The 117793-nt window shown below is 47.7% G+C and overlaps 1 protein-coding gene across 4 annotated transcripts; it reads right to left on the bottom strand.

Moving 5' to 3' along the window:
- SUSD6 (sushi domain containing 6) lies at positions 17576–108055 on the bottom strand. 4 transcript variants are annotated; one of them, XM_001926947.5, is made up of 6 exons: positions 107761–108055; positions 65533–65735; positions 27897–28094; positions 26497–26635; positions 23300–23727; positions 17576–21435 (listed from the first exon to the last, which is right to left on the bottom strand). In XM_001926947.5, the coding sequence occupies exons 2-6, from the start codon at positions 65651–65653 to the stop codon at positions 21410–21412; spliced, it is 912 nt and encodes a 303-aa protein (XP_001926982.1). In that variant the 5' UTR covers positions 65654–65735; positions 107761–108055; the 3' UTR covers positions 17576–21409. The 4 variants fall into 4 exon arrangements, with proteins under 4 accessions (XP_001926982.1, XP_013833757.1, XP_020955064.1 ...); XM_013978303.2 differs by having other exon boundaries at positions 107881–108033; XM_021099405.1 differs by lacking the exon at positions 107761–108055 and adding an exon at positions 68493–71691.

The following is a 117793-nucleotide window of genomic DNA, read 5'->3' as shown; positions in this document are numbered from 1 at the left end:
GTTAAGGAGCTGGCGTTGCCGCAAGCTGTAGTGTAGGTCGCAGATGCGGCTGGGATCTGGCATTGCTACGGCTCTGGCATAGACCAGTGGCTACAGCTCCAATTAGACCCCTCTCCTGGGAACCTCTGTATGCCACAGGAGTGGCCCTAGGAAAGGCAAAAAGACAAAAAAAAAGAAAAAAGAAAAGAAAGGAAAGGCCCAGGTCCCTCAGGACAATGTTTCTCCAAGGTAAGGGACCACCTGTACCAGAATCACCCTGGATGCTGGCAAAAGATGCAGATCCCAGCCTCAGCCACTTACCCACCCTACACAGGTTATCTAACCCCTCCGAAACAAGTCCCAGCTGCAAGATGGGGTGAATGAGAGCAGCAGTCTCACAGGAAGGCCTGAACGGGCTCCTAGACGATTTCTGACATAATGGGTGGTTGCCACCCCCTATACATTTCCAGCAGGGAGCCAGCCATGGCGCTGGACCCTGGGGGACAGAGATGACCCAGCCAGTCCCCCTCCTTAGGGAGCTCACAGTCTAACCACTGCTCACGCAGAGTCCTCCCTCTTCAGAGCGGACTCCAGCTCTAAGGATCCATTGCCGCCTTGCTGTTTGAATCCTTCCCCAGAACAAGAAGCTACCTGCACTGAAGAACGGAGCCTCTGGCTGGTTGAGGACATCCTCGCATCTCAAAGGTTATAAACTCCCGTATCTGTAAAATGGGCTTTCTCCATCCTCAGAGTCGGGAGGACAGAGGGCAGATCTTTGGACGGAGTAGAGAGGCCTCGAGAGAGATCGAGAATGTGAGACTGGCTGGGACAGGCTGCGCGGTGTCAGGACCCAGTGCTGGTCCCCCGGGGGAAAGCCTCGGACCTAAGGAGAGGGTGTGGCGCCAATGGAACCAACCAGATGGGACCCCCCCTCCCCCCGCCCCAGGCCTGGCCCCGCCCACCCTGCCACAGCCCAAAGAGCCCCGCCCACCTCACCCATCTCTGTCCAGAAGGGAGAGGCCAACCTGAGACGTTTCTCTGAAGCCTTCTTCTTCCTCCTTTCTTTCCTACCTCGACTCCCAAGCCAAATAGACACTGTTGATTCCAGGCCCCAGCTGGCAGAATACCAGCATCTTTGTTGTGACAGCTGCAGGGAGGGCAACAGAGGGAGGCCAGGAGGTGCCTCCCCCACCACCCACCTCATAGCAGCGGCAAAACCGCCCCTGTTGCAGTCTGGCAGGTGGCTTCAACGATGGAGTGGCATCCAGAAAAAAGTGTCTGGATTGCACTTCCAGACGGAGGACACGCATCTCACCTTTGACAGAGCTTTCTTGCTTGCTTTGTTTGCTCTTTAGGGCCACACCTGAGGTATATGGAAGTTCCCATGCTCCCAGGCTGGGGGTCAAATTGGAGTTGCAGTTGCCAGCCTCCACCACAGCCACAGCAATGCCAGATCCGATCCACATCGGCAACCTACACCACAGGCAACACCCGGATCCTTAACCCGCTGAGCAAGGCTAGGGATCAAACCCGTGTCCTCACGTATCCTAGTCAGGTTCGTTACCACTGAGCCACTATGGGAACTCCTGACAGGGCTTTCTTAACTTTGTGCATTTGCATTTGAAATAGGGTGATTATTTCACATAACTGATGAAGATCACGTAATCCTCACACAGTCCTGTTCTCACTCTCGGGCAGCAGAGGGAACCCAGGCGTCCAACAGTGGCAGAGCAGGTACATGGCACCACTGGAACAGATCACTTTTAAACACCATCCTCTTCTACTCTACAAAATTATTTTCATCGAAAACCATGGAAAGAAACAAATCATAAGAATGGCCAGAAAAGAAGCACAGACAATTTTCTCTTGTATTAAGCTTTGTACATCAAAGTATATAGACTTTTGGCTTCCTTATCAAATTATTACAGTGATGATGTGTGATTTGTAGCAGAGGAAAACCACACACAATTCCACTCCCCTAACTAAGAGAACCACGTGCTTATTCCTCCATGGTCCACTTTTTTTTTCTTGTTTTGTTTTTGTTTTTGTTTTTCGGCTGCACTCACCACCTGCACAAGTTCCCAGGCCAGGGATCACACCTTAGCCTCAGCAGTGATCAGGCTACATCCTTAACTTGTTGTCACCAGGGATCTTCCTCCATGGCCCACTTTCAACCTACGTCCACAGGAGCATGTCTTTACGTGGTTATAAGGACAGCGAGTATTCTATATTATGCCTTCTCTTTGTTGCCTTCCATATTTTATGTATTTTCAACACAGCAACATAACCTTTATCATTATGGTTCAAAGTGTCTGCATGAAACGAATTAGAAGTTTCCGAAGTGAATAACAGTGGGAGCGAGCAATAATGTAAATTTAACAACTCAGTGATTTTTTTGTTTGTTTCAACAACTAAAGCAACCCAACACATTTCTCAGCAGCAGGAATATAAAGTCATCCCTGTTCAATTTAAAATAAAACATAAATAATTGTTTTACAAAAAGAAGCAATGGATCACTTGATTACATTTATGTTAGGGTGGTGTTTTGTGGTTTGTATTTTTATTACAAAAGGGGAAAAACACATGAAGCAATATTTCCAAATGAATGAATGAATAAGGAAACCTCTTGTTTGTTTCATCCTTTGGATAATCCAGGAGTGGAGTTGTGGGGGGGTGCAGAAGATCCAGTGCAGATCTTACATTCTATTCTTGTTAAGTACCTGGTCTGGTACACACACGGACACACAGACACACACACACAGACACAGGTTTCCTGATCTTTCCCTGGAAATCTCCCATTCCTTATACGTCTTAACTGGGCCCTTGCCGGCGTTGGACCGTTAGAAATGAGCTCAAAACTATGTGCTTCGAGCGCCATCTGGTGGACGATTTGCGTTGCACTCTGTCTCGCTGGAGCCGACGTGAAGTCGCAGATGTCAGAAAGCTCGATGAATGTTTTGAAACAGGTTTATCCCTCATTACCAAATCAATTTTCGGTGTCTTATCACCATTTTATGAAATTAAACCTTTTTAAACCTTCATCAGGATTTTAATTTTAATTTGAAGGAGAACCGTGTGCCTGAGCAACCAAATGTTGCAAGTAAGGAGAGAGCTTGGCATTAAACTTAAGTAAACACTGAAAAACCCATGCGGCTGTGTCTGTGGTGGTGCAGGAGAGCCTCTTGGCATAGGACAAGCAACAACCGACGAAACATCGGGAGAAACAGGTAAGTCAACAATTGAAGTTTGAAATATTACTATACTCCTCTATGGTCAAGCGATATAATTAATAAGACTGAATTATTAGCTATGTATAGCACTCTGCCTGCAAACTTTAAAGCAACCTGTCAAGCTGTAAAGGAAGCCTCTACAAATTCCAAAGGATCCTTAACCATTCAGACTGTATTCTTTGATGACAAAGCAATACAATTAGAAATGTATAACAATAGTAGAGTTTTTATTTATTTTTTATTTTATTTTTTGTCTTTTTAGGGCTGCATCCTTGGCATATGGACATTCTCAGGCTAGGGGTCCAGTTGGAGCTGTCACCCCCAGCCTACGCCAGAGTCATAGCAATAAGGGATCTGAGCTGTGCCTGTGACCTACAGCACAGCTCGTGGCAACACCAGATCCTTAACCCACCGAGCGAGGCCAGGGATCAAGCCCACGTCCTCATGGATGCTAGTCGGGTTCATTAACAGCAGTTAATGAGCCACGACGGGAACTCTAATAATAGTAGAGTCTTTTAAAATATTAAGGCAGGCAAAGACCTGCAAAATATTTGGTGGATGGACATATATACCTTTATTTTTTTAGAAAAGGTTTTCTTTGACCTCTAAAGAAAGGAAATAAATCTATGGTTTCCCAATTAGACAAGGGAAAAATAAAGATTATAGGAAATTAATAACTTTTTCAATCCAAAAAAAGGTAGGAAAAGTAAAAGTGAAGAAAAATAAAAGAGTACTACAAAATAAGATAGTAGACATAAGTCCAAATGTATTAATAATTATAAGGAAGATAAACATAACATATTTAGATATTAAGAGAACTTATCTGGAGTTCCCTGGTGTTCTAGGGGTTAGGACCCGGTGCTTTTGCCGCTATGGCCTGGGTTCAATCCCTGGTTTGGGAACTGAGATCCCACATCAAGCCATTGCACACAGAGGCCAAAAATAAATAAATAAAATAAAAGCGCTTCTTAGATCAAAGTCCTACAAATCCAATAAAATGCTACTCATGAGAGAGACCTACAACAAAACTGGAAAGAAAATTTGAAAATAAAGGGATGAAAAGCCAGCTTAACAACCTAATACAGGCAAACTGTAAGTTGTTAAAAAAATTAATAGGGGATGAAGAGGAAAGGTACATAATAAAGGAACACCCCGTTAAGAAAAGAAGTTACTGGAGTTCCTGTTGTGGCACAGCAGAAACAAATTTGACTAGGATCCATGAGAATGAGGGTTTGATCCCTGGCCTTGCTCAGAGGGCTAAGGATCCAGCATTGCTGTGAGCTGTGGTGTAAGCTGCAGACATGGCTTGGATCCTGCTTTGTTGTGACTGTGTCGTAAGCTGGCAGCTGTAGCTCCAATTCGACCCCTAGCCTGGGATCTTCCATATGCCATGGGTATGGCCCTAAAAAGCAAATAAAAAAAAAAGAAAAAAAAGAGAAAAGAAAAGAAAGGTAGTCATTATGAACCTGGGTAGATTGACTAACAGCTGAATCATTTTAAAATATGCACACAAATTCTTTAACCCTCTTCCCTTCAAAAGGTAGAGCCTCAGTGGTTAATGAATCCGACTAGGAACCATGAGGTTGCGGGTTCCATCCCTGGCTTTGCTCAGTGGGTTAAGGATCCAGCGCTGCCATGAGCTGTGGTGTAGGTTGCAGGTTTGGCTGGGATCCTGCATTGCTATGGCTCTGATGTAGGTTGGTGGCTACAGCTCTGCTTGGACCCCTAGCCTGGGAACATCCATATGCCATGGGAGCAGCCCAAGAAATGCAAAAAGACAAAAGGTAGAGCCTAACCCCTGTCTTGAATATGGGCTGAGCTTAGCCCATAGGGTGAATTATTTGGTTCCCAAAACCACATCATAAAAGACGTCACACCTTCTATGTTGCACATTCTTGAATCACTTGCTCTAAGGAAAGCCAGTTGTCATGTCCCGTGGACCCTCAAGCAGCCCAAGGGAAGTCCACGTTGCTGGGAACCTGATACACTAACCTGCCAACCATGGGAATGAGCTTGGAAGCAGTCCAGCAGCCCTGGCCTCGCCTCCAGAGGACAGTGGCGCCAGCTGACAACTGCAAACTCATGAAAGATCTTAAACCAGAACCACTGAGCTAAGCCATTTCTGACTCCCAGACTCAAAAACCATGTGGCTATAAATATGTAATGTTGTAAATGTGCATGTTGTTTTAAGCCATTAAGTTGGGGGGGGTACTTTGTTATACAGTAATAGAGAATTATTAATAAGATGGCCTTAAGTTATGGAAAGCAGAAACTGAAATAATTATAAGAAGAAATTGACAAATCCCAAGAACCAGTAGGAGATTCTATCAGTCCCTATCATTAATAGATAGATCAGGAGTTCCCACTGTGGCTCAGCGGTAATGAACCTGACTAGCATCCATGAGGACAAAGGTTCAATCCCTGGCCTTGCCCAGTGGGTTAAGGATCTGGCACTGCAGGGAGCTGCGGTGTCGGTTGCAGACAAGGCTTGGATTTGACACTGCTATGGCTGTGATGTAGGTGCAGCACCAATTGGACCCCTAGCCTGGGAACTTCCACATGCCATGGGTGCAGTCCTAAGAAGACCAAAAGAAAAAAAAATCGATTATGCTTGAATGCAGAACCTCAAGCTGTTGGTTTTTAACTTATGAACTTTGTTTAAATTGGAAGCTTCTGCTCTTTGAAAGATACTGCTAACAAAGTGAAAAGAAAACAAAAAACACACAACAGCAAAAAAGAGGTAGCAAATATTACAAATACATACCTGACAAAACTTATATTCAGAATAGAAAGTAAGTCTCAAAACTTAATAAGAAAATAAGCAATTCAGTTTTTTAAATGAGCAAAAGGATTTGAACTTATACTTTACCAGAGAAGACAAATGAATAACAAATAAGCACAGGAAAAATGCCCAACATCTTTGGTGAAAAACACAGACAACTCAAATGCCCTTCAACTGGGAATGAGTAAACTAACTGGTACTTCCAAATGATGGGATGCTATTTGACAGTAAGAAGGAACGACTTACTGATACATGTGACAACACGGATGAAAATCAATGGCATTATGCTGCATAAAAGAAGCCAGACTTGGAGTTCCTTTTGTGGCTCGGTGGGTTGAGGATCCCATGTTGCCGCAGCTATAGTGTGGGTTCTAGGTGTACCTCCATCCCTGGCCTGGGAACTTCCATATGCTATGGATGCAGAGGAAAAAAAAAAAAAAAGACTCAAAAAGCTACAAAGCTACATAATGTATGATTCTGGGAGCTCCCTGGTCACTCTGTGGGTTAAGGATCTGGCACTGTCACTGAGGTGGCTCTCGTTACTGCTGTGGCAGGATCCCTGGCCTGGGAACTTCCATGAGCCATGGGTGTGGCCGAAAAAAAGCTACGTAATGTATGATTCTGTTTATATGACATTCTATAAAAGCAAAACTTTTAAAAGATAGAAAACAGATTAGTAGCTGCCAGGGGCTAGAGTTGGGGAGTGGTTGTTACAAGGATTACAAAGGAATTTTGGGAAGTGATGCAACTGTCTTGATTGTGGTGGTGACTATAGGACCGTATGAGCATCAGAACTAAAAATGAAAAAGGGTAGGGAGTTCCTGTTGTGGCGCAGTGGAAAGAAATCTGACTGGGAACCATGAGGCTGAGGGTTTGATCTCTGGCCTCGCTCAGTGGGTTAAGGATCCGGCCTTGTCTTGTGAGCTGTGGTGTAGGTCACAGACGAAGCTCGGATCTGGCGTTGCTGTGGCTGTGGTGTAGGCCGGCAGCTGTAGCTCTGATTCGACCCCTAGCCTGGGCACCCCCATATGCCATGGGTGCTGCCCTAAAAAGATTGAAAAAAAAAAAAAACAGAAAGATAAATTAGAAAAAAAAAAGTATATGTTAAGAAATTTTACTAAAATAAAACTATTGACAAGCCTCTGATGAGATTGCTCAAGAAAAAGTGAGTCACATAAGTAAACAATTTTAGGAACTGAGAAATATCAAAAAGAACATGATTACACATAGTAAAATTTTAAAAATCAAAACACTGTGTATTGGAATTCCCACTGTGGCACAACAGGATCTCATCTTTGCGGTGCCAGGCAGGACTCACATTCAATCCCCAGCTGGTACGTGAGTTAAAGAGCCGGTGTTTGCCACAGCTGCGGTGTAGGTTGCAGCTGTGTCTGAGATTCAGTCCCTGCCCCAGGAACTTCCATATGCCATGGATGTGGCCGTAAAATTTATTTTTTTATTTATTTATTTTTTAATTTTTTTTTAATTTTTTTATTTTCCCACTGTACAGCAAGGGGGTCAGGTTATCCTCACATGTATACATTACAATTACATTTTTTCCCCCACCCTTTCTTCTGTTGCAACATGAGTATCTAGACAAAGTTCTCAATGCTATTCAGCAGGATCTCCTTGTAAATCTATTCTAAGTTGTGTCTGATAAGCCCAAGCTCCCGATCCCTCCCACTCCCTCCCCCTCCCATCAGGCAGCCGTAAAATTTAAAAAATAAAAAAAGAGAAACCAATAAACTCAATATCCTTCAATTTCAGAAAATTAAAAAGAGAAAAGCCGCTTATTTTGTTTTATGGAGTCAGTATAGCTCTGGTAAGCAAACAAGGACAAGAAAAGAAATTTTCAGTGAGTTCCTATTGTGGTTCAGTAGAAACGAACCCAACTAGTATCCTTGAGGATACAGGTTTGATCCCTGGCCTTGCTCAGTGGGTTAAGGATCTGGAGCTGCTGTGGGCTGTGGTGTAGGTCACAGATGAGGCTCAGATCTGGTGTGGCTGTGGCTCTGGTGCAGGCCAGCGGCTACAGCTCTGATTGGACCCCTAGCCTGGGAACCTCCATATGCTGCATGTGCAGGCCTAAAAAGACAAAAGACAAAAGAAAGGAAGGAAGGAAGGAGAAAGAAAGAAAGAAAGAAAGAAAGAAAGAAAGAAAGAAAGAAAGAAAGAAAGAAAGAAAGAAAGAAAGAGAAAGAAAATTTCAGACTATTTTCACTAATGAGTATATATTGACTGGAAGCAAAAAAAAAAAAAAAGCACAACATGGGAGTTGTGAGTTAAATTCTGCTTGGGGCAGATTGAAGACCTCAGCAGCTGGGGAGACAGTCTCTCATCTCAGAGGAACTGCTCCAAAGAGATTGCAGAGCGAGGGGGGATGTATATGATTTAAGTGCAGGAGCGGTACATACAATCAAACACACACTTTGGCAGAAGGTTGCTGCTAGTCACAAGGTGATGTCTCTGCAAATAATTTTTGTGCTTTTCTAAATATGATAAGATGTAAGAAATTAGGCTGGTAAAATCTTTTGAAAATATCTAACTATCTAAAGCCCTGCTCTGCCAGTTTTCCCAGAGTACAGAGTGCCTCATCTCTCATCTCCACCATGAGTGCCTTTGGGGGGGTGGGGGGTGGGGGCAAAGGTCAGTGACTGCAGTGGCTAATAAATTTATTCTTGTGGAACCAGGTGGCAAGTGACAGTTTTTAGTTGGCAGTAAATGCATTAACAACAACAACAACAAACAGTGTATTTTATTTTATTTTATTTTTATATTATTTTTTTTAGGGCTGCATCCACGGCATATGGAGGCTCCCAGGCTAGGGGTCAAATCGGAGCTGTAGCTGCTGGCCTACACCACAGCCACAGCAACACCAGATCTGATCTTCATCTGTGACCTACACCATAGCTCACAGCAATGCCAGATCCTTAACCCCACTGAGCAAGGCCAGGGATCGAACCAGCATCCTCAGGGATACAAGTCAGATTCCTTACCGCTGAGCCACGATGGGAACCCCTAACAGCAGTGTATTTTAAAACACACATGCACACCCGGCTACATGCTCTTATCATAGCCAAGTCCGGTTTGGCAAGGCTATAAGGATGGTTTCATAGCAATCAATTCTATCACTATTCAATGCAATGCATTACATTAACAGATGATAGAAAAACATGTTATCATCTTTTCTAGCAGAAAAAGCATTTGATAAAGTTAAACTCATTCATTATTAACACCCTCAGCAAACTAGGGATTAAAAGGCACTTAACTGTATTTTTATTTGCTGCCAGAAGGGGCTTGCAATCCACAGTAAGAAGATGCTAACTGGGGCTTACTTTAGAAGCTTGTGTTAAGTATGTTGGGTAAGCTTCAAGGCAATATGGTTTTGGTCTGCACTAGGTGCTATTAGAAAATGGGGGGAAGAAGTTCCCATCATGGCTCAGTGGTAACAAACCCGACTAGTATCCATGAGTTCTAGGGTTCAATCCCTGGCCTTGCTCCATGGGTTATGGATCCGACGGTGCAGTGAGCTGTGGTGTAGGTCGAAGATGAGACTCAGATCCCACGTTGCTGTGGCAACATGCATGCGGTCCCAAAAAGCAAAAAAAGGAAAAGAAAGAAAGGGCAATTCTGTGATTGGATATTTTGATTTTTATCTAGGAGGCTCTCTGGACCCCTTTTTCATGACTGCTGCAGTCTCTGCCCATGGCAATTATGACGCCTGGAGCATGCTTTCATGTCTCCTAGGGTGCCCTTCCACCTATAAGGCATTATTTAAAGCCATGAGAACGGCCCTCCAAACCCTCAGCATAGAGCCACAGTCTCCAGGCCCACGCCACTGGCGGCACACCCTCCCTTCCAGCCGCACCAAACACCCCCCTGCTTCCCAGCATCACAGTCTCTTCATGCTTCCAGGGCACAGCTCACAGCTTTAGCTCTACCTAGAAGGCCCTCCCCTGCTCATCTCCTCTCTGTCTGGTAAACACACGTTGCTTCAAGAACCCAGCTCAAATGTCACCTACTCTGCAAAGCTCTAGCCAACTGTCCTGCACCTCTTTTCCCCCCGTGTCGTCATCTCCCTTCTCGTCATTCCTGCAGACCTTCTGTCTCCCCTGCCCTTCGTCCATCCTCTTTTCCTACTTCAGTGAAAGGCTGAGTCTCTGGACCTGCCCTGCTGGGTGCAGGGGAGTCAAGGGTGAAGCAAGAAGCGACAGATCAGTGACAAGACTATGAAAGGGGCACATGTGAAAACTTCAGGAGATAGGCCCGTCCATGCCTTCAGCTCCGCAAGCCCAGCCCCCGGCACAGGCCTGGCAGTTTGCAGACATTCAGGGAAAATGGGAAAATCTGTCGGATGAGAGGAATCTGTCGTGGATTGAATTGTGTTTCCTAAAATGATGCATTCAGCTCCTAACCCCCAGTACCTTGAACATAACCCTATTGGAAAATAGGATCTTTGCCGATCTAATCAAGTTAAGATGAGGTCATACCGGACTGGGTAGATCTTAACCCCATGACTGGTGTCCTCAGAGGTAGAGGGAAGGTTGGACACAAACACAAAGGGAAGATGGAAGCAGAGACTGGGAGGATGCATCTATAAACTGATAGGTGACATGGGCTGGTGGCCCCCAGGAGCTGGAAGAGGCTCCCTCCAGAGATTTCAGAGGGAGAAGGGCCCTGCCGACACCTTGATTTTGCACTTCCAGCCCCCAGAGCTGTGGGAGCTTTGCTGTTGCTTTAATATAGAGTCTGAGACTCACTGTCCATGAACCCCTGTTCACATTCTCTCTCCATCACTCCAGGAGGTCGCTGCTGCCCAAAACTGCTGCAGAGTGATCTCAACTTTCCAGTTTATCCCATGGCTCTGACCTTCGCCCACGCTCTCTGACCGGCAGAGGACCTCTCTCCTTGCCTGACACTAGATGGCGCCAGCAGGCTGAGCATCCCGGCTCCAGGGGCGGTTAAGGGGACCACCTACAAGGAGCCACCCCCGGGCCGACTCCCAAGGCTGAGACGAGGAACAGACATTGACTTCCATAAATTCTTCCGAGAAAATTGACTTTTGTTCTATCAGAGAAAGGAAATCGGGTCCTTTCACCTAAACCATCCTTCCCAACCTCAGAGTTTGAGTTACTGCTGGGAGAGATCAGAGGAGCAGAAAAACTGTTCCCGGGGTTCCGCCCTCCCAGGTGGGCTGTGCTCTGGTCCTTGACATCTTCCTGTGGGAGGCCAACCACTTCTCTTTTCACCCCAGGAGCAAGTCCCTACAACAGGCTTTGGTTTCCCTGGCCCCCTGAGCAAGTGCCATGGATCCTTCCCTGTGGTGTGGTCCCTCAGCCCCACACTCCTGCACACACGCTCTCTCTCCAACCAAAGCCCTCTGTGCATTTCCCTGTTTACTTTTCTTCTCCTTCTAGTCGCAGGGAAGTACAGTGGACTCTTGAACACATGGAGTCAGGGGTGCCCAGCCCTGCAGTGGAAGATGTGAGTAGAATTATACAGTCCCCTCTCTAAATCCCTGGTTCTGCATCTGCAGATTCAACCAACCTCAGCTCATTCACTATTGAAAAAAACCTACATATGTGTGAGTCTGCACAGTTCTAATCTGTGTTATTCAAGGGTCCCTTCTGTTTCTTATTCTCCGTAGAGTCAGCCATACAGACCTCAGAACTCTTAACCCGAACCATCTTCATGAACACGTGAGCAAAGATCTCATTTCTTGCACAGTCACTCAAGCCCAACTTCTGCTCTAACCATCTGGGGGCTGCTCTTCCTCCTCTCACCAGGATGCCTGCTGTGGTCTCCTGCTTGGGTTTCCACTCTAATCCATTGTCCACCAAGTTCCTTTTCAAATAGACTCAGAGCCTGTCCTTCTGCTCTTCAAAATCCTTCAGAGGCTCCCACTTGTCTGTGGAATCACATCCAGATTCTTAAGGCGGCTGTCACAGTCCTGCTCCAGCTGCTGCCGTCATACGTCCCTAGCTATTCCCTCACTAGCTGCCCCCAGGCTGGACTCCTGATCAGCCTCTGGATACGTCATTGTGGGAAGATGGAGAGAGCCTTGGTCAGAGCCCCCTTGGGAAATCTGATGTACTAGTTTTCCAGGGCTGCTGTAACAAAATACCCCAGACCGGGTGGCTTAAACAATAGAAATGTATTGTCTCCGTTCTGGAGGCTGGAAGTTCGAGATCAAGGTGTCAGGTGTCGGCGGCAGAGTTCTTTCCTCAGAGGGCACAGAGGGACGGCTCTGTGGGTGGCCGCCTTCCTCCCCCCACTTCCCCCCCCCCCCCCCCCCCCCCGTCTCCACATCTTCTTCCTTCTGTGTGTGTTTGTGTCCAAATTCCTTCTTCTTATGAGGACACCAGTCCTCCTGGATGAGGACCCAATGACTTCATTTTAACTCAGTGACCTCTTTAAATATGTTCTCTTCAAATATGGCCCCATTCTAAGGTACTGGGAGTTAGGGCTTCAACATAGGCATGGGGGGTAGGGGCGCAGACACCAACCAGTCCATAACCCCAGAGATTCCAAGAAGTAATTTTTAGTTTCTCCAGGAAGGCAGATGGAAACAACAGGCAATGAACGCTGTATTTTCTGGAGCAAAGCTCTTCCAGCGCTGTGTGTCCCTTCCCAGAAGGCGCATAACGGATTTGTAACAAGAGAAAATAGATACATTTGCAAAAATTCTGGGTGCATATACCTTCTCTGTGCCTAGGTAGCATGCACTTTGGTTTAAGAAAGAATTTTGTTGAACATGTAATATAGTCAACTGCTGCAAAACTCAAAAATACAAAAGGTGTAGAAAATGACCCTCCCGCCACCTCCCCACCTGGTGTCACTTTCCCTCCCCAGAGGCACCCAGTGCTGCCCACATTGGAGGGTCCTCTGTGCATGGAAAAGGATGAGCGTTGCCACATTTTAAAATCTTTTTTTTTGTGCACAGATGATGGCCTTACAGCATCCTGTTCTGCACCTGGCCTTTTTGTACAACAATGTATTCTGCAGATTAGTCCAGAGCAGAGCTACTTTGTCCTCTTTTTTTTTTTTTTTTTTCTGTACTCATTTTATGTATCGTATGTGTTTAACCAGTGCATGTTGATGATTACTTAGGTTATTTTCAAATTTTTGGCTCTATTAGACAACCGCAATGAATAGCTTGTACACATTTGATATTTCATGTATTATGCAAGGATAGCTTTCAGAAATATTCTTGCAAATAGAATTTCTAGGTCAAGGAGTGCGTTGTAATATTTTTTTATTTTTATTTTGCTTTTTAGGGCCACACCCACGACATATGGAAGTTCCCAGGCTAGGGGCTGAATTGGAGCTACAGCTGCCAGTCTATGCCACAGCCACAGCAAGGCGGTATCCCAGCTCACGGCAATGGTGGATTCATAACCCACTGAGCGGGGCCAGGGATCAAACCTGCATCCTCATGGATACTAGGCTGATTTGTTTCCGCTGAGTCACAATGGGAACGCCTATTTTTTTTATTTTATTTTTATTTTTGCTTTTTAGAGCCACACCTACAGCATATGGAGGTTGCCAGGCTAGGGGTCAAATTTGAGCTGCAGCTGCCAGCCTACACCACAGCTAAAGCAATGCCAGATCCAAGCTGCATCCGTGACAAATACCATAACTCACAGCAACATTGGATCCTTAACCCACTCAGCGAGACCAGGGATCGAACCTGTGTCCTCATGGATACTAGTTGGGATCATTACTGCTGAGTCACAATGGGAACTCCTATTTTTTAATTTAAATAAATAATTTTATTTAGGAACAGTCACAAACTTAGAGTTTCCTGAACTTTTGGGAATATGTTGCCCGATCCCCTCCAAAACTTTAACATGTTATTTCCTATAATCAAAGACATTCAGCTGCATAACCTGAATATAACGAATAAAACAAGTCAACACGGACACACTATACTACCATCCAACCCTCACACTCCATTCAAGTTCGCCATTTGTCCCAATAACGTCTTTTATGGCAAAGGGATCCAATTCAGAATCTCGCCTTCATTCCTCAGTGTTTCCTTGACTCATATGACCTTGGTATTTTGAGGACCGCAGGCCAGTTATTTTGTAAAATATCACGCCATTTGGGTTTGTCTCATTTTTTCTCTTGTCAGAGTTAGGTTGTATTTTGGCAGGCTTGTTATGGAGGTGAGGCTGGGTTCTCTCACTGCATTCTATCAGGTGGTGCATGATTTTGATTTGTCCAACTTGATGAAAGTAATGCCTACCAGGCTCCTATTTACCTCTATGTACTTGTGGTCTCCTATTTTATTCAGTGGATTATAATCCATTATCATCACTATTTTATTTTGATGCTCATGTTATTCCCAACTTGGGCAGTAGAAGCCCCTTCAAATGGGAGTCCTTTGGGCAGGTACCCATCATTTTTTGAGCATATTTTTTTTTTTGCTTTCTGATGTAATAAAATGTCTCAAGCTCACCTAGTAATCGGGAATTCAGCCATTTCTCCAAGAAGCCCTGGTTCCTTTTAGTGGAAAACACTATTTAAAAGCCAAGATCCAGAAATTGACAGAACAATGTAAATCAACTATAATAGAAAAAATAAAAATAAAAACTAACTAAATAAAAGCTAAGATCCAAACTCTAGGTGTGCTCAGTGCTGTTGAAGTGTCACTGCTCCCAAACCCTCTGGAAAGAGGTAGGGAATGTGTGTGTGTACACAAGCATACATGCATTCTATCTGTGCATTACATCTGTATATGTATATCTTTTTATGAAAACCTACAATTCTAATCGGACACTGAAGGCTTCATTCTGCTTGTTCTGTTTCCCTTTCTGCTTGTGTAATTCTGCCCCCACTTAATGGCATTAGAATTGAACTGTTCAGTAAGAAAAGGGAAGAGGAACTGCATTGTAATCCGATGGTTGCCCTCCACAGAGAATGTACCAATTTCCACTCCCACTGGGTATTTTAAAGCTTTTTCTTTTGCCAATCCGATAGGTGAAAAAGAATATTATTCCTGATGTTTTCACATGTATTACTCACAAGATAGCTTATTTTTGAATGTTCTAATGAAAATCAGAGAAACTTGACAAGAGTATGGTAGTTGAATATAACCACTGCCCCTTAATTTCTGTCTGAGGGAAATAAAAAGGACAAATACACCTCTTAACATTGGGATGGCTGCCTGGCTGCCGCTGGCAGAAACTTGGTTGCAAGCAGCAGTTGTTCTGTCCATTGTCCATCCCAAAGAGCAAGTGAATTGATCCTGTACTGGAGACTTGAACAGGTCACGCGATTCCTGAAGACTCCCCCTGCAGGCAGAAGCAGGAGCTGGCAGGTTGGGACCAGAAATCAGCTATGCCCAAGTGCTGTTTTTGTAGAGAACAGAGCATGGGACAGGAAGACCCAGACACTTGTCTATGGGTGTCCTGAATTTTATTTCCTGTGATTAAAATATATAAAGTTCAGGCATTCCCATTGTGGCTCAGCAGAAACGAACCCAACTAATACCCCTGAGGATGAGAGTCTGATTCCTGGGGGTTAAGCTCGGTGGGTTAAGCATCTGGCGTTGCCCCAAGCTGCAGTGTAGGTCACAGACATGGCTCAGGTCTGGCGTTGCTGTGGCTGTGGTGTAGGCTGGCAGCTGCAGCTCCAATTTGACCCCTAGCCTGGGAACTTCCATGTGCCACAAGTGCAGCCTTAAAAAGAAAAAAAGAAAAAAATATATATATATATATTCAATCAACCCAGAGAAGAAAAACATTCCTAATTTTGGCAGATCTTAATTATTAGGTTGAAATTGCCCATATCTGACCTTTTCTTATTAACCTGCAAAAATGGCAATTTCAGATGATTTATCGTTTTAGATGCTAGTGCTTTTGCTCCTGTAGATCTTACAGCCTGGAGAGTCCTCTTCCTCACTTCTACCCCACATCTCCTTGCTGACTTACCCCCTTACCTGTAGTATTAAACCACAATTCATCCTTCATGACGCAAAGCAAATGGCACCTTCCCTGCTAAACCTTTGCTCATGCCCCAGAGACATGAACTTTTCCCTCTTCACCCTCCAGGCACTTTGCTGGTGCACCACTAGATTCCTTTAAGTTTTTTTTTGTTTTTGTTTTTGTTTTTTTTTTTTTGTCTTTTTGCCATTTCTTAGGCTGCTCCCGAGGCATATGGAGATTCCCAGGCTAGGGGTCGAACTGGAGCTGCAGCTGGTGGCCTACGCCACAGCCACAGCAATGCCAGATCCGAGCCAAGTCTGCCACCTACACCACAGCTCATGGCAATGCCAGATCCTTAACGCACTGAGCAAGGCCAAGAATCGAACCTACATCCTCGTGGATGCTAGAGAGATTCATTTCCGCAGAGCCGAGACGGGAACTCTGTCATTAATTTCAGGTAGATGTTTAATCTAAATACCATTTTCTTTCAGCTGACATATTTTTAAATGATAACTCCCCATGTCAGTAAGGTCATGGGAAAGTGAACACTGCCAATGAGAGAGTATAATTTGGAACAATTTTATTGGTGGGCAATTCAAGATACATCAAAACCCTCTAAAATATGTTTCTTCTGATATACCAATTCCACTTCCAGTAGTTTAAACCAAAGAAATGATTTAAAATACTATCAAACCATTGGCTATAAGAATTTAAAAAATTTTAGCAACCTTAAAGTCCAATTAACAATATGTTAGAAAACTATGCAGCCATTAAAAATGATGTAAATGAAATTTTATTTGATAGATAGGGACTGATACTATGGGTGATTTTAAATCTACTTCTAAACTTTTGGAAGTGAGTATGTATTACTTTGGAGTATTTAAAGGGATTTTAAAGTAGTCTGAAAAAGACCCATCCTGGAGATTGTTACTATTTTTGCTGTTGCCTAGAGGGTCTCACCTCTCAGACCTGGGAGGCAGGGGTCCAGCATCAGGGCAGGAAATTCCTTTTCTCTCCTCCCATCCACCTCCCAACCTGAGGCAACCGCTTCAAAGACGGCCCTTCCCCCAACAGCTCGGCAAGTTTTGTGGGCTGTTACCTTTGTCCCCCTCATCTGTCATCAGGAGAAAGGCAAGCCCGCGGTTGATCCCGTATTGACATCTCCCTTCCCCAGCATTCCTTACCTGATGGGACATGTTTCTGCCCCTATTTTCCAGCAAGAGAGATGGCTTGCCTCTCACTGAAACAAGAAGTCCTTCCTTTCTGTTTTTCCCTGTGGAGGGATATCTCCAATGGCTTTGTGAACTTGTGAGCTTTATTATGGGGTGTTTTTTTTGTTTTTGTTTTTTGCTTTTTAGGGCCACACCAGTGGCATATGGAAGTTCCCAGGCTAGGAGTCAAATTGGAGTTGCAGCTGCCGGCCTATGCCAGAGCCACAGCAATGCCAGATCCAAGCTGCGTCTGCAACCTACACCACAGCTCACGACAACGCCGGATCCTTAACCCACTGAGCGGGGCCAGGCATTGAATCCACAACCTCACGGATACTAGTCTGGTTTGTTACATAGCTGAGCCACAACGGCAACTCCCACATATACTCTTTTTGATGTAGGGTTTCTGCAAAAACTTTCTGGAAGGATCACATCTCTCACAACTGTCTTTGTAAGAACTTTTTTTTTATTATTATTATTATTATTTAGAAATGCAGTTATATACATAGAACAATTAAAATTAAATTAAACTTTGTACAAATATTAAAATACTATCTTCACACCCACTGCAATGTACAGGATACCAAAAAAATATATATGTAAAATAAAATAAAGCAAACCCAAACTGATTTAAGTGACATCCTGCACAGTCAATGATGCATGTGTCATGTGAAACCACTGCAAAGGACTCGATAGTGGTGCGAATGAGAAACTCGGGCAGGGCGTGGTGGGCTGCGACAACCCTCGCCCCTCTCTCCTCCCGGCTTGGCAATCCGAGTGCTTGGCCCCCGCATCCCCGTCAGCTGCCTAGCAGGGGGCTCAACCTTGGGGTTCCCGTTCAAAATCCCACTAGGTTTCCACTGGACATCAACAGGAGCTGCTTCCCGGGAAAGCTGAGCCTGCCCTCCCCTCTCCAGGGAGCTGCTCAGTCCACACATCTGCCCAACCAAATCCTCTCCGAGCCCTCACTGGACACCAATGACTAACACGCCCTGTGCTGAGAGCCAGGGCCCTAGCAGGCTCCACAAGACGCTCCCAGGCTCTGTCCTCAGCAAGCACATCTGGAATTAAGCTGTCAAGCCTGGGTCCCTTCATGCTCAAGAGGGGGAAAAAACAAACACACAAACAAACAAAAAACAGGGAGGGATCTAGAAATGTTTGCAGCATATTCCATTCTCTATGTAAGGATATTCCCTGGGAATGGAAGTGACATTGTTATGTGGGAAGCAAGTGGTTTGAGCTCCACTGGGGCGGGGAGGGGCCAGGCCCCGTGCTAAGATTCCTGTGCCACCACTGACTTAGCAGGAAAAATATACCTTTGTCTGTCTTGTCATTCAGCTTCACCACAGAGCTTTAAAGCTGGGGGAGGGGGAGGGCAGGGTGAATGGGGGTGACCGCTTTAGCTCTGTTTGCAAATGGAGTGTTAGCAGGATGTACACTGAAAAATGCCTTATAAAACCGCAAGTCGTCAAAGCGGCCAGGACTCGTCCCATTTCATGCTTCACACCCAGTGAAATGGGAACACAGCACACAAAACTGCGAAATGGCAACAGATAGAGCCTACCTGCTCCACTAAGGCATTGAAAGGGGTGGAGACACTAAGTGATTTTCACCATATACTGGCCCCTGGGTGTCACTGGAATGTGACTGCAAGTTGCCAGGATATAAAATCTGCAGTGAGTCAGCTCATGTGCGCAAAAAAAAAAAAAAAAAAAAAAAAAAAAAATCCTTGTTAAAAATCCTTTGGTGCTGACCATTCTCCTGGACAAGCCTTCTGGGGACTGCCCTCTAGGTGAGCTGGGAAGCCAGGTTGGGGAGGCTCTTTCCACCAGCTCCAGGCACCTCTGGCTGTCCCCAACACCACCTTGTCTCTCCAAGGCAGCTGGGGAGGGCCTAATCCTTTGCAAGGGACAAAGTCAGAAGCTCTAGAGACAGCAGCACAAGGCTGATGGCTGAGAAACTGCTTGGGGAGAAGAGAACTGCGGGAGCACCCCTACGGGTGCCAGCAGCAACACAAAGCCTCGCTCTGCACCCACAGGCCAGGGGCCTTGGGGAGGCTGCCTCATCAGAGCCAGTGATGTGGGGGCTCCTGCCTTATCCCTCTTTCCTACCAGACAGGCAAGTCTGGACTTGTGATCCCCGGGGGGTGGGCGCGGTGGAAGAAGCTTCAGAAGCAGGCTTTTCATTTTTTCAAGGGCCAAGCTGGTCACCTCTGTGGCTGAATAAACTGCAAACAAAAAGTGCAATCTCTTACAGAGGGAAAAGCCCAGAGTAATTATATTTAAAAGGGTAAGATCTTCCATTTAAAAAAATATTCCAGACTGGAATTCAGGTGTCAGAAGCTTGGGAAATGAAAGCTGCAGGCTCTGTGATGCTCTGGATGCCCCCCTCCCCCACTCTCTTTAGGAGGAAGACAGGGCACCCTGTGCTGGAGCAGAGCCTCTGCGGGTGAAGTGGCCAGGGCAGGGGGGGGCCCCCTCCGGATGGCGGACCCTGGCCGGCCCCCCACTCCTCTGCCTCCCTCAGGCTCCTGCGCTCTCTTTCTGGCACCGTCGCCCACCTGCTCCGTATCCAAGCACGTGGGCCAGGGCTGTGGGCATAGCAGGCACTGCCCTTACCTGAGAGGAAGGAAGACAACAGAGGCGGCGAGAGGCCCGGGAAAAGCGGGGAGTAAAGTGCGTGAGTGTGTGGAGCGGAGGCAGGAGGCTCAGAGGAGGCCGTTCATCCCCCTCTTCTTTGAGGCCACCCATGCCTGGAACTACCCTGTTAGGTCAGGAACTGAAAAAACTGGGCTCTTTCTTATTTTCACCCCCAAACAGAGAGGCTCAGGGGAGGAGCAGAGATGCAGTGCTTCAAAAACAGAGACAAGCGCTCCTTAATGCCGCACCGTCTGAAGAGGCAGCCGCCCGGCTGAGCTCTGCCGCCCCAGCAGAAAGAAGCATCTGGCCTGCCGGGCCCACTCCCCCGAGGTCACCAGGGCCCCGGAGCCAGGATGCTCCCAAACTACCCCCAGCAGCAAGCTGGGGTGTATGTGTGCTGACTGTCTCTCAGGCCTTCTGCTGGGTGCCAGGAAGGTCAAGGAGTGGTCCATCAGCCGTGATGGGTGGAGGGGGACAGGGGAGGGTGGAAGTAGGAAAAGCAGCAGCGCAGCAAGCAGCAGGATGCTTCCTGGGCACGGTTACTAAGGCACGTGACTGTGGTGAGGGGGACCCTCAGGACCAGGGCTGGAGCTGCCTGCAGCTGCCTGGAGACTCGGCCGGTGCCCTTCAGGCTCCATGCCATCACCACGAACCCAGAACCGGGCAACTGGCCCCAACGGCCAGTGACGAGAAGGGCATTCCATGGCATCTCAGCAACTTTCCCGTCCCATGGATGATTCGCCTCAGGCCTCTGGCCAGCAAGGAAGCTGGAGCTGCCAGGATCGAACCCGGGAGGCAGCAGGCAACTTCCCCTTTTGCCCCGGGGAAAGAGAAAAAAAGCAAGGTCAGGAAGGCCGGATGCTGGAAGTAGGAAGTGAGAACTTGCATATTAGGAAGACAATCATTATCAGCCACCTTCCTTTCCTCCCTTGGGATCTTCTGGATGCTTCTTGGCAACTTGACTCAACAGGGCCAGAGCCGCCCCCTCTGAGCTAGACAGCTGGGCGCTGGGATGGCTGTGGCGTGATTTTCCACAGCCTCCATCCTCAGCCAAGGCAATGCGTCACTGGTGTCAACCAAGGGCAGGCCCGGGCCCCACACTCTTGCCCCAATTCGAGCCCCTCTTGGATCTGCTCCTGCGGAGGGCAGCGGTGCCAGCCCTCAAAGGAAACAGCCAGACCCAGGCCCGATCCCGTGAGGCAGGGGCAGCAGTGCGGCCCTGAAGGCTTGCAGAACGTCAACAAGCCTGCGAGACAGGGAAACTGGATGGGGAGGGAGGAAGGCACAAGTAAACACAGCAGCTCCGAGGCCCACGTGGGCTGGTGGGGCTGCCACCGAAGAGCTGGCTGGAGGGGACCCAGAGGGCTCGAGGGAAGGAAGGGTTCAGTCAACACATTCAAATATGTCCCCGACGCAGATGGGAAGGCCGGGCCAGGCAAAAACCAGCTCCTCCAGCTGTCCAGTGGGCAGATGGCGAGACTCTTCCTTGAGTTTCCAGCAAGGTGGGCCCAGAGGCCCTCAGAAATACAGATACACAGGTGGCAGCTCAGGTATCCGGGCAGGGTGGCTGGAGTACACGGTGCTCAAACCCACAGGGAGAGGGAGGAAGGGCAGAGAGGAGAGAAGCCAGTGGCAGCCCTCATGCTTCTTTCAACAGTGGGATATCTGCAGGCAGAGAGGGAAGGCAAGCACAGCGGTTACCCGGCGGTCTCTCTGCAGCACACCTGGCCCCATGGCAGGGTCCCATGTGGAAAGAAATGAAATGCCCTACTCACACACTTGTGAGCAGTCCAAATCCCTCGCCCCTCTCCATGCCGGCCCTCTGCCTGTGTGGCAAAATCTGAACATTCAGTCTGGTACTGAAACCTCTTCTGGTCCTACTACCTTCAGCCCTCCTCTCTGCTTTAACTCTGCGAGTTTAGCTGCTTCTCCTTCCGTCCTTATTCTCACCCTATGAGGCTTCTGAACCCTGGTAAGTCTCACCTCCTCCTTAAAGTCATCCTCCAGCTATGTGACTCTGAGTAAATCAATTCCCCTCTCTGGGTCCTCACATGCCAAGTGGATCAGACTGACACCTTGGGGTCCTGACTTCCCTATGGTACTGCCAGCTTGGCCTGCAACCAACTCGATAACCTATGTGTCTTGTTTTTTGTGCCCCTCATTCTGACACCACCCCTGCCTTTCTTGGCTCCATTGTTTCTCGAGTATAGGCCCCACCTTCCCAACTGGCTGACAATCTGTGCGGGTAGAGTGTGTTTGTGTTTCATAGTTCTTGCCATCACCCCCAAAACCTAATCCAGCACCAGGCAGAAGATGGGCTCTGAAAAATGCTTGTTTAATCACAGAACAAAGCCAGGTAACAAGGTAGCGTGGAGGAGGAAAAGAGCTGGCACCACCTTGGCTCCTTAGGAAGGACAAGGGCTGAGGTTTGTGCCAATATGTGCAGACACACAATATGTGTATCTGGCTGCCCAAGGGGTCACCAGCTTCCACCTTTAACCCCACATCAACTGTTCAGCGGCCCCTTCCAAGCTCTCTATCCCACTAAGAAAAAAGGAGGCATGCTGTCGATGATCAGGAAACCTTAAACCTGATGTACGTCTAAGAATTTCCCACTTCTCTGCTTTCGGATATTCTAAAGCTGTGACATGACTCCCAGGAAGCACAAAGTCTTCTCTAAGACCCTTTTAGGGGCGCCGGGTAAGTACAGAAGTCCTCACTTTCTGAAGGAAAACATCTAGGTTTACTTTGCATCCTGTACCACACTGGGATTTTATTTAAAGACACTTTTTGAAGGGACAGAGTCAATCCCAATGTTCAACTCTCTAGGCTCCAGTAAAGTGTCAGGGGGCAGCAATTTCATTCCACAAAGGACCTGGAGTCATCTGGGTGGGGTGGAGCACGGCGCCACGGGGCTACAATGCAGGCTCGGGAGCAGACCCACCTGCCTTCAACGCCCAGCTCAGCCACTTACCAATGGGCAAGTGACTTACCCTTTTTGAGCCTCAGTTTTCTCATCTGTAAAATGGGGCTGGTAATAATACCTACTTCTCAGGATCACTGTAAGGTTTGACGGAACCAGTGCAAGAAAACCAGCCTGCACAGGAGCTGGTATACTCCTATTTGAAATGAAGCAGCTGAATGCTCTGGAAGAGAGACAGGCCCCAGCTTTCTCTGTAATATGACCCCACACCTCTGTCATTCCTGTCCTTTCAGGAACATAAAAATTACAACAAGAAGACAGGCCCCACCTCTACCCTTTGATTTAGCACAGCCCTGAGGCCATGAATACTTTGGGAGACTCTGAACCTATCAAAATTCACAGACAACAGTAAAAAGTCTTCCTATGCAGAGCCAAAGCCCTACCTGGAGCTCTGAGAGTAAAATCCTGTTTTTGGAGGCTAATCCCCCAGGTATTATCTATCTATGCTCCCGAATACACCAATTATTAGATTGGCTCACAGCCCTTGCTCCCTCCCAGCAAAGACCCTGAGCAGACAATCACTTCTGATCAGCACAGACCACCTACCGTCTGTGTAGTCCTCCGATGTGAGAGATAAAAGGCTTTGCATGTCACTGTTCTCTGAATCCGGGGCTTCTTTGTGTGCCACTCGGCTGTTCCCTGAGCCGGCCACCCAGGAAGAGGTGGTGGCCTGGTGCACCATCACAGTCTCCGAGCCCCGGGAGCCCCAGGCTTCACAGAGTCCAGACTGGCCCGGGGCCTCCTCCTCTCCACCTGCAGAGGAGCAGGCCCCCTGGTCCTGCAGCTGCTGCTCCCGTGGCCCGCTCCTCCCGCCGGGCCCAGACCCTTCGGACAGCACAATCTGCACTCTGGGGTCGGCGGGCGGCACAGAGTGACCGGAACTGCCGTACACAGCCTCCTCGTACGATGGCAGCGCGACCTGGACTCCGTCCACCATGATGGACACCTGGTCCCCAGATACCCCCTGGTCACGCCTGCATCCGGGGGAGGAGAAGACAAGGAGAGAATGAGAATACACCCACAGCAAAGATCACAGCACCGACACCACCAACCGCTTCTGAGCACGTGCCATGGAGCCGGCGCCGCGCTAAGTGCTTTACACACTTTATCCCACAGGATCCTCGCCTGAGCCCCCTCAGGTGGAGAGTCACCAAGGAAGCAGGTGAGGCTCAGAGAAGTGGCTAAGCAACCTGCCCAATCACACAGCTGGTAAGGGAGGAAGACAGGGTGTAAGTCCATTCCACTTGCTTCCAGAAACTGTGTCCTTAACCTCTGGTCCTGGGCAGAAACTAGGAACCTAGAGACCTGGAAACAATGCCATTCACCCAGCACAGCTAAGAGGAAAGAGACAGAATGCCGGCTGCACATAATCCCGTGAATGCGCACCCCTGCCCATGCTCCGTGAGAGAGGGTACACTGTATGCTGTGTATATTAAATCTCCGCGAAGCTGGTTTTTTGTTTGTTTTTAAAGGAGAAGAAAAAGCAGCACTGTGGTCTTGAAATGGGACCCTGGACTTGAAAACTGAAGAATTCTGTTGTTTTGACTTTGCTCGCCTTTTTTTTAATACTTTGTAAACAAACCAAAAATACATCAATTATGACATAAATATCAGACAAACACCATAGAAAGATGAACAACTGATTTATCCCAAAGGTAACACTGGTGTATGACCCCTACCTAGGTCAGGAAGCAGAGCACTGTCAGCACCCCCACCACCTCCTGACCCCTCACCACCCAAAGTAACCACTGTCCTAACTTGTATGAAAATCATTCCTTTGACCTTTTTTTTTTTTTGCTTTTTAGGGCTGCACCTGCGGTGTATGGAAGTTCCCAAGCTAGGGGTCAAATCGTCAGAGTAGCAGCTGCCGGCCTAGGCCACAGCCACAGCAATACAGGATCCGAGCCACGGCTGCAACCTGCACCACAGCTCACAGCAACACCAGATCCTTGACCCACTGAACGTGGCCAGGGACTGAACCCGCATCCTCATGGATACTAGTTGGATTCGTTTTCACTGAGCTACAACGGGAACTCCTCTTTTGACTTTTATTTTAATAATTTTACAGTCTAAACATGAACCCTTCAACACCAGTTTAGTTTTGCATATTTTTGATCTTTATATGAATGGGATATTGTCGTGTGTGTGTGTGTGTGTGTGCGCGCTTCATATTTTACTCAGCATTATGTTGGTGAGATTTATTCATGACATACTTTTTCTCCCGAACCACTTTGAAAGTAAGTTATTTCCTGCTAAATAAGGCAGTAAGTAGTTGGCACACACCTCCCAAGAACCTCCTTTTCTATATAACTACAACAGTATTACATCCTGGAAATAATGCTGGTATAATAAATACTATAACACAAACTTTCCCAACCTCCTCCAAATGTATCTGTCTCAGCTGCTGTCTTGCTTGTTTTCGCCCAGGATCTATGGACCATGCATTGCATTTAGCTGTCCTGTCTCTCACATCTCTTTTAATCTAGAACATTCCACTATCATTTTCCTTCACAACATTGACAGTCTTCACAAAGTCCAGGCCAGCTGTCTCCTGGAATGTCCCACCATCTGGACCTGTCTAATGCCACCCCTGGGATTAGAGTCAGGCCAACCTCTGCCCAGAACACTACATACCACAGCACTGATTGTAACATCACGTTCTCTCTGTGCTGTGCCAGCAACACACAAGGTCTATGAGCTAGACCATATTATTGCTGGACTGTTTTATTCATTCTCAATTTCTTCACCTGCATTTGCAGACCAAAATCTGTGCTACCCAGTTCAAGTGGCATGTACACAGTGAAGGTGACAGAGGTGGCACTCATACAAGTGCTCAGAGGTTTTTGGAAGGAAGGGAGACTCTGATGCAGCGGAAGCAGGGTGCATGCTGGCACTGCCTAACTTTTGTTATTCAAATTAATTTTCTTGTTTAAAAAGTAATACATGTATAACATTTAAACAGGGTCTATAATGAAAACCAAATCTCCCTTCCGTTCGAATCAGGCAAAATCAGTTATTTTTAACACACTGACTAGTTAAAGGGGAAAATATGTCCTAATTTGGATGAAATGACAGATAGATTAGCTTGACTTTATGTGGAAAAAGCCAATTCTTGCAAATAAACAGTCCCCTCTGAATCCTCTTTATTGTACTAATTGTTTAATGACCTTTTAAAAGTAGTTGCTATCCTGACTCCGAAACAAAAAATAAATAAATAAAAAGAAGAAAGAAAAACCACTAGGGAGACAAGGCAGTGGCTCACAAACATGAGCCTGCACTAGAATAATCTGGAAGGCCTGGGGAACCATGGTGCTGGGCTTCGGCCCAGAGTTTCTCATTCTGGGTCTGGGGTGGGGCCTGAAACTCTGCATTCCTTACAAGTTCTCAGGTGATGCTGATACCACTGGGACCACACTTTGAGAACCCCTGATGTAGGGGAAATGACATGGCTTTGGAGTTGGACAGTCTGGGATTTAAATCTCAGCTCTGTCTTCATGTAGAGGGATGACCGGGAGTGAGTGACTGCACCTCTCACTGAGCCTCCTTCTCCTTCTCTGCAGTGATCCTGTGAGGATGAAGATAATGACGCAAAGCAAAAGCAGAGTGCCTGGCACACCTGGAAGTTCAACACTTGGCGGGGGCCCTCCCCTTTCCCGGGGTACACACAGACCAGCTGCAGCCGGCAGGCCCACCAGCACCGCTCTGCCTGTCAAAGGCCAGCCCCCCACTGCCACTGGACTCACCTGCTGTGATGGAAAGACTTCAGCTTCGGCTGCAGCAGCACGAACAGCACCACGAGGAGGAGGATGAGTGCCACAGAGCTGGCAGTGGAAGCCACGATGGACAGCGTGGGGACCCCGAGTGACGTATGGGCATCTTTGTCTATAGAAGCAAGCCATCATCAGAAGTGTTTTGTACCCACCAAGTCCCCCAGCATGATGTCACACTGAGACAGGCTATGTATGGCCAGGGCCATCTTTGGAGTTACAGTACAGTGGCTTCTACATCAAGGAAGGGGGGCTATTTCCCTATTCCGTTTCTGAATTTAGTTTTCTTTTCTTTCTCTTTTTTTTTTTTGTTTTGTTTTGTTTTTTTCTTTTGGGCCACACCTGCAGCATATGGAGGTTCCCAGGATAGGGGTCGAATCGGAGCTATAGCTGCTGGCCTACGCCACAGCCACAGCAATTGCCAGATCTGAGCCACGTCTGCAACCTATACCACAGCTCATGGCAACACCGGATCCTTAACCTACTGAGCAAGCCCAGGGATCGAACCGGTGTCCTCATGGATACAAGTCAGATTCATTTCCCGCTGAGCCACGACAGGAACTCCTGTTCCTGAACTTAGAATTCTCTTCACTTTGGACCTTTGGGGACCATCTAACACCTAAACCGACTCTCCCCTTAGAGAGCTCACCTTTACAGACCTTTACTTCTGACCCCATCCTCAACAGCAGGGTGAAGACATCACCCACTGAAATGCACACATCATTTCACCACCTAAAGTTCCGCCCACATCTTTCCCCATGTGGTAGGAAAATTCGTAAGAACTAGGCTGTCATAACCCAGATCCTGCAGCTTTAGTTGTAAATATCAGGCCCATCCCCACCCTTCTCTGGGGTGTCACAGTCTTGAAGCGTGAGTGAAAAGCACAAAGGTGGCTGCCTGACACACGTTCCCACGGGTGGCTGGATTTCCCGTCATGCGTGACAGGAGGAGGTAGAGGGGCAGGTCTTCTGTCCAGTGGGACTGCAGCTCCGGAACAAAACAGTTTGTTTCCATCCAAGGACAAACAACAGAAAAGAGACAGCACAGAAGGTGCTTGCATTGTGCGCATGTGTTCACAGAACACGGTCAAAGGTCACCAGCGCTTGGCTAGACAAACAGGAGATCCGGAGCGTCAAAGGGACCTGACATAGCACAGCAGATGCTTCAGTGGCTCGGCTGAAACGCAGGGGACACGCACCAGCAACCCCAATGTCTTTCACAGAGACGTGAAATCCAAAGGAAGGCAGGCTGCAGGGCATCGGCGGGGCCGCGCTGTCCCAGAGCATGGGGTGCTCCGGAGGGGACGGGCGCCACGTCCCCGGAGTTAAAAGCAAGCAGAACCCCAGCAGCACCCCTCTCCCATCTGCCAAACTGACCCTCGTTGAGCCGGCAGCTGATCTCCATGGCTGGTTTCCACTCGCCATTCTTACACGTCAGGTATTTGTAATCGCCCTTCAACATGTAGCCTTCGGCACACAGGTACTCGATGACGCTGCCCGCGTTCAAGGGGTCTCTGCAGGGACGGGGGTGACAGACGTAGCCACCATTCTCTGGCTCCGGGGGCAGGGAACACACTGTGAAGACAGAGAGGGATGATACGGTGGTGACGTTTTCCAGGAGCCCCGTCAGGGACACAGAGAGGGGCAGTTCTGAAGCTTCAGCAGGAAACACCCCTGGAGCAAAAAGGGCCAGGCCCTTGGAAAGGCTGCTGGCCAAACTCTGGGCATTCAGGTCGTCCGTGATAGAGGCAGGCGCCCTGGCCGCAGAGGAAGCTTGGCCGCCTGCACCACTTCCCTTCTCCTCCCGCTGTGCCCTCAGAGAACCGTATCCATTCCTGAACGGTGGACTCGGGCAAAGCCCAACTTACAGAGACCTAGTGCGTGATATGGTTTCAATAAAACCTAGTGAAATACACAACAGATCAGGGTGACAGGTGGTAAAATACTGATAACCTGCACGGGGGAAATGTTAGCCTTATTACCAACATCGATACCAGAAAGGACTTCCTCGTATAATAAAAATGTGCCTTCTTGGCATCAGAGGGAATTTCTGATGCATTTCCTGGGAGGCTTCCCCAGCTCCGTGCACCACCCATTCCCTGACTAGACCAATCCCTGGCATCACCTGCCTCTATCCCACAGTAAATCCCACATTCTTCACTCAGGTGGGACTGTTCAGTTATAGAAGCACCTTCATTCAGCTGCTCTCTTACTTACTTCTTCTGACAACTCTGAGGTAGTTACCTCTGCTCCCCTTTGAGAATGACGACGTTGCTCCACGCAAGTTAAATGACTTTTAGCCAAGCGTGAGGCAGAGTCAAAGGCAGGCCTGGGAACAGAGCCAGGTCGGATTCTAAAACCTGTAACCTTGCCACCAGCAGCCACTGCTTCCCCCCAGGGGTGAGTGGGCCCTCAGGGAATGCGTATCAAGGTTACCTCCCCTTCACACAGGTCAGTTAGGGAGACAGCAAGCCGGTCCTAAGAGTGGTGGGAACCCTGGTGTAGACACATTGTGGTGATAAATCGGAGGAGCTGGAAGGTCCGAGCAGCCCAGGGAGAAAGGCGGCCTGATTCCAAGGCCTCTCCTTCTGAGCCTGGACAGACACTGTAGAACCGAAGTCCCCAGGCAGTGAATCTCGAGCGAAAACAGGAAGGGACAGGAGAGGCACTAAGGATCACTGTTTGGAAGGCTGGGCTCGGGGCAAGACATGCTGGCAGGTGGCCAGGCACCCACAGACTTCAACTTACCAAAAGCCGTACCAGTGCAAGAAAGATGAGAGTTTCCAAAGGAGATTTGACTTTGCACAAAAACACCCTGTCCCCCGCCAGCCCCCATTACCACAAGGACATCAGTATGCAATAAGACCTGCTGGGCTTTTTTCCACTTCCTCTAACAGACCTGAGTCTCTGACTCTCTGCGATAAGGGGCTCTCCCTTCTCAGGACCGCCCACCCCTCTCTCACCAAATACCACTTCCCTTCAACCTACAAACTACTATTAAGCAGACTGCCTGCCAGCCAGGCTGGAGGGAGACACCAAGTCGAAAAAGAGATGATGGTCCCTGCCTTCAGGCTGCTTATCACTGAGAAGAGACTCCACTTTTAAAGAGCTTTTAGAAGGCGGGGCAGTGTGGGGGGGTCCACAGGGACCAGAGACGTCCAGGCAGCCTCCCTGAAACGAGCAGATGGAGCCCAAAGAAGCCTTAGACGTTCCCTCTGAGGACACACCTTCTCCAGACACTTCCCACGCCATCCGTCTCACCCAAAGCCTTGCCCTGGAGGGAGGAGACCCAGGCATCACAGCCCTCCTGAAGCCTCTCCAAACTCTGGCCAAGTAGTTCAAAGAGCTAACCGGCTGGATTTCCAAAGGAACCTCAGCAAACTGCTTTACTCTTTACACTCTCCCGCTTCTGTTCAGGGCAACAAGCCTGTCACAGATGCCCCCGGCTCTCCTTGGACGGTGTCTAACTGGTGCACTGCCTCGGCATAATTAATGCTGAGCAGCTCCTGAAAGCAGCCAGGACCCACTCAGCCCAGGGTGCTGGGAACGACGGACCCAGGGGGAGGTCCGCTGATCCTAGAGCCATGCCTGCTCTGCTGGGTACTCCCGCCCTTGAAGCCCACGTCTCCACAGAATCTTTGAGCGGGACCTCACAAAGCACCCCTCTTAGAAGGGAAGAACAGCAAGGTCGACAAAGGAGCAACTTGCAACTTGATTTCCTTTCAAGTCAACTAACATTCACTGATGACTGTGTGAGCATCACTGTGAATGCTCTGAGAAAGAATAAAAAGATAAGCATCTCCGGTATTTGTGGCCAAATAGGGATATGACAAACAAGTCCACACATACATTTTAAAAGTTGTTTTCGTCATGGTTTCTGGGTTTTACATCTTGTATAAGGACACTTTCGTAAACATATTCTCCAATATTTTCTTCTAATGCCTTATAGAATGGGTCTTTGTTATATAAATAATACCTTCACAGGAAAAAAAAAATTACAGAAAATATATACTTGGTACAAAATCCAGTAAGTAAGAGGTTGAACATGAAAAGTAAGCACTTCTTCCCTAGTCACTCAGTGCCTCTTTCCAGAGATACTCCGCACAGACTTAACTCCAACACACATCAAGGGATGGGATTAGCGCCACAAGAGAGGGAGCCCAGAGCAGCAGAGATCAGCCTTATGTGGAAGTGGCTAGAAAAGGCTCATGGAGGAAGCGGCATTGCCGGTGGGGCTTGACTTCAGCAGGAAAGGAGGTGGTGGTTTGAAGCTAAGGCACCAAAGTAGGAAAGTATAGGTTAAGCCCAGAGAATCTATGAAGTAGTCCAGGTTAGCTTGGTAGCAAAAGAAAATTCGCCCAAAATTAGTAAATAATTATGATAATGTGATGAAACCATCTCACATAGGGGCCTTGGCTGCAACAGGAGGTGTTGATACTGTATTCAAAGGGCAGAATTACGAGAGGAGCTGAATTTGATATAAGGTGGAGAGAGCCTTTAGGGCAGGTCAACAGCAGAGCAACCCTAATGTGGTGAAATAAACTGGACAGAAGTCCTTTTCTGTTCGTCTGTGAAGATCAATACAAAGGAAATCAAGTACAGCAGGTTTAGCATCATAAAGGGACGGCCTCAGATCCAAGGAAGAAATAAGGAGGCCTTAGAAGGAAAATTAAAAAAACAAAAGATCATTTTCAGAGGCCAAGAATATAAGGAAAAACACGGCCCTCTTGCCCAATCAAAGTGCAGAGCGAGAGAGCCGTGGCGAAGGGCAGGTGTCCGAGCGCATCCTCTCGGGGGCGCCTGGGTTAACAGGAACAGGAAGAACATCAGGAAGAGCAAATAAATCAGCAGTGGCTTCCGGAAGCCACTGTTCTGGGCAAGAGGCTGACTTAATCCGTGCGTCAGGCTCGTGCTCTGACAACTCCAGGGGCCGCAGTGGGAGTTTCAAGCTCTGTTCTTAGCCCTGAAAAGACAATGAACTCATCTGATTTGGCAAAGCTGCACAATTTCAAAAAGAGAGGGAGAAGGCCAGAAGATGGAAATTTTACAGGAAAAAATCAATTAACTCTCCTTAGCTTCCTTCACTGCTTTCTATTATCTTTTGCAGCCACTTAGGCCCCCAGTAAGCACAGGAAGCAGTGAGGTAATTCTGCAGGGGGCCCGGAAGAGCGCCTGGCGCACACAAGTCATCGAGTGAGAGACCATTCGACCAGCTGGTGAGGGTGCGGGCGGAGCAGAAACTAAGTGATCCAGCTGATTTCTACCTCGGGTCCCCACAGCCTAAAACCTTGAGCAGAAACCAACGAGAACCCCCTTCTAAACATCTTCTGCTTTTGTCATTTTGGAGACCATACTTTCAGGAGAAAGAGGCTCATTAAAGGCAAAACAAACTTTTATAAGTACCATAACAAGCAAAGCAAAACAAGCTCCACGAGGGAGTTCCCCTTGTGGCTCAGTGGTTAATGAACCCGACTAGTATCCAAGAGGATGCGGGCTCAATCCCTGGCCTGGCTCAGTGGGTTAAGGATGTGGCACTGCCAGGAGATTGTGGTGTAGGTCCGAGATGCAGTTCAGATCCCTCAGTGCTATGGCTGTGGTGTAGGCCAGCAGCTGCAGCTTGGATTGAATCCCTAGCCTGGGAATGTCCATATGCCACAGGTGCGGCCCTAAAAAGCAAAAAAAAAACCAGAATCCAAAAAATGAAAAACAAGCTCCAGGAAAGACCCTGGGGTCAAAGTATTCAGTTCAACAAACTACAATACCTGAGCCCCTTCAAAACAAGGTGTGGGGAGCAGGGAATGCGCAGATCAGCTGAAGAGGGGAAGCAGACCTGTAAAATACCTGGTGCCATTAAAAAGACTCAAGAGAAGAGGTTTCCATCTGATGTCAGTTATCAAGAAAACACTAGACTCCCGCGAACACAGTTACTAAGGGCTTAAGAAACCATGTCGGTGTTCACCCAGGTTTGAAATCACATCCTTTTAAACTAAAACCAGCGCAGCAGCATTTAGAACACAACTGGGCACAAAGAAAGAGATGCTTGATGAAGGTGTTGAAAGCGAGGATGGCCAGAGAAAAGCTTTCCTGGGAATTCAGGGGAAGAGCAAGAGGTTCTCCCAAACCAGCGCACCAACATGGATGGCATAATCGTCAGACACAAGTTGAGGTTGTATCACACGCACGCCTATGTGGTCGTAATGCCATCAAACAGAGCGTGCCTCCTCTCATAAGATGCTCTGGGACCATAAAAGAAACGTAACAGGACCACGCCTTCACACAGCTCACAGTCTAGAGGACACAGACACCCACACAGCCACTTCTAACGCAAACAAAAGAAGGAAGTGTTCCAAGGTGAGTTTTTCTATTAGCCTGGAGTGTCCCTCTGGGCAAGGACATCTTTCCTGTCCACCTGAGAACTGCTGGCAACCAGAGGAAGGTAAGAGCCCAGGCAAAGAGAAATGGGAGCGAAAAACACAACAGGGAGGAAGGATGGATGGGAAGCAACAATCCAGCACAATCCTGCCCGACAGAAATACAATGCGGCCACAGAGGTGATTTTCAATTTTCTTAGTGGTCACATCAAAGAAGAAAAACTGTGAAAATAACTTTAATATTTTATCTAACCAACATATGCAAAGTACATTTTGATAGCTCAACACATAATCAATATAAAATTTTATCCATGAGATATTCTCCATTCTTTTCTCCACAGTAAGTCTATACGTACAGGTCAACTCAAGTCAGACTAACCACATTTCAAGCTCTCGACAGCCACGCAGGCCTAGCAACCGCTGTACTGAGCAGCACAAATGCGGGGATCCGACAACAGTGGGAAGGGCCTGGGTGTGAGGCAGGACGCTAAACAGCAGACGCGGAGAGAAGACATGATGCAGCACTGAGGGTCCTTCACGGTGTTTTCTCAAGCACTGTTTGTGTGCTTGCTCTCAAAACCCTTTCTTAGTATATAAAGGTCCAATTTCTACTTCCAGCCCTCAGCAGTTTGTTAGGAGGAGAAAGAGAGCCAGAGAAAAAGTCAGGTGGAAACAGAAAAAGAGCATTCAAATGTGCACATTTCTTTTTGGACATGAGACAAGGAAAATAATAATCACTGCAAACAGCGTTATTACTGTGCCACACACGCTCTGAGCTCTCTCTTCACATGAAGCAGGTACTATGTTTTCTTCATTTTATAGCTAAGAACAATGAGGCTTCGCTGAAATGAGTAATTTGCCCCAAATCAAACACCCGTAAACAACTTAGCAGGTGCTCTGGCTCCTGAGCTGCAGGCTTGACTGCAAAGCCAACGTGGCTCTGCTGAGGAGGCAGGACACCAGGCTCCGTTGTTCTAAGGCTCATCCCTTAACAGCCTAAGCCCGGGGCTTTGGGACCATCTAGCTACTCCGTATGTCAAAGGGGTGAGCACGCCAGCTCAAAGGGGAGGCGATTCTCCCCAGGACAGCCGGATGGAACACTCCAGGCAAATCCGGGGGTGGGGTGTCACATCTGACCACAGTCCAAAGGCTTCTTCTGAGGCTTCCTTTAGGAATCTCAATAATAACAGCCCCTATTTACTGACCATCTACTCTACTGGTCGAAGCTCTTTATGAGTTTAACACATTTAAACTTCACAAAAACTCTGTAGGAAACACATTATTATAACCTTATGAGCAAAGACAGGCAAACTGAGTGAGAGAGGTTAAGAAACTTGCTCGAGGTCACTCAGCAAGTAAGAGGCAGAATCAGGACCCGCCCCTAGGAAGACTGGCTTCCCACTTACGGCACTGGGCAGAAACAAGGGTTCTGAGCCTGGCTTCTCCCATCCGCACATCCTGGAGAGGGGAGCCCAGTGACAAGGACACTGGGTACTGCCTGTGCACTGCTCTCTCTCTGGGCCTCAGTTTCAATACTGACCTAGATGGCCTCTGAGGTCTCTTCTGACATCTGCACATTTGTGTCAAGCTGGGTGATGGCTGGCCGCATCACCTCTCGAGGTTCCTTCTTAAGTCCCACAGCCGCTGTGATTTTGAACTGAGCACAGAGTGGGAGAGGCTCGAGGAGAAGCATGCTATCTGCACAGAAGCTCCTGCGTCCATCATCAGGGCCGATTCCTACCTGAGCAGGAGAATCTGGGAGCAGAGAACCAGGCAGCAGGAATTCTGATGCTCCAGAGATAACCTAGGGCTGCTTTTGTCTATGGCCTTCCCTGACTTTCTGCCTTCCTGACCCCCACTCGAATGGGCAAAAGTCTAAAACAGGCTGCGGCGGGAGGGAAGAGACAATTTCTCATGCCACTTGCAACTTTCCTCTTCTCTGAGACCAACCTTCCCGGCAGTCAGACAGGAAGCCCATTGTCCGGCCAGGATCCCTTTTCTCATGAGAACTTCCCACCCGCGCTGAGGGAGGGCCAGCTGCAGAGCGCTAGCCTTTCCCAGGGCGGGGCCCCAGCCGGCTGTGAGGACGGTGGTGGAGGGCCCCCCGAGGCTTGGCTGCCCTGTACCCGCACCTCCGCTCAGGCCCTCAGCACCACCTTCCAAAGAGAGGCCCAGCCCAAGTCCCGCTCGGGAAAACTGGCTGCTCACATGTGGGCAGGCCTCGGAGCCTGTCCATCCTGTGTCAGGCCTGCGTCCCTGAGTGCCCGCATCTGACAGGAGAGGGGCAGGCCAGCCAGCTGCTTCAGAGCCAACAAGAAGGAAGAACACTTTCGTCATTGAACCCTGCCCCAAATATAAAAACTCTTGTCATCTGGAAGCAGCCATCAACGTTCTGAGTCATCCCAAAAGAAGAAGTGCCATTTTCTTCCGCCTGGAACCCCTGACCAGAAAGCACATGGGGTCGGCTGGAACCCCACCCATCTTTCAAGATTCAGTTTCAAGGTCGCCTGCTCGAGGAAAGGGTCCCAAAGAGAACCAAGCAGCCCGGGGCAGAACTTACAGGCCAGGCCTACGATGGGAGCATGGGGGCTGTGCACTGCCCTGTTACCCACCGTGTGGGCTGGGGCAGGCCTCCTAGTCCTCCGTTCCCTCCTCTGTAAAACAGGGACACTGAAGGTATCTACCTCGTAAGGGTGCTGTGCAGACGCATCACAGCCCTGCAGGTAACTGTCACACATGGGCTGGGGCAGGCCTCCTAGTCCTCCGTTCCCTCCTCTGTAAAACAGGGACACTGAAGGTATCTACCTCGTAAGGGTGCTGTGCAGACGCATCACAGCCCTGCAGGTAACTGTCACACATGAAGTGTTCGATAAAGAGCAGCTTGACCACCCCTCCTCCCTGTTCCCTTCACATCCTCCTGCCTCTCTATAAATCATCACCGTATTTGTTACCTCTGCAATTATTTTCTCACAGGTCAGTCCTTCTGCCACCTCTCCACTAACCCATCCACCCACCCACGCAATACGGCAAGCGTTTGCTGTGCTCATTCTTGCATCCCCAGATCGTGGCATAGTCTGGCAGAGTAGACACTTAGAAAATTAACTTGACTTGCAAAACTTTGCTTGCATTTCAAGCCAATGTCTTATTTTCAAATGCAAAGGGTCAGCCGGTTTCTGATTTGAGATGAGTCAGAGGCAGAAAAGAGCACAGAGCCTCCCTCTGCACCGTACAGCTCATGCTCTTGACACTGGTACCTACTTGTCAAAATATACTCTCAGCCAACCAGGATCAGGGCCTCAAGGGGCCAAAGCGTGGTCCCGGGTGTCATATGAATGAATCTGGGTTTGACCGAGGGATCTGCTCTGCAACTTGAGGTTCCCGGGACAGGTGTCCAATCAGAGCTGTAGCCACCAGCCTATGCCACAGCCACAGCAACGTGAGATCTGAGCCGAGTCTGCAACCTACGCCACAGCTCACGGAAATACCAGACCCTTAACCCACTGAGCGAAGCCAGGGTTTGAACCTGCGTCCTCATGGTTGCTAGTCAAATTTGTTTCCACTGAGCCATGATGGGAACTCCAGCTCTGCAACTTTGTCAACTGTCTGAACCCTCCTGAGCCTTCTTCCTCAACAGCCAACACTCAGCTCTAAGAAGTGTTTGAGAGGACAGATAAAACCTTGTACCTGAAAGTGTCCTTACAGCATGCCTGGCACATACCAGGCACTGATAAATTTTTAAGCTTTATTTTCACATTGTAAACTGAATTCTTACCTCTGGCTTTTGGAATGGGGTAGGGCAAAGACTCTGGCAAAGAAAAGACAAAGGACTGCTTTAGATTTTCTGGATATCTGGAGAGGGAGCAGGCAGAGAGCAAAGCAGGATGAGCACTTCAGTGGGGGCGGGGGGGTGTGCTTTGCTCCCCCTGATCCAGCTTAGTAATTTGCCTTCTCCTTTCTCCATCTCTCTTCTCAGCAGAGCCTGGGCTGCTCTTGGCTGACAAGTGGCCTCCATATGGCCTGTTACCCCTTCAGGCCCCTTGTTCTTGAAGCTCAGGGACTTGGGGGGACATGCTGCCACATGGTACTACACCCCTACCCCACCTTGACAATGTATGACAGCTAGAGGAAGGGCAGGCAGGAGGACCACCCTCCTTCTCCTGCTGCTCCAGGCCTGGGCCACACACTATCTAAAGCTCTCCACCCAACACAGTGACCTACAGAGCACTGCCCACAACCATCAGCCACCCCAGGACAGTGGGACACCAGCAGAGCTAGAGAGCAGGCCATTCCAGGTGCATTAATAAATGTTCCCTTGAAAGTGGTAGTTTAAGGGTTAAAGGGAAGGCATATATTTATTTTTTTTCTTCACCAGCAATTGCTACTTCCTGGTCTCATCTCCTTCATCCTATCATCTAAGGAAGTTGCACATGCGTCTGCTCTGAAGTTGCACGTGTGTCTGCTCTCGCCCTCAGAACTCCCCACCTCAAGGAGGATGCAGGTTGGTACTCTGGAAGAAGGGCCCTAAGCAGCTGCTTTAAGGCACTCACCAGCCTCAGAAGGGTAACTGATGAGTGAGTGATCATTAACTTAGGAGCCTGGCTTGGAGTTTAAAACAGGGTTGGACTCTTAGGTACAAAGCTCAGAGCTGTGGTTTCATTTCCAATTCTACCATCTCATGGGAACACCTTATGCCAAGTCTGGTGCCAGGAACACAAGGTGGGCCTTCAAGAAACACAAATTTAAAATTAAAACAAACTGAGATCTCTCTTGTCCAACAGGGTAGAAGCTGAGATCTCTCTCTTGTTCAACAGGGTAGACATGACGAAGAGAATTAACATTTACCAGCAGGCACTACACAGTTCCCATGCTATTTAATTCTCCCGCCCTGTGAAGAAGGTGGCATAATATTCAATTTGTTCAGATGACAGAGCGAGGCTTTGAACAATTTAGTAATGGCCTGGGGTTACACAGCTATCTAGTTTAAGAGTCTGGATTCGAACTGGCTTGCTTTTCTTCCTGTCATAGCAAAGTTCCTTGACTCCAGATGCCATTAGAAAAACGTACATAGCATGGGGGTGGAGCCCATCTGACAAAAGCTGCAGTAATTCCTGTTTGGAGAAGAATGTGGACTGGTGAGTTTACTTGTGCCCAGAGGACTCAGCTCATATCTCAAATGGGGCCACATTTTTTCCAGAGAAGTGGGGGAAAAAGGCAAGACAGTTTTCTTCACTAATCTCTGAGCCCTACAAACAATGGAGCTATTTAAGGCACACAGATCCCAAAGCTGTAAGTGGGAGAGGGTATGGGGGGCATTTTCGCTGGGAACACAAGCTTCCAGGAGGGATATGCGAAAGAAGGGCTGCCGCTAAATGCAGAATGGGGAGGCGAGCTAGAATTAGATGGAGGGCTGGCCACACAGAATACACAGGATCACTGGGGGGGGAGGCAGATATCACTGCCAAGGCCCCAGATGAACAGCCTCTGCCATGGACCACCAAAAAGTGAGTCCAGTAGCACCCCACTAATGCCAGGTATTCAACAAGCCACAGCTACTCACGGAGGCCCCTACGACTGCAAAGAATGAAGGGAAATAATCTAGCCACACCCAGTGCAGAAATCAACTGAGGGCAGAAATTACCACCTAAAACCAGCCAACACCACAGTTCTTTGAAAAAACACTCCCTGAATGGCCTTTGCTGAAGAAAGGGATGTGACCGGTCTCCCTGTGACAGACAAGGTGCAAATAACAGAGCAAGGCAGGCCATGAATTAAGTGCTGTACACCTGCAGGAGGGTTGTGTCAGGCCTGACCCTACCACAGGACTAGGAAATACAAAAGGGAAAAGAAAAGGTGGGGTTTTGGAGTTCCCATTGTGGCGCAGCAGAAAGGAATCCAACTAGGAACCATGAGGTTGCAGGTTCGATCCCTGGCCTCCCCGCTCAGTGGATTAGGGATCCGGCGTTGCCATGAACTGTGGTGTAGGTTGCAGACATGGCTTGGATCTGGCATGGCTGTGGCTGTGGCACAGGCCGGCGGCTACAGGTCCGATTAGATCCCTAGCCTGGGAACCTCCATATGCCGTGGGTGCAGCCCTAAAAAGCAAAAAAGCAAAAAAAAAAAAAAAAAGGAAAAAGAAAAGGTGGGGTTTCGTTTGTTTGGAGGGGGAGAGGGAGGCACAGGGAATGAGCAGCTAGGGCTAAGGGTCTTGCCTTTATCCTCTGCACCAGCAAGGACAAGGAACACAGTGACAAATGAACCATGGGCAGGTGGAGTCAAAAGTTACAAAGTCCACTCATCTGGATAGTCTTCCTCCGCTTGTGGGGGATGGGATTCTCTCCTTTAAATACTTCATCTGTTTAAACCGCCCTGTCTCACAGGTCACAACAGGAAAAGTAGCTTGTCAGGCCTTCTTGACTTCCTCTGCATCTCCTAGAAGGGGCCCTTATCACCTTGTGCTATCATCAGCTGCTCAAGGTCAGTGAGGAGTCAAATCCACCCAGAGGTCTTTTTGTCCATCTCTACTTTCAACCTGTGGGTCTTTCTGAAGTCCTGGCCCAGACAGAGCAGGGGTACATTCAGCAGATCCCTTCTGTCCACTGGGGGAGCAGGGAAGACAGCAGAGCCTCCCACTGGTGCACCACTCAAACGGCTGTGAGGTCCAAAGCAGAGCCCCTGGCCCTCGAGGTGCTTCCTCACGTGTCTGGGTCTTGCCTCCCCTTTGATTTTAGCCTCAGTGTTTATTAGCTTGGCTCTGAGATACTGTCGAGACTCCTTGATCATAGAACAGAGAGACTTCAAAACAGACTAGAGAAGCTTCAGGGGTAGAGTCTCAAGGGCTTTTATCTGTCCCGCTGAGGCCCATGCTCCTGCTGCTTCCCTTGGCCTCTCCTGGTCTTTAGACCCCGGATCCTGGCAAGCCACTTTTGACTGACCTGTTGCAGCCTCACCCACTCTGTGTGTCTGCAGGTAACTGTGTTCAAATGTCACACAAGTGCACAGAAAATACCCTTTAATCTTTTGTCTTCCAAAGAATGTGTTTAATGACTTTTACCCAGAAGAGAGTTAAAAAAACATCTGCAAGTGCTAATCCTTCTCCTCTCTGGATTTCACTTTCCTAATAGGAATGCCTTCTTCAACGTAACAAAAAAAACTACAAGTATCTCCCAATGTGCCAGGTTGGTGCTAGAAATTCAAGAGCAAATAATACACAGTTCTATCCCTGAGGAGACTTCAGACTCTGGGGATATGGATAAGAAGCCTCAGCTAGGTTATAATAACAGCAATATCTATTGTTTATCTCCCAGAGTTCACGTAAGGATTACATTTACCCATTCATTTTTTTCAACAAGTTTTTACCAAGCACCAAAGCACTGTGGCAGCCAGCAGGGGGAAGGAGGGTGGGAAGACGAAAAAGAAGATGAAGATATAAGCCCTACTCTCTGGGAGTTTACTGTCTAATAAGTAACCACAATAGACACATGTTAGAAATCAATATGGGCTACAACAGGAGGTTCTGAAGAAGGGTTAAGCCATTGAGAAAGAGATCAGAAAGGAAGAAAGAAATGGTCTTGGAAGTCTAGCTCTAGGGGGAGACAGGACCATGACCACGAGATAAAAGACTGTGACTACGGCATTGCGGCTTGGGATAAAGAAGAATGGGAACATACAGGGGGTGGGGGGTAAGGGCACGAGCAAAGGCAGAGAAGCGAGACGAGGTGGTATGTGTGTGGAAAGCAGCAAGGTTTAGCAGGAGACAGGTGGAAAATTCGAACAGGTAGTCTGGCACCAGAACAGGGAGGCCCTGATTATAAGGCTAAGGAATGAAAAATCTTGGTTTCCTCTTCCATAAAACAAGGTTTTAAGGACCTGTCCCATCCTAAAATGCAAAGCCATGCTACTACTAAGAAAAGGAAAGTCTGCGCTATAGTAATAATCCCACTGAAACACCTCCCTGCCTCCTCTGACAGCTATTTTCCAGCGGAGCTCAGTGTGCTGGGGTGGTGGGGTGGGGACAGGGGAAGGAAGCATGTGAGTTTTCCAGTGTCGATGCATCATGCTTCTTCAGTTTGTCCAGGTGATGGAGGTTAGGAAAAAACTAGAGGGACCAGGGCAGAGAAAAGGAGGACAAAGTTATCTTGCGGTCATTTCTTTCCCAGGGTTTTCGCACATGGCAGCAGATGGCCTATCCCTGGAGAACTGGATCTCAGAAAGCAGCTGCTCCCAGGTCCTGGTCTAACAGCTGGGGTCACAGGACCTCTCTGCAGAAGCTGAATGCCAGAAATCAATGGGTTCCATTGTGCCCGCACGCATGAGCTCTCATGTCCAGGCTCATGGCCTATGCCTGCCTGGAACAGAGGAATGGGTAAAATAACACTACACACTTTGAAAGACTGCACTAGCAAATTAATGGAAAGAAACGGTATTATAAAGTCCGATTTCATTTAAATCAGCTTGATTTTGCTAGGAAACTATTGGGATGCTAATTATTCGAAAGCCAAAGGATTCATCCATAAGGGGGTCAAAGGGGGGAAGGGGCAGTGGGGCAGACCATCATCAGAGGAAAATGATTCTCTGGTCCTCTTCTTTCCGCCCAGTGCACGGAGAAGTCTGGCTCCACTGTACCAACCCCAAAGCGGGCTAGATGTTTCATGGACTGGAAAGGGGGACCAAAATCCATACAACGGTGTGTGTGTACACAGAGGAGTGTGAGTGTATGATTACATAATTAGGCACATTAAAGTATTTATACTTGGAGACTAAAAGCCCCTACTCAAAGGCATTCCACCAAAGTTGAAAGGGGAAAAAGAAAATAGAAAATAAAGCATCTAATTGCAATCTTCCACAAAGCCAGACATCCCCAGCTGGTGCCACAGCTGAATTCTCTTAATTAACATGTTGTAATGGCAAGAATGAAAGACACTGTATGCTTATCAACTCCATGCCGTGGCCGGCCAGCCATGGGAGAAGCCCACAACACTGCTATAATTAAAGAGATTTTTCTCTTTCCATTATAATGGTACCCTGGTGTGGGATGTCAGTTTTGTTTTTTGTTGTTTTTTTTTTTCCTTAAAAACTTATTTGCTTGAAGCACACACACAATAAAACTGCACACCCACAAAATTGGGGACTGAGACTGGAGTATATTAAAAAGTTTATAGTCTAGGAGCTGGTTTATTCTTTGGTGGTTGGTTTTTCTCTTACCTCCCCAAACCTGGGACTTTCCAAGTTAGAGAAGGCTAGCAATATGTGAAATAAAACCCAGCTGACAGCTTTAAAAAACCATACGTTAAAAGTATCTAAATGGAAAAAAGATGACAGAAATTAGCATATAAGTGAGTACAATTCAGGGGGAAAGGTCTTGATACATCAACAGAGCAGGTCAATGGAGACTGTGTTCCCAAGGATAGGCTCACAGTCCGGAAGGGCCTTGCACACTTACAAAGAGGGTTTTGTTTTTGCACAGTCCTTAGTCACAGCAGAACCTGGTTATAGACAGTCCACCCCCCCCATCTCCCTGAAAGACCCCCGCCAAAGTCAAATAATAGGTTTACATATTATAAGGAAGTCTAGTCTCCAAAAGCCAAGCAAGATTCTAAAATACCTAATTATACTCTATCTTACACACTCTCGGACAACACAGTTTGGGCATTTTCTCACACTGTTCTTTAACTGTGTTATTTCCTCTTCATAACTGAGCAGGCTGCTGACTTAAAGAGTCTGAGAGCAGCGTTCAGCTGACACTCACGACTCCCCACTGCTGGCATGAACACTGAGTTTCCAAATCGTTTCCTCAATTAAATCCACCTAGAAGAACTACCCTTCTTCTAACGACCACCAGCAATGTCCTTTTCCCATTTTCAACGCATCCGCAGAGAATAAACGTCCAAAAATTCAAGTTACTGCTGCAGCATACTGGCTGCACAGACAGAGCCGGTGCGGCTGCTCAGAGTGCGCTGCAGGCTGGCAGGGAGCCACGCCTCTGACCCACCGGTTCTTTTTCAGCTGCTGCGCGAAAGTCCAAATTCATCACCCAAAGGCGATCGCCACCAGGGCGTCAATTTACAACGTACCAGAGTACAGGGTGTTCCAAAGACAAATGTTTAAAAGTGGATGACTGCCCAGCAGTGTTTTAGAACCACTGCAGATCTGGATCCCTGGTCCCTCACTCCCTCAGCCCCAAAGGCCCAGAATCATTTTGGTGAACCCAGAGAAAATACACTCTCAGGAAAGCCCAGATACGAATGAGGAGTGTGTCCAGGATCACTGGCACTCAGCAACACACGCACACCTACATCTCACAAAGAAGCCAGCCCCCAGACGTCTGCATGGCACCAACGGGAAGTCAAGCTAGTCAGCACCTGCCACAGGCCTATTACAGGATGACAGCTCATCCTGGGCTTCCCTGGCCTCTCCGCCTTGTTGATGGAAAAGGCGTATCACGCGTGCACTCAGGGATCCTGAGTCTTTGCAGATGCCCCCAGCCAGATCTTGCAGCGGAATAATTTTAGAAGAACAATAATGCCTTCTCTTGCCACTGAGAGCAACCTGGCCTGTGGGGAACAGAATCCACGTGCCTCAGAGAGTCCACACAAGTGGGTGGGTGATGCTCTGGGGCAGGTCCATTTGTACTTGCAGCCCTTGTGCACAACCAAATGAAACCGTACTCCTCAATCCAGCATTGAAGCTGGAGAGCAACTGATGCTGAACTCTGGGCCTGCTGCTTTCTCCCCCACCCCGCCCCCTCGATTTTCCCAGCTAGCCTTGCCTCTCAGAGGGACAGAGAAAAACAATGCAGACAGCTGGGTCTTCTGCAAATGTGGGCAGGGCCACGGAAAGTCAAACCTTGTTTTAGGGACCATCCTGTTACACAACTGTAACAAAGTGATTGCTCAGAATGGTTTTAGCAGTTTATCTCCTAGAAAGCACTGGTCTTTTTTTTTTTTTAACTGGATCCATTGATGATTGTCTTCTTAAAAAACTTATAGTTGATTTACAACATTGTGCCAAATTTTGCTGTACACCAAAATGGTGCACGTGCGCACACAAACATATACACACTCACTCTTTCTTATATGATCTTCCATCATGGTCTATCCCAAGAGACTAGATACAGTTCCCTGTGCAATACAGTAGGATTTCATTGAAAGCACTGATCTTTAAAGGCAGTAACACGAAATAAAAGCTGAAGACTCGAGGCTCCAGGCTAAGTGTTGCTCCAGAGCCTCTCCTGCACAAGGACCCCCAAACCCTCTGCCTGGTCTACACCCTGGCCTAGCAACAGGCTGGGATGACTCACAAAGAGGAACTGTTCCCTTCCCAGGGCTGCAAGCGTGTCGTCTGCCCTGGCCATGCTGGGGGTCTGTGCCAGGGAGCTGGGGATGGATGGGTCAGCTGGGAGTGGCAGGCCCGGCCCAGGCCCAGCTGCCAATATTGAAACTATCATTCCTTTTCTGACTTAGGCACACTGGGCAGTACCTCCCTTGGCAGTCATTTACTTTGCCCTCTTTCTACTGGAAATTAATAGATCTTGCAATAAGCATAACATGTTTATGCTTGTTTGTCCCCACTGATACAATCTCTCTCAAAAGAAATTTATTTTCGCAATTTCCATTTTTCAGGAAGAGCAGCTACCAGATAGTTTACTAAGAAGAGCACTTGCTGACTGATCCTCTCTGACTTTACTTGTCATTCAAAGTGACCCAAGGTCCTTATTTAAGATGGTTAAGGGAGTGCAGGGCGCAGGGGAAGGTAACAGTACTCAGCATTGGCAAGGATTCTGGAAACAGCACTCTGCTATTCCTGATTAGGCATGAGGTGACTCGTGCTCCTGACCTGAACAATAATCCTTAGCCCATTATAGCCTAAAATGACCAGCTGGAGGTGGAGACCCTGCTGTACCTTATACCTGGCTCCACTGGGCCCGCTGGAGCACATCACCTCCATACTGGGCCTGGCCAAAGCTTAACCTGGGCTGGCACCCAACAGCTGGTCTACTCAGCCAGCACCAACGTGATGGCCCAAGTTGCTGTGCGCTGCCAGGGGGAGCAGCAGGGGGTCAGAGGCCACAAGCACTGTGGGACCGTGCTCATGCAAGACAGAAGAAGCCTTCCACCAGGCCATTCCTCCCTGGACGTCTGGGTCCCGGGAACCAACAGTATGACTTCTTCCAGAACTGTCGATGGAGCTGGGGCTTCTCCTACTGCTCGCCTGGAGGCATACTCTAACCTACCCTGGTCAGCTACTCTTCCCCCAAACCAAATGTTTCCTCAGAATCTTTGAAAGGCTGCGGATTTCTTTCCACAAGTCTAAATGTTTCTCTGGAATGCTCCACAATTTGATTTGTCCTGTTTCCCCAAAGGCAAGTCCCACCAGGATACCCCCACTGGCTTCTGTTCCCCCACGCTCCTGGCCTCAGATCAGCCTTCTGGCTCGTCTCAGCTCCTTCTCCCCTCTCAATATCCTCATTTTCCCTCCCAACTCAAATCTGCCCCAGGGTGCAAGGCCTGATCTTAGGGCTTTTTTCTACAGGAATTTCCTTCCTCTGAACTAAAGTGCCCATGGCTACACAACCTAGCACACAACCACACACCATCTGGTTTGCCGATGCTACCGGTGAGTTGGTCTTGCTTCTTCAGGGTGTCCTGAGTTATTTCAAAAGAACAGAGAAACCACCTTCATGGGCCTTAGAACACGGAAGGCACTAGACAAATACCTGATGGAACCCGTGTCCAAAAGAGGCTGAGACCTCTTACAACATGGACTAGTTGAATGCGCTTTAAAGATCCTAGCTCTTGCTTCTCAGAGAGTCTCCCCTCTCCCCACCCTACTCCAAGACCCAATCCCGGCAAACTCTGAGACTTCTGCCTGCAGACAGCCAGCATTCCAGCGTGCATCAAAGCGTCAAACAAAGGATTTCACAACACCCGCAGCCCGGTTCAGGCTCCAATGCTCTTCAAGGGCACCCTGTTTAAACAAGAGGTGCGGTATACTTTTGGGAAATGATGAAGCAACTTCCCATAAGAGAAAAGAAAAAATTCCCCAAGTGCAAAAAGGCTTCTTGGAAAACAAATAGAACAGCTTCCCTGCCAGGGCAGAGAGAGAGGATTTGACATCTAGGCTCTTCATCCTTGGCAAAGAAGCCTGTTTTGCAGAACAGGGGAGGCAAGAGCTGCAGGGGGGAAAGGAGGCATATCTTTCTTTATGGCCAGATATAGACCACGGCAGAGTTTTCAGAGTTGGGGGTACAAACGAATGCCTTATTTGACACTGCCCGAGATGCCGCTGAAGGCTCCCCCATCTTCTCTTCCTCTTACAGGCCTTAAACAACAGATATGACCCTATAAAGTTGGGTGCTAATGCCTCACGCACACCAGGAATACTTGTTTCTGAAAAACAACTGCACAGTGACTCCTTCAGGGGATGATAAAATCCTTCTGCAATAACTATACTTTTTTTTTTATAACTGGGTTGTGTGTGTGTGGTGATTTTGCATTTCATATATTAGGTCTGATTATAAGAACTGTTTCCTCATATATTCCAGAGTACCTGCCTTTCAGAGGAGGAGGGGACATGAGCAAACTGGGGTAGAAGGAGAAAAGCTGTATCAGTTTTTGTGCTCTGCAAGGCTTATGTAACTACTCCTCATATTTTGCCCTTAAAACTACTACTAATCAAACAGTTCAGCAACATTAGCAGTATTCTTCCAATAAGAAAGAAAAGGCATCACCGCAAAGGAAAGCTCTCAGTCTCACGTGTCTGTATAAAGACCTGGTGTTTCCACAGCTAGTAACCAGCTTTTGAGTGTTCAGACCTCACTTCTTTGGCATAAATCCCTTCTCCCTGAACTTGAGAATTCATGCCCACCTCAGCCTGTTTGCATGGACCAGAAGGAAGGGTGCCCTCATCGGCAACATGAGCCAAGGACCAACTCTTCCCCTTCTGCTCTCTTACTTGACCCCATCAAGAACCAACGAAAGGGCCATAAAACAAGCTACCAGAGAAAGGCAGACACAATAATGATATGAAGAAGGCTCCTGTCTTTGCCTTGAATCTGCTTCTCTGGTACCCACTCCAGCCTCTTATGGCAGCCCACGCAGGCCCACCGTCTTTCAAGCAGGAGCCCCCTCCTCCGTACCCATGTGGATTCCTGCTACAAAGCTCTTTCAGAAAATAAAAGTTAATCTACCTAATGTGCATCTCCAACAGATTTCTAGGATTTGTGAAATCTTATTCTTCAAGCTGCTGAAGTGGGGAGGCAGGAGGCTGGGTATGGCTAAATAGGAAAAACAGCACCATCCAGAATTCTTCTGAGCAGGGCCTTTCTGCTGGCAACTCAAGCACCACTTTTAAAATATGCCGGTCAATTTAAAATAAATGTCAATTTATTAAAAAATAAATAAATGCAAATTTATTATTTTTCCAAAAAAGCAATAACTAAATTGAGGGCAGGAAAGTGAGGGCCCAGGTGCTTTCATTCATTTGCGCAGTGCATTCCCTCCCTGCAGGCAAGTTATGCTGGCAGACAATTTATTAGGATGCCTACATCAGCTCCTTAACCACAAAAAAGAAATCTCTTTCTCTTGCAGTTACTAAAGAACTAGGAGGCAAAAGGACAGGAGTCAATCTGGGAAACAGAATTTATGGGGCAGGAACGTGTAGGCAAGGGATGGAGATGGAGCAACTGTCCCCTAAAAAAGCCGAAAAGGAGGAGTTCCCGTCATGGCTCAGTGGTTAACGAATCCGACTAGGAACCATTAGGTTGTGGGTTCGATCCCTGCCCTTGCTCAGTGGGTTAAGGATCCGGCATTGCCGTGAGCTGTGGTGTAAGTTGCAGACACAGCTTGGATCTGGCATTGCTGTGGCTCTGGCGTAGGCCGGCAGCTACAGCTCCAATTAGACCTCTAGCCTCGAAACCTCCATATGCCACAGGTGCAGCCCTAAAAGGACAAAGAGACAAAAAAAAAAAAAAAAAAAGATAGGTGTGTAAAATCTTCTATTCAGACTACACAAATGTTTTGAGAAGATGTAAACTTTAAAAACTATTCCAGTGGCTGAAGGGCCTAGGATGGCACCCACAAAAGTAGGTTCTATGAAGCTTCTAAGCTTCCAGAAGAAAATAAAAGCCCATCTTCGAGAAATTTGGAGAGAATCTTAAACAAGTCAAAGAAAACACACTTTAGAAAGGAAAAAATATGAATAATATAGCTGTGATTCTCAAACTCTTTGTTTACAAATCCCCCTTAACACTCTTAGAAATTACTGAGCAACCCCCAGGAGTGGTCTGTTGCTATAGCACTATATACCATAGCTGAAAATAAAACTAATTATTAGCTTATAAATTTATTTAAAATAATAACAATTAACATCAGAGTGATTGTTTCTACAGATGTCATGTCACCTCTAGAAACTCCACTAGACACCTGTGAAAAAACTGAGTGCAAAAAGGTAAATAGCATCTTAGTATTAATATAAAAATTATTTCAACCCTGTCAACCTCCTGAAAAGACCCCAAGGACTCTTGAGATCGACTGCCGTAGAAAGTTAAAATAATCTACAAACTGGGAGAAGACAGTCAAGGAAATACAAAATTCAGCCACATGGGGGATTCCATTTTATGTCTGTCAGACGGACACAAATCAATATCTAACAATACGAGCTGTTGCAAAGCATGTGGAGAACTAAGAGGTTTCTTAGGCATCACTAGTGGTTTGAACTCATGAACAACTACTTTGGAGAGTTACTTGGCAATACACAGGAAGTTAAAGCTATACATTCTAATAACCCAGCAACTCCACTGTTAGGTGTATACATCAGAGAAATCTTGTATACTTATTTTGGACTCATGTACAAGGATGTTCCTGGTAGTACTGTTCCTAAGAGTGAAAAACTGAAGTCGCCTACATGTCCATCAATGAGAGAATGGTTACAAATATTCTGGTCTATTAACACAATGGAATAGTCTATTGTAGGTAAAACAAAGATAATAATAACATGGCTAAATCTCAAAAACAATGTTGAGTGAAAAAAGGAGGCTATAGATTACATACATTTAAAAACCTGAAACAATAGTATGTATTGCCTAGGAATGCATGTAGAAGTATGTAAACCTTGCACATGTAATATACAAAATACAAAAAAACCCCAACAAACCAACAATAAAATCTCACCTCTACAGACTGAGGGCCCTTAAAAAAATACATGTAAATACATGTGTAAGTATATAAAAACACAGAGGCATGACTGGAAGGATACACATCGATTTAGGATACTGGCTATATCTCTGGAGAAAAAGACATGAAGAAAAACATGGCAAAATATTAAATCTGGGCAGCCAAGTGCTCAGGAATATTAGCCTCTGTATTTTTAATGCTTGAAATTTTTCATTGAAAAACTGAGAATAAAATAATTGATTTAAAATGGCTATTACCTATTGCCATTTACTACTGGTAATTCATAATACCCCCAAACGAAGGAACAGATTGCACATTTACTGTAGGTAATTTATAACACCCCCCAAACTAAGGCATGTCATTTCTTAACAGGGTATTTAGTAACTTGGTAACTTTTCTTCTTCTTCTTCTTTTTTTTTTTTTTTTTTTTTTTTTTGTATTTTTAGGGCTTTGCCTGTAGCATATGAAGATTTCCAGGCTAGGGGTCAATCCTACATCACAGCCACAGCATCGTAGGATCCAAACCGCATCTGTGACCTATACCGCAGCTCACGGCAACACGCTGGATCTTTAACCCACTGAGTGGGGCCAAGGAGCGAACCTGTGTCTTCATGGATACTAGTTGGGTTTGTTACCACCAAGTCACAACACTAACCCCCTAACTTGGTAACTTTTCTAATCTTTACAACCACCTCAGGTCCCATTTGGTCCTAAAATACAGACAGACATCTTAAGATTTACCCAAACTGCCAAATCCTACGGAAGACGAAAGATTACCTCTGCCAGGGCTCTCAATGTATATAGGACCCTGAATCCCAGACCAGTTTCCCCACTGACCCCTGACTGCTCCCACCCCCAATACTCATCTGAAAGCTAAGCTACCAAACAGCACCTGTGAAAATGCTTTTCTTAGGAGTCAGAGAAACATGCAGTAGCTCTTAGCTTGGACTTTGTTTCAAAGGTACTCAGCCTCAATGCCTCTCCCCACCTTCAATTCAAGAGAGCAGCCAGAGTGACCCAGGTGCTGTCAGAGTCAACGTGCATCATTTAACACTACTGCCCCCGCCCCATTCCTCCTTAGTTTATCTTAAATACTCAGTGCTCAGGAGTGGTGCCTCTATGGTGTTAAAACCCAGTTCCCAACCCCTAATGCTTCCTGCCGTGGAGGCATTCCCTCAGGGTACAGTGTTTCTCAACAACAGGCCACCCTCACCATCTGCAACCTGTGAGTTAAATCGCTTCTGCCTCTGGAAAGGAACAGATGAAACCTGCACACTTGGTTTCTTCCCTGCAGGAAAGAGAAGAACCGAAGGGCTAGGAGACTGCCAGATATTATTAAAAACTCTTAAAGAATGCAGACTGCAGAGTTCCTGTCATGGTGCAGCAGAAATGAATCCAACTAGCATCTGTGAGGATGCAGGTTCGATCCATGGCCTCGCACAGTGGGTGAAGGATCTGGCATTGCCGTGAACTGTGGTGTAGGTCACAGATGTGGCTCAGATCTGGCGTTGCTGCGGCTGTGGCATGCAGACTGCTGCACTCCAGACCGACTGAATGGTTCTTTGTGGGTGGGATGTGTGCAAATCTGATTTTAAAAGCAAACAACAGTGAAGTTGGAAAAGCATCACCTCAGAGGATGTCAGTTTTCTAAGTGTGATGAAGGAATCAAACCTCACCACCTTTTCTGCATCCCAGAGTCTTAGGTGGCCAAATACCAAGTTCCCCCTTTCAGCTCTCCCTTGGTTTGGATCCCGCCTGCCCACCAGGCCTGGTGGAGTCTCAGCTCTCTGGAAGCCTTCCCGGACGATGTCAGGGTTAGCAGCACTCAGCACCTGAACCACTCAAGGGAAACGAAGACGTATTCTGTCTTATCTTTCCCACCAGTTAGACTGAGAGGGTTTCAGTTTCTGGCAAAGGGCCCAAGGCATAGCTTCCTAACACTAAAGTAGTTGAAATAATGCTAAAGACAACTGTGTGAGAAAGTCAGTGTTAAACACACACACACACACACACACACACACACACACACACACACACAATGTAGTACAAAAAGTATTTGATCTGCACTAGGAGGACCTGGGTTCAAATCCAGCTTTATCCTTTACTGGCCATGGTAAGTTTTTGTGAGAACACCAATACGACATGATATATAAGAAAGTGCTTTATATCCTGCCAACCGTCAACAGTAGTAAGCTGTTAACAGCTATTACTACCCATTATTCCTCTGATCGCAGGAGGTGGTTCAAATCATTTACTCCTCTTTAGAGCCAAGAAAGGAAATATGCTGGAATAGGCATTGCAACCGTAAAAACACAGAGAGAAAGTCTCAGAAACTTCAAGTCCCAAGGTCTGTGGTTAGTCCCTGCCCTGCTGGAACCTCACCCACTCAGGCCTCTGTGCTTCCACCGGGGCAGGGAGGAGGTGGCAGGGGGCGGCTCAGTAACTAGACTGTGCCTGGCACACCCTGGAGGCCTGTAAGTGCTGAGTGATGAAAAGTTTGCATATACCACCTGGAACAAGAGGGCATTCTCACAGGGACCCCTCCCACCTGCACACCAAGAACTAACTGGGGTTTTAGAGGAGCAAAGTGAGTGAGACAGTGGCTTCCACGTGGGTGAGAACTTAAGAACAGCAACAGCCTCAGCTTCTGGAAGTACCGCCAAAGCCAGTCCTTCAGGTCCTCCTCAAACCGCCCTTGCAGGAGATGAAAAAGCAGAGTGCAGTATCCAGCTGCCGCAGATGAAAGCAGCGTGGTGGGGGAAATGAGAAACAGAGTCAGGATTTCCAATTACTGCTAACATGAAGGTGTTCAGAAGGGAGAAAATTAATGGAATCATCAAAAGGCCGGTGATTTCACTTAAAATGAATTTAATCAACCTCAATCTTCCCCTGTTTCAAGGCAGACCTCCAGCTTATCAGTGCCTGAGCTGCCTGAAAGCCACCCGGGCCGGATCAGAGAGGGGCCAAGTGACAATTAGCTGAGGCTGGGAAATCTTTCATTTGCCCTTCTGGACAGAGGCTGGAGACAGGGGGCCAGACAATGGCTCTGAGGCAGGACGTGCTCATTTTCCCCAGCCCACGCGTCCTTTGGCCTGCCAACACAAACAACAGGAAACAAAGGCTGCGAACGGGGTCGAATTCAACCTGAAGAGCGGCACGGTAACTCACAGCTGCCCCTGACAAGGTGGGCAAAGGAGAGAGGGGAAGAGGAGGAAGGCTGGGGAGCTGCGGCGGTGTCCCTCACAGAGACGGCCGACACAGGGGCCTGTGATCTCCGCAGGCACAGCTCAGCCGCCGACACACACGCCGTGCAAGTGGCGGCTAGCTCTGCCGGAGCGCAGAGTGGGTAGAGTGAGCACCGAGGAAGGACAGAGAGGAGGGCAAAGGAGGACACCCACACCAGGTGAAGGGAGAAATGGACAGAAGTGAGAGAGGCACGCGGATACACCCCTCTACTCCATCCACCAGCAAGTATTCCCACAGGCCTCCCGTGAGCGCACTGCCAGCCTGTGCGGAATGACGGATGACAACTCTGAACACCTGGAAATGAGCACGGATCAGATGGCCTGGGAAGCACTGCCGCTGACGAGTGTGATGATCTGCAGTAAAGGGATCAGCACCCGACAGGGATGCCATGTCACTCCTCTCTGGACAGCAGCACAACTGCAGAGGCTGCAAAGACTCTTTCAAAAGAAGAGTTACTCCGATTTCTAAATGCCTCTGGTTTCAGTTTTAGCAAGCTGGATGGGGTTCTGCTTCAGTACCGTATACCAACAGAAGTTCTCTCGCGCACTGAAAATAAAAAAACAACTAACAAGAAAGCAGAAGTACCCCACCCCGCAGAGGAAGCTGTCAGAGGCGGCATTAAAGAATCTCAGGTATCTGAGCTCAATGAGCCCTGGAGAGCTAGTCTAACCCTTACCTCAGCCCCAAGCAAAGTTCACTGTTCATTCGAGGTGGTACTGGGACTGATGCCAGGACTCCAGCTCAGGGCTCTGCTCTTCATACCACAGACCAGGCTGGGGACAGACTTTCAGAGCCCACTGCTGCCTAAGAGGGGAGAATAAGAAGTGGAGGGAGAAGATGCTGGAGGTGCTGCCACCAGGGGTTCAGCAGGTCTGGCTCCAGATAGCTGGCGAGGACCAGAGCCAGACTGGTGAAGCTAAGAGACAGGATGGTACCTTCCTTAACCATTCAGCCTCTGCCCAGTTTTCAGGTTAGGCTGGTCCACCTGCAGTATCCTATTTCTGAACTTCTCTCTCCCAGCAGGTTCACGATCTCTCCATCCCTCTGCCCCTACACTACCAAATTAGCTCTTAAAAGGTCAGGTGGGCTTGCTCACCCCAAGTGTAAACTGGTGGGTCTTAAAGCGCAGTCCTCAGATCACTAGCAGTAGCCTGTAAGAACTTAGTAGAAATACAAATTCTGGAGTTTCTGTTATGGCTTAGTGGTAATGAATCCAACTAGTTATCCATGAGGATGTGGGTTCGATCCCCGGCCTCGCTCAGTGGGTGAAGGATCCGGCCTTTCTGTGAGCTGTGGTGTAGGTTGCAGATGCAGCGAAGATCAGACATTGCCGTGGCTGTAGTGCAGGCTGGCAGCTACAGCTCTGATTCGACCCCTAGCTGGAACTTCCATATGCTGTGGGTATGGCCCTAAAAAGCAAACAAAAAAAAGAAAAAGAAGAAATACAAATTCTCAGACCTCATCCCAGTTCTGATGAATGAGAAGCTCTGGAGTCAGGGCCCAGCAATCTGGGCTCTCCAGGGGATTCTAATGCACATTCAAATTTAAGACCCAACGGTGCATATATTTTACAAGCTTCAGCCTGTTGCTTCTCTTGCAAGTAGGTGACACTTAACCGGCACAGCTGAATGAGCTGAATTTCAAGCCTAGGAGCTTCCACTGGAGGAAGAGCTTTCCAACCCAGCATATTCTTCCCCTGCTTCCAGGGTTAAGACCTTGTACAAGACCACAGGGGAGTTCCCTGGTGGTCTAAGGTTAGGATTTAGTGCTTGCACCTTTGTGGCCTGGTTCACTCCCTGGTCTGGGAACTGAGATCTGACATCAAGACGATGCACGCTGCAGCCGAAAAAAAAAAAGTACACAGACTGTCCTTGAGGCTGTGACCAGAGGCAGGAAAGCACAGGCTTGGAGAGAAAGATCTTAACGGCCCTGAAGGGCCTTACCTAGAAATAATAATGGAACCTCCCTTTGCCAGCTGTGAACTGCTGAGACTAGACTTCAGAAGAGACCATGATGAGCCAGGGGCTCAGGCCACTTCCTGACTGGAGAGTTAGTATGACACTGATCTGCCCAGATGCTGTCCCACCTGATGGAGGCTGCAGAACTTGTTCTACAGGAAAACTGGCCTGAGCCAGACATTCGGGGTGGTTCCTGACTCCACCTCCACCGGGCTTTACCATGGGACCCACAGAATCCAACATGCACCTGCTGTGAGTGCCCTGACACAGCCTGGGCCACACTGGGTTGGCAACTGGATTTGCACTGGTGGCGACTAGGTTTGCACTGGTGTGTGCCAGGAAGCTGGCACCCTGGTGCCACCAGCCACAGCCTAAACAGAACAAAGAACCTGGCCAGCTCCCTTTCTGCTTCCCTGCCAAACCTACCACGATTAACCTTCTACTTCTCTAGCTTACACCTGGCCCTCATTCCCAACAGGGACTCTGGGGCTTCCCGGAGGAAAACAGTTGTCAGATTTCCAGGCCTCTCAAAATCCTGACTATAACAACCTTGTCTGACATGACTGTGGCTGTGGAAAAAACCTTTTTTTAGTGATCCCTAAATTTCTCCTCTCACCTCCTTTATTCCCAGGGGTGAGGCAGTCACACATTTGGAGGTCCAAGCTTTAGATACCAAAGATTTGGGCCTCAAACTCAAGATTTGGGGCTCTGTTGGAAACTTTGGTTTGATCTCCTATACAAACGAGGCTATTAATTAAATGTCGGCCTCCTGCCCAGCGAGGGATGAAGGATTAACCAGTTAATGCAAACCAAGTGCTTTGAGCAATTCAGCAGAAAGATGCTCTCTTAAAAAAAAAAAAAAAAAAAAAAAAAAAAGAGGAGTTCCCATTGTGGCTCAGCGGTAACAAACCTGACTAGTATCCATGAGGATGCAGGTTCAATCCCTGGCCTTGCTCATTGGGTTAAGGATCCAGCGTCGTTGCAAAATGCAGCATAGGTCACAGACGCAGCTCGGATCTGGCATTGCCATGGCTGTGGCGTAGGTCCCAGCTGCAGCTATGATTTGACCCCTCTCCTGGGAACTCCCATATGCCAGGGGTGTGTGCGGCTATAAAAAGGAAGAAAAAAAAGAGCAGTATAATAATCCTCTCCGTTATAATAGACTTTTATGGTCTACCCAGAACTTTCACATGTATTACCTCACTAATTCCATTATTCACAATCTTAATCATTCCTGCAGGGCCAGGGTCTGCCACTACTGGTAACGGAATGTCTGAATGCCAGGGAGAGGGATGCCAAGCTTCTCAAGTGCCTGATGTGGAGGACGGGTTCCTTTGCTGAAAGCCTCTCTCGCGAAACGCAACACACAACCCCGCTGGAAGTCACAATGCTTCTCTGCACCTCGAACACATCAAATCACGGACAGCCCTCAGGGCCGCATCCCAGATGACACGTCCTGGAATCCACGCGCCCACCCAGGTGCCAGCTGCTCTGCCCTCTTCTCCCTCCCCACACCCTCTGGCCTCGCCGTGGAATTCCTGATGCAGAGACCCACATGGGACCTGTGTGGTGCAATCAGACAGGCTGAAATAAGTCATCCTGTCAGACACGCCTCCCAAGGCTGGCTGGGCTGAGGCCAAGGATGGGGGGCCTGTCCCGAGTGACCCCTGGAAGGGCAGCCTTACTCAGCCCGTCACTTCCTGTTCCCACGGCAAACAGGAGCCCATTCTTCTCATCCTCATCTTCTCCACAGCTGGTACCCAAATCAACAGCCTCCTCCAGCCCTCCTTACGTCCCTGTTTAGACTCCTTCAACCCTTAATCCATGAACTGGTGTTTGTTTTTTCTTCAGCCCTTTGATTCTTACCACCAAGCTTCTGCCTCCTCCTCCTCCTCCACCCTCCTCCACCGTTCTGACAGCTCAGCCAGGAACGGCACCTACCTGCCTCCACCAGCAGCAGCTTCTCCCTCTGGGTGCTCCCTGCAAACTGTGCTTTGGAAGAGGCTCAGCCCAATCTGTGAACTCTCAGGCTAAGGCTAGACTTTATTTTTCTTTTTTGAAACCCCAGCTTCAAAACATACGCCACCAAAGCAGAGGCGTGCACTCAATTCACCCAGCAGGGTAGGACACCCATCAGTTTAGAGGACAGAAGGCACTGGACTTCCCAAGTTTCAACAGAAGTGACATGGCCAGTTCCAAAGGAAGGGCCAAGGTGAGCACAGCAGACACAAAACTAACTCTCACCCCCTCCTCCCTCAAGACCGCCCCCAAGACGCTGGCCGAGGTGCCACACAATAAACGACGGGGACAGGAACACCACACCCCATCCGGTGGGTGTGTTATCCTAAGCTCACACAGAGGAAAACTGAGGGACACTGAGAAACTTGCTTGAAATTATACAACATGTTAGTGGCAGAACGAGGCTTCAGACCACCCTGGCCCAAGAGCCTGTTAACCTTACAACACCATCTGACTCCCCTACTTGCCTTCCCCACCTGAGTCGGGAGTCCCCTCCCGCATGCGACCTCCAGTGCAGGGTGCGCCGACTTCCGTGCTCACAGCAAGTGTGGTACAGAATTGGCGCTGGCACGGTCACGGCAGTCAGCAGGAGCTCAGCAGGTAACTGCGGATAAGTCAGAAGGCTAAGCCATCACCTCTGCACTCCTCCTTGTCGAGAGTACTGTCTCCTGCCTGCGGCTGCTCTCCTTGCACAGGCTACTGTGAGGACCAAACTACATGGGATAACTTCCAGCAAGAGCTGGTCTAGAACTTGGCCCCGGAAAGTGCTCCCTGGCCTTACCCATCTCTTGCTGTAGTCCCTGCTTGCCTTAGAGCAACACACCGTTGCTAAATGAGTTGATGCCACTTATGAAAATACCAAGCCCAATCTGTCCCACAGTAACCCTGGCAACCCAGGGTCATTAGGGTTTGTGCATCATGATCTGCAGAACAAAGGATTCAGGTTCCCCAAACTGCAGTTCTCAGAAGTCTTGTTACTGAGCTGTCCTATGCCTTCAAATAGTCAAAGACAGTCAAGATTCTAGGAATTGGAATCCTGTCCATAGGAAAAACTTCCTGACATTGTCTCAAGAGAAAGGACTGAGACCAGGAGCTCCTGCTAATTCCAATCAACAAACACACACAAAGCCTACTCTCCTTCCTTCAGCCCCCATTAATTCTAGTGGTAAGGGGGTGGGTAGTGTCTCAGAGGTGACTTTGAAATGGATCTCAAAGGATGACGTGAAGGACGGATGGGAGGAAAGGGAGGTGGCGGGATTCCAGCCACAGGAATCTCACCACTGAAACGACAATGGGGCTAGGTCTGAAGTGCTACTGCTCAGGGAAATCAGAGTAGGAGTCCTCTTAGCCTTGACTTTAGGGACAGAAGCAGAGGAAGCTGTGGGTGAGGAAGGAAGCCAAACCCACACAAGCTCCTTGCCTGAGCCTCTCCAATGTCAGGATATTTTCTGAGCCAGCATGGTCGTCACCTGCATTCTTCCACATGACCTTCACTCCCATGGGCACTGAAAGCCTACCTTTCCCCCCTCATCACCTAAGGGGGCCCACGCTGGGTTCAAAGAGCCTCACTCAGGCTGAAGGTTAGCACGCTCTGGATGAACTCTCTGGGCAGCCTGCAGTCCCGCTCCCCCCTCCTCAGAGCAGCCCCGCCGCCTGCATCCTGGGGCATGAAGACCCGATCACACCCTTCTCCACTCCCAAGAACCGAGGGGACAGAACCTTCTATGGAAGTAGATGAGGTGGCTGCTGCGCACAGGGCTGTGCACTAGTCCTGCTTGTCCTCACATACAGGTCGGGCCGTCATTCTGCACAATCCTACTGGAAGCAAAGCCCCTCCTCCCACCCCAGCACAATCACTGGCCTGGTTATAACGAAGTACAAAGGACTTTGTTTTCAAGAGGCTTGTGTGCAAACACTTACAAAACCAAGAACAAAGAACATGAACTAAGATCAAGTGGAAGACCTCAAAAATCAGAGACTGAAGGGGGCTATTGTGTGAAGGGCATAAAGCCGAGAGCCACACAGCCTACTGACGTCACCGGCGAGCTTCCTGGGCCATTAATTAGCAATGCTGAGCCACCACACATGGTTATCAGGAGCCTGAGCGGAGCTGCACTGGCTCAAGACACCACCGGGTCCTTTGCAATCTGGCCTCCGGCGTAATGAGGTCAACTGCGAAGCAGAAACACCCGCGGCTCCACTCACGTTGGCCCCCACACTTTGCTGTGCCAAGACCAGTGCTCTCGAATACTGACAGGGAGCTCCCCACGCCCACTCAGTCCCCGTCTGGTGGTGACAATCCCAACGACATTCTCTTGTGCCTCCCACCACTGCCAGAGTCAATAAGGCCAAACTGTCAGAACTCAAGCCAGCGACAGTAGACACACAGGTCCCGCCCTCTCCCGGGGAGACACGTGTCCACTACACATGAAGAGCGGACCGTCACGCCCTCTGTATTTCATAAAGTGTCGCCTGTTCCTCAGAATAACAAAGGCCAGAGCAGAATTATTTTATCACCCTGCGTGTACTTGGCCATGCTTCCTGAAACACATTTCCCTTCCTTGACTAACACACCAAAAATACTTTTGTGAATCTGAAAAGAAAAAAAAGCTGTGCAGAGAAGAAACCTTGAAGAGAATCATCTGTTGATCTTTCCCGCAATACTTCCCAGAATTTCGAATGATTAAACAGGTGTACTTTTAAAAGATCTGGCTACTGGCAAAACCAAGAAGTCAAATAAGGGGAAAACCTCGTCCCTGGGGAAGCAAGTGAATCCAGGTAGGAAAAGGCTCTTATGAGAGGAAAGGCTGTCAAATAAGAGCTAAGAGGAGTTCCCGTCGTGGTGCAGTGGTTAACGAATCCGACTAGGAACCATGAGGTTGCGGGTTCGGTCCCCGGCCTTGCTCAGTGGGTTAACGATCCGGCGTTGCCGTGAGCTGTGGTGTAGACTGCAGACGCGGCTCGGATCCAGCATTGCTGTGGCTCTGGCGTAGGCCGGTGGCTACAGCTCCGATTTGACCCCTAGCCTGGGAACCTCCATATGCCGAGGGAGTGGCCCAAGAAATAGCAACAAAGACAAAAAGACCAAAAAAAAAAAAAAAAAAAAAAAAAAAAAAAGAGCTAAGAAAGGAGGAGGAGGCAAAAGGCCTACTGAATAGAGAGATAAGAAGAGAATTCTTTTTTTTAAGTCTAATGTCGTATTCTCCCTGAGTTGTTCAGGAATCCTTTAAAAAATGTAATCCTTCAGGAGTTCCCATCATGGCTCAGTGGAAACGAATCTGACAAGCATCCATGAGGACATAGGTTCGATCCCTGGCCTCATTCAGCGGGTTAAGGGTCCAGCGCGTTGCCCTGAGCTGTGGTGCAGGTAGCAGACATGGCTCAGATCCCACGTTGCTATGGCTGTGGTGTAGGCCGGCAACTACAGCCCCAATTCGACCTCTAGCCTGGGAACCTCCAAATGCCATGGGTGCAGCCCCCAGAAGACGAACAACACAAAAAAATAAAAATAAAATGTAATCCTTTAATCACATCACTGTGCTAAGGACATGAAATATGTCTTTAAAAGAACAGACCCTTGGCCTTCTCAGTTTTATAAGGTTTCAAACATAACTCTGCAAGTTCCGAACACAAAGCAGCCATGAGGAACCCCAGCTCTGAGCCTCGCTGAAGGAAAGGGCTTACTGTGAGGCCACCCCGCTGGTTTCTGGGCACCAACATCACAAAGGGGCACTGCTGCTCTTTTCTACCTGTCTTCACATGTGGGATGCCAACATGTGGCATTCGAGAAGTAGGGACTTGTGGACTACAAGGAACTCATGCAGTACGTATTTAGCTCAGTATGAACTGAACTGAACCCGACAAAATCCAAGACACATGGAAGAAATAAGGAGCACCTTCCAAACTGAGCTAGTCAGCCGTGCTGTCAGAAGTGTAGGCCGGCATCAGTGGTGCTCAAATCTGGTCTTCGAGCCTGGGAATTACTTCTCTGTATGCCAGGCAATCCTCTAAGTGCATCACACAGTCTCTCTTATTTAATCCTCACAACAATCTTATGAAGCAGGATCACCCACTGTCTTCCCTTTTCTAAGGAAACAGAGACAGCGAAGGCAGGCAGATTATTTACGGTTCATATGGGTAGGGAGGAGTGGAGGCAGTATTCATTCTCATCTTCCAGTGACTTCAGAGCTCAGGCTTTAGGTTGGCCAAAGGTGAGGCAGGTGAACGGGGCCGGAGGAAACCAGCAGCCTGCACCCCTCCCGTTCACACCGCACCATGGAAAAGTTGTCTCTAAACACCACTGTCCTTGGAGTTCCCATCGTGGCTCAGTGGTTAACGAATCCAACTAGGAACCATGAGGTTTCAGGCTCAATCCCTGGCCTCGCTCAGTGGGTTAAGGATCTGGTGTTGCCGTGAGCTGTGGTGTAGGTAACAGATGCAGCTTGGATCGTGGCTGTGGCTGTGGTGCAGGCCAGCAGCTGTAGCTCCCACTGGACCCCTAGCCTGGGAACCTCCATATGCCGTGGGTGCGGCCCTAAAATGACAAAAAATAAAAAATAAACACCGCTGTCCCTCCGGGCCCCAAAACCAAACACAAGGCAGGCCAAGGTCACTCCTGATCTGGCCACAGTCCAGCCAGCCAGCTACTCCAGCACCAGCCACCCGGATGGGAGGGCTGCTCACACCCTCTGCAGGCTCCCATTGCTAGGGTGACACCGAGGAAAGAATCTCCCAGTGGGGGGTAAGAGCTGGTGAAAGAATTCATCCGCAAACCTACCGAGAATAATTAAAGACTCTGAATGCTAATCCTAGCTTGTTTGTGTGACCCCCTTTTGCAGAAAAAGTTAGGCAGGGAAGGACAACCTCTAAACTTGCAATTAAGGCTAGGGGAATGGGGCACTTTTGTTTGGTAGGTGTAATCTGTGTTTAATGAGGGCTTTAACCCAGAAGAGAGCCACTCAGGTGTTCAGTTTGGTAGACTCCTGGTTTCTTTTGTTGGAAAGTTACGGGGCAAAGTTCGTGCCACGCACTGGTAATGTTCTAAACATGGCACAACAATCAGCCTGCAGAGGGTAATTTCTCAACGTCTTTTCATGACGCCAGGGTTCAGCAAGCTCGATAATGACCCACCCAGCCTCCTCCCACAACCCCCAAGTGTTTTTATAGTCACAGGTAATTGCACCCTGGAGAGATTACATCACGTCGTCAGCAGGGTTTGCAGCTGACAGGAAGATGCTCTGCGGATGTTTTGGGAACTACAGCCTCATTTAGCAAACAATTTGCTGTGGTCCCTATTGTTCCCTTCCAAGAATAGACCTGCCTTGGTAAACCGTGTGCCTAAACCAGGACCCAAACAACCAAGCGCCACTGTAGATGAGAACAGAAACAACCACAAAGGGAAACAGGGCAACCCAGGGATGACTCCTGTACCCTTTATCCGGGGAAGAAGACAGACGGTGTCTTTCTTCCTCTATCAAAATAATCCTCTGAAGGTTGATCTGAATGCCCCAATAGAGCACCCACAAGAAACAGGTCTCAGAGAAGCCTGCCACGCAGCACACGTGGTATGGGTCTCGGCAGAGCATGGCAACAGGGTCAGACAGGCTGAGCACAAACCCCGACAGCTTCACCACCTACCAACTGTTGGTCTCTGAGCAGGTTACCTAGCTTCCCTCTGCCTCAGTTTCTCATTTGTGAAGCAGTTACATGACCATCCAGTTCAAAGGCATTCTGAGAGCTTTAAAATGTGATACCACTGAGTCTGACACATACATGATGCTCCATACACATTGTTTCCTTACCTGTCCTCTCTTCCCAGCTCAGCGTGTGTTGTGTGTTATCTCTGACTCCAGGTCCTTTCAGAGATGGTGAGGTGAGCCAGGGCCACCTGCCAATAGCTCTTTGCCACAGCCCTGTTAAAGGCCAAAGACACACCATTCCCCTGAGAGGCTCGTTCTCAACGTTTTCTGTCTTCAGTAAACACTAGCCGCCTGGCTTTCTCACTCAGCCACACCGAAACTCAAGTGGCTGCCTGCCCTGCTTTAGGTGCTTGTGGCCCCCTGAGTGTCATGGCAATATCTTAAAGGGGAAAACATCAGAAACAAGTAAGATACCGAGTTTTTTCAATAAATATGCTCAGAATAGGGAGCGAGCGAAAATTAAAAGCTTTTTACATGAGTCAGCAAGGTAGCTGGGTTAAGATCACCCAACTAAGCAGATGATGGGAGGCAAAAGGGGGATCCTTCCTCAACTCTTCAAGTTTGACATTTCCTCCTAATCTCTCATCCCGAACCCAATAAATGACTCCAGAGTTTGGGTATGTTTTTTTGTGGGTTTTTTTCTTTTAGCTGTGCCTGCAGCATGTGGAAGTTCCTGGGCCAAGGATCGAACCCATGCCACAGCAACAACCCGAGCCACTGCTGTGACAACACCAGATCCTTAACCAGCTGAGCCACATGGGAACTCCTCTCCAGTTTTTTTTTGTTTGTTTGTTTTTTTGTTTTTTTGTTTTTTAGGGCCACACCCAAGGCATGTGGAGGTTCCCAGGCTAGGGTTCTAATCGGAGATACAGCTGCCAGCCTACGCCACAGCCACAGCAATGCCAGATCTGCACCTCGACCTACACCACAGCTCACGGCAACGCCGGATCCTTAACCCATTGAGCGAGGCCAGGGATCGAACCTCGTCCTCATGGATGCTAGTCAGGTTCGTTAACCACTAAGCCACACTGGGAACTCCTCCAGTTTTGTTTTTCAAAGACAGCAGAGATGTCACCTGCATGAAGTCCCCTGCCCAGCATGACTCAACAGTAGGTCACATACCATCCTTGTTATTATTACTTAGGAATTACACTGCACATGTTATATGACGAGTGCCTCCCCATCATTTTTATTAGTCTATGTAACACTGACCTAACACCCTTAAGTATCTTACTTCTGTTTTACAGGAGACACAAAGAGGTCAAATGATTTACCTAAAGTCATACATAGAGCAAGTTTCTTAAGATCAGGTAGAGAGACCTGGGAGAGGCTGCAAGACGGTTTGGGATCCTAATTCTTCCCCAGTCCAAGAAAGGCAAGTTGCGTGGTATGAACACAGATCTTGTTTTTAAATCTGGTCTTCCCCTGCAGGCGACCAAGTGTGAAGAATAAGATAGGCTTCCTTTGGCCACTCTTTTTTTTTAGGACTGCAGGTCCTAGGGCTCGAATGGGAGCCCCAGCCACAGCAACACTGGATCTGAGCCACGTCTGCAATCTAAACCGCTGCTTGCTGCAACACTGGATCCTTAACCCACTGAGTGAGGCCAGGGATTGACCTGCATCCTCATGGATATTTCTGCTGAGCCACAGTGGGAACTGCCCTTTTGCCACTCTTACAAAGGGAACTTTCAATAATTCTCTACATCTCTGCTCAAGGTATGACCAAGGGAGAAGCTGAACTGAATGCTTTCTGTAACCCCTTCTCTGTCATAAACACAAATCCTGAGCTGCAGATAAGAGGAACCAGGATGGAAAATTGATCCCTGAACAGGACATAGGTAACTTTACCTAGAACTTCATCCCAGAACTCTCAAGTGCCTCTTCACACATGATTCTTTTCTTCTAAACCTGAGCAATTATGACCAAGACTAGGGGCAGTATTTACGCCCAGAAACTGTGCAAATGCCCCCCACCTCCCACCCGGAGGATGTTCGCTGACCCGTACCCAGTGGGATTCTCACAGTTAGGAATGTGCGAGGACACACGAGCATATGCAAGGTCTACAAGAGCTCACTGCGTAACAGGCACCCCACTGAAAAACACCTCTGGAAGGAGTCTTCAGGGGCAACCACAGGAGCAGGTAAGAAATGCAGAGAGAGGAACAGGAGACCTTTCCTGACCTGAAGTGCCTCTCCTCGACTGAGAGTCTTGGTTTCTTGGCAAGCTTGCTTGGCAAGCTGCTCATGGCAGGCACGGCCATACAGGTGTGCTCTGGGTTTCAGGCCAAGGTGTGGGCGCCTCCCCCAAGAAGCCATTCCGGAGAGAGGGAAAAACATCACAACGTGGTGCCCTGAATCTAAGTAATGGTGAACCCCCTTCCCCTGCCTGCACCCTGCTCTGTGCCAGTACATGTGTTTTATGGGGAGTAAAAGACTGGGCAGGGGTGGGGGGTGGGGGTGGCAGGGGAGGAAGGATTCTTTGTAGATGGGGAGGAAATAAAAAACGACACAGCCAACTTTCCCATCCTGGTCTGAGCCCACACTAGAGCCATATATTTTTCCATACTGGAGAATAATAATCCCTTTATCCAGCCAGTCTGGAACCATCAGTCCCTGATAATTGATTTCAGACCCTGGACGGAAAGTTGGGAAGGTGTGGGTAGATGGAAAATGGGGTGGGGGATGGGAAGAGGGAAGGAGGAAGCCCATAAAAGAGAGTGGAGGAACGGGGGGATGGTTTAATGAAGCTCAAGAGGCCAAGGCCTTCAGACATGAAGACAGACGCTCTGCCCGAACACTGCCAAGTAACACGCCAAGACGCTGCCCCAGCAGAGCCCCGGAAAAGGACGGTGGTGGTAGTAGCGCACCAGGCACTAGGCGAGGTTCTGGTCCTGCCCTGCCACGAGCTGGCCCTGAGACCCTGGGCAGGTGCACAGCCTCTGAAGTCCGTCCTAGCCCTGCCCAGTCCTTCTTTCCCATTCCGACAGCCACTCCACTCATGTGCACTCGTATTGAGCACCGTTCATTCTGGGCTGAGGGTAAGGTGGCAAACCTCTTCTATAAAGGGCCAAATATTTTAAAGTCTAAATATCTGGGGCTCGGGTGGGGGGGGCACACGGTCTGTGTCACAATTACTCAACTTTGCCATCACAGCACAGGTGAGGGAACTGAGGCTTACAGTGATAGAGACTCGCTCCAGGTCACAGAGCCGGCAAGCAGAAGGTCAGGGCTCTGAACACGGCTGTTTGAGCCCAAGGCCCGCACCCTTACCTGCACATCACACTCTGACTTCTACACCTCCGTCCTGCCCATGATGACCGCTGGGGGAGGAGGTGACAATGTCATCCCCAGCAGGTTCCTGCACAAAGCCCTCTGGCTGGCTCCCTGCTCTATCACAGCACAGAAGCCCCCACCCTCCGCTCCCTTGGCAACTGCTCCAGCACAGACACGGAATCCCCTCTGCCAGCCTTCGGGAGAAAGGATGGTGTTGAGGCTGCCCCCCACCGCCTGCCCGCCGGTCCCCCCCACCACAGAAGGCTGGCTGGGACTCACCTGAGGCAAGTCCGTCTCCAAGGAGGGTGCTGAGAATCACCAGCCGAAGGAAGACTCCATGTCCTACAGAGGCCGAGGCAAACGCTGAGGTGCTCTTTGGTGCTATCCTGCCATGGCACATCTTTTATCCGTGCAAGTTATTTAAAAAAAAAAAATTAAAAGCCAGAAGTAAGAACTCTGAAGTCAGCCCAGGGTAGATTCACCTACAAAAAAATAAAAAACAAGGACATAAGGTAAGGAAGCCATATGACACGCCAAGTTGAAAGAATTCTAGCAACTGAATTTTTGCTGCCCGGAGAAGAGACAAGCACACAAGTGGCTTTTCAACTCCTCCCTGGGGAAATGCCAGGGCCTACAGCAAGCTGCCACCAGCGTCAGCATCCAGGAGCCAGATCCTTGCAGCAGGACACAGAGATGGAGAAGGCCAGGCTGAGCAGAGCTTTCAGAAACTGCTACAGCTCTGCCCTGCTGCCTGCCTTGGAGGCTCCAGCAAAGAGGATGAGAGAGACAGCTGCTGACAGAGAGCTGCTACACCAGAGTCTGGCTTTGCCTTTGCCACTGGACTCAGAGCAAGTTCAACTAACCAAATAGTAAAAAAAAAAAAAATAGAGGACACGTGTCTTAAAGGGAGAGATGCACCGCCTAGAGAAGGAATGCAGCAGCGGGAGCCAAGGGCCCCTGGCTTGGCCTGCTCAATCACCAGAGGCTGGATGAGCCCTGAGGATCTGCTCTGACTCGACAGCCACGAATTTCAAAAATGGACTAATTAATCAAGGCTCACCCAGCACACCTGCGACCCCAGAGGCCACATGTGTTGGCTGTACTTGACAGTGACTGAGGGGAGAACGGGTTATAACTGTTCATCAGCCCCACCACCCACTCTAGCTCAGACAAAGACTTCAGAAAAATAGGAATCAATATCTTAAAACAAAACAAAACAAAACAAAACAAAACAAAACAAAAACTAGGGATCAAGACTTTTAAGGATTTTTTTCTACTTGTCTTCAGAGAAGTAGAAGGAATGACAATATATCATGATATAGGCCTACTGTATTTTAGTTAACGCATTTGATTTCACTTATTCTAGTTTATAACAGGTATTCCAATTAATAAGGTTACACTTTCGTTTTAAATTCCATACACACCTCCTTCTCCACTAAGGCTTTATGGAAACGGGTACGGGAGCCTGCCATCTGCAACCCTAATAAAGGAGGTCCCTGAGACTTGGCCGGGGATGTCACCCAGACCTGATTTTAACCCATGTATGAAGGCTGGACGCAGGGCTATGCAACCCTTCTGAAGAGAGTTACTGCAAACAGCAATAGGAATGATCTCAGTCCAAAGTAAAACCATCTATGAGGGTCTTCAATGAATATGAGCCAGGGGGTTGAGAGCAGAGCTAGCCACTAGGTCCTTTTCCACTACCACCAAATAGTTATGACTAGCAGTCTTCCGTCCCCAGCTTTTACCCAGACTCCACCTTGAGCCTTTACAGCTAGAGAACAGGCATGGTTCATGGAGAGGTCTGGTGGGGGAGTCTGTGAGTGACCCAAAACAGTACCCAAAACCATGGGTGTGTAAATGTGTGGAATGTGTCAACATTTATGTCGCTAAGAATGATAGGGTCAGAATGCCAGAATTCAAATCTGTTTCCTCTTTTATGACCTTGTAGCCAAATTACTCTCTTGGCCTCAGTCTTCTCATCTGTAAAATGGAGACAGGGCTATGCAACCCTTCTGAAGAGAGTTACTGCAAACAGCAATAGGAATGCACTACACCATCTTCATAGTGTTGATGTAAGGATTAGGATCACAAAGTGCCTGACACAGTGCCTGGTACTTTGCAAGACCTCAGAAAACACCAGCTGCTATTGCCGTCCTGATTATTAAGAAGATCTGAGCACCAGGGATCTTGGAGGTCACCAGGCTTCACCTCCTCTTTTGACGGATGCCAAAACTAAGGTCCAAAGTGTTAAAGGATGTGCCCAGGGCCACCAGCCAGGCAGCAATGGTGTACATGCAGCCACAGCAGGTAACCCGACCAGGCAGTCATCATCCCCTCGAGGCAAAAACCAGTGGCTTATTGAGGATGACACCTGCTGGTGCCACGTCACAGCACGTGCACAACAAATACCTCTGCAATGAACGCACAAGGCCAGGTGAGGGTGGCGTTCAGTGTTTGGCGGACAAGTGGAGGGGATCAGGAAAGATCACGCAGAAGAGGTGATGCCAAACAGACTGCTCAAGGATGTGCCTAGTGGAAAAGGAACTGGAGACGCCAAGTTCAAGTGGATCGGAGCAGTGGGGACAGAGCACTCCTGGTAGATGTTAGAGGCAGGGGCTAGACTAAGTTAAAACTCTATCCAGAAAACCATGCAGCGCTTACAAGGATTATAAATAGGAAAGTTATAACACCAAATTCATTTAGGAAGATCACTCTGGCAAGGATTTTGGAGGACTGGCATGGGGCGGGGGTGGTTACCATGCGGTAAAGACCCTTACATTTAGTATTTTATAATACGGTATATAGAGCTCTCTAGAGGACAATGTGACAATATCTGTCCCCCAAATGCTCATATTCTCTGACCCATCGATTCTGTTGCTATAATCTGTCTTGAGGAATCACATGTATTCAATGATACACACGCAGGATATTCAGTGCATTATTTATACTGGAAACATACTGAAAGGGGACTGAGTGAAATAACTGACCACACACCCATATAACAGAATAACATGCAGTGGTTTAAAAAGAACTGGGGGCTCAGTCTGTACTACTATGGAATGGCTTCCAAAGTTCCTATGTGAGGAAAACCGTTTGTGTGTATGCATGTGTTTTTAAACACACTCACACCCCTGTACACACTGAAAATCTCTCTCTGGAATTGATGCACAAGAAACTGGTAGCTACCAAGTACCATCAGGGAGGGAGGACTGGTATTAACAGGGAAGAAAACTCACCTTTCAGTGTGTGTACTCCCTTCAGCGTCCTTGAGTGCTGTACCTTGTGTCTGCCTTGCCTATTCACACCAATGGATAAAACACAGAATAAAAGTAACACAGCAAGGCCTTCCTGCTGGCAACCTATGTCCTCCCTCAACAGACTGATCGACACTCCAATAAACCTGACTGCTCCCTCTGCAGGAACACAGTCAGCTTCAAGGCTCAGCTCAAGGGTCACGTCCTGGAGGAATTCTTTTTTGACACGTCACACCACGCCCATCGCCAGCAGAACTGACCCCTTTCTTACTCTCAAGTGCCCTGAGCACCCTGCTCTGATCGCACCCTAGCAGGTTATTTCATCTGTTTATCTGTCTCACCCTATTAGGTTCCAAGTTCCTTGAAGGCAGGTACCGGTGAATTACTCAACTTGGAACCTTCAAGAGTCGGCACAGGGCCTGGCACCTGACAGGCAGGCAGCAAATGTCTGCCAAGCTCGTGAATACTCATGGGAGGAGCCAGTATGGAACCAGGGAGAGACGCACACTTATGAGAAGGAAACAGCTGGTTCCCACCTTACCACTTAAAGCAGCTACCTGGGCCAAGGGACCAACTCCATCATGAAGCCTAAGACCTGACCAAGTGCAGAACAAAGATTGAGTGGCGGGAATGCGGGCTCTGCGGAGAAAAGATGAACAGAGGGTAGTCATGGAAAGCTCACACACATGGCTGAGCCAAGGGCTAGTGCTTCGGAAACAGTACAGGGAAAAGTGAATCCCCACCACCCCAGGGTTATCGCCCAAAGTGGGAAAACCCAGCTCCCGTGGAGAAAGGGTCTCACTATATCTAATCATTCAAAGAAAGGATCGGCTTTGAAAACTGAATTAAAAAAAAAAAATAACATCAGTCCTTGAATTGTGGATTTAGATCAAGTAAAAAGAAAAACACTTAGAACAAACTACGACTTGGTATTCATTATCCCTAGAGAAACACAAGCAAAAGACTAAAAAAAAAAAGAAAAAAAATTTCACTTCAGTATTCCTTTGGTATGCTGGTGACCACTTCCCCTGATTTAAAAAAAACCAAAAACGTACGATTTAGAGACAGAAGGTAGAGCAGTGGCTGTCAGGGGCTGGCGGGAGGGAGGAATGGGGAACTGCTGTTTAATGGGTATAGAGTTTCAGTTCTGCCAGATGAAGGGTTACGGAGACGGATGGTGGTGATGGCGGCTTAACATTATGAATGTACTTAATACTACTCTTAAAAATGGTTAAGATGGTGGATTTTGTTTTATGTGTATTTTGCCACAATTAAAAAACAAACAAACAAGCAAACAAAACCAGGGAAAAATTATGATTAAAGGGGAAGCTGGAAGTAACACGCCTCACTTTCCCAGCCTGTGCCCAGCCATCCTCGCAAGGCGTACAGCATCTAAACCAGAGCTGAGGAGACAGGAGACGGCCTGGCGTTACCAGCTGCCACCAACCACCAGCTGGTCCTGAAGGTTCTCTGGCTCCCATTTTCACAGACGGGCTCTGGGGTCTCTCTCTTAGCCACGTGCTTCTCTTTGCATAACCGTCTCCTCCCCCAGCAGCCAGCTTTCCCTTCCAAAACACCAGGTGAGGGGGAGTCATGGAAGATCTGCCTTCTCCCTTCTCATCTTCCTTCCTGGGACTGAGGCTGCCACGCTGACAGCCTGTGGTAAAAGGAGACCCCCGTGAGCTACTGTCAGCCCCTTAGGGTGAGAATCTGGCCTCTCCCCGCTCTGTGAATCCAAAACATCAAAAGCTGAGTGACTGTGCTCTGCTGAGGGTGACGTTAGGAACACTCGTCTCCTGTCCAGAACGGGCCTCCAAGAGGAAGACTCTGAACTTGGGCAGGAACTTCCCTCGTCTCTGCCTCTGGTTCAGCATCTGCAAAATGGAGCTGCTGCTTCCTTTGAATTCTCTCACCAGCTCCTGTGAGGCTCCAGGGGGACAAAATGTAAGGGACTGCTCTGGAAACCCATAAGGCTCAGGTCCTTCTATTTCCAGTCTGAGCCGACAAGCCGAGACGGCAGAGGGCGACCTGAGAAGCTGCTCGTAAAAACGATGACAGGCATGGCAGGCTTCTGGTGCTGAAAACAACCTGTAACTCAAGCTCAAAGTTCACATAGTTTGCTTGCTTGCTGTTGCCATAGATGCTTCCAGATTAACCAAAGAGCCTGCTCAGATTAACGATATCCTTAGAGTCACCTTGAAAAATGACTCCCAGCCTAGGGAGGCAGCAGCACTGGCAGGGCCAGGCGTGAAGCAGCCAGGGCCCCCGGTCCCCTAGACAGCGCCAGAGCCGGATCTCCACAACCCACAGGCCTGGTCGCCCTGGGGCCTATCCCTGCGATGGGGAACGTCACAGTCGTGTCACGGTCGTGTCACACTCTTCGGAGCTCTCCTCTGTGGAGGCAGAGGGTCCTGCCCGGGCCAAGCTTGGCTCCCAGGGGTGAGGTGGGTTTCTCTACAGCTCCATGAGCTCAGCCTCGGTTCACACAGAATATTCAGGACAGATTATTCCCTAAACCACAGCCATCTCTCCATGAGTCATGAGAGGGACCTGGACAGGTAAAGCCAACATAAATCCTTTCCTTGCCTCAGACTAGTCTGGAAACTCTAGAATAAGCATTAGTTCCTTTGATTAGCCATCGTCACCAAGCCCGATACCGCCAGGTGACCAGGGGGAGACAAAGGAACAGTTCATGAAGTCGGAACAGAAGTCAACCATGACGTCCTAGCCTGTGAAGATAAGAAGCGCTAACTGTGAGGTCCAAAGCTCCCCAGAGGGTTTAGCAAGAGAAGGGGTGCCCTCCCTTACCTCCCCCTGCGAGGTCCCCCCTCTTCTTCTCTCCCACTCACCCTAAACTGGCTGAGCCACAGCTGCAAAACATACAAAAATGTTTATCAGATCTTAATGCCTCCCACTCCCCCGCCTCCAAACGACCAAATGACATGACTTCTAGGTGCCTTCAGTTTACTCTTTTCCTCCCTGGAGATAAACAGCTCCTTCCAATCCTGCTAACAACCTCTGTATCGCCCCCTTCTCTTGTGCCACTAACTTCTGACAGCTTCTACAGGCACAAGGTTGTCTGCTGGACTTTGGAGATCCTTGACAGCCATAATGTTACTTTATCCATTTCCTTTTCATCTCCCTCTCCAAAGCCCAAAGGACCCAAATATCAAATCTGTCTTCAAACTGACCTGCTACAAACCACAAAGCTAACCCTCAGCTTTTCTCAGAAGCCACCTAAGCCAGGGTAGGGGAGGTGTCTTGTCTGTCTGGAAATGCTCACTGCCTCTTCTCGGTCTCACACCTTCCCCTGCCCTGCTCCTCACGCTGCAGACAGCAAGAATACCAGCAGACACCCTAAACCTTCTACAGTCTCCAACATCTCTTTCCTAGAACCTAGCAGCAGGATGACTGTAGCATGGACCTGAATGCAGGAGACAGCCCTGAGTCCCGGCTCCACCCCTCAATGGTGGGTTGGCCTCAGGCAAGTCTATCACGCCTCCTGGTCCTCAGGGGACGGGTCTGGATGATCCCCAATTGTCCCTTCAGCTCTAAGGAATCTGGAATGTCTTCTAGGGAAGAGGAGGAGCCCAGAAGTATTTCCTTTGAAAACATATGTCAACAAAAGGTCCCACTAGAAGGAAGAAATGTTAAATCCATCCTCTATTCCTCGTGAGCGGTCCTCTCCCCCTGCAGCTCCCCCAACCTATCCCAGCATCCACCTCCCTCTGCACTGCAGCAAACTCAGGAGACTCCACTTTCCCATTTAGAGCTTAATCAATCCATCAGCACATTTGTATAGGCCATCTGTACATAGTGTTCCTAAAGTGCTTTCCAAAAATAACAAACATCTAACAACAACAACAAAAGCTTCTGCACACGCGTGTGCACACACACACACACACACACACAAGGCAATAGGAGTCGAAAGAGAAAAGGCAGAAGAGAAGGACAGAAGAGAAGAAAACAAGACAGTCTCAAGACAGGACAGAAAAAAGGAGAGAGAAGGCGGAGTGCCTGTGAGCAGGAACTTGGCTCAGGCCATAAATTTCTGGCTCCGAAGGCAGGAAACTACTTCTTTAGACAGACGGGCTGAACTAGGACAAATCACTTCGCCTCTCTGAGCCTCTCTTTCCTCATCAGTAAAACGAAACAATTCAAATGCATCTCTCTCAGGAAGGCTGGATCTATGGAAAGATCCTGGCGACCTGGGCCAGCATCTCTGGTCTGCTTGGATGGTCTCAGTTGGGTGGTCCAGGGTAAGTTAGTTTCAGTTCCCATCTATAAACTAGGTTAAGTAACAGCCACCTCACTGGGTTGTCATGAGGTAGAAATAAAGATGAATCTAAAGGCTCAGGACAGTGTGTGGATTTTTTTTTTTTTTTTTTGGTCTTTTTGTCTTTTTAGGGCCACACATGCGGTATATGGAAGTTCCCAGGCTAGGGGTCAAATTAGAGCTGTAGCTTCGGGCCTACATCACAGCCACAGCAGCACCAGGTCCAAGAGCACGTCTGCGATCTACACCACAGCTCATAGCAATGCCAGATCCTTAACCCACTGAGTGAGGCCAGGGATTGAACCCACATCCTCATGGATACTAGTCGGGTTCATTAGCCCCTGAGCCACAACGGGAACTCCAGTGTGTGGAATACTGGGCCCACAAATTAGTGCTGGCGAAGGCCCCTTCCTGCTCTAACAGCCTGTGACTGAGCCCCCACCAGACTGCCAAAGGTCACCACTTCAGCTGGGCTGGAAATGTATGCCCTGAGAATAGGCTCAAAACACAAAGTTAGTTTAGATAAAAGAAGAGCCAGTGAGTTCAAGCGAACCTCCAAAAGTCTCGCCCATAAAGTGCTAAAAATATTTCTTTTAAGGAACTTAACATTCCCTCCCCTCAATGTTAATAATCTTGTATGTAAATATACTGAAATGTTATTTGTGTCTCAGGGAACCTAGGTTTTCTAGCCCGAATATATTGTAGCAAAGGATAAGGACACAGAGCTTACATGTCTGAGACACATACACACATGCACATACATACACTCACTACCTCATTATATAGGTGCCACTACCCTCACTTTACAGATACATGGAACTGAAGGGACCTCGAAGTCTTCCCTCCTCCTGCTTTCCTACTGCAAAGGGCTCCCTGCTCTTTTTTCCAAATACAAGGTCAAGCTTATTTGCATCTCCTCTGGGAAGACTCATCAGTTGAGCCCACAAGTATGACAGGCTCTTCTGAACCCAGAGTATCACTGCCTGGAAGACTGGGAGAACCCATCGTATCCTTCCCCAAGGCCTGCTCACAGTGACTTAACTGCTGAATGCTGCATTTACTGCAGGTAGTAAATGCCTACAGAGACAACCAACTCTGCCTCTGTCTATGCCCCAAAGTGCTCAACATTTACTTGTTCACTGAAAGAGAAAAAAAGATAAACCCAAAGGTATATATAACTCCTGTAGGAAATACAAGATGGCACAGTAGCAGCAGATATAAAACATGAGGGGAAATGGGTACATAAGTCCTAAAGTTTTGCCAGGTAGCAAAACAGATGCTTGGCAGAAGTGACTGAAATTGGTTCCTGGAGCCCAGAGATACATCTATGTGTCATCACACCCCTCTGCTTGGTTCCCATCAGAGCCGAGTGGAGCAGGCTTCAATGCCCACTTGGCAAATACACTCTGGGAAGCTGATTTGCTAAATCTGATTTCTTAGGGCTCTGTGTTTGCAGTGACTATACTGCAATTCAGCAAATATTTACTGGCTGTCTTCAGTGCAAGGCTTGGGTGAACAGAGAGATGAAGTGGGACACAGCTCCTACTCTCAAGGAATTCACAATCTAGTGAGAGGAACTGCATGTTTATCTATACAACGCTGTGAAACTGTTACTAGGTTTTGTTTTTAATTTTAAAAAGTGGCGTGAGAACACAGAGGAAATTAAGAATGAAGGCTTCTGGTTGGGAGGTGGGGGGGCAGTCAAAGAGAAAGCTTTGAGCTGGACCTTGAAGACTGTACACAGATTTGGTGAGCTCTCTGGACAGCGTTGCATGAATAGTGCTAATTACAAAGGAAGAAAAAGAAGAGGAAGAACAATTCACCAAGAGGATGGCAGAGGGAGAGAGGAGAAATAAATAGCGATAATTTTGTCTGTCAAGACCCTCTGAATGCTGCTGTCGGCAGCAAGAAATAAATATCTATCTACCTTCATTCATGGGGATGTTTAGGTGCTAGATTTAGGTTTTCAAATATGTACTCACTCATAGCTGTGCAGGAAACACCTCCTCCAGGTCAAAAATAGCAAACCCAAGAGAACTGGCTAAAGCAGTTATGTTTACTTTTTACCATCTCTGTGGACTGCTTTCCAAAGGCCCACAAGTGGGATGGTATAAACAGGTCTGTGTCACTTCCTGGTTCTCAGGCCTTCTGCTACATTCCCAGTCGGTCTGGGAAGGCTGCCTATTTAAAAATAAACTGTAAAAACTCACCCAAAACCCCAACTCTAAACCACTCTTTCCTCTGCTTCATTCGGTTTCACTGAAATTAAAAGGGGCTGAACGAGAAATGAGACAAAAATGACCAGCGAGAATAAATTTCCAGGTGAAAACAAAAATACAGGCTCCCTGAGCTCAAGGTCAGGAGACTTGGAGTCTGCTCATGTTCTGCCTCTAACCAGAAAACTTGACCTTGACTAAGCAAGACGCTTCATCTCTTTGCACAAATAGCTGCTCAGCATCCTCTTAACCCGAATATAGTTATCCAATCTTTCTGGACCTCAGTTTCCTTATCTATAAAAATAGCACTAATAGTAGCTACCTCCCAAGGCTACCACAAGTATCATACGGGAAATACATGTAAAGCACTTAGCATAGTAAGTCACCAAAAATGCTAAGTGTTATAGTTATTTCCAGCCATCATTACCGTCACCATCATCTGAAAATATAAGGGTTGAGCTAGATGACCACTGCTTAAAGAGCATCTCTGGCTCCAAAATCCTGTAACTCTTCAAGTCATCGTCTCCTTTTCTTCCTTCTCTCTTTTCTTTCCTTTTTTTTTAAGGGCATTAGATAGAAAGAAAGGGAGGTCAACTTGGGGAAGCATGACAGTTACAAACGCATCCTCAATGTTTATGTTAGAAAATACAACTAAGGAAACCCATCAATGAGCTAAAGGGGGCAGGTCACTCTCCCCAGGGGAGAAGTCTTACCTATTACTTGCAATGAAGCCACAGCACACAGCAAGTTCACCCCGAACACACTGCCTCTATTGCCCTGTGCATGAAGGACAAACGCCCTCCTGCACCAGCACAATCCAATTTCACCCACTTCATCTTTAACTAGGAGCAGCTCCTTGGAGAGCCCTACAAGAGAGCAGGTGGCCAATCCACCCACTTCTAATAATGACTAATCCCCCCGCAAAGTATTCCTGTTTTGAACCCAAAAAAAGTGCCTTTTCCTTAATATCATTTGAATGTGGTCAAAAATCAAATGTCCTTGTCCCCAAATTAGAGTGAAATCAGAGGTGTTTGGCTTTATCAAGGCCAAAGTGCTAAACTGTAACTAAAATCAGATGAAATTTAAAAAACGTTTTCTCTTATTCACTCAGCATCCACAATGTGCCAAAGGTTGTAGAAGCGCCAAAAATGAACCGGCTTGAGATGAGTGAGAGCAATAAAAGGTAATGCCTAGGTTTTTGGCCTGTGACTGGGTGAAAGGCTGAAGGTACCGGAGGAGGAAAAGAACAAGATGGACGGCAGGCCTTGGTGAAGAATGTGATGAATGTAACTCAGGTTATTCTCAGACGGGCTGAATTACAGGTGCTTAAAGGATATCCAAGTAGAAAGATCGAGCAGGTAAATCAGAAATGAGGATGAAGCTCTGCAAAGTGCTCCAAGCTTGGGATACAGCCCTGGAGTTATCAGCCTGTACATGAGGGTTCAAATCATGTGAAATAGATGACCTCACCCGGGTGAGAGAGTTGAGTGAGAAGAGACTCAAGACAGAATCCTCGGGAGAACACGTAACTTTCCAAACAGGCACATCGAGGAAGGGGAGACCAGGGAAGGCACCCTAAAAAGCACAAGGAGAGCAGGAGCCTGTGCATCACAGCTGTCAAGGGAGGGATGCAAGGAGGATGTGAGGAGGAATGGCAGATGCAGCAAAGGTCCAGTAAATGAAGACTAAAATAACGCCACTGGGCTATCACTAGTGATCTCAGCAAGAACAATTTGACTATACTGGTGAGGCCAGATCAGGCTGAATTTAACATGAATTCAAAGTGAGAAAGCAGACACAATAAGGGCAAAACTTTGGCAGGGGGGAAGGAAGGAACTGGAAAAGAAGGGAGAAGACAGACTAGATGATGGCTAGGAGGAATGTGTATAAGTTGTACCTTCTCGGTTAACCCAAGGATTTGAGTTAAAGCTTCTGGAACTTCCCAGACAGCTCAGAGACACCCCCAACCCCATGGAGTGTCCCCTGAGCTGACACTCCTACATACTATGATTTGGCCAATGCTAAGGAGACGCTGGAGATGAATATTTAAGACCTGCCTGCTTCCTTAATCTCCAACAAAAGCAAAAGGCTCTCCATGCCATCACCCCTCTTCCAAAACGCCTACTTCTTCTGTAGGATTCAGGACAAGTGGTCAACCTAGTGGCAGGGCCAGAGAAATGGCCTTTCCCAGTGTCTCTCAGGCCTGAAAATTCTCCATAAATATGGTCTCAGTTTCTGCTATTTCCCTCCTTTCCACTCCAATGTCACCTGAGTATTTTCCCTGGAGCTTCTGGGTCAGGTTCAGGATCCTAGGAGCATGTTCTTCACCTCCATCTGCTGAAGCTTAACAGTCCCAGAGAACTTCCCAGAGAGCTCAGAGACACCCCCAACCCCATGGAGAGTCCCCTGAACATTCAGAGCAAACAAGACACTGTCTTCTGGCTCCACATGCTCTCCACCTTGTGTAAGTTCTGAGATGCCTCCTAATTTACAACCAAACCATGACTCTTCCTGTTCTCCTCCTCACAACTTGCCCAAACTTCCTGTCAGCTGTCAAGGCTGGACTATGAGGCTTCAAGCAAAAATGAAACGCGGGAGCCTGCCTACTACTGTTCCTTCCCCCATGATTAGTCCCACGCCCCAGCCCCACCTCTGCCCTTACATGACCCCCTCTAGGTATAGCGTCCCTCTAGTTCTAGCTCCAGCCACACCTCCAGCTCTCTCCATCAGGCCTGGGGAAGAAAGAAATCCGATTAATCCACAAGAAGGAATATTCCCTTAGATCTCCAAACACAGGCTCAAAAATAATCAAATTAGTCAAAGTTCAGGCAGAGGTAGCAAATGAAGAACTTCATAAAATCCAGGGATTATTCTAGAAGATGTTAAGAGGGATTGTGATAAACATGGCAGATGAGAAAGGAACATCAGCAGTTCCCATTGTGGCTCAGCGGTAACAAACCAGTATCCATGAGGACATGGTTCGATCCCTGGCCCCAGTCAGTGGGTTAAGGATCTGGTGTTGCTGTGAGCTGTGGTGTAGGTCACAGATGTGGCTCGGATCTGGTGTTGCTGTGGCTGTGCCGTAAACGGGCAGCTGCAGCTCCGATTCAACCCCTAGCCTGGGAACTTCCATAAGCCACCGTTGCGGCCCTAAAAAAAAGAGAGAGAGAAAGAAACATCATAAATTAATGAGGGAATCTGATATCTCCCTCCAGACAAGGTATCTGGACTAATTCCCAACACAAACCTTTCCTAAGGAACTTACAGACTTCATTCAACACATATAATGGACATCTACTCATGCTAGATTCCATGTATGGTACAAAGATGGGGGGGGAGGTCACAACTTTAAAGAGTTTACAATCTACTGGGCTCCCCAGCAGACAGGTAACACAAATAACTACAATGAGGCGGAAAGTAAAAACACATGGGAACACACAGCCAAAGTGTCAAAGACAAAACAGGAATGTAAATGGCAGCCAGAAGAGGGAAATAAAAGCTATTTACAGAATCAATTACCATGTGGCTTTTAGAGTCATACAAAAGGTAATTCAAATCCTAATTCTGCCTCTTGCTTCTGAGGGGTGCGGGGTGTTCTGCTTGACCTGCAGCGAGCCTCTGCTTTGTCGTATATAAAATTAGGGTAGACATACCTATTTCATAGAATTGTGAAGAGTTCGTGATTCACACATTTTTAAAGAGTTTAATATAGTATTTGGCACGGAGTGAAACCAGGTTAAGATGGAAGGGCCACTGCACATAGAAATTCAGCATTCCTCCTCTCCCCCCACAGGACTGTCAGGGCCTTAAATGGGCAGGCAGCTGAGCACCTGCTATTTGCTCATCGAATTGTGCCTATTCAATTAGTTACCCAGGTACAATGGGATGATGGTCTGGAGGTACAGGAAAGAGCTCCAAGAGTACGTATATGTGTACGTTCATGCCAGGATAACTCCTGGAAGCACACACCCAGGGTTCTGCTAGAAAGCATAGCATTAGATCACAGGTACAGTTACAGATTATACCATGTACAGCGTGACACTACACCATGCTTTTCTTTTGGACAATGTAGGTATTCAATAAATGACAAACTGACATGAACCTGCTTGAATTCCCAATAAAATTTGTCTCAATGGATCCATTCAGCAAGTAAACATAGGCAGACAAAGACATTCAAGGTTAAAAATTGGTCTGAGAAGTCTAATGGAATAACAGGGTCTAGATTTACTCACCTTTCTTAACAACTAAAAAAGATATGATGCATGAAATAATGTTTTTCAGATATTCAACAACAGCAGCAAAGGGCAGTGATCCTTGAGAAAAGAGAAAGAAATAGAGTGAGCCCTACTAGTGCCCCATCTAACTCCCTAAGGCATCTTCGGGCCACAGAGTAGGGATAGCAAAGCTGAAAGCATTCAACAATTCCACTGGGCTGAAGAGACAGAGTTGGGAATTTGGGGATGCCAAGATGCCTGGAACATGTAGGGCAAAGTAACCAAAAGGAGGGAGCTATAGAGAGAAAAAACTCCAGAGACTTGCAGAGGTTGAGTCCTGATCCATCATATGTTTGCAGAAACTAGCAAGGCTGAGGGAAGAACCACAGGGAAGGAGGCAGCTTTTCTCCCAGAGCTCAGAGAGCCAGAAATTTACAGGTTCCCACTGGCCAAAGTGGAAAAATCTAATCACGAGGCACTGGAAGGAATCTTCAGAAGGGTTTGGCCTCAGAAGTGGGGCTATCCTAGCCCTAGACTAAAAGCTGGCTTGGACCCACTCTACAAAGCTGAGAAGCAAGGCCTGAAAGCATCAAACCAATTCTAATTATTAACTGAATTGCTCCTGAGAACAAAGCCAAAAAGTATTTAAAGGAATACAAAAGTTCCAGCACCCAACAATGTGCGACTATGGCTTCAACTCAAAAATTAACAAGCATGCAAAGAGGAGTTTCCGCTGTGGTGCAGCAGGTTAAATACCTGACATTGTCTCTGTGGTGGCGTGGATTCGATTCCCAGCCCAGCACAGTGGGTTAAGGATCTGGTGTTGCAGCAGCTGTGGCGTAGGCTGCAGCTGTGGCTCGGATTTGAACCCTGGCCCAAGAACTTCCATATGCCGTGGGTGTGACCAAAAAAGAAAAAAAAAATTAACAGGCCTGCAAAGAGTCAGAAAAATATGACCATGACATATGGTCACATGATGAGAACAATCAAACAACAGAAACAGACTTAGAAATGACACAGATGACAGAATTAGTGGACAGGGATGTTCTTATCTCTATGACAAATAAACTCTACGCGTTCAAGAGAAAAGAGGAAGGCGTGAGCATGATGAGGAGAGCTATGCAAGGCATAAAGAAGACAAATTGAATTTGTAGAGGGGTAAATACAAATATCTGAAATGAAAAATATACAGGATGGGGTTAACAGATTAGACCCTGCAAAAGGAAAAAAAAAAAATTAGTGAACTTGAAAACCTAACAACAGAAATTACCCAAAGTGATACACACAGAAACATCAGTCATCAGGGTGACAATATCGAGCAGCCTAACAGGTGTGTAACTGGAGCATGAGGAGGGTGCATGGGTAGGCACAATTTTTTAAAAAATAATGACTGAAAATTTTCCAAATCTGATGAAAACTATAAACTCATAGATTCAAGAAGCTCATCAAACTCCAAGAAGAAGAAGCGCAAAAAGAAAATACAAGGCACATCACAGTCAAAATGATGAAAATTAGCATTAGAGAGAAAATATTAAGAGCAGCCATGAGAGAGTAGGAGAGGAACAAAGAATTCTAGCAAGTCTACTGTTATAAACAATGCAGCCCACGAGGCAATGGAGCATCATGTTTAAAGTATTGGGAGAAAAAAATCAATCTGACACCAGTTAAGGACCAGTTAAGGACCAGTCTGACACCAGTTAAGTTCCCATCATTTTTTGTGCTCCGCAGTAAGATTTTTCAGGGAGGCCTGCAGTGAGCACAGGATGGAAGCTCAGTGGTCTTAGAATCATTTGCAAGTACAGTATCCTATGAAGAATAAAAAGGGGTTAAAGACCATCTCAGGCTCATACAAAGGGGCATTTACCCATGTTTTATAACTATGTACTCAGAACATGAGAGATTACAGCTCTGATGTAGACAACACAACACACTGGCAAATAGACAAGAAAGGTCTATCAGAGGATTCATCGCATAGCAGAAGAAAACCAAGTAGGAAATAAATCGTAAATCTCATTAAGGATTGAGTTAGCCCCACCAGAGGGAGGGGGCCTCTCTCCCTTCAACGACACAGCTATTGATTAATATGGCTGACTGGCCTTTACAGATTCAGATGAAATTTTTTTTTTTTTTTTTTTTGGAAAATGAGAGCACGCTCCTTGAGAAGTAGGTAAGAATAACTCAGAGGTGGCTGGGTGGTATTCCATTTTTAGCTATGCGATCCAGCCCAGGGTAGCACAACCTCCTCCTCATTAAGCACCCTGGGTGGCACCTCACTCTTCCGAGTCCAGGCTGGGGCTCTACCCTCCAGGGGTAAAGGGCATTTATCTGTCCCAGGCACTGGCTGGTCTGGTCTCCCCACTAAATTATAAACTAACTACAAGGTCCCAGGAAAACCGGGGCCCCATCTGTTTTTTATGCTTTCTTTGTAACTCTGAGACAACCCCGTTTTCAAAATACCACTGCATAAGTGCCTAAGACGGAGGGACCCTCCTTCACAAAATACTTGCTGCCCGAACTAGTGGTTTTCAGCTCGGGGCTCTTTTACACCCCACCCCCGACCCAGAGTATCTGACAACATCGGGAGGCATTTTTGATGGTCATAACTTGGGGGGAGTGCTACTGGCATCTAGAGGGTAGGGCTCAGGGATGCCACTAAACATCCTACAGGACAGCCCCCCTAGAACAAAATTATTTGGCCCCAAATGTCAACAGTGCTGCAGCTGAGAACCCTGGCCTTAGGGGACCAGAGCTGAGCTGCAGCAGATGCCAACAGATGTGTGCGCATCTCACAAATTCCCTCATACCACTGGAAGGCCTCTTGTCCTACCACCTGTCCCTGAACATCTGGATCCTCCTGTTGTCCCTAACTCAGGTTTATGGTCCCTCAGAGAGAGAAGCTTAAGAGTTCAGACACCTGGGTTTTCTGTCCAGCTCTGCCACTAGCCACACTGCATTTGCCACAAAACTCTTCTGGGCCCATTTCCTCCTCTGTAAACTAGAAGGGTTGGAAAAGATGATTGAACAGTTCTTTCAGCTCTAAAAATTCTATTTGAAACGCTAGCTTTGGCCTTATTGTGAGCCAAAGAGAAAGGAGAAGGATCCAGCTTAGCGGTAAGTGTGCAGATCCAGCTCTTCTACCGTGGAGCCCAAACTTGGCCAAGGGGAGCTCCAGAGAAGCCAGGAGCTCAGGTACAGGGGCCCAGGAAAGGCCAGGCCCTTGGGTGTAAAATAGGAAAGTCCTTAACAGCTTCCCTCCTGCCTTTCTGGTTTCAGGCTTTTCCATCAGTGTTAAAAGGAGGAGGGGGAGGCTAGGCCCTTGCTATTCAAAGTATGGGCCACTGAACAGCAGCCCTGGCATGACCTGCGAGCTTATTAGAAACACTGAATCCCAGCCTTCATCCTAGATCTACTGACTGAGAATCTGCATTTTAATATGATTCCCCAGGTGACTCCTAAGCTAGTTAAAGTTCGAGACGTCCTGGTTTAGGACATGCTGCCCTTCTAGTACCTGCTTTGTCATCTCCTCACTTATAAGGATGGCTTTCAAGATTCTGATCCCCTTCTGCCCTCATTGCACCTCCTTGCTCAGTTGGTGCACATGTACACACACACACCAGTGTAGACCTCCAAACCCAGAGTTACCCAGAGTCATGGGGACAGGTTCCTTTCTCCCTGTCTCTTTCTCACATCCATACAAAGCCAGGAAGAAGCAAGGCGTCAAGCACAGGCCGAAGCAGTTTTTCCCAGTGATTCAGCCCACTCCTGCTGCTCAAAGACGCCCCAGGAGAGGGATGGAAAAGGGGGTGATGAACCCAAAGGTACAAACTCTGATGGGAAGAGACTCATCATCTGCATCTGAACAGAGACCAACAGGGGTCCGAAGTTTCATTTCTAAAGTTTTTTGGTTTTTGTTTTTTGCTGCTGCTGTCTTACATTACAGGAAGATTCTTGGGGCACAGGCTAAAGGGCAAAGCGCTCACACACACACACACACACACACACACACACAGTAAACAAAAACACAGCAAGGCTTCTCCCGGGGGTGGGGGCAGCTGGAACAAAACAAGACCCTGATGAAGGGTCACAGGGAGAGCGCTGGAAGAGAGGACAGAAGGAGGGGAGGGAGGGGGCTGGGCTCAGCTGAGCACTCAGTGCCCTGAAGGAGATTAGGCCGCTGCTCACCCCTCACCCCACCCGCTGGCAGAAGCAGCAGATGGCCCAGCCAGGCAGCTGGCAGAGAGGCCATCTGCACGTGCCTGCCCGACCCGCCCCAGGGCTGACAAAGAGCCGGAGGAGTGGTGCAAAGTCCAGGCTCAACCCTGGTGGAAGCAGCACCTTGAAAGAGCACCCTGGGGGCAGGTGGCAACGGCATGGGTCTGTTTTGGGACCTTAACACAGTAGAGCCTAAAGTCCAATCTATCCGTGTTAGGAGGGAGAAACTGAGGCCTAGACAGGGACCAGGACTTGCCTGGGGACACAGGGCTTGTCAGTAGCTGAACTAAACCTTGGTTCTTCCAACTCTTGACTAAGCAAGGTTCCCTGAAGATCTCCCAATCGTAAGCTAACCTCAGACAGAGTGCCAGTCCCAGCACTATTCTGCCCTGTGCTCTGTCCATTCGGAGCCCCCGGGAATGGCTCACGTCCAGGCCCCTGCCAGATTAGGAAGTCCGGCAACACAGTCTCCAGGAACTCCTACGCAGCTCGTGCACAAACAAGAGCTGCTAACCTGCCTCTTCCAGAAAGGAGTCAGAAAGCACACACGGCAACACTCAAGGTAGGCTGTAGCTTTGGAGGGTGTGGGTGGGTGGGTGTGTGTGTGTTTGCGTGTGCGGGCGCACGCGTGCATGAACGAAGAAGGGTTCTTCTGAGAGCTGAAGGAAATTATCAGCCAACACAGAAACGGAGACAAGTCTGAGTTACTGCCAAACCAGACAGGCTTAATTAAGACTCTTCCCCAGGAAGCCCACCCTCTCCTCTGGTTGGTCACACTAACTTAGCTGTGAGAAGCAGTCATTTCAGGGAAGCTGAAGACCTCTCTGTTGACCTAGCCTTGGGGGATGGGCCATCAGCCAGGGACCAGGCCTGGAGCGTCAGGGCACCTGCTGCCCTTAACTGTCACCTCCATATCCACCTTCAATAGCACTTGCTCCATAAAGGTTCCCCAGCCTCCAGCCGGCAGCCCACTCTGGATCAGTGAGTGTGCAGACCAGAAGAACGCTCTCATTAGCATTTCAAGTGTAACCCTCTACAGAACCAAATAAAAAGCACAGTTACTCAACTGCAAGGCAGAGTTCCTCTTCTTCCCATAACCAAACAAAGATGCATGTCTACAACCAGCTAGCTGGTTAAAATTGTGCTGAAAGAGGCTAAGGGGCACTAGGGTTAAGTCCATTTACTAACCTCATCTAGACACCTGGCAAACCCCAGCTCCAAGGCCTTGAAGCATCAGTGAATTAAAGCATCCTAATGATCAAAAATCTAAATGCCCTCAGATGCTGCCTCCAACCCCACACTCAAGTGCAATCATCACAAGCTGAACCTGGCCTTCAGGGCCAACACCAGCCCAGGATCCTAGACATAGATATTCAGGGCCAAAAAGCGGCGTGCCAGAAAAGCTGACTTACACCAGGGCTGAAAAGCAATGTTTGGCCTAGTACAACAAAGAGGCCATAATGGGCCCCGTGTACCCCAAACGCCTTCACATCTGCCACAAGGAACCTCTGGGCAGAGGGGTGAAGGGGGTGTGCTTTGGGGGTGGGGAGAATGGAATCAAGATATTATAGCTCGACTTCCTTCTCTTTCATCCAAACAACAACCCTTTAGAACTTGCCCTCCTGAAAGGCCAATGCAGTTCTGATTTCCAAACCTCACTGTTTGAGAGAACTTGTTTTCTCTCTCTGCTTTTTTAAACAGATGAATGCTCCCCTAGGGGAAAAGCAGCTGTAAATACAGGAGAGGGCAGAAAAAGAACCCTGCTAAGAGTTCCAGAGGAACCATTACACTACTGTGAAAAGGCTTCTCCAAAGAAGCAACACACCCCATTCCAAACAGAAAACACACAACTGCCTTCAAAGTACTTCTCCAAAGGGTGACCTTTGGGCAGATGGTTTCTCTACCCTTCACGGCTGGTGCCTCCTCTACTCAACACTAAGACTCTGACATAGGAGAGTTAGTGATTTTCTTCCTGGGAGCCTTAAAAGAACTAGTTCACAACTCGGGCAGTGGACCTGCTCCTGAATGTCAATTTTTCATCATCATTGCTGTCATCGTCATGTGATCGTTAAAGGACTGAGCTTCATGACCCGACAGCTACAGACATTTAAACAAACTTAAGCCACTGTGTTTTTAGGCAGACTGAGGCCAGAGTATTTACCAGCTGAGAACAGAATGGGAAGAGGGCCTAATAAGCCTGAGACAGGCAGCCCGGCTTCTGTGCTTATTACTTTCCAAAAGGAACAGCAGTTTTCAAAGGCTCAGGATTCTGGGAAATCACCCACTGGCTTATTATACCTCTCCATCACACGTAATGAGGCTGCCACCCCAAAACCCATTTGCCAAAAATAAAAGATCTGAAGAAGCTTTTCAGACAAAGTTTGTGAGCAGAAAATTCAAGCTGGTTTTATTTTCATACAAGCTACAATTAAATGGCTTTGCCTCTGCAACCACACCTCCTACCTAGAATTCCAGTAAGTTCAGATGTACCCCTTAGATTTAAACTGGATTACAGGGAACTTAGCTGGCTGAAACTGGTCCCAGGCCACAGATGTTACTAACCTGTTTTCGTAGTCCTAGCTGGATCTGAGAAATAAAAGGGGCCAAATCAGAAGAAGACCTTGCTTTTAATTTCATGCAAGATTCTATTATTAGAAGGAAAAAATGTAACATAAGCCATAAACCCATCAGTAACAAAGCAAAGAAAAAAAGTCTGTATTTACAGAATATATTTACATCCCCAAACTTCCCAGAGGAATCAATACAAGTGCCATTAATACATGTCCGCTCCCCACTGCCCCAACTGTCCCCTTAAGCTCCCCGCTTCCCTATGGCCAGGCATCTTTCACACCCTCCTTTTGAGAGCACTCGTCACATGTGCACCTGGCCCCACCACAATTCCCCAAGAACACTGGCCAACTGACTTCTAGGATGAACACGTTTTCCATGTGGATGGAGTTTCAAGAGAATCTCGGAATGGGACAAACTCTTAGGGGACAAGACCTTCCCACTTTCTGTAGGATCTTGGTTCCAGACTCCTAAAACTCCATAATGGTCTTCTGGGCTCCAACCTCTGCTCTGCTCCAAGCCATCCAAAATCCTGCTAGAACAGCACTCTGGAGCACTGTCGGATCACCATTCACCTCTGTTTACCCCACAAATCATTATTCCTGTCAGTCTGCTATATACAGCTGCAAAATACAGAGAAAGCAGCACAGGCCCCAATCCACCAGGAATGGAACTGGGGACAATGTACCCAGACAGCAAACATTCGAGGCACACAATAAGGCAAACGTATCTGTTTCAGTATCCTATGTGGTGCTAAATGGTGAGGTATGAATTTTAGAAAATAAGGAAGAACAGATAGCAACTACTTGTGAGTTATAGACAAAAGAATGAGAAAAAAAGAGACAGCAATGGATCTGAACCAAGACAATCAAAGAGGGTCTTAAAAGCGAAAGGAGGGAGGAGTTCCCTGGTGGCATAGCAGTTAAGGACTCGGCACTATCAGTGCTGTGGCACAGATTCAATCCCTGGCCCAGGAATTTTGCATATGCCACAGGCGAGGCCAAAAACAAAGTGGGGTCGGGGGAGAGGTGATCTGAAAGACTCGAGTGCCAAATAAGTAGGAAGAAAGAAAGAGGGAATTTCTGGGGCTGAAAGGCTTAAGTAAGCATGATAAATTGGCAAGGTAGAGGTACGGAAAGAAGAGAGAGGCCAAGAATCAGGGAAGAATAGCAGAAAAAGAAAATTTGAGACCCTTCAGGGCAAGAGACAATTTTTATGGTTTCCGTGGTTTCCATCACACAGCATACTCTGATTATTCTGCAAAGTATTGAGTATTCAAATGTACACTCACAATAAGGCCAGAATGTAGAGCCATGAAAAACAGGCAGAGAAACTGAGCTTGCTTGGATCAGTGGGTAGTAGGGAGCCCGTGAATGTCTTCCAGGGCCTGAGAATGGGCTCTTGGCGAACACTCAGAAATGAAATGTCCGAGGAGACACCCGTGCTGACACAAAGCAAGACTTGATTGGGAAGGGGCGCTGGTGCCGGTGCGGGGGGAACAGCAGGGTGAGGGAACCCAGGAGACCTGCTCTGCCGGGTGACTCACAGTCTCAGGTTTTACGGGAATGGGGTCCGTTTCCGGGTGGTCTCTGGCCAATCGTCCTGCTCGGTCCCCACTTGGTCTGGGTCTGGCTCAGGGTCCTTCTTGGCAGCACACACACTTCTCAGCCAAGATGGATTCCAGCGCCAAGGATCCCGGGAAGGTGGCTGTCTCCTCCCTCCTGTGGGCCCCTCCCCAACCCTCCAGTTAGTCTTCAGAGCAGCACCAGGCTCCCGGTCAGGACCTCCTGCTGTGAGACAAGTCATGCAAACTGCTATTACCGGTTTCAGTACGTGGTCCCCTAACAACTGTTCTTGAGCAGGAAACATGACCTAATCCAATGCAACAAACATTTACTAAAAGCCTACTCTGTGGTCCTCGCCCTCAAGGAGCACCAGCACCTGGGAAGGGATGGAAATGTGACCTTCCCCACCTACAGGTCTGCATCCTCTTACCTAGTCTCACTCGAGGTAAGGAAAAACTGGCAGGAACTGGTTACTGACTAGCCAGGAGGGGCTCAGAGGAGGGGAGTCGTGATGACACAAAGTCAGAGAGCAGGAAGACTCGGGTTTCAACTCCCAGATGCTGACACATCTCCAGGCCATGCTTTGGTTCACTGACTGCCTAATTCGGAGGTCAGTCAGCTCCGTCATTCTGTCCATTTCTGGGAATGAGGGTTGCACAGTCCATTCTTCCTATCTGCCCACAGTTTTTTATGCTAGTTGTGATTTCCTGTAATTCCCATTTGCAAGGGGGTGAAGGAGATCAATGAGGAGCGACAATTCCTTTGTCCATCACAACAGTAATAAATACATCGCAACAGTTCTGCACTAAACTTTTACAGGCAGCTTGTATTCTGGGAAGAAGGGAAAAGCGGGGCGGGGGGGGGGGGGAACATTTACAAAGCCTGAGGCAGTGTTCTCTTTACCCAAGGAGCTTCCCTCCAAGGCAGAGCCTCCCCAGGGACATTTAGCAAGGGCAGAGGCAAGAGAAGGATCAATCCTGAGAGCCAATACCAGTTCCTGAGGAGAAAAGAGGCTCAAGATCCCATTCCACCTGACTGTGAAAAATGAGCACAAAATCAGGAGGGCAGAGCCAACAGGAACCAGGCCAGAAACGCTTGAGGACGCCGCATCTATGGAAACAGGCGGCTGGCCTTCCACAGTAACTGCTCAGAGGGGACAGGACACTTGGGGACTTGCCAGGTGCTTGTCCCAAAGTAGGGCTGCCCCGTGTAAGGCTCAGAGCCACAGGACGGCCAGCCTGGCTCCCAGAAATGCAGCCCCTCCTCTGAACTCTGACACCTTGCTGGCCACTCTGCCATCCCCGACTGTCCTGGACAGAAGGAGCACAGGGACAGGTGGACGGGGGTGATCACTGGAAGAGAAATCACAGGTGATTTCTCCCTCCATGAGTGCAAGTCTAACTTGAATTTCCTACCTTTTCTTCAAGAAACATGCAGAACTTTTGAGTGCTTAAACTTCTTGAAAACAAGTAAGTTGGCGGGGGAAATGCATTTCACATGGGTGCCTTTACAGAGGAAAAGTGCGATTTAGCCCGCTTTCCAAACCATTAAACAAGGGCAAAAAAAGAGTGCAGACTGAAGGAAGAACAGCTGCCATTCTTCGGCTGGTGGTGGATTCTCTGACATTTTCTGAACAAGTGCTTCCCTCCCACCTGCGGCAGACCTGGACTGCCTGAGAACAGTCACACCACACGGGCGCTCAGAGAACTAAAACTGGGATGTGATCTGAGAGTGTGTTACTGCAAAGCATTTCCCCAGGGCTCGGTGTAGGCTTCCTAGGGACGGCAAAAGGTCTTTTATCAGCCGGTGCCTTGGCTGTGTCAATGGGAGAGGATGTTTTGTTCGCCTGCAGGACTCTACTCTGTAACTGGGGTAGGCATACTTCCCAAGAACACAAAACCTCAGGATAATAAAAATAATAGCACCATTACTATTACCTGGAACTTGACTGCCTAATCACTGCACATGAATCTAAGCATTTCCCATCTAATATCTGAATTAATCCTCATGACAGCCTTAAAAGGTAGGTACTATTACTATCTCCATTTTTAGACAAGGCCCAGAGGTTAAATAACTTGCCCAAGGTCACAGAGACAGCAATTCATGAGACCAAGATTATAAACTCAGCACTCTGACCCCCGAAGCATACACTCTTGGTAGAAGTTCAAATCAATTCCATGTTAGGTAATGTAATTCATTTTAAGTATTAAAATTATCCTGGATGTATTATAGAATAAGAGGCAAAATTTCCATTCACTATAAAAAGAAAACAGGAAGCTTTGAAGGCTGTGCACAGTGCTGCTTGTAGCCCCACACCCTCTTGAGTGGGCCTGGACTTGAATTCCCGGCTGTACTTCAGATCCTAAGCAGAGGGGAGTGCTTTTAACTCGCAGGCTGATTCTAGGGCCCCATCAACAAGGGAAGGCTTCCTAAGGCACAGGGTGGACCAGGTGAGTCTAGAGCATACTCTGAGAAACACTGCTTTGGGGTATTCTAGGAAACTGCTAAAGCCACCGCAGGATTTGAGAACTAGGTCATTAGATGTTGATGGCTAATTCCCCTGAACTGCTAATGAGACAGATAATCACTTTCAGTCAGAGGTACCGCATGTTAAGAAAGCTGCTGACAGAATAGAGTGGACGGAAAAAGGAATTCTGAGACTTTAACTCCCAAAGCTCTCCTCACAGACCTGCGTCTGGGGAAGAAATCTGCCCCCAATCTTCTAAATCTGAAATAACCTGGCTAGAAGTTGCCTCCCCACACCCCCTACAATGAACTTGATTCCTGTGAAAACTAACTGCCAAGGATGGATACACTGCATATTAATAACCATATCCTTAACAGAAACTTCAACACAAAAGGGCTAAGAAGGGAAGAGTATTTTTTATTTATTTTTTTTTTACAGATGTCTTTATTTTATTTTTTGTCTTTTCAAGGCCGCACCAGTGGCATATGGAGGTTCCCAGGCTAGGGGTCGAATTGGAGCTGTAGCCACCGGCCTACGCTAGAGCCACAGCAATGCGGGACCCGAGCCCTGTCTGCGACCTACACCACAGCTCACGGCAACATCAGATCCTTAACCCACTGAGTGGGGTCAGGGATCGAACCCATGTCCTCATGGATACTAATCAGATTCGTTTCCACTGAGCCACTTACAGGAACTCCCAAGGTATTTTTTTTTTTAATGTGTTTTTTGGTTTTTGAGGGTTTTTTGGCAAATCAACTGTACTTTTTTTTCATTTATAATGATTTTTATTTTTTCCATTAGAGCTGGTTTACAGTGTTGTGTCAATTTTCTACTGTGCAGCAAGGTGACCAAGTTACACACACATGTATATGTTCTTTTTTCTCACATTGTCATGTCCCATCAAATGTGTGTTTTTTAAAAGTCCCAAGCAGTGCCGGGGTCTTTGCCCTCATTTGTAAACTGAATAAAGATGCACTGGCTTTAAGGTCCTGCCTCTCTGTGTTTTAGTCAGAAGTTAATAAGTGTCCATCCACATATGCGAGCTCATCAATTCTGTCCTTCCTCTTTGGCTTAAATTATCTATTTCAATTACATTACTATCCAAGAAAGATGGCTCCAAGTTCGGAAACGGTTTCAGTGATGTGATTAAGTTGTGCAGAAATGCTAATGCTTTCTTGGGCACCAGCCTGACCTTTCCCGGCTCCTTTCTGGTCTCTCCGAGGGTAAGCCCTTGGTTGCTGCCTCCCCTTAAGGTGGGACTCCTTCTAGTCTCTGACTTCCGCAGGGCTCTGTAAAGGGCTTCCTTTACAGAGGCTGCACAATGCAGCCGAGACTTCGGATTGCCTGGGTCTGCTGCTACTTAACCACCTGCGCTATCCTAGAAAGGTAGGGGTGTTTTAATCCACTTTTGGCATCAATTCTCACACCTATAAAATGGATATAAACAACCTACTTCGAAGCTGCTGTGAAGATTAAATAAATACATATAAAGCACTTAGAACAGTTGCCTGGCACACGGAAAGCACTCAATATGGGTTATCTTTTATTATGACTCCATCTCGTAATATTAAGAAGGCTTTGCATGAATCTAGCATTTTACACTTCTGAAGCAGTCTCAATTCATAATTATTACAATCAGCCCTCACAGTCACCATTTAAGTTAGACAGGGAAGTTTACTGACTCTTCCTGCTGTAAGGAAAAGGAACTGACCCATCCTGTTCCTCATGAGCTGTCTGCTCATCAGTCCCAGTGGCTGGGTCGGGGACCTGTCCCTGTCATCTTTGTATAGCACTCCCCACACACACGCCAGTAGGTGTCAATAAATCGATGCTGAACTGAAGGTTTACAGTTAGGGCTGACTAGGCTATGAACAGAGGAACCCAAGCCTTACGTCGAGGCGCTGGGAAACAAATCAGAATCACGGTTCTGGGGAAGTCCTGGCTACCCTGAACACAGAGACAGGAGCGCTGACTTCCCTAGTCCTGACCCCTGCCTCATCCCCGAGAGGAAGGAGCATCTGCAGGAGAGGGAGCAGCCAGAGGTCACTTAGAAGAAAGGCAGAACTGTCCCTGCACAACCTCTGAGGCAGCAGGGAACCAGGATAATATAACAGGGCATTACCCAGCCCCTCCTGCTGGGCCAAATGGGGATCCATAAATGCAGTCTTTCAAAGGCAGATAATGCTGCCTTCGCTAACTGAAATGGGAGTTGCTTCCGAGTAGAGTACAGGCCAGTCTATAAATACTAGGGATTACGAGGCTTCCAGCAGGCCCCAACTCCCACCAGCAGACCCCAAATAAACTCCACGGAGCTTCCTTCAGGGAAGAGCTGCCATCCTCCGAGGGTACACACCGCCCCCCGAGTGATACCACAACCCTTTTTTTCCTTCTTTTTTCCCCACTTGATTACTGTTGCTGATCAACGCCGCCTTTCCACATCCTTCACCCGGGACCATCCACTGAAGCTCACCTCCCCCCGCTTCTTCTCTCAGGCATTTGTTTTCTGCCTCCCGAGCCACCTCATCCTCCATCCCAACTTCCTAATCCATATATATTTTATCTGCTATGAAAACAGCACAGGTTTTGGGATCACTCCAACCTTGGTTCGAGCCCCACGCAGTAAATTACAGTATTCAACCTTTCAGAGCTTGGTTTTCTGATCTGCACAGTGGAGACAGGCCCACCCAGGCACAGCGCGTGTCCAGCCAAGAGCATCCCCTCCCCACTTCCTGCAAGGAGCCCACTCCCCACAGGATTTCTCTTCTTTCTCTTCTGGGCTTTGTGACTCTGATACAGTCACTTTTTCTAGGTATCATACCTGCTACATCCAAAGGTCTCAACCCAAAGGAGTGATTCGAATGATGAACATTTGAGTCACCCATGTCATCTCTGCGCTAGGCACGTTCTGGGCTCAGGGTCCCACCAGCAACCTTCAAATTACGCTAAAGAGAGGACCGGTCACTTTATATCTGCCCACCGCAAGGGACCCACCTGGTGAGGAGGGTAACCAGAGGGGCTGGGAGGACACGGAGTTGAGAGTCATTTCTGGCCAGAAGCAAGAGATAAAGAACGGCCTCTGGAAGGTAAGTGTAGTGCTTCCACATGCAACTGAAACCCCAAAAGAAAAATTCCCATAATTCCAGATTTACATGTAAAATTTTAAAATTAATTCTGACAGCAAGAGCATCTGCCAGTTTTGCTAGAAACACCATCTGGTTCATTTCTGATAAGGCCCAGGCACAACTTCACAGAGGCCAGGAACTGCCTACAGTTTGGTTCCCAAAAGGTGGCATCCTGGATGACAGCTCCAAGGCACCGTGCCATTCCTCTCTCCCTGGAGCCCTAAAGCTGCTCCTGCCAGTTCATGATTAGGCCTGAAAGAAACCCAGAGTCTGGTTCTTTACTAAGTATCTCCTCTAAAACTTACAGATATCACCCTTATAACTGCTCAACTGAAGCAAGTCGAGCTTCAAAAAAACACATAAATACTACAGAAGCTTGATAACCAGCTGGAACAACTGGTGTCCTAGAGGGGCTTTCATAAAGTGGGTGGGAGAGCGGCTTCTCCACTAAAGAGTCTCATTTTGCAATTAACTAAGAGTAAAAGGGGCCCCTCCGAGAGGTCTTTAAGATCCTCCAAGTATCTTCCTTTTGCCAAGCCAACAGGAAGCACTTGGATGCACTTGATGGAGGTCTCCAGGCCGCCATAAATAAGGAAAGGCAAGCAGCCTAGGAGTCAGAGCAGACTTGTCTCAAGGTGCAATGACTTGGTTGGTGATGCCTCAAAAGTAGGCCTACTTTTCAGGCCGTGACAGGCAAGTAATCATAAGACCTGAACCCAAGATCTATAGCAAGGATATACTCCCAAAAAACATGGAGTACAAGGCTTGCCAGCCACCACTCAATGCAAATGGAAAAGGGTGTATTTGAAACACACGAAAACAGAATTAAAAACTATCAAGTGCAAGAGTCTACAAATATGCACACTCTTTCCCCCACTCCATGAGGCAAACCTGGATTGGTAAAACTTTAAACACTGCATTGCCTGGATTTTTCACCAAATGGTAGGTGTTTTGTGATCCCTGGGAAGAAGGGAGCAAGGCAAGTGTGGTCAAGTCTGATAAAGAGAGCAATGAAAGGGCAAGGGTGGGAAGGGTACTGCACAAACCCACAGTGAGAAGCTGGGCACAATCAGCTCTGGCCCGTGACCTCGTCCGGGGAGGAGAAGCTCTCACTCTCTGGGAACAGTCCTGGGCAGAGATCCCTCGGGGTTTTTCCCTGTCAAAATGAGAATACACAGAGCAGGAGCCCACAGTGAAGCACAAAAGCTACTTCCCACCAGGTCTGGCTTCAACTCACACGTGCAGCTGTGCAGACAGGCCGCGATCGAGGAGCAGCTGGGAAGCCATGGCAGGGACAGCGTGGTGTAGAGAGCGGCCTGCCCCAGAGAAGCTGAGCGTGCTCCTGAAGCCTTCCAGGACGGAAAGAGGAGGCGCAAGGGGCCGACGGGGGCTGAATGGGGCCGGGGGGGGGGGGCTGTCAGCGGGACTCCAGTGGCAGCACTGAAGGAGCTGAGAAAACTGTATCCACAGCAAGGGCGGTGGTTAGGAGTCCAACACCTGCCAGGCCAGGAGGATGTGAAAGAGAAGCAAGAGGAAACAAGGGCCTCACTCTGTCCGTCTGGATGCCGTCCATCTGCCTTGGAAAGCAGAGAAGGGACGTGGTTCTAAACTGGCCTCTCCCCTTCGCTGACGCACTGACCCTCCAAAAACCCCGCTCTCCAGACCAGCGGCGTGTTTCCCAGCCACAGCCACAGCCGGTGCTCGGTGTCTGCCCACCTGGGAGACCTCCCTGCGGCCACCCAGGCCATGGGCCACGTGAGCATCAGCATCGCCACTCCGGCTGCTAACTCAGCACTTGGCTGTGAGACAGGACACCTGTCCCAAACCACTCTGTGCCTCACACTCAGTAACTCTCAAGTGGGCCTCACTCCCACCTCACTTCTAGCACAGCTGTGAGGCTAACAGCTGGTCACGGTTAATATTTACGGAGCACCTACTATGCGCCAGGTACCAGGCTAGCCGCTTTATGTGTCTCCTGCAAACCCCCATATGTAGTAGATACTGATGTGAGCTCCCGTTTTCAGTTGAAGAACTGGGGCTTAACAAAGAGACTTACCCAAGGTACACAAGCCAGACGGAAAATCTAGCACTACAAAAAGCAAGGATCAAATACTACTTAAAAGCACTTCTTCCTCAAATAAACTGCCATTTGTGTACCTTTTAGTTGTTAGACACTGCGCTAGTGTTTTAAATACCCCCATTTTATTTGATTTTCATAACAACGGCATGAGGGGTTATTTTTCAACGTAATTTTAATGAAGTTATGCACGCCAATAGTGAGAAGCAAATAAAACAAAAAGAAAGTTTAGGAAGTTACCCTTTACCCTTTATCATCCCAGAATCCCCCACCCCCAGGTAATCATCAATATTCTGGTAGTGACCCTCCTCCAGGGACAGGCAGTGGTAACATTATCATCTCCATTCTACAAGTGGTAACACTGAGCCTCTGAGGGTTAAATCTGCTCAAGGCCACACAGCTGGTGAGTGGCTGAGCTGAGTGGGAAAGCAGGGTAGGTCTGATTCCAAGGCCACGCTCTTCTACTGCCTCCCACTCATACCCACTTCTCGAAACAATCGTCCATTTTCATTCACCATAGGAAAGGGGGAAACTATGCCTGGCCTGCAGCCAGTCTTACTCCTCCACTTTCCCAACCAAATGGAAAAAACAGACGGGGCTGTCCGAGCACACCCTGCCCCAGGAACATGAGCATGGCTCTGTGTTTTTCAAATCTAAGCTGCCCTGGGTGAGGCAGGACCTTCACCTCTAACCTCCTCCCTGCCCACTCAGGCTCATCTTCTCCTCTGAAAGTACAGGCGGGGCAACAGGGAAGAGGAAGCCTGGCCTACAGTGTGTCAGCTAAAAATGATGGACATTCCTCAGGAGCCCAAGGGGTTCTGAGGCAAAGACAGCCCCCACCCCCGCTTTGGAAACAGTGGGGTGTGGGCATCTCAGACAGGCCCTGCACCCACAGCTGATGCCTAGAGTCAGAACAGACCTGCAGAAAGACAGGACAAGACTGCAACAATGCCAATACAGAGGAAGGCTGCAGAGCCCTCAAAATCCCCATCACTGAGCCCTTAGAACCCAAGGCACATGGAGTTTCCGCTCAGGCTTACCCCCAAATGGACCCTCTAATAACCCGAAAACTGCGTGGGTTTCTAGAGACAAGGGCCTTGCCCCTATGGCCTCTCTGCTCCCCCCAAAAATAAAAATGAAAGCTTCTCAAACTATACAGCAATGCTCTCCCCCCACAAGGAGAGGACACTTGTCCTTCTGAACTATGTACACTTTCACATCTTGGTCCCATCGGTACCCAAAAGCACACGGACACAGTGACCTTGAGATTACCTACGCTGATGGGGGTGGGTAGGGGATGAGGAAAGGGGTCATTATATTGCCTTTCACGCGCAAGTTAACATTTATCAAGTCTGCAATTCCAAGAGTTTTCCTATTGCCCAGCATGACACCCAGGTCTGACTCAGCCTGAGCCCCAGCTGACTCAGGGTCCCTATTTACAAGAACAGTGGATGCTAAATGGTCTACTGGTTACCAAAGGCCTTGGCTTTCCCATCTGTAAAATGGAACTGAAACCTTCCTCACAGTACTGGCTGTCTTACGTGAAAGTACTTTGTAAAACAAAGAAAGCTTTACTGCTATTAATACAAATGCCCAACCTGCAGAAGTAAACAAAGAGGAAACTTAAAACAGCCCTTCCCTCCTCAAGGAGTTTGAAGTCTATGAGGGGAAAAGACTAACCAAAACAGTGGAGAACAATTCAAAAACTTTGTGGGACTGTGTTGCAAAGAATCCCTGTGGGAAGATGATTCCATGGCAAAGAGCATTCAACACTTGTTCAGTTAATAAATGAGTTCAAGTGAGTTGAAAAATATCTACTCGTTACCATCCACAGAAAGTTTTACCAACACCAAAGGCTCTGAAATCTGTTCATTCACTGCTGCTCACATACATCCCAAGAAAAGCAGTCAACAGTTGCAGAGAGCAGCCCTTCTTTCAAAGATGTGATTTTTCAAACTTGTGCACAGACCTTCAGAGGAGGACCCCACAATTATATTTTATAATTCCAGACTTAAAAGAACCGCCCCCAGGAGAGCTCAGTTCTGGAGAACAAACAGAAATAAGCCATCTTGGTTAACTACTTCTTTGCCTGCAACCAAACTCACCATGGATGCCATATACATGCAAAAAAGGCTGAGCCAGCAGATCACACGTATAAATTGGATTTAGGGTATGATTCATGCCTCCTGAGGCTTTGAAAAGAATGACAGAGTTTTTCAGAAACAAAGACCTGCACCTGAAAATTAGAAGGGGTGACTCCCTGGTCTTGGATAAAAAATTTTAAGGGGTCCTGTAACTTGTTTTTGACTGGCCTTGCTAAAACATTTTGGACAACAGCCAATACCCTCTCTTTCCCGCCCCCCCCCTTCCCACCTCCATGGTTCCTGAGCTGTCTTCTTTTCCTGGCACCAGTCAGCGTGAACTTGGTGATTGTTAACAGCTTTTTATCACTTTGTTTATATTTGGTTTTCAACTCAAGCTAGGCCTCCCTCCAATGCCTCTTTTTAGAATTTCATCATTAATACCACTCCTTCATTCCTTGTCATCAAGGCCCATGGTCTCAATGTCACCTTGCTCTCTCACCCTCTCACAAAGAGGATAAGACAGTCACCGACTTCAGGGAACGTCCAATCTCAGCCTGGAACCTGAGCCTACATGGACATGGCTTATCCCCAGAGGTAAACCATACAGGTATGTGCGGTTTGGGGGACCCTCATTTGTGCTAGTAGGGTACTAGGTCCTATACTGCCCCCAGCAGGTTATAAAGCCACAGATGTATCAGAAAGAGAGACATCACAAATTAATATATCTAAAACTGAGGCCGGAAGGAAATGGAGAAAAAACATTCCGTAAGGAATTCACAACACTGGCCCTACCTACTTCCCTTCTCCCAATTTCTCACTGTTGAACCCATAAGAGCTATTCTCTCTTAACTGCAAAAAAGGATACTTTAGGGTCAGAAAACATTCCCACATTAAAAAAAGGCTTGATTGCACTGGGAACTGTATCTGGTCATTTATGATGGAGTATGATCATGTGAGAAAAAGAATGTATACATGTATGTGTGGGACTGGGTCACCCTGCAGTACAGTAGAAAATGGACAGAACACTGTAAACCAACTACGACGGAAAAAATAAAAATCATTTTTTAAAAATTTAAAAACAAAATGAAAAAAGCTTGGTTAGGTAAAGCCGGAAAGCAAGAATCCTCCCCCGACCAAACTCCTAAGCCTAAATAAGCCTGCTCCGCAGAGAGAGGCAGTTTACTCTCCTGCTCGGGAGGCTAGCAGGAATTCTCCAAGGATACTTCTCAAGCCCTCCTCCCTTCCACGGTGACAGTCCCTGAAAAGGCCAGGGCCACTCCTTCGGAGCAGCCAAGCTGAAAGCCCATTTTACACGACAGTCCTTCCATCAAATTAAATACCCCATGGGTGTTTCCCCAGACTTTTAACTTCCTGAGGACAAGTGCCGTGTCCATATTGCTCTTTGTTCACGGCTGTTTGCCCAGCACTGAACAACCACTGGCATTCACCAAATCCCCACCATAGGAATGACTGATTTACTTCCTTCCTCTTGGTCTCTGCAGCATCCCTCCACTCACCTCCCTGCAGCCTGACGTCACCGCCCAACCAGAGTTTCAGCTCACAGATCATGAGGACTTGAAGGTGCATGTAAAGGGGAAAATAAGATGGACCTACGAAATCTTATGAAACCCAAAGCCTGTTTTTCTCGCCACCCCGCTGTGTGACAAGCAAAATCCCCACAGGACGGAAAGGAGGAAGACGGCCTTCCCAGGGCAGAGTTCCTATCTGTGGGCAGATGAGCCTCAAGGATTGATAAAGCTGCGGGCTAGCCAACATACCATTTGTTAATTCTCTAGAAGTGTCCTGCGCATGCCCACTAAAAGAGCAGCACCCACGGAACACAAAAAACTGCTCCCTGGCTTTGCGGCATGGAGAAAGCTAGCATACATGACCTCAACTCAAGAAGCCTGTTTCCTTGCTGGCTTGTTAGAGACACAGTTAGAAATGTTCACACTGCATTTGGATGAGTGGCTGATCTGACATAAAGTGAACCTGAGGAAATCAGAACCACAGTTGTGAAGGGTTTCGGTCTGTAATGGGGTGGGAAGGAAGCGCCATCAGCCCTCCCAGATAGCATGTTCCCTAATATCAGGCAGTTTTACTACATGGAGGATGCCATGGCACCTGCCCCTGTCCCACCTGAGCAAGTGGGACCCAAAGGGGAAAATGACTCAGAGAACAAATCCACTGGCCTGGAGTCGGATGGTGTGTTCTACATTGTAAGGAAGCACTGTACAGAGATGAAAAGAGTTGAGCAGGTTCAGCTTAAACACAACTCCCATTTTAAGCACAGTTCTTCTTCAGAAGTGCTGAATTTAAAGACTCATTCCCCTTTGAAATTTCGCTATTAGATTCAAAACCACAATCACAAAAGGGATATGAATTTGTTCCTATCGATATGAACTACACACCCTTCTGGGCTCCAATCCCCTTTCTTGGAACAGGCCCAGAGAAGAGAAGTTGATCACACTGGCATGGAAAAAGCACTAGACTAGGAAACTGGAGCCCTGGCTTCTTCCTTGGCCCTGTCTCCAATACTCAAGGGAATCGCTTCTCGGCCTTTTGGCTAAGATCAAGTGTAGTATCCAATACTCAAGGGAAGTTGTGGCTGCACACCTACACATTTACACACACACACACACACATACACACACACATACATATGTGTGCACGCACACACACAAGGGAACTTTCTGGAAGAACTAGTCCTTGGGCTTAGTGCCAGGTATGGGAAGTTAAACCAGGTACAAAGGAAGATAATTCAAGTTCCTAGTTTTTGCCGGGCTTGTTGGACAAGGGGCATGTGCCCTGTGTCCCACGTATTTCTGAGGTAGGACCATCCTGACCCTCTCGCCCTTAGGCAGCCTGCACATGCACACTTGCAAAAGCTTTTGGGAGGGATCTAGGAGCAGGAAAAGCAAGACCGGCTACTGATCACAAATGCTAGGAGCTGCAATTAGGGCAAGGGCGAAAGGAGGCAGTGCACTATTTCAGTGCTAAGGCTGCTATGATGTAAAACCACAAGGGGTAGATCCTGTAGAGGAAATGACACTCCCAGCAGCACCATCTGTTCCTCTTTGTGTCTGGCATGATCTATATTTTTAACCTCGGGTTAAAATAAGGTCCACCAGTGAGAGCCTGTAAGAGCTGTTCTAAAGAGCATTCTTCCTCAGACTCATGTTAAACCACACTCAGCCCCTTTCCCTGCCCACTCAAGGGCTGGCTCTCTATTCAGCAAGCACTCCACTCTCCAGCCTAGCAGCAGCCTCCAAGCAGGTGCACAGAACCCTCGCAGGGAATTTTTCATAAGCAAAGGAAAAATTTCTGAGAATTATAAATTATACTGATAAGGAAGACTCTGTAGGGTTCATGGTAACATCCTTTCCAAAAGACACAATGACACTGAGGCTTCCTGCTGAACCTCCCCCCCCCCTTTCCTTAAGTAGCGATACATGCATACCGAATTTAGGCTCTATTGTCAACTCTCACAATAGTTCAGTTCTACACCAAAGCTTTGGAAACAATGCTACCGGAGAATTCAAACTTCATAAATATATATGTATACAGTATATATACATACGTGTGTGTGTGTGTGTGTGTATATATGTACCTGTGTACATATGTATATAGATACAGATATATGTAGCACTTTTTCTTAATTCAAGGCAATATCTTCAATACACTAGAACCAAGAGATTTTGCTATGCTATTCTTGCCTAAACAAACTATATAACCAAGTAAAATGTTAATCCCAACGCAGAAATATGGATGCAGTTCTTAAAATACCTCCCTGGGAAATGAAAACATATGTCTACACAAAACCCATGAGTTCGTAGCAACATTATTCATAATAACCAAAAACCAGAATCAACCCAAATGTTCATCAGTTGATGAACAGATAAACAAAATATGGTATGTCTATACAACAGATTATTCAGCAATAATGAAGTACTTATATACGCTGCAACATGGATAAACCTCCACAACATTATGCTAAATTAAAGAAGCCAATCACTGAAGACAGCATATTGTAGGACTCCATTCAGAGGAAATCTCCAAATAGGTAAACCATAGAAGAGAGAGAGGGGATTAGCAGTGCCCCTGGGCTAGGGGGGGTTGGAGAGGAATAGGGAGTGACTATTAGTGGCAGGGAACATGATAATGTTCCCAAACTAGATTAGATCAGATCATAGTGATGGTTGGACAACACTGTAAATATACTAAAATCCATTGAATTGTACACATTTTCTTCCAGCCATGCCCAAGGCATGTGGAAGTTCCCAGGCCAGGGATGGAACCCTTGCCACTGCAACAACCCAAGCCCCTGCAGCAATGATGCCAGATCCTTAACCTGCTGTACCACATGGGAATGCCAAATTGTACACTTTAAATGGATCATCTTTTTGATATATAAATTATGTCTCAATAAAGCTGTTTTTTAAAAACGTCATATGATAAAATAAAATCACCCCTCTAAAAAAAAAAAAATCTTCTTGAGCAAACTTAGAAGTAATATAGATGCAAAAAAATAATCATCATCATCATCATCATCATCATCATCATCATCATCTAGATGCATGAGAGAGGGTATTTAAATTACATCTGACCTACTTGATGGGATATTATAAAGCCACCAGAAATAATTCTAAAAACTATGTGTCAGCACAGGAAAATGTTTATGCTATAATGTTACATCCAAAAAAAAAAAAAATACAAAGTTGAATGTACAGGGACTACCAACTAAAAGAAAAAGTAGAATACTTTTTTGTGTTAGGATGGTAGAATCATATTAATTTCCCCTCCTCTATTTTCCAAGCTTTCCGTAATCTTGTCCCAGTACACTGACCAAAAAAAAAACAAAAAAACAAAAAACAACCCTCTCGGTTTGCCTGGACTACAACTTAAAATGCAAAATAAGCAAAACCACCTTGTTCTCTTTTTCAAGTTCCCTTTTTTAAACCTCTGTCCACTTACTGTATTGAGATCAACTGAGAACAGCCCAAAGAAGGAAGAAGAGGATAAATACTCCTCCTCTCCCATTCCCATAAGCCAGTTTCATTTTCCCGGCTTTGTCAGAAGCCCAAGCCTCGTCTAGCCAAACATTCAGCCAGGGGAGTCTACACACGAGCAATTCACACCCTCAAACCTCTGTGGGTGAAGGCATGTCACTGCCCGCAGGAAGTGGGATTTGGAAAGACAGGCCTTCACCCTCCTTGCGAAAGTTTAGAAAGAAAGGGGAGGCTGAGAAAAAGCCCCTATTGGTGAGGTTTTTGCATGCAATCTCCAACTACTGGACGAAAGGATCCTGAGTCATTTAATTTATCACCACAGAAGATCCTCTTCTGAGTAATAAAGAATTGTCAGTCAACACCTCTGCCGGCGGCAAACCCACTGAGAACCTACTGCTATTATCAGGAATCCCAGGCTAACTTCCCCCAAATCAAGCAATGGGGCTCTGCCAAAAAAAAAGAAAAAAGAAAAAATTAATAAATAATACCTGGATACGTGTGTGGGAGGAGGGAGTCCACTGAAAGGCCCGATGCTATCAGGTAATTTTAAAGATCTGCTAACACTGTCGACAGTAACAGAGAACTGCATCTGTTTCTGCTTGAGAAAAATGCTTCAACAATATCCTGTTTCTGGAGTGCTGCACGAATTCTTGGCCTGCAGTTTCAGATGCTTCAAGGGTGGCTATTTTCCTTTTTTGAGACTGAGGAGCCAGGGAGAATACAGCAGAGGCAACACCCGCCTGTCTGTGAGACCCATTCAGTCCTCACTAGAGGCGCTGCATTCTCTGCTGCTGCTGCTGCTGCTGCACTGGTACCTTCACAGACACTGGCTGTCCCCCAGCCCGGGCCGCAGCACAGGTGGCCTTTCACAGCTGAAGTGACACAGCTGCACACCACTGTGAGGGCTGCCCACAGAGTGGAGCCTTGCACACTCAGGTAAGAACCAGAGGATGACAGATCAAGTAGAGAACTCCCGCTGGTGTCCAGGCCAAAGGACTCACCGGGAAAGAAAAAAGGCCACCATCACAGACACAGGTGAGCGCCTGCAAAAGGCAACACCCACAGGTGCCTGACAGGCTCTGCCACTAAAACCTAACTCTTGTAAAAGGTGCCCCGTTCCCCAGCACCTCTACTTTTTCAGATAAAGGATTTACACAGAGACATTGGAATGTTCAGCCATCTAAGGGAACAATGGCTGCTGCCTTGACTCCGAGCCAGGGTGGGAGTGAACAGATCCTGATGCTCAAGGACGGTCACCCCCACGCCATCCTGAACCTGCTTCTTTGGTCTCAGATCCACAGCTGTGAGCCGCTTCAAATACCCGTCCCAATCCCCCCCACCCCACCCCGGCCCCAGCCTCAAGCTGCACCCTCATTCTCACGCACAGGGAAACGGCTCTACCACATCACAGGCATTATTTCTCACTGCTCTAGTTTTCAAGTTTCCTGCATTGTGGCAACATAACTTCAGAGGATTAATTTTTTAAAAACCTACCATTAAGTGAAATCTTACCATAGTGGGATATGTGGGCGGCCCCAAGACTGAAGCCATCTTGAGGAGAAAGCAGGGGAAAGAGTCTCAATTATCACAAAATTACCCCCGTGCTTGCCCTTCACCCAAATGCCCTAATCCTCAATCCTCAAGTCTGCACCACTGCAATATCTGCTTTCAAAGTTTACAAAAGACAAGACCAAAAACAGCACTGGGCTTCGTCCTCTCCTTATTCCTTCTCACCTCTCTCCTACTGCTTGAAGGAAAGCCCATTATACAAACCTTCCCTCCCCTCCAGGCAGACAGAAGAGGGAAAATGAAGCCTGCTTGCCAGCTTTCGCTAGGGGATCACATGTCAATGCAGGGGCTCAGTAAAATGCTTCGTGCATGGCAATTACACAACTGGGCCTAGGGGGTCTGCAGATCAGACCTCCAAGTGGGCATTTCAGGCCCAAAAGCAGGCATCACGTCCCTGCTGCTGCTTCTCCGTGAATCGTCCCTTGAGAAAAAGGGAATCAGAGGGAAAGACAAACGCATGTGCCATCTGGCCTTCCTCCTTTGCCTGCAAGCAGCCCCACTAAAGACATGCTCCCCAGGTCACTTGTTTCGGAACAGAAATGAGGAAGATTATGTGACTCACTAAGTTTCAAAAAGATATTATAATTCTCTGAGCCCACAGACGGATGCCAGTAGTCACCTGGTGTTAGAAGAACTAAGCATATAGAAAAAGAGTACAAAGAAAGATTTAAAACATAAGGCAAGTTTTTTTTCTGGAGGATGGAAAAGCATGGGGGGAGTGCAACCATGATGAGTAGCCATAAACCTGAAATTAGTTCTCACTTTGAAGAAGCCAAGCGAATCTTTCCCTTTGGAGGGTGCATACATGTGTATGTGTAGGGGGGGTGGGGGGAGCTCTAGGAATTGCTGCCCCGGCAATGGCAAGGGAGGAAATCCCCTGCCAGGAGCTGCACTATTACATAAGAGCACAAGTTCAATCACCACATGATGGAGCCCTGCCAGGAAACAAAAAAGTGCTGAGGTCTCTTCATCTGCCAGCCTGCATCTGTAACACCTCATTCTACCTTTCCTCCTCTTCTTTCTATCCACCCAAATGCTGGGCTTTGAGAAAGCAAGCCTCAGCAAATAAATTTCACAATGGGTTTGCTCTCAGGGTTTAAACACCGAAAGGCAGAGGGGAGGTGGGTCCTACTCTGAGCACCCAGGGACCTGTCTCTGTCTAGCTGTAGGTGAGGTTTTGTTTCATATGCCATGTCTACAATGGTATCAGAAAAGCCACCCTGGAGCCTCCCTATAGACAGGAAGTTCTACTTATCAGGCCTCGTACCAGTATTGTCCTCTCTTTCACACACTGGGCAGAATGTCCTTAAGTAGCAAATGGCCACCAAGGAAAACTAACAACATAAGCCAAAATAAATTGACTTAAAGACTGTGAACGCCATGAGGATATGGCTGGGTTCTGTCTTATTCATCACAGTAACCCCAATACCTAGCCCAGTGCCTGGCACAATTTCTGCATCACATATACTTATAAATACTGAATAAAAGAATGAATGAACATACGAATATTGTGCAAACATATCATAAATGTGTACCTTGGAGAAAGAGATAAGGATACACACGATCCGAGAAATGGCCTGAGGAAGTAGTGCTTTGGAAAGACTTTAGAGACTCCAGTTTCAGAGTTTCCGACATGGCTCAGTGGTTAACAAATCCAACTAGGAACCATGGGGTTGCGGGTTCGGTCCCTGGCTTTGCTTAGTGGGTTAAGGATCTGGCGTTGCCATAAGCTGTGGTGTGGGTCGCAGACGCAGCTCAGATCCGGTGTGGCTGTGGCGTAGGCTCCTATGTAAACCTCCATATGCCGTGGGAGTGGCCCAAGAAATGGCAAAAAGACATTTAAAAAAAAAAAAAAAGACTCCAGTTTCAATTTGACCAAATGGTAAGCAAACTAGAAATTAAGAGTATAATCTAGTAGTTGAGAGTGTGCGCTCTACCAGGAGCTACATTTGTGACCTTGGGTGAGTTATTCGCTTCGGCTTTGGGAATAAAGACAAAATCTACCAAAAAAGCTTGTTGTTTATTAAATAAAATCAAGAAAATTCTTGGCTCAAAGCTCAGTTCACAGTAAGTCCTCAAGAGCTTTTCCTTGTTATTGCTAATATTTTTATCTTGTTAAATAACCTCCTTACTGAGGAGCAGGCAGACAACCCTCCCCTCCAACTCTGTGAAAATTTTCATTTCTGGTTGAATATGCATCTGGCTAAAAATGAACAGCCCAGAAAACTCAAAACTCAATGCCAAGCACATGTCTCTACTAGCCTCCACTAGATATGACAACTTGGGTGTAGAATTCCCAAAACAAAAAAGGTGTATGCATTCACATCATTTACACATATATTTTAAATGACAGCGATGAAAAGAACAAGAAGTGCATTAACCAGTGTAAAGGATGGAAAGCAGAAACTGGCACAACACTGTAAGTCAACTATAATTTAAAAAATTTTTTAAATTAAAAAAGAACTTATTCATAAAACAGAAACCAACTCTTAGATTTCAAAAGAACCGATGAGCTAGGACCAGCCTCCCCTCCAACTCACAGATTTCAAAATCAAACTTACGGTCACAAAGGGGAAACCATGGCGGGGGAGGATAAATTAGGAGGATGGGGTTAACACATACACACTACTGTATATAAAATAGATAACCAAGGACCTACTGTATAGTGCAGGGAAATCTACTCAACATTCTGTAATAACCTATACGGAAAAAAAAATGGATACACATTTATGTATAAGTGATTCACTTTGCTGTACACCTGAAACTAATACAAATTTTAAGTCAACTATATTACAATAAAATTTGAGGAAAACAAGAGAAATGAAAAGGGACAAAAGGCACACTCACCACCTCAGCAGACCTAGAAAGGCAGTGAAGACCTACAGTTTAATTGAACTGGGTAGTTTTACTGGACCTCTCTACAGAGCACACACAAGCACAGTTAGCAGGAGCAAAAGAACCCAGGAAGCTGTCTGCCACCGAGGGGGCATTCTATGGGAACAGCAGCATCAGGCCTCTTTGCCAAGCTGTGAACTTCCCTGGAACCAGCCAAAGAGTTGTTTCTGATGCCTCTATTCTCCCAGGTCTTAGAGTCCCCAAAACCACTTCCCCTTCCTGATCTCCTTACAGATAATTGTTCCCAATTCTGCAGCCCCACAGTCACAACCCCGTGGGAAGGTCAGACCTAAACCAGTATTTGGAGTCCCTAAAAGCCAGAAGTAAAATAGAAAGTCTACATACACAAACAGGAAGTGGTTTCGGTGTCTGTCAGCCCGGATAATAAGAAAAGTTTTTGAGATTAAAGACCAGAACAGGCACAGGGGCTCCAAAAAGCTCCGGGGCTTCCATACCCGGGCTCCAAGGTATCCTCGGTCCACCGTCGCTAAGCCGACCCTACCCGGAGCAGGACCCAAAGCTTTAGTTGGTCTGAGTGCAAAACAGTAACACTAATAGTAACAGCAAGACAGCCTCTGCCTATTTATCTACACTCCAGCGATCTGCAAAGCGTAGTCTCCGTCCTGAACTACCGACCATAGCAGGACCCCAGGAGCCGAGACCCCCGCCACCAAGTTCCCGGCCGCAAACCGGCCGCCCAGTCCTTCTCCAAGCCCGGCACAGCTCACCCCGCTGCCCTCTCAGTCCCGCGCCAGGCCGGCCCACGCCGGCACAGGCAGGGCTCGCCGCCGGGCGTCGAGGTGACAGCGAGGCCGGCGCGGGGAGTGCGGAGAGCAGCGGACGTTGGGTGGCCGGCCCCAGCTCCCCAGCATCCCTCCCGGGCGGTGCGCGCTGGCCCTGCGCCCCTGACAGCCAGCCAGCGGTCCAGTGACACAATGCCGGCCCCCGCCGCCCCTCGGCCGCGGTGACAACTCACCCGGGGAACGGCGTGGCGACCTCCGGGATGGGGGCGCTCGCACCTTCCACCGCGCAAGGATCAGCTCCGCTGCCTGCGCGCACCCGCAGCCCTCTAGGGTCTGGGCGAGACCCCGCGTACCCTGGTCTGGCTGGCGCCGGGCGGCGCTGCAAAACGAGGAAGCGGGAGTCGGGAAACAGGCTGTCGCCGGCTTAGGAGAATGGAACGCGGCGGCGGCAGCGGCGGCGGCGGCAGCAGTTTCCGCGTCACTGGCCCAGCTGTACCGCGCGGGCGGGGGAGGCCCGTGGAGGGGGAGGGGAAGGGGCGGGCAATGGGCGGGGCCAGGCGCGCACGCAACAAGCGCCGGCGTCGCGCCGCCGCGACCGCCCGGCTGGGAGGATCGGCCGGTCGATGGCTGCCAGCACGCACGCGCCGCCCGCCGGCCCGCACGCCCCGAGGCGGGTGAGACGGGGAGTGGGGCGGGCTCGTCTTAAAGGGACAGTGTCGCGCCGACTTCGCTCTTGTGGACCAGTTGATGGTACAGACTCAGACTGCGGTGCCTTTGCGGTGCGCTCTCCATCTCTTTTACAATTAGTAGTAGTATCGTTATTTGGATTTTTAGGATATTATTTGTATTATTGGATTACTATTATTTGCAAAAATTGGTTTGCTTTCCCTTTGACAAGGCTTTCATTCATGCTGCCTTCTTAGCTCCTGAATCGCTCTCCAGGCCTGTCGCTAGGGCAGGTCGTTATCTTCCTATTAAGCAGTACTTCTCAAACTGTGGTGCAACTGCCTACCTCAAACTGCCCCTAAGTTGGGGGTGTAAAAATGCAGATTCGCGGTCCCACATCCAGCCATTCTGATTCAAAAAACTACGATTGGACTCTGGAATCTTTATTTTAACAAGCATTCCTAAGTGATTCCTCAGCGTACTAAAAAGCACGCAACAGATCTCAAGGTTCAGAAAACCGAAGTTCAGAGTGAAGACTGGCAGAGTTGGAGCTAGAACCCGCCACATTCCTAATTTTATTTCCCATTCTGAGCCTTGTCTCCTGGGGCAATTTTCCAACATTATACTATGCCAACCGTTGTGTACTTTATAGAAACAGCATCTATTGGTGATCCCACTGGGGGCCTAGGAGATAAATCCTCTGGAAGTATTTACAGGACTTGTGACCCCTTGATGACAATGGTTATGACTTTTTATTTTTTGCTCCAGGCCCTTGAACAGTGCCTGGTCTCGGAGGTGCTCAATGAATGTGGAAACTTTCCTACTTGAGAATCAGTACCAGAGACTTCAGCCTATGCTGCAGCTTGGGTCTCAGATGCCCATTGGAGGAGGACACACCCTCTCTGGGCCTCTCACCTAGCCTAGTTCTAGTAGGTTCTCTAGAAAAGTGCTGTGAATGATCAGGTCTCATTTTCAAAAAAGTGCAAAAACAAAGCAAGCAGAGTGCAGCCCCCACCCCATCATGCCCACATACGCATCCTCCAGAGAACACTTCCAACCTGGGCCCCACAAACCTACGGCTGTTGCTTCCTTTTCTATAAGCCTGTCCTTGCTCTGCCTCCTTTCCTCCTTGAGTTCTGTTAAGAAGAAAACCCACAGGCCCAAAATGGTGTCACTTGTGCTAAAGCCCATGATACCAAACCTAGATTTAATACCTAACCTAATTGCAGTTTCAGCCTTCACCATAAATGTAATCTTAACCAGTTTCGAATTCTCTGGCCAGCACCAATGAGATGCTGTCACATAGTAATCTGTCACATGGACCCTCACCATTCCCCAGAGGAAGAAGAGGCAATCTGCATGATAAAACCCTTGCCAGTTTTCTCCCTCCAAAAAAGATGTTAGGGCATAAAAAAATAATTTTTATTTTCTTTTACTAATAGCTCCCTTGCCCTATTCTTCCTATAAAACCCTTCCATTTTGTACAACCCCTCTGAGTGCCCTTCTAGTTGCTAGACAGAAGGTCTCTGATTTCTGAATCATTGAATAAAACCAATTAGATCTTCAGATTTACTTGGTTGAATTTTGGAGGGTCTTCTTTCATCTTTTTTTAATTACTTTTTTTTTAAATTGAAGAATAGTTGATTAACAATGTTGTGCCAAATTTTAATATTTCCTAGGTCCAGACTCACTGGAGAAGATGGACACGCTCCCTTCCTACTCATCTCTCCCACTACGGGGGCCATAGCACGCAGATCACCAAGAAGGTTAAAAGCAAATAATAGATCTTCTGGGATCTGCAACAGAGTTCAGCCACAGGCAGACCCCAGGCCTCTGAAAGCAGCAAGGTGGAGAGGAAGCAAGGGAAGGGGTAGGGAGGAATTAGAGAAGACCGAGGAGGGGAGAAGAAAAGGACAAGCAGAATGTCCTGGCAAGCAGCTTGGCATAAGAGAAGATGGAGTGGGCCAGACCTTGGAGCCCCTAGTTTTGCACTGCAGTCAGTTTGACCACTAATAACCACTGACTGGTGACCTCATGCAAGACCCTCCACCTCTCACATTGTAACATGGCTTTTGAGACCCTTCGCAAACTGTTACTATCTAAAAATCCTCCCTGGACCTCCCAGTGTCCACAGAACAAAATTAAACTTAGAGCATGTCGTGGACTGTGTCCAGGGTGCACTGCAACCTGGCCCAGGTCCTCTCCCTCCCTCCGCACATCCCATGCTCCAGCCTGCACGCCTCTAGCAAGCCACTTCCCCTCACATCTCAGAGCCCTGGCCCAGGCTGTTTCCTCCGCCTGGGATGCCCTCCCCACTTAACCCTTTGCAACTTTTCCAGAGCTGCCTATCTACCCTTGTGTGGTGTTTTGGAAGAACCTCAGTTTCGCATCTATTTCCATCTGCCTTATACGGCCAGGGTCTCTTTCCTCCCTTTGTAAACACTGGCTCCCAGCCTCTTCTGGCCCCCCCACTCTCCTTCCTGCCTCAGGCTCCACTGGCCTCCTCTATAGAGCTGAGCAGAAGCCCCTGTTACATTTTGCCAGTGGGCTTTGCTCATCTCCCCTGAAAATCAAAGTGGGGGGTGGTATTCCCTAGCAGAGGTTAAATATTTCCATGCCAGTAAAAAGATAATTCCAAAGATGAACTGGAAGAGTAATTTAGATTTGGAGAGTCCCAAGTGGGAGGAACCATTGATTTTTTTAAATTAAAAAATTGTTTTCAAATTTTTTAGTATTTTGGAAAATTCAACTGTTTTACTGAAATACAATTCACACACCGTATTATTCATAATTTAAATGTATAATTGTATATTTAAAGTATACAATTCAATAGCTTTTTAGTATATTTACAGAGTTGTGCAATCATTACCACAATCTATTTTATTTTATTTTATTTCATTATTATTTTGTCTTTTTGTCTTTTTAGGGCCACACTCACGGCATATGGAGATTCCCAGGCTAGGCGTCAAATCGGAGCTGTAGCCGCCAGCCTATGCCGAAGCCACAGCAACGGCAGATCTGCGGAATCTGCAAGCTACACCACAGCTCACGGCAACGCCGGATCCTTAACACACTTATCAAGGCCAGGGATCAAACCTGCACCCTCATGGTTCCTAGTCGAATTCATTTCCGCTGCGCCACACACTCCAGTTACCAAAATCAATTTTAGAACATTTTCTTGGTCTCCAAAAAACAAACTCTATACGCATTAACAATCATTCACCATTTCCTTTGCACCCCACCCCCTGCCCTAGGCAACCAGTAATCTACATTCAGTTTCCATTGATGTGCTTTTTCCAGACATTTCATGTACAGAATCCTACAATATATGGGCTTCATTATTGATTTTTTGTGTATTTCTTACCCCAACATAATGAATCTTAAAGCTAATTTTTTTTTTTTTTTGCTTTTTAGGGCCGCACCTGCAGCATATAGAGGTTCCCAAGCAAGGGGTCGAATCAGAGCTACAGCTGCCAGCCTACAGGCAGGATCCAAGCAGTGACTGCAACCTACACTACAGCTCACGGCAACGCCAGATGCTTAACCCACTGAGCGAGGCCAGGGACTGACCCCGCAACTCCATGGTTCCTAATCGGATTAATTTCTGCTGTGCCGAGATAGAACTCCTTAAAGCTAATTTTTAAATTTTCACTTATTTAACCCCCTGCCTTAAATCAAGAGGACTTACAGTGGCTTTTCAAGCTAATATTTCTGGGTCCTTCCAGATTTCTAGTACAAATCTTAATACTCTGGAAAATGGCTTGGTGGTTAGATGCAGGCTAATGGCGAGTAGAGTAATCAGTCAGCCCAGTTTGTTTTAAATCCAAGGCCTTGGGCTTCCAGAGCTAAAACCAGTACAGTCCTGGGCAAACCAGGACAACCTGGTCACCCCCGTGGAATGAGTCAGAGGGCATGGTATTCCTTCTCTTTCTTCCAGGAATCTAGGAGCGTGTGCCTCTACCACTTAGAGGGCAGGAAAGAGGAGCATGGCTCCATGAAAGTGAAGGTCAGAAGAGGTTCAAACTTAGTACCACTGACCCTTGAACAGGGCGGGGGTAGGGACCCCCACCCTCTTGGCAGTCAGAAATCCACATATAACTTATAGTCAACCCACCTTATATGGGGTTCCTCTGTGTCCACAGTTGAATCCACATCAAAGGGGGATGCTATAGTATTTAGTGAAAAATACCTGCATGTAAGTGGACCCAAGCAGTTCAAACCCATGTTGTTCAAGGGTCAACTCTACTTGACATCTCTGTTGCCATTGTTGTTACATATAACAGCAGGAACGATAGCTGATATTTATTGAGCACCTACTGGGTGCCAGGTACTTGGTAGGGACTTTATATGGGTAACCACTAATTTTGTTGTTGTAGTTGTTTATGTTTAATTTTATGGCTATGCCCATGGCATATAGAAGTTCCTGGGCCAGAGACTGAACCTGAGCCACAGCTGTGACCTACACCACAACTGCAGCAACACCAGATCCTGTAACTACTGTGCTGAGCTAGGAATTGAACCTATGCCCATGCCTCCACAGCAACCGGATTCTTAACCCACTGTTCCACAGCAGGAATTCCATGTAACCATTAATTTTGACAACACCCCTGAGTTAAATATTTTCAACCCCATTTTACACATAAGGAAGCAGTCTCAGAGAAATGTTTGTTACATCAAATATCATATGCATGTTGCAAAACCAGAATTCATTCTTGTTTGTTCCAAAAGTCACACTTTTTCAAATAAATCATATGGCTTCTGCTCCCAATAAAAAGGACCCAAATGGTCCTTACATACTCTTGCTCTTTTTGAAAGCACTTTCTTGCACACCAGCTCATCTTCTGCATGACCTCCCCATAAAGTGACACATAATTATCATCCTCCAGTTTTACCTGTAAGGAAGTTGAGGCTCTGAGCAGACTTCTGGCTTGCCTAACCTGAGATGGGAGGTAGCATGGGGCTTCTTGTTTTGATTCCAGATTCCTTGGGCAGCCGTCAAAGCCCTGTGTAAGTAAACACGCAAACCCACTTGACCCCAGGGGAGATGGAGGTATTCAAGCCACGGGCACAACAGAGAGTTATTAGAATCCAAGAAGGGTGGGCCAGGCGGGACTGGGCCCGCAGAACCGAGGAGTGGTTCCCACCCCTGGGAAGGAGGCCCCTGAGCTGCTGTGCACAGAGTATGCACCGTGTATGTACCATGGCATCCATCCTCAAGTGTGTCAGGAACCTGCGAGAGGCAGGCGTGGCGTCCCAGTCCCTGTTGGCCACTGAACTCAAGGAGCTTTGCAGAGCTCAGAGCAGGGCTGCCCAGAGCAGCAACTATGATATCCTGCCCACTCCAGCCCTGAGCCCAACCCTGGCAAGTGTACTTCTGAGGCCACATGCCCCCGATGCTGCCCGGTCAGCTGGTGTGTAAGGGTGTGACCCAGCCCCTCTTGCTTTTCTGAATCACTGACAAGTCTCTAATGACATTTTTATCTCCAACACAGACCAGATAAGCAGGGCAAAAGTATCAGCCCCATTTTACACTCAAGATAAATCAAGGCAGCCAAGAGAGTTCAGATGGAAACTGCCCAGATCCCGCCTTCACAGGGGCCAGCCAGCCTGATTTCCTGCTTCTGCTCCCTGACCTTTGCCTGAGGGCTGGGCGCAGACTCTGAGAGGCAGCCAGCAGGGAAGGAGGAAGGCATGGGTGGCAGTGGTGGCCTGAGGCCCTTCTGGACACAACTTGCCCCCAACCGCCACTCTTGCTGCCCCCATCATTTGATGCCCATGCCCTTTCTTTCTCAAGGCTGCCTGATGGTTCATTTCCAAGTGATTTAGCGGTGGGAAGGCAGGTTGTGGGAATGGCTCTGCTACCTCTGACTGCAGGTGGATGAGGAAGGGAGTGACCCCAGGGAAGAAGAGGAAGCCACTGCCAGTTTATGAAGTACACCGTGCTATCTGCCAGGCACTGCCCTAATGGCTTTATGTACAGAAGCTCATTTAATCTTTGCAGTAATCTGTGAAGCTGATATTAATACTCTTTTTTGGGGGGGTAGAGGACCCACCCAGAGCTTGTGGAAGCTCCTGGGCCGGGGAATGCACCCAAGCCACAGCAGCAACCCAAGCCGCTGCAGTGACAACGCTGGATCCTTAACCCACTGCGCCACGAGGGAACTCCTGATATTAATACTCTTATCTCCATTTTCTAGATAAGGAAACTGAGGTACAGAGAGGTTAAAGATAAGGCTGAGGCTCAAGTTTGGAGTTTGGGATTAACATATTCACACAACTATACATAAAATAGATAACCAATGAGGACCTACTGTATAACACAGGGAACTATACTCAATATTTCATATTAAGCTATGTAGGAAATGAATCTGAAAAAGAAGGGATATATATATATATATGTATATATGTATGTATAACTGATTTACTTTACTGTACATCAGAAACTATTTCTTTTTTCTTTTTTTTTTTTCTTTTTGTCTTTTCTAGGGCCACACCTGTGGGATATGGAGGTTCCTAGGCTAGGGGTCTAATCAGAGTTGTTCCCACTGGCCTACACCAGAGCCACAGCAACATGGGATCTAAGCCACGTCTTTGACCTACACCACAGCTCCCGGCAACACTGAATCCTTAACCCACTGAGCAAGGCCAGGGACTGAACCCGCAACCTCATGGTTCCCAGTCGGATTCGTTAACCACTAAGCCATGATAGAACTCCATGTACATCAGAAACTAACACAACATTGTAAATCAACTATAGGCCAATACAATTAAAAAAAAAAAGCCGCGGCCACAATTACTGAGTAGCAGAGCCAGGCCTCCTCACCTCTTAGGGAATACAACGGCAGTCTGCCCTGCAAAAGACAATTGTGGAATTGCTGTTGTGGCTCAGCGGGTTAAGGATCTGATATCTCTGTTAAGATGTAGGTTTGATCCCTGGCCTGGCTCAGTGGTTTAAGGATCCGACATCGCCACAAGCTGCGATATAGGTCACAGATTTGCAGCTTGGATCTGGTGTGGCTGTGGCTGTGGCACAGGCCACAGCTGCAGCTCTGATTCAACTTCTGGCCTGGGAACTTCCATATGCTGCAGATGAAGCTGTTAAAAAAAAAAAAAAAAAAAAGACAAATGTGATCTTTAAAGAAAGACCAGGGAGTTCCCATCGTGGCACAGCAGAAATGAATCCAACTAGTATCCATGAGGATTCAGGTTCGATCCCTGGCCTTGCTCAGTGAGTCAGTAATCCAGCTTGCCGTGAGCCATGGTGTAGGCCACAGATGTGGTTCAGATCCCCTGTTGCTGTGGCTGTGGCTTGGGCCAGCCGCTGTAGCTCTAATTCAACCCCCAGCCTGGGAACTTTCATATGCCACAGGTGCGGCCCTAAGAAGCAAAAAAAAAAAGAGAGAGACCAGAGCCGGTTACCTGCAGTGTTGTGCTGGAGCCTGCTCGGGCCCATCCCTCAAGAACCAACTGAAATTTCCAAGATTTTTGTGAACCAGTTGTTAAACACAGCCTTTGTTAAAAATTAAATTATGCAAGTAAAACGAAATAAACTATAAGTTGGGGGGAATGTAAATTGGTGCAGCCATATGGAAAACAATATGGTGGTTTCTCAGAAAACTAAAAACAGAGTTGCCATATGACCCAGAAGTCCCACTCCTGGGTATATAACCAAAAAAACCCGAAAAATACTAATTTGAGAAGTTATACATACCCCAGTGCTCATAGCAACATTATTTGCAACAGCCAAGACCTGGAAGGCACCCACGTGTCCATCAGCTGATGAAGAGATAAAGGAGATATGATATTTATATACAGTGGAATATCATTCATCCATAAAAAAGAGTGAAATTTTTCCATTTGCAACAACGTTGATAGACTTAGAAGGTATTATGCTTAGTGAAATAAGTCAGACAAAGACAAATACTGTATAATATCACTTATATTGTGATATCACTTATATGTGGAATCTAAAAAATAAAACAGGAGTTCCCGTCATAGCTCAGCAGAAATGAATCTGACTAGGAACCATGAGGTTTCAGGTTCGATCCCTGGCCTCACTCAGTGGGTTAAGGATCCAGCGTTGCCATGAGCTGTGGTGTAGGTTGCAGATGCAGTTTGGATCCCACATTGCTGTGGCTGTGGCGTAGGCTGGCAGCTGCAACTCCGATTGGACCCTTAGCCCAGGAACCTTCATATGCCATGGGTGCAGCCCTAAAAAGACAAAATAAATAAATTAATTAACAAAAAATAAAACAATCTAGTGCCTATAACAAAAACAAACAGATTCACAGACATAGAAGACAAACTATTGGTTACCAGAGGAGAGAGGGAAAGGGGGAGTGACAAGAAAGGGGTGGGGATTAAGAGGTACAAACCACGAGGTATAAAATTGGAGTTCCCATTGTGGCTCAGTGGTGACAAACCCAACTAATATCCATGAGGATGAGGGTTCCATCCCTGGCCTCACTCAGTAGGTTAAGGGTCCTGCATTGCCATGAGCTGCAGTGTAAGTTGCAGATGCAGCTCAGATCCTGCCTTGCTATGGCTGTGGACTAGGCCGTAGGCTGGCAGCTATAGTTCCGATTTGACCCCTAGCCTGAGAAATTTCATATGCCAGCAGGTGCGGCCCTAAAAAAGGCCAAAAAAAAAAATTGTAATAAAATAAAATAAGCTACAAGTATACTTGTAGAGCACAGAGAATAAAGCCAATACTTTATTTATTTATTTTGTCTTTTTGTCTTTTCTAGGGTCGCACCCATGGCATATGGAGGTTCCCAGGCTAGGGGTCTAATCAGAGCTATAGCTGCCAGCCTGCGCCACAGCCACAGCAACACGGGATTCAAGCCACATCTTCGACCTACACCACAGCTCCAGGCAATGCCGGATCCTCAACCCTCTGAGCCAGTCCAGGGACTGAACCCGCAACCACATGGTTCCTAGTCGGATTTGTTAACCACTGAGCCATGACGTGAACTCCACCAATATTTTATAATAAACATAAATGGAATATAACCTTTAAAAATTATGAATCACCTTATCATACACCTGAAACATATAATATTGTACATCAACTGTACCTTAATAAAAAAAATAGTTAACTAGGGAATTGCCGTCATGGCTTAGCTGTTAATTAACCCGACTAGCAGCCATGAGGATGTGGGTTCAATCCCTGGCCTTGCTCAGTGGGTTAAGGATCCACTGATCTGTTGCTGTGAGCTGTGGTGTAGGTTGCAGACGCAGCTCGGATCCTGCATTGCTGTGGCTGTGGTGTAGGCCAGCGGCTACAGCTCTGATTCAACCCCTAGCCTGGGAACCTTCATATGCCGCAGGTTCGGCCCTAAAAAGAAAAAAAAAAAATCCCCCCCAAAATAGATAATGGCATTTATATGACACTAAAAAATTGTAAGTTTTAAAGTAATAAATACCCAAAACTTATCACTTTTTAATTTTACTACTTTGTATTCTTAACTATATTTTCAAGTTTATTTATGTCTATTATGTATGTATGGTGGAAATATTGTATAATACCTACTACTTAGCCTCTCTCTCTCTTTTTTTTTGTCTTTCTAGGGCCGCACCCGTGACATATGGAGGTTCCCA

Source organism: Sus scrofa, chromosome 7, assembly GCF_000003025.6.
Source record: "Sus scrofa isolate TJ Tabasco breed Duroc chromosome 7, Sscrofa11.1, whole genome shotgun sequence".
Taxonomy (NCBI): Eukaryota; Metazoa; Chordata; class Mammalia; order Artiodactyla; family Suidae; genus Sus; species Sus scrofa.
Note: the sequence above shows the minus strand (reverse complement) of the source record. Positions and strands in the feature narration are given on the sequence as shown.

Coding starts and splice junctions, on each gene's coding strand:
- SUSD6 (XM_001926947.5), bottom strand. CDS start 65,653: ATGTGCCATGGCAGGATAGCACCAAAGAGCACCTCAGCGTTTGCCTCG. Junction 26,636..27,896: donor CAGCTGCCGGCTCAACGAGG/GTCAGTTTGGCA, acceptor TTGCTTCTATAG/ACAAAGATGCCCATACGTCA. Junction 21,436..23,299: donor ATCGGAGGACTACACAGACG/GTAGGTGGTCTG, acceptor CTCTGCCTGCAG/ATATCCCACTGTTGAAAGAA.